The 110544-nt window shown below is 36.2% G+C and overlaps 12 protein-coding genes across 14 annotated transcripts; 6 read left to right on the forward strand and 6 right to left on the reverse strand.

The window, feature by feature from the left end:
- Positions 1 to 216: 216 nt before the first annotated feature.
- LOC135683688 (uncharacterized) lies at positions 217 to 5544 on the forward strand. The gene is made up of 7 exons (XM_065199020.2): positions 217 to 660; positions 1623 to 2200; positions 2828 to 2978; positions 3609 to 3690; positions 4224 to 4242; positions 4545 to 4585; positions 5158 to 5544. The coding sequence occupies exons 1-7, from the start codon at positions 642 to 644 to the stop codon at positions 5318 to 5320; spliced, it is 1053 nt and encodes a 350-aa protein (XP_065055092.2). The 5' UTR covers positions 217 to 641; the 3' UTR covers positions 5321 to 5544.
- Positions 5545 to 5693: 149 nt separating this feature from the next.
- Positions 5694 to 15075, reverse strand: LOC135683693 (transcription elongation factor SPT4-A). Its single transcript, XM_065199024.2, has 4 exons — positions 14921 to 15075; positions 8117 to 8223; positions 6909 to 6964; positions 5694 to 6151 (listed from the first exon to the last, which is right to left on the reverse strand). The coding sequence occupies exons 1-4, from the start codon at positions 14987 to 14989 to the stop codon at positions 6030 to 6032; spliced, it is 354 nt and encodes a 117-aa protein (XP_065055096.1). The 5' UTR covers positions 14990 to 15075; the 3' UTR covers positions 5694 to 6029.
- LOC148959936 (uncharacterized) lies at positions 9789 to 13436 on the forward strand. Its single transcript, XM_089109422.1, has one exon. It carries the CDS (start codon positions 10735 to 10737, stop codon positions 13291 to 13293), a length of 2559 nt encoding a protein of 852 aa, XP_088965548.1. The 5' UTR covers positions 9789 to 10734; the 3' UTR covers positions 13294 to 13436.
- On the forward strand, positions 15075 to 18000 carry LOC135683686 (selenocysteine-specific elongation factor). The gene is made up of 3 exons (XM_065199018.2): positions 15075 to 15404; positions 16240 to 16412; positions 16606 to 18000. Exons 1-3 carry the CDS (start codon positions 15125 to 15127, stop codon positions 17842 to 17844), a joined length of 1692 nt encoding a protein of 563 aa, XP_065055090.2. The 5' UTR covers positions 15075 to 15124; the 3' UTR covers positions 17845 to 18000.
- Positions 15992 to 49970, reverse strand: LOC135683681 (protein strawberry notch homolog 1). Its single transcript, XM_065199011.2, has 35 exons — positions 49250 to 49970; positions 48052 to 48103; positions 47445 to 47532; positions 47112 to 47154; positions 46041 to 46207; positions 45858 to 45896; positions 44828 to 44873; positions 44323 to 44361; positions 43796 to 43844; positions 42963 to 43127; positions 42071 to 42206; positions 41681 to 41786; positions 41123 to 41162; positions 40741 to 40854; positions 39960 to 40061; positions 37821 to 37901; positions 37614 to 37711; positions 36866 to 36987; positions 35881 to 35943; positions 31476 to 31607; positions 28347 to 28505; positions 27685 to 27917; positions 26898 to 27029; positions 26399 to 26464; positions 25310 to 25379; positions 24208 to 24320; positions 23801 to 23872; positions 23296 to 23395; positions 23078 to 23152; positions 22610 to 22756; positions 21645 to 21739; positions 20871 to 21107; positions 19836 to 19912; positions 19075 to 19268; positions 15992 to 18604 (listed from the first exon to the last, which is right to left on the reverse strand). The coding sequence occupies exons 1-35, from the start codon at positions 49861 to 49863 to the stop codon at positions 18513 to 18515; spliced, it is 4158 nt and encodes a 1385-aa protein (XP_065055083.2). The 5' UTR covers positions 49864 to 49970; the 3' UTR covers positions 15992 to 18512.
- Positions 32304 to 35910, forward strand: LOC135683683 (uncharacterized). The gene is made up of 5 exons (XM_065199012.2): positions 32304 to 32569; positions 32988 to 33575; positions 33938 to 34201; positions 34603 to 34869; positions 35103 to 35910. Exons 1-5 carry the CDS (start codon positions 32368 to 32370, stop codon positions 35756 to 35758), a joined length of 1977 nt encoding a protein of 658 aa, XP_065055084.2. The 5' UTR covers positions 32304 to 32367; the 3' UTR covers positions 35759 to 35910.
- Positions 49971 to 51914: 1944 nt separating the features above from the next.
- LOC135683085 (uncharacterized) lies at positions 51915 to 58153 on the reverse strand. The gene is made up of 8 exons (XM_065198241.2): positions 57097 to 58153; positions 56659 to 56731; positions 56356 to 56423; positions 55263 to 55373; positions 54374 to 54447; positions 53850 to 54136; positions 53028 to 53313; positions 51915 to 52211 (listed from the first exon to the last, which is right to left on the reverse strand). Exons 1-8 carry the CDS (start codon positions 57330 to 57332, stop codon positions 52102 to 52104), a joined length of 1245 nt encoding a protein of 414 aa, XP_065054313.2. The 5' UTR covers positions 57333 to 58153; the 3' UTR covers positions 51915 to 52101.
- Positions 58154 to 58288: 135 nt separating this feature from the next.
- LOC135683082 (eukaryotic translation initiation factor 3 subunit C) lies at positions 58289 to 78655 on the reverse strand. Its single transcript, XM_065198237.2, has 29 exons — positions 78470 to 78655; positions 77962 to 78027; positions 77769 to 77845; positions 77413 to 77525; positions 76708 to 76758; positions 76429 to 76503; positions 76221 to 76272; positions 76007 to 76080; positions 75562 to 75719; positions 74831 to 74978; positions 74470 to 74565; positions 74203 to 74272; positions 73941 to 74040; positions 73341 to 73437; positions 72639 to 72757; positions 72152 to 72275; positions 71222 to 71282; positions 70321 to 70700; positions 69655 to 69780; positions 68974 to 69039; positions 68432 to 68519; positions 68053 to 68136; positions 67754 to 67851; positions 66967 to 67016; positions 61422 to 61487; positions 60948 to 61035; positions 59606 to 59698; positions 59063 to 59138; positions 58289 to 58788 (listed from the first exon to the last, which is right to left on the reverse strand). The coding sequence occupies exons 1-29, from the start codon at positions 78574 to 78576 to the stop codon at positions 58763 to 58765; spliced, it is 2829 nt and encodes a 942-aa protein (XP_065054309.2). The 5' UTR covers positions 78577 to 78655; the 3' UTR covers positions 58289 to 58762.
- LOC135688055 (zinc finger MYM-type protein 1-like) lies at positions 61798 to 66502 on the forward strand. Its single transcript, XM_065204750.2, has 3 exons — positions 61798 to 62491; positions 63126 to 63326; positions 63661 to 66502. The coding sequence occupies exons 1-3, from the start codon at positions 62179 to 62181 to the stop codon at positions 65904 to 65906; spliced, it is 2760 nt and encodes a 919-aa protein (XP_065060822.2). The 5' UTR covers positions 61798 to 62178; the 3' UTR covers positions 65907 to 66502.
- Positions 78656 to 80671: 2016 nt separating the features above from the next.
- LOC135683083 (uncharacterized) lies at positions 80672 to 84856 on the forward strand. Its single transcript, XM_065198238.2, has one exon. The coding sequence runs from the start codon at positions 81261 to 81263 to the stop codon at positions 83892 to 83894; it is 2634 nt and encodes an 877-aa protein (XP_065054310.2). The 5' UTR covers positions 80672 to 81260; the 3' UTR covers positions 83895 to 84856.
- LOC135683086 (cilia- and flagella-associated protein 90) lies at positions 82421 to 90305 on the reverse strand. Its single transcript, XM_065198242.2, has 5 exons — positions 90092 to 90305; positions 89698 to 89730; positions 89065 to 89187; positions 88206 to 88322; positions 82421 to 85710 (listed from the first exon to the last, which is right to left on the reverse strand). Exons 1-5 carry the CDS (start codon positions 90182 to 90184, stop codon positions 85555 to 85557), a joined length of 522 nt encoding a protein of 173 aa, XP_065054314.2. The 5' UTR covers positions 90185 to 90305; the 3' UTR covers positions 82421 to 85554.
- Positions 90306 to 90933: 628 nt separating this feature from the next.
- On the reverse strand, positions 90934 to 109362 carry LOC135683084 (ribosomal protein S6 kinase beta-1). 3 transcript variants are annotated; one of them, XM_065198240.2, is made up of 19 exons: positions 109135 to 109362; positions 107139 to 107164; positions 106536 to 106647; positions 106119 to 106187; positions 105655 to 105726; positions 103235 to 103310; positions 102260 to 102317; positions 101721 to 101783; positions 101382 to 101510; positions 100925 to 101015; positions 100227 to 100268; positions 99446 to 99511; positions 99022 to 99081; positions 98503 to 98580; positions 97802 to 97909; positions 96437 to 96513; positions 95927 to 95971; positions 93820 to 94085; positions 90934 to 92776 (listed from the first exon to the last, which is right to left on the reverse strand). In XM_065198240.2, the coding sequence occupies exons 1-18, from the start codon at positions 109216 to 109218 to the stop codon at positions 93833 to 93835; spliced, it is 1509 nt and encodes a 502-aa protein (XP_065054312.1). In that variant the 5' UTR covers positions 109219 to 109362; the 3' UTR covers positions 90934 to 92776; positions 93820 to 93832. The 3 variants fall into 3 exon arrangements, with proteins under 3 accessions (XP_065054312.1, XP_065054311.1, XP_088965229.1); XM_065198239.2 differs by lacking the exon at positions 90934 to 92776 and having other exon boundaries at positions 93626 to 94085; positions 109135 to 109361; XM_089109103.1 differs by lacking the exons at positions 90934 to 92776; positions 95927 to 95971 and having other exon boundaries at positions 93626 to 94085.
- Positions 109363 to 110544: the final 1182 nt, after the last annotated feature.

The following is a 110544-nucleotide window of genomic DNA, read 5'->3' on the forward strand; positions in this document are numbered from 1 at the left end:
TGGTTTTTTTTACAAGGCGAAAAAATTTGCAGCGAAACAGTAGGAATGGTTTCTACTTTTTCGCAGCGAATTATTCGCTGCGAATTTTCTAATCTCTACTTCTGCGCATATCTTTCGCGCATTCGCGGCGAAAAATTCGCTTCGCACGAAAAAAATTCGCTTCGCACGAAAAAAATCGTCTCGTGTAAATCAGGCTTTACATGAAATGCTTCACGCTTACCAAGTAACATTCCCATGAGATGGAACAAAAAGCTAAAGAGCTACGGGATCTTACTAGAGTAAATATTCGTCTAAAACTTCTCTAAGTATAATCACCAGGGATGCAAAAAGGTGCGAAGAGAATCTAAAGATGAACCTGCTCTAACCTTTTATGGGTGATTTTCAAACTGTTTAGATATATCGGTAATCAACGGCATTTGCGAAAACGGACATCAAGCAAATCAAGCAAAGCCATCCAGGGACTGTTTGGCCTCCTTCGGGACCCTAAGACCGAGGCCATTATTTTGGCGCTATTTGCTTATAGGATGTCGTCAGCATATTTAACGGAAAGGAAAAAATAAGAAATACAGCAAACAAGATAATAACAAACAGGAGAAGAACAACAAACAGAGAAATAGCGAGAAAGAAACAAAAAATAGATAATGAATAGAAGTCAGGGAGGTAGGTGAAATGTTGATAACTGTCAAAAAAACCCAAATGAAGTAGCCTTTTATTTAATAGTCATGAAAAGGGAAGAAGGTAGCGTGTTAAATTCACCTATGACATAGCCTACGTGGTATTGTTTAGAAATATAATAGTCTACTTTCCTTTAATACTATGCTTTAAATTCATTGAACTCGGACAGTAATTGCTACGTTTATAAATTTAAAAAGTTACATAGATACAGCAGACAAACTTCATTCATTCTAAATCAATAATATACCCTCTTTGTTGGTAGCTTAGCTATCAGTAATTAAATACAGACATTTTAAAACGTCACCTGAACTTCAGATTCAAACCCTATGTATCAGACAAAAAGCGTTTATCTGCCCTACCACTGAAGATATGGTCGTCGGGCAGTCTTCTTATATCAAGCCTATACCTTTTGACAGGGGAGGTTCAGAAAACTATTTTGAGGGGTGTTCATATATTATAAAAACAGTCAAATATTTATTCCTTAATTTATGCCGACCATCAAGTTTGCCTTGTAAGCAGTCAATGAGCCGAATGTGCCTAGTAAAAAGACGATCCATACACTTGGACCCATACACTTGGACACTCCAACCCCTTCAAAATACCCCCACGCTTAAACCTTGTGGTCAATCTCCAACAATCGATTATTTTTAGACGTGTACTATCAAATCCCTTAAATCTCCCATCCATCACTTGCACCTAGATGATGTAAGGTATAAAACATTACCTACTTAAAACATAAAAAGCTTGGCTAGTCAGGCTTATTCTGCTGTCTTCCTTGACAAACATTGTTATGCGCAATTAGCTCAACAGCTAGAATCCAAATCGTTTAACACTCTCGGTATTTACTATGGTTTTACTGTTGTATTATAGATACCTAAAACAATGTTATTAGGGCAATTTTTCACTTCGAAAAAAAAACAAAGAAATACCTAAATTGGACATTTTAGGAGGGGGAAATGACTGGCCAGTTGTACCGATATTTGGAAGGAGAAAACGAGCGAGACAGGCCATCTATGCTGAACCATCCCAAGACTTGAAATACAACAGCAATCAAGAAAACAGACAGTTTGGACAAAACAAACGCAGGTCTGTAGGATTTTGGAAGAGTGGCAGTGATATCTCGTTTGATGAAAATATTGTGCTTGATGACTTGGAAAATGACGACCTTTTTGGATTAGATACCGGAGCAAGTATCAAGGAAAGTTCTGCCAACAAGTTCGATGGCGGGGCTTTACAAAGAAGTGCGAGGCAACACAACATGAACGAAACCATGCTGATTCAAAACCAATCACAAACACACGAACAGCCAAAGCAGAAGCTAGGCTGCGAGGGTACTCAGGTTTTATCTTTGGCATCAAAAAAGTATCCTCATTTTCGCCCAATTGGGCCAAGTTTAGGAACGCTCCTGGCAAGAAAAAGCTCCATTGACTTCCATACGAACCTCATGGAAAGAACAGGAAATCAAGAGAGCTTAACGAATAACACAACTCCGAACAGGGAAAGCAGTAATAGCAATGCATCTGAGGTTTGATTTGACTCCCATTCAGAAGTAAAGCTATGTGTAAACGTTGGGAAAATTTAAAGGTGGAGGGGCCCAGTTCTATAAGTCGAACTTGAATTTAGTGCTTCAAAACAGGACCTCTTTGGAAATATTTTTGCTTACCAAAAAAGTGGGGGGGGCATGGCCCCTCCGCCCCCTGTATATTGCCCATTCCTTCTTACATTTATTGATCAGGTTTTACTTATTATCAGAGGATTAAGCGCACTGCATGCCTCAAGCAACCAGCCATAAAATTACGGGGTATGTTGCAAGCAGCTGGACCACTCTTTTCCACTATTGGCATAAGTAATCGACATTATTCCGTTACACACTAATCTATTATAAGGCCTTTTATATTATTTTCATTTAATACCACAGATTGGTAGATAATTTCCTTCTTGCTCCTTAAAAGCCCACTATTACCCCTGAAATTCTTTTTCGAAGCTAACGCTGACATTCATTGGTATCAAAGAAGTAAAAAGTCACTTTAGGCATAATGCATTGTTTCTCTTCGAAATAAATCTGTCAGATTGTATCAGATTGATTCAAACTTTTAGACTTCAATAACAAACCTAATTTTTTTATTTATCTGTGTTTCTAACCGTCAATCAGTCGGGTGCACAAGGAAAAAAGCCACGCAAGAAAAAAGAACCACCTCTACAAGACAAGTCAACTGTTCCAAGAATGCTCACCATCGATATAAAAAGCGTAAAGGAAACAAAGATGAAAAAGAGGGACATTTTTGCTTTGTACGAGATATACGGTAGGTTTACAGGTGCTTTTTACGCTAAACTTTCTCTAGCTTATCAGAGAATCTTGCTTTTAAGAATAAGAGTATCAAAAAGTTTGGTTAATAAACTTTTATTGCTGTCTCCATGCTGCCATGCCATGCTGCGTGTTGTAGAACAAGTCACATTATACAGTCAATAGATTAAAAGCAATCAGAACTTGATTTACTCATAAAATATTCAACAGTACCCATTCCTCTCTGTTATATTAGCTATGCATTGGCAACAAAAATTTATACACAGTAAACCATTTTAAACCCTCACATTCACGAACGGTACTTGCGCACTGATAAATCTTAATTGATCAGTGTTAAAATTAAAATAGGTGCAACTACTATTTTACTTTATCAGATGCAGTATGTCCAACAATTTATGCACACCATCGAATAAAAAACTATCATTTTTCCTGTCCGTTCAAACCATAAAAAATAACTGCTTAAGATTTCTAGCTTAATGATCTCAAATCGCAAATTTTCCGAGAGTCAGAGGGGCTTGGTCGATTTTTTGTTCCCGTTTCTTTTGTACAGTGATATTGATTCTTATAACAAATCCTGTTCTCCTCCCCCAAAAACAACACTTGTAAGGTTTACAATTTTTATTTCCAGGAATTCTTGAATCGGCAGTGATTTGCCTGCCAGGGCAAGCAGCAAAACGATTCACAATAAAGGACAACAGCGGCTCCCTCAGGTGCGTTACCCCTATGCGACTGCGCACTCGTTATCACTGAAACAAACTCATCTCAAATCAAATCAGTAGTATAATAACTAAAATATCTGAAACAAAAAACCATTTTTCTTATACATTTTTTATAGTCGTTGAGAAATCTACATCTGTCTATTCTAGTTTGCGTTAAAAGTTCAAAAGATTAGAGAAGATATAACTTCAAAGAGTTATACGACAAAATAACAAAGATGTGCAGTAAATATTGCTATTGCCATGGTTTTGGCTTTTATTCATGCAATTAAAAAATAACTGATAATGATTAAAGAAATGAACTGCAAATCGTAACTAAAAAGTGTTGCGTACAACGCACAACGCCTGTCGCTTTAATTTTTCTAATCAGCCCAATTGTAGCCAGGAGAGGGCTAATTTTGTGACAAAACTGTGCATTAAAATCAACCACTTATCAGTGACAGCAAAAGGTTCTAGAGACATCAAAGTCTTTTCAATGATATATGTTCCCGACGACTTCCCTTAAATCCAAATTTTATCTTTTTCAGGTGCATTTTCTGGGAAATTGTAAGTTCACATTCATCAAAGTTTATAAACAGAGAGCTGTGATGCTTAATGTCGCCCAAGAAGTGATTATTTAAAGCTTAGGAAAGTAGTATGGAGTGTTAATGTAAACTACTGCATAAGAAATAAATGCATAAATTATTTGAGACTTTGAGAACTATTCTCTCAAGTATGGTTACATAAAATTCCGAATAATATATTAATAATGTTGAATTAATAATAGTAAGGAATAATATATTAATAAGTGAAGCCAGACAATTTAAAGTTGATTTGTAAGAAATGGTAATAAACATTTTGTTTATCAGGATCGACCGTTTCCACAAATGCGGAGGGGGACATCAGTGAGGTTAGTAAATTGTGTTACACAGAGCCGTTTGGCCGCCTAACGTTTATGGCACAACTAGACACAATAAGTCCTAGGTTATCTACTGCAGGATTTTCGAAAATGAAAAACCAAACGGAGTGTGACTGTAAGTTGAGCTTAACTTAACAGTTTTGCATTGGGTCTATATATTATGTGATTGCGACCAGTAGTGTGACGTTAATCAGAGAGACTTTAAGCGGAGTCGACAGTAACTATACCAAATAGACTAAAAGATGACACACATTGTGCCGCAACAATGGAAGACAAAAATTCCATTAACTTGATCGACTAATGGTAAACTAGGTGATGTGTGAAATTACTTTGATCAACTAATTTTCCAAATCTAAATTTTTCTTGACATGGAAAAAACAACTTCATGTTTTTAATGAAGGTAAGAGCCCTTAATAAAGCAAAAAGCAAAAAAATAGATTTCAAAACTTTCAAATTTCACCAGGACGAGTATGCAAACAAACAAGCAAAAAAAGATCTAGTATGCTAACAAATATCAAACTTTCCTTAATTAATCATCACTAAAATTATAAATTTTGCTACAGGTGCATTGGCCGTTTTTCCAACAATGAATTTCAGTGTCTGAAGATACGACCATCTGCTCAGTCAGAAATCAGTTACTGCCAAGTCCTACAGATGCAATCTAAAGATGCCCTTCAGAAATGTCTGGATACAGACATGGAATACTCAGCTGGATTAGTTACATAAACTTCTCAAAATGTTCTCTTAACACAGTTGCATTAATCTCTAATACTTACTTATTGTTGGTGAAACTGTAGCATGTAGCAGCTTATAAAGTTTTCAATTATTTGTTGTGTATAATTCAATTTATCAAATGAATTTATATTACAAAAAATGTCATAAAATGTTTTATTACAGTAACACATAACCAAAATTATCACTTTTTTCATCAATTGAATGGACCAAGAGACTTTGTTTAAGCTAATGAATGCAGAAAAACATATAATTTTATTGATGAATCTTGGTTAATAGAGAGGTTACAAAAGATAAATAATTGACAGTAAAATTTTTTGAAAACTTTTCATTCTTCTACAATTGAATGAACAGCCTCAGAAAGAGATTATTTGATCATCATAGCATTCAAATATAGTTTAAAAAGTAATCAATACATTTGAATTTAAAGTTATATGACATAAATGTTAAAGAATTTAAAGTTAAAGAATTTATGTGACATAAATGAAAATGAGTCCTTTATCCAGTAAATTAATGCTGTCCATGGCTTTACCCATTACTGATGTTGAAGTAAATAACAGTTTTTTCGCATGAGCTGTGAAAAAGCACAATGCAAGACAATCTTGCTGTTAGTTAAAATTAATCATTTCCAAAACCCATGGTTGACTTCCCACAGACAAGGGTATGAGCAATAGAGGCAAAGTAAACTTTGTAATGACACCTATCATGACCTTGATGAAACATCTCTGGACTTGTACTGAATTCCATTCATTTTGAGATCTCTAATGACATGATTTGGCAGCTGACCACTAACAGACACTGCATAGCAACCAGGTTTGAGTTTGTCTGAAAGCAATAAAAATGATTATGTTAGATCTGGTGCCACTAAAGCCTATGCAATCAAAAATATCACAGATAAAAAAGCTGCTGCAAAAATAAAATCATTCATATATTCTTGATTTTAAAGGTTATTTTTCTAGTATTACTATTCTTTAACGCCCTCGGAAGCAGTTTCACACAGTGGTGGGCACCTGGGGCAAGGGGGGTCACTTCAATGCTTTAGAGGACAATTGTCTTTTGTTCTGAAACAATGGGATCATCTTAGTAAAACAATAGGCTTGCCCCCAATATTTAAACCAAGTGTCTTCCCCTGGTTTCACACTATGCTGCTGCCTGAAGATCAGAGGCAACAACTCATCTTTCCTTCATACAGTCTTTCAAACTTCTGAATGCATTGCCTTATAGCCTATTTTCTTTCAACACTTAAATAAACAGACTAGATCATACCTAGCTCTTAATTCTTAGGCACTCCTTCTCTTCCCTTGCTAGAGCTTTGCTTTTGGCAACTAGGTTTTCACCTAATGATACTGACTAAAAAATACATCCATTCGGGAATACATCTATGCAGTAACCAAACTTTCTCTATAATTTATCAGAGAAATGTTCTCTACAGGAACTATACTGTGTTGCCTATAATATTTTTCAGATAATTGCAGTGTGTATATGTTTGAAAAGAGCTTTGATCAATGTTCAACAACAGTGATTCTCAAGAATACACAAATCATAACAAATTGTAGAAAAAATTACAAATAATTGTACACACCTATCCTCTTCCATCTGGCTACCCAGCTGTCTTCTGGATTTATCATTGATATAACACTAGTTGATGACAATGAACTGGTTAGTTATTATGAAACTTTGAAGAAAAATTACAAATTGAATATTGCTACCTTATTGTGCAAATAAATTTTATGGCAATAAAATGTTAAGACATGAGGCTTTATTACTGTAGAACTAATTCTGCTAAACTACCTTGCTACATATTTCATCAGATATCAGGTCTTGCCCGGAAAGGCGCTTGCACCCAAAAAAAGCCTTGGAGAGCGATTTATAGAGCCCTTCAAAATGTAAAAACAATATTAACATGGAGCAAAATAAATTTTTGAAATCTGTTGAATCAACTTGATCAAGCATAAACAATCTTCCCAACAGACTGCAATATTATGATTTGCGTAAGATCACCCCTTGAGAAAAAATTCAGCAAATTCGACATTGGGTTTTTCGATATCATTTTTAATCTAATAACCCTCTAATAACTATCAAGGACACAGGCCATCAAGCGTATTCTCCGGCAGATTTATTTGATTTTCGAGCAAGCGTTAATCTTCTATTGAAGTATATATTATTTTCTGTTTTTTTAATAACTTGAAATCGCCTGTGCAAATCAGCGATCACGTTTCCGTCCAAATTATCGCAATGCTTTTCATTTTTCATTTGCTTTTGCGAGTAGTAAATGTTCTAGTGTTTCTTATAGAATGGATAACATGAAAAAGGAAACAAAGTTAAATGTTCGATGTGCGTTTTGATGAAGCAATGTGTGAAGCTGAACATAACAGTAGTGAAACTGACACTGATAAAAGCTCATCGAATGATGGCAACTTAAATATCTAGAAAAATCTGAACAATTTTGCAACTTTGTTTTATTATATTTCTATATTTATATTAACATAGTGTTTGTTGCATGTTTTGTTATTTCATATTATGGTGGTATCACCGTTGAATTTCATATTTAACATTCTTCCGAAGCTTTCAATATGAAGCTCTCGATCTCCTAAAGCTCTCGAAGGATGCTCTAAAGGACATTTACTTAGAGGTGCGAAATAGAGCGCCTAAAGTTTCTAAGAAGCTCTTTTTATGGAGCACCTTCATTTTACTTAGAGCAAGGCCTGCAGATATATCAAGTCTCTTTAAACTGACATAAATTTGTTCTGATTATGAAAAGTTTTCTATCTTTAGAAGAAACAAGCTCACCCATCAAAATTTGAACTTGTACAGGTCATGACAAACTCCCTGTCATTTTTCATGTGTAGAAAGCGTTCACAGTTATCACAGCCATCTCTTTCAAACTGATCAATGGTCTGAAATTAAGACATAGTAAATAAACAGGTACCAAATTTAACAATATAACAAGATATTAACTATAGTTGTTCTAAACGGACCCCAAATGTAGTCTGACAGAATGATCTCTCAGTAGAAATTACAGGATTACAAAAATGACAATCATATAATCAGCAGTTTACACCACTTAAAAGTATTTGACCAGTCAGCTAAATTATTGGCCCAATTCTTACATACTGCTATGTAAATGAAATTTATATTGAAAATTTTAGTAAGAAAAAAAACATTAGCATCAGGAAAAAAATACATAAAAAACAAGCATATTAGAATTTGCTCTGAGAAGTTACTGGGAAGAATTATTTTCAAAAGCTGAAAAAGTTTTCTATGCCCCATTGTAAAAACACCAAACATAAATGAAGCCAAGCAAATGGTCATGGAGTTTTTATGCCAGGCATGCCATTCATATGATGAAATTCCAGATCAAGTGGGCTGCATGACGTCTTCTTGCCATGGAATATTAAGCAAGCAACAAAATTTGTGAGAGAGACAAAAGAATTGCAGCAGGTGTTGTGAAACCATGTTTGTCAAACAAAAAATGATTGCATCTGACGAAGAAAGCTTAATTTTTAAGCTTATAACTATACTCGAAGGCAAAACAGAGCCAAAGTGATGAAGGAACGACCTGCAACCAACTGGGATGATAATTTCTTCCTAGATGAGCGTAAATTTAATTTAAAAATATGATTCTGGAGTTCTCTGAGCTGGAAAAACAACCAAAAGGAAAATATTTAAAAGTCCATTTCCATCAATCTCAAGTGAAGGGAGAAAGTTCAGTAATGGTCTGGAGTTGCATCAGGCCTAATTACGCTGTTATATTTTTTACTAGGGTTGTCTCCAAGAAAACCTTCCCAAAATGGCCTGAAAGATTTAGGGATAAGTCAGCCTTTTCTTTTTTAAATGAGTCAATGCTCCATGTCACATAGAATACACATTTTGTGCTGCCAACAAAATCCTCTTCCAGGGCTTTATCAAAGTCCAGATCTGAATTTAATAGAAAATGCTTGCTATGGCATCTTTTGCTATCATTCCATGTCAAATCAACACATTCACAAGGAATTTTTCACCTGAAGTTTTCAGATTTTGATGAAATTTGGCCATTAGATTTAATGTGCAAAGATATCCACTTCTGCCAATTTTTATGTTCCTGCCCCTTTTACATGCAAAATTATGGGCTTCTAAAGTTTTGGGGTAATGCGGTCGATACGCAGCCCCCCAGAATAGAAAAAAGTTGTAAATCCTTTAATTTGTTACCTACAGAGGCAAGCAAGGACTCATGTTAAAGGAAATTTGATTTCCTGGCAGAAAATGGAGTCTTCCACATCAGCAAATGCCTCAATGTTAATTGAAAGCAATAAATAAAGATTTCTCTTTCTACCCCCTCCCCCCAAAAATATATCAATTTCCCAAAGCAAAAATTGGTTTTTTTGTTAACCATTTGATATCCCAAGTCTGTTTGCAAAATATCTTTTTGGGGCCTCTTGTTGTTTTCAAGTAAGAGGCCTTTTAATAAACTTACCCTTCATGAAATGTTTATTTTCAATTTCTTGTATCAAGCCTTATATATAATAATAGTGCATGTTTTTGTCATTCCTTGCATAAAGCTGTCTAATCTAAAATAGAAGGAGGGTGGCTGCCAGTTTGCATTAGATGTTCTCTTTTTTTGTTTTTGAATCCATCAGGTGATCAGGTACACCTCTGCAAAAATTGCAACAGATGTAACATGTATACATATTATCAGGATTCAACTAGCTAAAAAATAATGATAATTCAAGCAACAGGTGTCAAGGAAATGTTAATCTACCAATCTTAAAAGTGCAAAAGTTTTCTGTTCACTAAAAATGATGAAACTGTTATCTGCATCATATACTTCCTTGATATATAATTTCAGACAAGTACTCTTCTAGTATGTAGTGCTGCAAAGTAGCCTTAAAGTATCATTCAGTTGATCAATAAGATAACTAGGGAGAGGTAATGCCGTTTCTTATAAACCATACAGAGTTTGGAAAAAACTTTCTTGGAGTTTTCTTTTCAAATTTATATCTGTCACTATAAATTTAGTTTGTTCTGGTTACCTCATTTCCCAATTCACTTTTTGACCTCTGACCTATGAAGCCTGAGCAATGCATACTCATTTAGAAATTACATCATACCACATCACCTGGTTGTGCGTTTTTAATGTATAGATTGAGGATAGAAATAGCTTTCATTGGTGTTTGTTTTTCAAATTTATATCTGTCATCATAAATTTATTTTGTCTGGTTACCTAGGTTATCTATCAGCTTTCTGACCTCTGACTTATGGAACCTAAGCAATGCTTACTCATTTAGAAATTACATCATGCCATGTCATTGTCCTTTCAATTGGTCACATGGTTGCAGGTGTTTGTGAGTAAGGTATAAAATAAGGGAAAAACTGGAGGTTTCTCAGATTGTTTTTCGGAGCTAACAGTGATTGATTTGCGTTGAGTAAAAATGAGTGTTTTAGAGAGTACTTGTTCGGTTGGTCACCTCCTAAATGAATCGTGTCAGACAGGTTCTGGAGAGGAATTCTATTATCCTGATGACCAGGAAAAAGAGCTGCTCTGTTGGCGATTGAGAGCTGACTTTGATGGAAATCTTTGTCAAAGCCATAGAAAAATATATTTAACATTATTCTCAATCAATCAGAAGTACTGTGCTAATCCGCTGGGGCAACACAAAGGAAAACTGCCAACAAAGGCCCTTAGGGAGGTTTCTCTTAGAAAATGTTTCCAATATAAGCATTTAAGCTTAATACCAGGGTCAAAATTGTGCACAAACTGTAGGAAGGGAATTCAAGCAGATGCTATGTTGGTAAGAGTGACACCATATGAAGAGCATGGTAGCATGAGTGATCCTGAGGAACAAGATGACAATGATGAGTTCGAATCATTTGCTGCTGACATAGGTATCATTAATTCTTCTTTGTCAGGAATCGGGGAATCGCCTATTCAAAAGAAACGACTGACTGAGTCGAAGACATACTCAGAACAAAAAGTTGAAAAAATCACTGGAGCAATAAGAAAAAAATTGAAAATGGGAGTAAAGCAAATTCAGGAGAGCAATGAAAATGAGATGGCCAAGTCGAAGATAGAACTGGATGAAATCTTGAATCAGTTAAAGGAAAAGTTTCATTCCTCTGTTGGAAGAGCGGAAAAACTTCAGGTGCTCACAGTTTTGCCAAAAAGTTGGAGTACAAGGAGAATTTCAACGGAGTTCGAGTGCTCAGACTACATGGCAAGACGAGTTAAAAAACTTGTGGCAGAAAAGGGTATCCTATCAACCCCAAATCCAAAGCCAGGTCATGCAATACACAATGATGTTGTTCAATTGGTTAGAGATTTTTATGCCAGTGCTGAAGTAAGTAGATCAATGCCTGGTAAAAAAGACTGTATATCGATGAGGGTACATGGTGTGAAGGAAAGGATTCAAAAGAGGTTGATCTTGTGCACTTTAAAAGAAGCATATTTGAAATTCAAAGAAGAAAATCAAGTTTCGATTGGGTTTTCAAAATTCTGTGAATTTCGACCAAAGAATGTTGTTTTACCGGGGGATAGTGGAGCACATAGTGTTTGTGTCTGTACCATTCACCAAAACACGAAGCTGATGCTGGAGAACTCTGGAATTTTTCAATTGCCTGAATTTAGAAGTTTGGTTGGTGATGGATTTGATGGAAAAGTCAGCTACCAGCACTTGCTTGCTAAATTAACTTGCAATCCTCCGCTCCCACACTGCTTTCTGGGAAATTGCAAAAACTGTGGAAAAACAGAAATTTTGAAGACTGAACTGGCAGAAATTTTTGAGCAATTAGATGTTGAGGAAATAACTTTCAACTCATGGATAAGTGTTGATCGAACAAGCCTTGAAACTTTAACAAAATCAACTTGTGATTTCATAAATTATCTTCTTGAAAGTCTTCTAAAACTGAAGCGTCATGATTTTATCGCTAGACAACAGTCAGCGTACTTAAAAGAAGCAAAAGAGAAATTAAAGCCACATGAAGCTATAATTCTTGGAGACTTTGCAGAGAACTACTCTTTTATTATGCAGGATGCTGTACAAGGCTTCCATTGGAATAATAGCCAAGCCACCATTCATCCGTTTGTTATCTACTATAGACAGAATCTTGATAGACAGATAGAAAATCTAAGTTTTGTAGTTATTTCTGAATGTCTCAGTCATGACACCGCTGCAGTGCATGCATTTCAGCAGAAATTAATAAATCACTTGAATGAAAAAATGGAGTTGGACAAAGTTGTTTATTTTACAGACGGAGCATCAGCCCAATATAAAAACAGAAAAAATTTTATTAATCTGATTTTCCATGAAAAAGATTTTGGTATGCCTGCTGAATGGCACTTTTTTGCCACATCTCATGGCAAAAGTCCATGTGATGGAATAGGTGGTACTGTCAAACGACTTGCAGCACAGGAAAGTTTGCGCCGACCTTATTCAAGCCAAATCCAGACTCCTCAACAACTTTATGAATGGGCGCATCATAGCATTGCAAACATAGTTTTTGTATATGTTACTGAAGAGGAAATAAAAGAAAATGAAAAAAAATTGGAAGAAAGATTTGAATCCAGCAAAACAATTGATGGAACACTAAAGCTACATTGTTTTATTCCTGTCAATGGAAGTAATACAGAAGTATTGACAAAAGTGTATTCGTTCGAGGAACATGGAAAAAAAGCAACCGTGTCAGATTTCGTTGAAAGAGAAGTTATGTCTTGGCAGTTTTCCACAGCTTATGTGACTTGTGTTTATGGTGAAAAGTGGTGGTTGGCGTATTTGTTCGATAAGATGGATGATACCAATGAAGTAAAGGTGAAATTTCTCCACCCGGCAGGTCCTGCTCCGTCATTTATTTACCCCTTTCCGGATGACATATTAACATTACCAATCGATCACATTCTTTCGATAGTCAATCCAAGAACTGCAACTGGACGGACTTACAATTTAACAGAACAAGAAATGAACAGAGCCAGCAAGTTATTAAACACAATCGGATAGACATTTTTATAGCCAATACAGTACCTAAGGCATCAAAATTTCTAAATGAGTGTGTTGATTGGGAAATGAGGTAACCAGAACAAACTAAATTTATAGTGACAGATATAAATTTGAAAAGAAAACTCCAAGAAAGTTTTTTCCAAACTCTGTATGGTTTATAAGAAACAGCATTACCTCTCCCTAGTTATCTTATTGATCAACTGAATGATACTTTAAGGCTACTTTGCAGCACTACATACTAGAAGAGTACTTGTCTGAAATTATATATCAAGGAAGTATATGATGCAGATAACAGTTTCATCATTTTTAGTGAACAGAAAACTTTTGCACTTTTAAGATTGGTAGATTAACATTTCCTTGACACCTGTTGCTTGAATTATCATTATTTTTTAGCTAGTTGAATCCTGATAATATGTATACATGTTACATCTGTTGCAATTTTTGCAGAGGTGTACCTGATCACCTGATGGATTCAAAAACAAAAAAAGAGAACATCTAATGCAAACTGGCAGCCACCCTCCTTCTATTTTAGATTAGACAGCTTTATGCAAGGAATGACAAAAACATGCACTATTATTATATATAAGGCTTGATACAAGAAATTGAAAATAAACATTTCATGAAGGGTAAGTTTATTAAAAGGCCTCTTACTTGAAAACAACAAGAGGCCCCAAAAAGATATTTTGCAAACAGACTTGGGATATCAAATGGTTAACAAAAAACCAATTTTTGCTTTGGGAAATTGATATATTTTTGGGGGGAGGGGGTAGAAAGAGAAATCTTTATTTATTGCTTTCAATTAACATTGAGGCATTTGCTGATGTGGAAGACTCCATTTTCTGCCAGGAAATCAAATTTCCTTTAACATGAGTCCTTGCTTGCCTCTGTAGGTAACAAATTAAAGGATTTACAACTTTTTTCTATTCTGGGGGGCTGCGTATCGACCGCATTACCCCAAAACTTTAGAAGCCCATAATTTTGCATGTAAAAGGGGCAGGAACATAAAAATTGGCAGAAGTGGATATCTTTGCACATTAAATCTACTGGCCAAATTTTATCAAAATCTGAGAGATTTAGGTTTTATGGGTGTGTTGATTTGACATGGAATGACCCTACATAATGGACAACTCAACAAATCTGGATCCACTGAGGACTAAGCAACAGAACTGACATTATGGCAAATATTTCTCATCATCGTGTTGAATATTTTGATACACCAATTCCTCCCTGGCTGCATGCTGTCCGTCTGTCTTTTTGATGCCCCCATAAAATATTGAAGGTTAATTTATAAGTAAAATGAATTGAATTCAATTCAATGGACTTAAATTCAGAAATGTGGCTACTTTTTACTTTCTTCTGTTTTATGATGAGTTGGCTGAGATCTTGAAGTGATAACCATTGTTATCCTATTAAAAAAAACTAATTTGCTTTAACTTGACCATGTACTGATGCATTATTTACTTCCGTTCTAATACTTCTGGCGGGGAAGTGTAAGTGGAATTGTGCCATCCGGATATCATAAAATTCTGACATATCATATCTCATAATATTTATCTTTTAATTTATAAGATTAAGAAAAAATATCATGTAATATTCAGTAAAATGTCGAATATATAGTTATAAATACCTTAATCATTGAACAGACAAGACATGCTCGGAGTCCCCTCAGTTCTTTAGGTATACTTTCAAACGACATGCTTTAGATTCAATGACACTTCTGTTTTCTTTTTTCGTGAAGGACACTGGGAGCCCTTATGCACCAGCCTCTTTATGATCGTTCTTTTGCAATTCACTTCAACAAAATTGTGGTATACGAAATTGGTTACCCAAAATGGCGTCGACAAGTGACAGATTTCTCAATTTCAACATTGGTGTTCTTGGACATGTTGATAGTGGGAAGACATCATTAGCTAAGGCAGTCAGCACCACTGCATCCACTGCTTCATTTGACAAAAATCCACAGAGCAAGGAAAGAGGAATTACATTGGATCTTGGATTCAGTTCATTCGTAGTAGATGCGCCAGAACATGTGGCCAAACTGGGATACAGCAAATTACAGTATACCCTGGTTGACTGTCCAGGGCATGCCTCACTGATAAAGACAATAATAGGTGTGGTAAACTTTTTGTTTAATGCCCCTGTTATTTTAACGCCGCCTCTAGTTTGTGCAGCCCGTTTAACCCATCAGCTGAGTGAATAAAGAAACTTCCCCTTCTCGATGCCTGCCTCTTTTAGACAACACAGTAACATTACTGGGATAAAAACAGAGATCATAGGATTCATTGCTATACAAGAGAGATTTGAATAGCACGGAGGCAAGATTCGTGCTTGATTTTTTCAATTATTTCTTAATATTTTCATGAAACGCCATGTCTGAACCACTTATGCTACACCGTTTATCTATATTTGCTTCTATTCAACGTCCCTTTAAAGCAGATGTTCACAAGGCAGAGAAAACCTAGCAGGCCCTGTCAGCTATAGGTCTGTATTTTGATCTGGTGGACAGAAAGGCACACAGATAGATGGACAGAAAGGCACACAGATAGATGCAGCACAAGTGCATGACCCTTTGGCAGTGATTTTTCTTCACTCCCTGTCACTATAAACCAATATCTTCCTGGAATCCTGTTTTGTTTGTTTTCTTTGTAGCTTCTTTACAAAATGTTTCAAATGAATGGTCAATCATTTGGCCATTCCATAAAAATTTCAACTGTTCTTATTGGGAATCCCATAGCAAGTTCTGGCAAAAAAATTCTTTTTGAGAATGCAGTTGCAGGGTTTGACTGTTGCTTTAGTAATATTTCTAGAAATTTAAATTGATTCCACTTGAATTGTCAAAATTGATGACAAATACCCCTTAGACATTGGTTAGGATACCAAATGTTGAAATAATCAGTCAAAGGAGACAGATCTGATGATTTTGTAAATTTGTCTTTCCTTCTGAAGGTGGAGCCCAAATCATAGATATGATGATGCTGGTTGTTGATGTAACAAAAGGTATGCAGACACAGACTGCAGAGTGCTTAATAATTGGGGAGATACTGTGTGACAAAATGATTGTGGTTCTAAATAAAATTGATCTATTGGATTCAAACAAGCAAGCTGCTGCCATAGAAAAGGTAACTAACATATGTCTTCTCACAGACATAGCTAACTCATCTTACGTAATATAATTACAGTTTATAACTTTGGGAGACGATTAATTTTATTGTCTTCCTTCATTTTATTTGAATAAATTCTTATTCAGGTTGGTAGTGATCAGCAAATTTTTTGCTATATGTGTCTATATTTAAATTGTATTTCTATACACAGATGAAAAAACGCATGCTGAAAACACTGGAAAACACCAGATTTGCGAACACCATGATTGTTGCTGTAGCTGCTAAGCCTGGTGGCCCAGAGAGTACAGAAACTGAATTAATTGGAATCACAGAGCTGATCAACTGCCTTAACCAAAGTTCATATGTTCCTGACAGAAACTGTGCTGGTGCATTCATTTACTCTGTTGACCACTGCTTTTCAATAAGAGGTCAAGGAACAGTAATGACAGGAACTGTTTTAAATGGCACTGTTAATATCAATGACACAGTTGAAATCCCTGCACTCAAAGTTTCCAAAAAGGTAAAATCAATGCAAATGTTTAAGAAACCAGTCCAAAAAGCTGCTCAAGGAGACAGGGTTGGTATTTGTGTAACTCAGTTTGACCCTAAGTTGCTGGAGAGAGGTCTTGTTTGCACTCCTGGTGCCTTACCAACATTATATGCAGCTGTTATTAGTGTATCTAAAATACCTTATTTCAAAGGAAAATGCGAAACAAAGTCAAGGTTCCATATAACCATTGGTCATGATACTGTTATGGCTAAGCTAACATTTTTTGGCCCAAAAGATCGCTCTGATGGCACAGATTCCAAATGGGATCTGTCCAGTGAATTTAGACATGAAGATGAACTATTGGATACCACACAAACATTCAACTTAAAACAGGGTGCTAAACCTGCAACCCAGTTTTTACTTCTTGAGTTTGAGAAACCAGTCACTTGTAGTGAAACATCTCTTGTGATTGGTTCTCGTCTTGACACAGACATTAATCTAAACACATGCCGCCTTGCTTTTCATGGCAGAATGCTTGAAATGATAAAGGTAAAAGAATATCCTCAAACATTTTTGCCCAGCCTCAAGATTTTCAAAGTCAAATATAAAGAAGGGATTGTTGACAGAATGATGGATGAATACTCTGTGATAGTTAGATCACTCTTTAAGAAAGAGACAAATTTACAAATGTTTCTTAACCTAAAAGTTACCTTGTCAACCGGAGAACATGGCTTCATTGAAGGTGGTTTTGGGCAAAGTGGGAAAATAAAAGTGAGAATACCTGATGGTCTTAGTCAGAAAGCAAAATCACAACTTGCTTCAGTTCAAAAGAAGAAAGGGAAAGGAAAACAAGAAGACACACATACAGCAAATGAAGATGAAGCTATCGAAAAAATTAAGATGAAACTTGAATTTAAGAAATATATTTTTGATATAAAACATAAAATTATTCAAAACTAAGTAAATATAGTAAATAAGGCAAATTATGCAAGAGTTGATGTAAAGATAATATGAAGATAATTTTTCCTCTATAATGAAACTTCAGATCTCTTTTCATAGAATTTGATTGTAATTATTTTTCTAGCGGAATAAAAAGACCTTTATGATTGTGGTAAATGCTCACCATTTACAATTCCTTAAACTCTGATATACTTTCATCAATCTTGACTGTAGTAAAAAGATAATAAAAAATTCATCTCTACAGTAGAATCCCGTTATAACGTTCTTGGTTATTACATACTTTCGGATATAACATACTGGTGTGCTTGGTCCCGGCAAAAGGTTTGCTTGGTTTTAGTCAATTCTTACTTACCCTGGTTACAATGTACTTCGGATATAACATACTTAATACCCTGGTCCCTTAAAGTACGTTATAACGGGATTTTACTGTACTTTCTATATAAGCAAGTTATGAATCATCGCTGGTACATTCAATTCAGAGGTAACAGTATTCTCCCAAACATCCCCTTTAAATACCTTGCTTTTACACCATTCTAAGAAGAGTGCAAATGAAAAAGAAACCCACTTCTGGATGTAAATTGCAATTAATAACCAAACATGTCTCACAAAAAACATAGTAGAAATTTACATGGAAACATACAAATCACCTAAATGCAGCTGAAATTGCTTTACAAGAGATCAAGAATGCTGCATGGGTCATTTTGTGAACCAGAAAGTGTCCGAATTAGCACCTGAACTTGATTACTTGGAATCAGTACACCTGAAAAATAATTTTTAAAATCAATCTCTTTTAAAATTTCAGATATCTATATATGCTTGAAGTAAAATTTGAGAATGAAATTCAAAAATTCTACATATGGTTTTTTATAAAAGTGGTGAGATTTCTCTTGCATCTTATTTTTTTGGTAGTAATAGCAGGTTTCTACTAGTATATAAATCCATAGTTTTTGTGATAGCAAAATATGATAATGCATTATAAAATAAAACATAGTACAAATTCCTTGGAACCACTTATAGGTCCCAATGTGTGGACAAGGGATCAAATTCAAATTTCTAACCTTAAGGCAAAATGAGGACAGACTTGAATAAGCGATGCCCTTGATTTAGCTCCTTGCCTTGTATTCATTTTAAAAATAAGCATTGCCTTTTTGATTTATGTAAAAATTTGTTGGTTATTGAAAACATAAAATGAACATGACCTGAAATAAAAAATAACCTCTGAATGCTTACCAACAATTTTAGTTCCATCATCAAGCCTGACTCTGATTATCTGCATTTTTCCGCTCGAGCCTGACTGATTCGAGAGGATTACTCCGATTTTTGTCCATATACTAAGTACAGAACCAGCAAGTACATATACAGTCTTCCTCCTCATTCCAACCTCACAACCAAGGCCTAGCTCCTTCTTTTTACATTTCCCTTGCCTAGACACAATAAAAAGCCATTGCTATAATAATGTTAAACAATGCAATTGGGTTAAATTAAAACATTTACTTAAGCATCATACTAAATGTGATAACCACAATTCTTTTCACAAGACACAGGCGATCCCAGACACCTCCTCCAAAGATGTGCAAATTTCTTTGCAAAAACAAGCCAAAACCATATCAGATTTTAAATTTTGCGAAGTATTATGCAACCAAATTAAACATAAAAAATCTTGACCCTGAATAAAAGAAAATAAAATTTTTGCCAGTTTTAACCAATTGTTAAATGTCAGGCTGCTATTTGCAAAATATTGCCATGCAACCTCACTGACTTCTGTATCAATGCAAAGGTAGCAGACATGATAGCAGATATTCATCAAAATATCTACCATTTGGTCGGATTACCACTGTCTTTTCCTATTCCCTTTAAGATTGACTCATGGGTGACACCTATTTAAGAATCTCTTTGGGTCGGTATTTGCAAAGGATCCATTTTCAGAAATCAGCAGAAAAAACTGGAAATAAATGACCTAAAAACAAAATTACGAAGTTCTCATTACTCACCAGTAAGCATGAGAGCAATGGCTTTCAGAAAATTGGTATTGGTCTTTCCACAAGTGCTCTGCTTCAACATCGTGTATCTATAAACAAATGACACACAATCAGTTTGACCAACATTTAGCATTTCAGTAAAACAATCCATGGTCAAGGTTTTTATGAACATCTCCCCTTTCTTGCATTTTGCAGATATTATACAAAAAACTCTACAAATTACAGGCACCCAGGAAAGAAAAGAAAAGGAATAATCTAAAGGATAAAATGAGTTTTCATTGTTTGACGGTGCTACTTATTAAGTAGAGATATATGATATAATTGTAGACTAGTGGCTTTTGACTAAAGACCATTGTAGACCATATGTCTTTATTCCCAGGATATAAACAACTTCTGAAGAGCAAAAGCATGAAAAATGATCCAGAAAAAAGTGCTGATGTAAGGCTGTTTTACACAAATCTGTAACAAGAAATTGATGCGAAAAATAATTAGATACTATAATTTAAAAACAAAATAACAATGCATTTCAAATGGAAAAAAGATAAAATATCAGGTAGCCAATAAAGATTGTTTTAAAAAGTGATATTTTTATTTTTGAAGGAAAATAAAAAAAATTATGACTATATGACTATATGAAACAAATGGATATCATTATCACCATTACTTTGATGCTATTGAGGAGGATTGAGAAGACGTCACGGTTTAAGACTGATGAGGGTGATTATGATGATTATTGTTATTATAATTGACAATGATGGTGATAATGATCATCATTATCATGATGATGTTTGAAACTGAGTTCCGAACAATGACATCATAAAAATCTGTTTTTTGGAATCTTTAGCTGTTGGCTGCATAGCCTAAAGAACATGACCAAATCACTCTAAAAGTGTAAAATACCTTAAATCGGTTGCAAATTAATAGAGATAGGGCAAATTCACATTAAGAAGTATGTCATAGTGCTCTTTTGCGCAATGTGGTCCAAAATAAAAATTTTTATAAAAATATTTTCATGACGTCATCACTTTCGGACATTTTTGTCAGTACCTTTTCAAACTTCCTTTGTATATCCGATAGCTGTTCTTGTTTGGGTTGCATGCCAATATTTGGGCGGTACAACGTGTAAAGCTTTTTCTTAGAAGTAACTGGGGCTCTTTTCACAAGAACAACAGTCCTTTTTCCAAGACGTGTTGTGTTTGTCTGATAGAAGCCTTCTTCTTGGTATGAGCAGCTTAGAAAAATATCGTATACACGATGCCATGGCAGTCCTCTTTCAACGCTTACCTGTTGATGGAGAAATATGTAATTGTTGCTTGTAAAAACTATGAGGCTAGAGGTGCTTTAATAATCAATATGGAAAGAAAATAATGCACTTGAGAAAGTGAAAAAGCAAATTCTATTTAAACATTAATTGGATTTCCAAGCATATAAAAACTGACACTGGATCAAAAGATGCTCCATTAACATTTTCTTTAAATGACTGTATCAGTAATTAATTGATTCGATCAGAGGCAGAGACACAACTGTTTGTTTGGGGGGCAGCCCCGATAAATAAGTGAAAAAATAACTATATATATTTTACAAAATAAAAGTATTTTGCATATACTGCTGAAGGTTTTTGGGGGGGGGGGGCAAGGCCCCCTGGTATCTCCGTGTTTGGCTTCGATTCAAAATACCTTTAGTGAAGAAAAGTTTTTTAGCATACAGAAACTAGTGAAAATACGAACATTTTTTATTTTTAACTATGTGTATAGGATAGAGGTATAAACAACTGCAAATAGTATTTGAATTCCATCCATCAATTGAACCAAATCTACTCACCGTTATCAGCTCATTTGACACTTGGCCAGAAGAGGACGAAGACACAAATGTTTTCACATCAAGCTTCTTCACAGATTCACCTTGAGAGCCAAGATCTGAAAATGGATGTAGCAGAATTGCCAGGTAATTCGGAACTCAAAAACATTTGCAAAAGATTTGTTTCCCACAAGTCAAAAATCAATATCAAGTTTTCGGAATACACTCATTTTTACATGAGAATATGGATAAGAGAACATTTGATAACAATATCATCTTCACACATCAGATTTAAGTCCCATGAAAAAAGTAACTTATGCCATGATTATCATTTTCGTCTCTCGTGGCTCTGTTCAACGTTGCTCTTAATGGGTCTATCATACAGTGCTCGACTTCATAAAGGCAGCGCTGTGCATGTTTTGGTCTGTAGAAAATGCAGATTCTAAGTTGCAACTCAAGAGTCTAATTCTTAATGTTATCAAAAAAAACTGCATTGCTTTGAAAAAGGATCGTTAGGTTCTTGTTGCTATGAAATTGAGATATGAAGGAGAACTGTAGCCTACAATCCCGGACAAAAATGGTTGAGACTTCAAGAAAAGCTTGTATTTTCACTTTCCTTTCAAAAATAACTTTTCCCCTCCACCAATTCAATTTTGAATGCATTATTTTGAAGGAGAAATGATGGAACTACAAATCCATTGGGGGAAAAGGGGGGATTCGAATTTATAGGGGCGACATAAAGTAGAAAATTGCAGAAATTGCATTTTGTCTCAAAAATTTTGTCTGGGATTGTAGAATATCGTTCAAGCCTATGAAGACTCCCTCACAAAGAAGCAAATTACTAGCAACGAAAGTCTCTGCATCAATTTGCGAAAACACACAACAAAAAAGCCAGTTTGATTATTAAGGCTAACAGATAAAATGGCTATAACTTGTTCACATCAGAATAATGTAGGAAGAAGAAATGTCAAGTAACCATAAATACAAACCAACAATGCCCTCATCCCAACTTCCCCGCTTCTTGGCTTCTTTGATAATATTGTTCATCGTGTCAATGAAATACGAAAACAATGCATTTTGTATGCCTACATTTAAGCCAAGTATCCGGTTTAAGAATCTGGAAACTTTCGAATAATCTAAAAGATAACGTGTACAAATAAAAACAACAAAGTCATTAAAAATATGTTCGTTTTAGTTTAAATTTTTGATTATTTGACTTGATTTTTCAGCGCTTCAGTATGCCTTAATGAAGTGATTTACATATGAAATTGTACATAATGTCGTGGTTCGCTGTTTATCGCCTCAAGAACAAAGGTTTCTTTACTTTTTACCTCCATCTGCTAACCACATCTACATTCAAAGTATCTTACATTTAAAGTAAAAGACGATTGAACCATTACGTATAATGTTGTTCCTTTGGAGAAAAATATAACTTTTGAATTTCGTGTAATCCTTACCTTTTTCTGTGAATGTTACTGAGTTTTGTGGTCCACGTAAAAATACTCCAACACCGATAAGACCATCTTTAGTGTCTGTAGTAAAACATAAATCTTCATCAAAATCTTTAAGGTCAGTACGTTGAGTGCAGAGGTAGAAGATAACAAGAAAAGAGTAAAAAGAGCACAAGATTAACAAACGAATGCTATATATATATATTAAACAGAAAACTTCTTACCTTCTAAGAAGTCTCCTTCGTAATCTAAAGGATACGGAGCTAACGACTTTTCAAGCCCCAAGACAGATTTTAACGTAACCTCTAGAGCAGTTCTTCCATACTAAGGAGAAATCAAAAGAAATGGAGGAAATCATCTTTCTTCGTGATTAACGATAAAACCAGCAAAAAAAGAATTTCCTTCCTCGTCATTAATCCAAAAGGACAAAATAAGGATATGCTGAGAAATTATAAGAAATCCAGTTCATTGCTTGATCAGCAGTTAAACTTGTACACAACCTGCAATTTCTCTGAAAGTACACACATGCATGCACTATTTTCTTTCAAACAGTGGAGAACACAAGAAAGAGCTACTGCAGGTGTCAAAATATTTTATTTTTAAAGCAAGGTTAAGTCTAATTATGCTTAGTATTTGCAGTCTGATACTTGCGTTATGTCTATTGTTGTCTAAAAACATTAAAATACTTGACAATGGGTAGGGTTTCATGAATCAAGTATTTATAGTTACCTTCGTATCAAAATTAAAACAACTCAGGTCTCTTGACTCAGTAGCTCGTCTGTCACCATGAGTCAATGCACCCTGCAGAATATAACACAAAGGATAAGATAGCTTGTGGTTCACGACATTAGCTACAACGAACGAAATTGGCCAACTAAGCCATCCAGTTTAGTTATGCTGGCAAAAGGCCAAGGCAAGGATCAGTGGTCATCAGACGTCTTGAAATTTTCTTAAAGAAACATTTTAGTTGAAAATATGATTGACGATATGACTTTCAAAGTGTATATTCAAAATTGCCTTGCTTAAGTAACCTACCCACAATATATTTTATCAGTTTACTGGACACAATTTGAAATCAGCTTTTGCACGTTAATAGGGTCTATTTTGACGTTCACTTGAGAGACAAAAATACTAACCAAACTTTCTAGTCTTTTTGCCACAATTGATGCGAATCGCCTTTCCCCTGCAAGTTCGGATATAAGGAACAAATATTCCGGAGCAGAGACTTGATTTGAACGATGCGAACGACCTGAAAACAGTAGTGATAAATGATAACTCTTAATTCACTCTTCGGGAAGTTTTTGCTACGAAAAGGAACAAAGGAGCGCTTGATTAGGAAAGTTGAGATTATATCAAGCTTAAGCAGGAGTGTATTAACTAGAGTGTAGTAAACTGTCTATTAAATCGATTTACTGACAACAACTCGTTAAATACAAAATTTTTGCCAAGAAGCTATCAAAGAGGCAAAGTTCTACCAGGGTGGAAAACTAGAACTAATAAACAAAATCCAAAAATAATATTCATCTTTTTTTGTGTCTTTTTCAAGTTAACGTTAAGATAAGATCGATAGATAAGACAATTTAACGTCATGAGTGTAATGTTTTGTTCAGCGAAAAGACGCTAGGACCCAGACCCTAGATGTTGTTATGTTAGTTGAGTTACGTAAAGTTATGTTCGAAGCACACCATCGTTTTGAGTTATCTACAATCTGCCTATTAGGCCACCATAAACATAAAAATAACAATAAGACAAGCCTGTTAAGAAGAAAACAAATTTCACTCGATGTTATATTATAACTGGTTTGAGAATAACAATCATGCAGAAGTGGAAAAAGTGGCGTTCAAACTACATAAAAAATCAACGTTAATAAAAACCCAATCTGCACCAGGGTAAGGTACAGTATGTTTTTTATGAGGACCTAGAACTTAGACTGCTTACGACAAGAGATTCACCCTTCGAAAACACATTTAAAATTGGTCTATTTGCTGCTATTACTGGGCTAACTCTAAAAAGTGTGTCAAACATTTTACAAAGAGTGGCATATGTGCCAATGCTACAAAGAGTGGCATAATTTTATAACCATCAACTATCTTGTTTCATTACCAGAGTGTTTTTATCACGTAGATAGATTGTATCGACTCAAGTGAAAGTCTTTGTATTACCATGCTTATCAGTATTTCATTAGATATTTCAGGCATGAAAAAGCGCTAGAAATGCTTAACGGTAAACTTGACCAACCAAATTGCTGGATAGCCTTGTCAGCACTCCACGGAAGCTCCAGCGTGATGTGAATTCGTCTCCTTTGATTCTAGAATTAAATCGAATTTAAAACAAATTGAACTAGCCATTTTAAATCTCTTAGGGTAAGGTAAGAAAAAATAACAATGACAAGAAGACTATAAGAAGGCAAAACCAACAAATCTCGATTCGCAATTTTCAAACCTAAGCAACGTTCAAAAGGGTTTTACACATACAGTTAAATGTCCCTGTTTTTATATACAATATCGTTTGCATCTAACAGTGATGGAGATGTCAGGGCAAAGATTTCTTAAATGCCAACAAAAACATCCCAAAAAAGTCTTTGAACTCAGACTCTCGATGTCGAATGTACTTGCATTTTTGTTAAAGATTCTCCTTTGTGTTGATAAAATCATTCAAACTTTTCACTGACTCAAGACTGAAAGGAAATTTCTCATTCACGGAAAATCTATAGCATCATAAAGAGTTGCCAACACAGAATATGTCCAACCAAAAACGTGCTGGCTTGTTGAGGGGAAGGCTGGGCCCCCTGAAATATCATTGAAGTTTAACAAGAGGGCTTAGCCCACGAGCCCCCTCTCCACGGCACCCCTGTTTGAAACATGCTTTCTAATGCGACCTACACTACATTTACCTAAATTATGCGCACTATAACGGGGGAAAGGTTTGCTGAAGAAGTAGAATTCAGTAAAATTTTCAGAATTTATACAAAAGCAAGATCAAGCCATTGGGGGTTCCAACGAATCTGGCAAGCACTTAACTTGTCATTTTGGTCTATTACATTGACTGCTTTAAAATCCAGCACACACTTTATGCTTTTATGAAAAATGCCTTCAAAATATCTTTGCAAACTATTTTACCTTTCAATTACGTTTCAAGCCCTTTCCCTATATGATTCTTATTTATCATAGCTTCACAATACAAAGTAAACACTACTTTGAGGTGGCACTGTTTATTGAAGAAGCTTGTGGTGAAAAGATTATGACCGTGGGCAAATAAATATTTGTTTCTTCTATTAAAGTAAATATTTAGTCTTACATATTTAAGAAATAAAAACAAACATCTCACCTTGGCCCGCCTGTCAGCGTGTAACGAAATTCCTGAACTTGCAGCTTCAGAAATTATTGCCACAAACTAGGGGAAAGATTTGAAATCAATTTAATACCAATCAAGGCATGGCAAAAATTATTTCACTAGGAAATACTTTTCAATATGAAGATTAGTGGAACGATCATTTCCCATGTTTGCATAACATTCAGCACGTTAAACTGGTCAATTAAATCAGAGTTCAACCTAAAGATCTCCATCCCGATTCAATAAAACGTATCCAAAATACATTATAAGCAAAATCTGGCTGCAAAGGGCATTTCTAATTCAATTTACATTCACCATAACAATTACTGCTTGATACAATTTTTATCATATTTGCTTGTCACGACATGCACCATAATGGCTACATTTATCTTTCCAGAAAATGCTTTTGTCATTAAAACTGCTGTTCATTTAATTACAACTCTAGCCCTACTGGTTGCACTAGGAAATGCTCTTTGATCTGTAATAGAATTACCTTTCCTCCACTCATGAATCGATCTTTCTCAGCAATGTTGAGCATTTCCAAGGGAACATCGTCTTTGGACCTTGACTCATAAATGAAACGCCCATCATCTCGCAGCAATACGCGATTCTTTCTACCAGTCATCTGCAATGCAATCAATACAATGTCATCAATACAATGTCATCAATACAATGTCATCAATACAATGTCATCAATACAATGTCATCAATTTCAGATCAATAAACGTATGTTCCAAAAGTTCAAGGGAAGCCAACAGCTAGAGAAACATTTCAGATGAGACATCTCTTGAATCACCCTGGAAAGTTCTTGAATCAATTCAAAATTAAAGATGTTTTGAATATTGTGAAGAAAAAGGGGCAAAAGAAAGAGGCCAAAAGAGTTCGTAAAATAGCAAAAGCCAGTAAAATTGCATTTGAGCTTTTGAAGGTGTGAGACACGCTAACAGTTCTCTACCACGTTTTACAGCTACAGAAGTTCCACAAGGTGCACAGTCCTTAGCTGCTGTGGTTGTAGCTTGACACTAGGAAATATTACATGGAATACTATGTGAGAGCACTTTCCTACTTAAGGTGATAATTGATGAATTAAGCTTTTCATTATGATTCTCTTAGGAAACTCGCATAATCATCCAAAACAAACATATTCCAGATTATATAAGCCTGACTTTTGTTCGCCCCTTCTCTATATAGGTTACAATTTTAGGTTTTCATTTAGGGTTTTCTTCGTTTCACAATGACAAAGCTTTACCCATCAGTGAATAATACAAAAAGGTTTTTACCTCTGCAACACGGTCAGGCCCTCCCAGCTCATCAATTAGCTCGTCCAATGTGTTGGGAGGTAGAAACGGTGCTAGAACATCTAGTTTCTCTAGAAGTTCGTTCTTCATGAGTGAACACTGCTCAGCAGCTGACAATGATGCAGATATGTTTTGGTTTAGCGATATCTGTTTAGTCAGTTGCTGAGATGAATTCGCCTTCTTGAGTCGGTTGCTTTTGAGCGCATCACTGCCACCTGAAAGGGAGTCTTTATCTTACAAAACCAATTGGATAGTTGTGATGTACAATGTGTAATAAATATACGACTAAACAAGGTTGTGATGCGACCAAACTTGGTGCCCCAAACAGGAAAAACAAGTGTCGTCTACCCCACCATGAGTTGGATTCACGAGGGCATTCAAAAAGCTCTTGGACGCTCTACATACTCATCATTCGGATATGAGTAAATGAAAATAACAGAACACAGCAGTTTCATCTAATAATTCTCCAAATACTCTATAGCATTGTCTATACACTGCTGCATGCGCTTTTTACATTGCATTGACCGACTTGGATGGGTTCGAAAAATTCCCTAATCGCAAAGTCGAGAGACATCCAAGCCTGGCTCTTATCTGAAGGATGGAAACAAATGAAAACAGCTGGTAGCGAAAAAAGGTCTACTAACTTGAGGCATCAGCCCAAGAGAACTGCTTGCCAAATAACCCAGCTGCATTGAGCACACTCAGGCTATCTTCTGATGCACTGCTGTTCTTGTCCAACTTCTTTTTCTTTGTCTTCTTTTTATTCGACTTTGGTTCGTCAGAAAATGCTTTAAGCCAATTATCTATACAAAAGAAGAAGTAATTATCGCAAATTAAGAATCTCTTTCGTTTGTGGTACAACGATAAAGATAAAGATAAAGAATGTTGAACTTGGCAAGCCGAAATATTGCAAAATGGACCGATTACATTTAGAAAAATATGACTGCCAAAGAGGAGATATGAAATAATTACGGAAAATATTGAGCAGGTTCGAAAGGAGGGGTAAAGCAAGCAAACTGTGAGCCACGGAGAGGCCTTAAAATATGAACTAAGTGAATAAATCCCAAAGCTTCACTTTTCATCCAGTACAATCAAACCTAAGTTGCCAAAGAATTAAAAAGTATATTTTTGGTTTTTATTTTTCATAAATAATATTTTATCCTGTGAAGGGTAATTGGTGACCGACTGATCGCCTTCCTATCTTTCAAGTTAATTTCAATCCGTTTTTTTTATATAAATTTCATCTCCCTTTTATCTTTTGCTTGTTACCAAATGTCTTATAATCAGGTGCATAGCGCTATCAAAATAACACGGGGCTACTGCGCAAAATGTTACAAAAAACAATAGCAAAAACTGAAATTGGCTTCTTTTCAGCATTATCAAGGGGGCTCAGCCTCCCCAGCACTACAACCTTGCTCATACTCCGAATAAAAAGGTCTTTTAAAATAGATTTGTCATCAGCCAGGCCTCTTATAGAAGCTGCTAACTGTAAGGTGGCAGAAGCAAACCCTTTCATAGTCATGAATTCAGTGATAGGGCAGACGACAGGTTATAAATCTGTTTAAAAAAGGCCTTTACTATAACCTGATACCACTTTGGTTATAAAGATCATTGTAATCGCTCTCTATTTTACAGTGGGCAAGCGTTACGCCCATGAATTGGGCTGTTCTCGTAAGCTTTGACTTGATTGAGGTTTAAGGAATGATGCTCCCAGCCTGAACGGCCATTACCAAATTGGTTATAGAGGACCACAAATTTTTACTTAAATACAAATTTTTTCATACCCACTGAGCCTACAAACAGTGGGAAAATAGCCATTGAATGGGAAAGATGACATATTCTATGCATTCTATATTTATCAACCGATGAATAAAAAGTCATAAGTTCAATCTCGTAAGACAGTGATTCAAAAGTTAAAACTCAAAAAGTTGCATGTTTATTTGTTAAAAACATCAAATATTGATTTTCAAATGTTAATGTAAAAAATTTTAATACCGGCTGTGTTTTGAAATTTTTCATGAAAGTTGTATACTGCGAAATTCTTTTAAACCAAGGCAAAGACTAAATCCCAGAGCTTTTAGAGACCCGCCAAGGCGCTAATACATAGCTACAGCACAAACTTTACACTTTTTTAATTAGGTTTAGGATACCGAATTTTGCCATGAGAATATTATCATACTTGACATTGAGTCTGCATTCCGGGAAATTTTGAAGTCAATACAAATCTACAATTTTCCAAACTCGACCTCTATTCTCAATACTTGTATAATATTATCTATTTAATATTTGAAAGCGGAAAAATGTCTGGCCTTTGCATATTATAGAAATATAATTAGTGTTCCAGTGAGATTTCCCAGGGACTTAAATTCCATCTCTACTCTTGGGATACTGTGTATAAACATTTTTGAAAATAAAAGATTAAAGATAAGAATAGGCGTCAAGGTAGAAGAGACAGTCTTATCCAAATTACTGCAAATGCTCAAAATCATCCTTATCCACAGCTTTAGAAAAGGAGCAAGCCTGCTCCAAAGATTCATCAACAATGATACTGAAAACTCGAATATATTTCAAATGTTTTAATGTAAACAACAAGGGGCGCTAGGGTTCGTGTAACACCAACCCATCAGTATTTTTACAGAGGCTCCCACACCAACAGGGACATGCTACCTACAGTTGCAACAATGCAATATTCAAGTTTAAAATTTGACGATGTTCGGCTTTTAGTAAATCTTCAGTTATCAACGCTTCTGTAAAATTTATAAAATTTTCGTTATCCAGGTTTTCACCACAGCAACTACTGCGTATTTGAATACAGCAACATTGCTAAGGCGGATGCTACGAGAACCAATTTTGCTAAACTATCAATATTTGATTAGAGTGTTGCAACAGCTTTGGAACGGCTAGTTTCTTCTGGCAGTGAGAATGGCGACACTGTATGAGATTGTTATAGGTCACTAAACCAAAAACAGTCTTATTTAACGTTGAGCTCTTAAGTCTACTTGAGGCCTGATTGGGAAATATATTGAAGCGAATTAAACTTCTTTCCTCTATTACTTCGGTTTTAAGCCTCTCCGAATAGAGGTTGGAGACCCACTTAAAGGATAACACTAGATTTCTTATTATGACAAAAAAAACAAAATTTTGTCTTGGGTGTATCTCGAAATCGAATACTGAGAATTCTATATATAAATACTGCGACTTGAAATTGGTTAAATTTAAGAATTAATCAACAATAATAGCCAGGTTCCAAATACATGGACAAATTGCCTTTTATCTATAAACGTTTCTTGAGTAAGCAAGACAAGTGTGACTTCCGAGGAACAAGTTGAGAAAAACTCATCAAACTTGTATTGTGTTAGTATGTTTCGATTCCTATAATGTTTTTGTGCTGAAGTCAATTGCAAACATTTAAACGCTCTTCTAAGGAATAATTTAAGAAAAAATTGACTATCGGCTCAGAATCTGAAATTTTTAGAATAACGTGGCTCAGTTAAATCTAAGGCATGCCTTCAACAAATTTGCTTTTCTCGCTGATTGACACTTCCAAAACATTCCCATCTGGGGCACTTAAATTGCAGTGCATCAACATATTGACGTAGTTTTTTGTCCGTCACGCCTTAGTATAAACGAACATGGATATCCATTGCTTATGTTTCAGTGCAACTTGAATCTATGAGTCGTAGCCGTTAAAGGGAAAGCAACGACTTAGGGAGCATGCAATAATCTCTCGATAATGTAGATATATAAAGAAAATGATGCAAAAAGAATCCTACCTTCGTCAGTATCAGAGTTCGATTCTGAGGACGAAGCAGCAACCTGACTATCATTATCCTCGTCGGAATCATTAACTTTGTCCAAAGAGGCTTCTTCAACGTCCACAAAACTGTCTGTTGCGTTTTCTGAATCTTAAAAATAAATGGAACGATAAAACAGTAGATTTTCAACGATGAAACATCTTAGGAACACATTCTAAAGTCGAGAACTTTATTAAAAACTGCCCAGTGGACTGCCCTGTTCCATTCTCGTTGGATCTTCGCTAAAAAACATCAAGAAATGAAACCAGAATAGCTCGCCTTGGGTTTTGATACTGTTCCAAAAATACTAGACAGATGAACTGCGATGGTAAGCTTTGGAGTTGGTTAAAGCTAAAAGCGATTTACTAATTTGGAAGCTATCGCCAAAATGCTTTTGTCACCAAAGTGACAAGGAAAACCAAGCAAAACGGAAATATTCTATTTATTCGACTTTCCGCCAAGCAGTTAACGCAAAAATCAATTAGAATTTCTACACATAAAATGGTAGGGGTAGAAGTTGAAAGACTTAAAGGAAAAAATCCAGGCAGTTGAATTTATCAGTTGAAAAAGGTTGCGACAGGAAGACGGATATTTGAAAGTATAATGGAAATTCCACAGAGTTCACACGTTAGAATGACTGCTTCTAAAAGACGAACGAATATTGACAAACAATTGGTTAGTCTCCTTGTAAAGGGTACAATGCGAGATACTGTTTATAAATAAAATAATCATTGATAGGGAAACATCGATTTCAAGCGAGGCGCAAAAGTTGTGTGGGTACGCGCATAAGCATGCCCAGACACGCTGAGAGCGTCTATAAAAGGCAAGCAAGAGCGAGGGACTTCACTTTCGAGTGATCAAAGGCATCGCGATGGAGCAGAACCGACAGAGCAAGAGCGGAGGAGACGCGAAAAAACTTCGCCTGATTGACGGAGTGGTACTGCTCTTCGTTGCAGCTCTGGCGGCCTTCTCGATATTCCAGCAGGTGCAGATCCATCGGCTAAGCAAGGAACTGGCCAGTATGAGACAAGAGCATCAAAAAAGCATTAAGAATATGAATTTGAGCGAAAAAGGTAATCATTTAATCATTTATAGCATCTTTGCAAAATTAAGAAAATTCTCTTCGCTTTCCTCGTAATTACAAAAGGTTTTCTTTTCTCAGTTTTTCTGTAATCGTCCAAATTCCTATCATATCAGAAGGTAACTTAGTGAATTGTAAGTCACTCGTGTACCTGACATGCAGTCATATTCTGGCAGCTCGATTGACAATCAATGTGATCCGTATCAGTATGAGCTACAATTTTATGTAAACTTAACAATTACCAACTGTAAAATATCAACAGAAAACTATAATATAGTTAAATATTGTTACGATTAACCTAGCAGCAAACAGAGCCACCCCGTACTAAACCGAAAATGTGGTTTTAAATGCTTCTATGTTCTGTATATTGTAACAAAAATTGTATGAGGACTTTATTTATATATATTCAGTACATAATTGGCTAAGACATCGAAGAAGTGCACAAAGTGTTGCCGAAAGTAACGAGGATTACCAAATCATACAGAACATGTTTAAGACACTGGAGATGTTCAAGAAAGAGATTGAACAACGACGAAAGAATGATGCTCGTGTTTGCAACAGAACAATCGTCTGCACTGGGGCCAAAGGGGGGCGAGGACCAGCGGGGCCACCGGGAGCCAAGGGTGAGCCTGGTTACACCGTCTTCGCACAATCAGCATTCACCGCTCCCCGCAAAGGCCAAAAAGGCGACATTGGACCAAGGGGACCGCCAGGGCCATCGATTGAGAAACCAAGGATACTTGCGAAACCGAGGGATGTGACAGCTCAAGAAGGCTCATCAGCGAAGTTTTCATGTGTGTCTTATGGAAATCCCAAGCCTGAAGTCGAGTGGATGTTCAATGGTGAGGGTGTGGCCGCTAAAACGGGGAGAATACGACTGGATGGCAATGGTGCATTGCACGTTGAAAATCTGGCGGCAAACGATGCTGGTACAGTCATGTGCACGGCAACTAACTTCCTTGGCAAAGTTACTGCAGAAGCCAAGATTGCTGTCCACAGTACGTGATAAATTATATCTTTTCTAATGTATAATAAATAAAAAATTTAACATCTGTTGCAGAGCGTTTTGAAAAATCTGAGACATGTCCTTTCGCCTGCAAAAAGGCAAACCCCTCTACATAACATTTAGCACAATCCCAAATTATCACCAAGATACGACATAGACGTGGTCAAAGCCTTTCTATATCCATCAGTCTTCAGTAACAAATAATGGTGCAATCAAAACAGACTGAATTCTAGTCAACCTTCATGACAACAGGAAAAAACAGGGGTGCACATAATGTTCTTTATGTTTTAATACTACAATGGTATATAAATTGCTCGGAATCACCAAGCTCCTAAAATTTTACCCTTCACCTAGCTCCTCCTTCATTGACGGTTGGAGAAGAAAGAGTCATGGCGGACCTCGGAAAGCAGGTCGAACTGACGTGTAGTGCTACTGGGATTCCTGCACCTTTGATCAATTGGAAGAGAATCAATGGCACCTTACCGGAAAACGCAGAAGTGACGTCAGCTGGTAGTCTTGTTATAAAGAACGTAAAAGAGAGCGACAAGGGGACCTATAAATGCATTGGGCAAAACGCAGCAGGGACGGCACAGGCGACCACGTTGGTGCTTGTCAAAAGTAAGCTGGTCTTTCATTTCCTTAACTTAAGGAATATTCGTGTCTGAATAAAGAACTATTACAAAACCTTAAATATTCGAAGTGGAATGGCCTTTGCATAGGATTTTTTAAGCGACAAAATTACGATTCAGCTCAGCGTATGCTTTGGTCATTTCGGTTCCACTCCACATGGGGCATGATGTAACCGGGTTTACTTTCATATTTCAAAAATAGGTTTGACGGTCCAGATGAAGACTACTTAATCCAAAAAAATTTTTTACTCTAAATTGTCTGACACGTTTTGGTACTTATTACCAATAACCACTTGCTGAATTATTATTCATACTTCACAACCCTAACATTCAAGGCAGCTTTTACTTTGCTATCTTATATACCAGCTACACAACCATCTCACCTTTTAGTTCCACCTACTGTTGGACTTGTGTCCCGAGAAGTTCTAACCTACACCGGAATGGAGGCTATGGAACTTATATGCAGGGTGACAGGCTTTCCAAAACCGGAAATAAAATGGGAGCGAGTTGATGGAGAAATGCCAAAAAATGCTGTCACTACGCAAGAAGGAAACCTGGTACTTGCAAAAGTGACAAAAAATGATGAGGGAACATACAGATGCGTTGGTGAAAACTCTGCCGGGAAATCAGAAGGCTTGGCTGAAATTCGAGTGCAAAGTAAGGAAAACATTGACAGCTTCAATATTATAGTAAGACATTAAAGCTACAGCTAAAATGATCTAACTTTATTTGAAATCTAACTTAGCAGAAGAAGTGTTTTAAGCAAAAGGACTTTAAAGACTTTGAAAGCTCAAGTACCTACAATCAGGTTTTTCTTAGCTAGACGTTAGGTGAAGTAAATAAATTGTTTGTTAAAGAAGTAGCTTATGCCTTATTTGACATACTTTCAGGTGTTCCCGAAGGCAGCAGACCAAAGAGCTGCAAAGAGGTGCTTGCATCTGGCAATGGAATCAGCGATCAGTATCTGATATGGCTAAGTGACACGAAACCAATTCTAGCGTACTGTGACATGGACACCGAAGGAGGAGGTTGGACTGTGATCCAGAAACGAGTCAAAGACAACATAAATTTCAATCGAGGCTGGGAGGATTATAAGCTCGGTTTTGGTGACGCGAGTGGAAGTTATTGGCTTGGATTAGAGAAGATAAGAGAGCTCACGAAAAAAGGCGCTGTTCTAAGAATCGACCTTGAAGATTTCAAAGGAAGCAAAGTGTATGCAGAGTACAGCTTGTTCAAAGTGGACAGTGAGTCAGACTTATTCAGAATGCATGTTTACGGGTACTCTGGAAATGCCAGCGATTCCCTGTCCTACCACAACAACATGCCATTCTCAACGAAAGACAGGGACTATGACAAGCACGCTTCGCGCCACTGCGCAGTGTACTATAGCGGTGGGTGGTGGTACCGGGGCTGTCATAAATCAAATCTTAACGGGATTTACCCAACAGACAGTCAGAATCACCCATCAGCAATTTCGTGGTATTATCTCAAAGGTCAATATGGCTTCATTAAAGCTGTAGAAATGAAGGTGCGCAGTTTGATGTAAAACAATGTGATGTGAACTGTAGCACAGGTCTGTTCAGAGAAAACGAACGCTTGAAACTATACTTCCTTGTATTATTAAATGTCTTAATGTGATATAGTGCTTGCTTTAAGATTTTATCTCACCTGAATCGAAAACACTTTCTGTCTCTTCTAGTTTTCTCTTTTTGTGAATGTTTTCTCTCCAACCTAAGCAAACAAATTTCCAGATTCAATCGCCAATAAAAACGTGAAATAACGATATATTTGTGAAGTGAAATTCATGGTCTAGTCACGCCATTGAGCACTGTATGGTTCCAAAGGAACATACACCAAAATGCAAGTCTCTGTCCATTGCATTATTGCCTATTTTCATTTTCCCATTGGACTTATGCTAAAAGAAGGATTCACTAGGGATGTCAAATAATGGAATACAGGTCTCTACAGTTGATAGTAAGGCTTAAATTTGGCAGAAGGCCTAAATTCACAAATTATCCAACATAAATTCTGATAATTCGAAACACTAAGCAATAACTTCACTCTAGTTGCAATTAAATGGAAACAAAATTTGTCAAACACCGAGTTTCTAAATCTAATTGCAAAACTTTTTCTTGATTACAAGGCACAACAAAATATAATTCTCGCCATACTTTAAATCACCTTCAACTTGGCAATAAAATTATAATTCCATATCAAAGTATCAACACGCTTTGGTTGTTGAGTAAATATAAAAAGAAAATAGAAATTTAAAGACACAACACAATAAACGCATATGATGTGTGAAACAAGCCATCTTAAATTGCTTCACCGAGAAATCAGGTCATTCCTGTCTACGCTGCAAGGACGCTACACAACAGAGCAGCTAAAAGTTGTTTTCCTTAGGATGCACAAAAATATTTAAAATTCTATGCGTAACCTAGCCTAACTTTTCAAAACATTAGAAAAAGGGTAGAGTTCTCAACCTATGTTCTGACGTTTTATACTCTGAAGGGTGTCAGACAGAAAGCTTTAGTACGACTCAAAATGTTTGCTTTTTTCAAGACCATTTTGAGAAAAAGGGTAATATTTCATCATTGACATCATAATGCCATTCTTGCTGGAAACGAAAGTAAACCCGGAAGCATCCACCCACCTCGTTTTCTTTTGCCTGTGTTCCCAAAACCATCTGCATTCCAACCAAAATCAGAAGATCGATCCGTAAACTTTGAACCAGAAACAGGGAAATGCTTCTCGATAAGCCCACTTAAAACTCCCCTGAAAAGAAGAGATTAGAAGTCGTGATCAAATCAAGTAACGACAGACTTCCGTTAAATAGGCGAAAAATTTATTACTTCCTGCTTATGAAGGTATTCAACCAAAAGTCTCTGAAAATGCAGCATCTTGCGATTCTAACAGAATAAGGGAGAAGAAACAGCTATATGTCAGTGGCTTTTTCCAAACAATTAGCAAACAAGCGAAATTATACTCCGAGAAAAACTGAGGTAAGACCGAGAACAGGTACATCAAAAGCGGGATTTCGCTTTACTTTTCGCTGTGAAATCATAGTAGGAATGGAGGAATTAGTTAAAACAGGAGGGATTCGATAAATTTGGTGTCTGTCAAATAAAGGTTCTGTTTCATAGAGGATATCGATAAACAACTTAGAACAGCAACAGATTCACGTTTGTACACGGCAAAGCAACGCTAAAGTTCAACGCCTTCTGGAACTGTTTATCGCATCTTTCTCTAGAAATGAATTGTCATGTATTTCATACTGTTTGCGCCGGTGTCAACTCCAAAAACTATTAACACTAAGTCAGTTCTATATTAACAGCTACTTTTTGAAAACTATTATAGACACTGATCAGCTCCTAACAAAACAGTGGATTTCAAACACTTACTTTGCGGTTGATATAAAATCGTTTAGGTCCCCAGCCAGGTCGTCGACTTGTTCTTGCGTCCTAGCTTCTCCAGTTGACTGCAAGCCAATTACTATACACTAGAAAATAACAATTAATAAAACGGTGATATAGAAAACAGATTATTCGTTATAAATAAGGTTTCATGTTTAAACGAATGCCAGCTATGAAAAATATTGAAAACAATACCTTTCCATCCCTGATAGCGTCCTTTGCTATGGACACAACTTTCTTTACTTTTGCAGCGATACAAAGGTATTTGAAGAATCGCTAGGAAAGAAATTAGACACATGTACAAAAAGCAGATACCGATATAGTCAACTCACAATTGATTAGATTATAGTCAGGTCACAATTGCACTTTATAAGCCTTTTGTACAGCAACGTTTAAAAGAGCACTAAACAGCGGCAATGCAAGCTGTATAACTAACTTTTAAACATGAAACGTGTTACACGGGTTTTCTTATTTCACGGCGTTCTGAAACCTGAAATAATGTGACTTTGTGGTAAAATGAAAAGAAGGTTTAAGGATGACAACTCAAATAAAAAATACCTATTACAGAATGTACAACAATGGCCATCGATTTTAAGGCCAACAGCCACAAACAAATTAGCATTTATTTATGCAAATTAATACGTATATCCGACTAATATTAATATACCTATTAAAATTCAATACTAAACTGTGGCTGTTTCTATTGTTAGTTACATATCTAGAAACCCCCACAAAAGAAGGTCAATGTATTGTTTGACGAAAATGGACAATTTAGATCAATCTAACTACAGAAAAAACATATAAGATTGATGAGGTTGCTTCTGGCAGCCTGGATAGGCATATATCTACCTGCTAATAACACTCTGTCGTTCAAGCTACTAACCGATTCTTTGTTTAAAATGCTAAGAACATTCGTCGACTCATAAATAACTTCAAAACACACGCTTACAAGAAATCCACTTTGCATTAGCCCAAGGGGGTTTCCTCTGAGTAACACTGAATAAAATAACTATTCAAAGCGTACAGATTGAATATACCGTAAATCCTCGAATTGGCCCCCCTCGAAAAAGCCCCCCCTCTCTCGAATAAGCCACCACCCAAGAACTATAAATTGTCAATAAGTCCCCCCTCGAATAAGCCCCCACTGCAACCGTATATTCTCGAACTGTACCCCTCAGTTTGACGGTTTATGCCATCTGTGGTTGCCTATGGCGTTTTATTGAATTACCACGACAAATTCATACTTTTGGTAGTAATTAATTAAATGCTCATAAAGAAAATCCTACTAAAATAAACAAGGTCTTTTAATAATGTCTTCTTATTGTCTACAATAATTGTATAAGCCCCCCTCGTATAACCCCCCCTCCTCTCGAATAAGCCCCCGCCCAAAAATATCAAAAATAAATAAGCCCCCAGGGGGATAATTCGAGGGTTTACGGCAATGATGTTCATGATCTAAATTTGTGATCAAAACACAACCTAAATAGTAAAATCTTTCAGTCTTTTTCTAGTATGAATGAAAAAATGTCATGTCATTGCCTCGGGTTTCTTTTGGATTGCCTGTTTCAGCTTACGTGAAGTTTGTCAATACATCATGGGAAATTTGCTCCCTTGTCACTTTCTATTTTGAAGGCCCAAAACTCACAAAAAGCAAAGTGCCATAAAACCATAACTGTTGACGTTTATAGCCAAGTGATATTTGAATAAAGTGAAATAAAATAAAACTAATCTACATTCAAAAATATAATCTTCTTTTAAGAAATATATTAAGCGTCATCTCGGCAGCATCGTATTTCTTCAAAACAAGCCAAGAATAAACATAACAAAGGCAAGAACAGCAAAGCCGTTTTATAAATACATTTAAGAGAACCAAAATAAAACAAAATACAAAAACAAAATGGCGTGGGTGGCTGTTCTAATCTCGGTAAGATTTAATGAAAACATACATTCATTGATTTAATGCAAAAATGTCGCTTCGCAATCCCCGAAAGTTAGAACCAAGTGGCAGGGCTGAGAATATGACAGAGTCCCCAATCCTGTTCCTTTTTTGGGACTCTTTTTACGGAAAGGCCCTTTTTGGGACTCTTTTTACGGAAAGGCCCTTTTACAAGATCAATGCGCTCTCTATTCACGGTTCCAAAATCCCTCTAACAGCAATCATGTCAAACCTTGTAAAGACCTGTCTTAAACAACGCAAAACTTCGACGAGCAACCCAAGAGGAACAAAATCTAATTTGAAGAATTCAAATTCAAACTTTAAAGCTCAAGTTTAAAGCTAAAGCCCGGCATGTGGGGCTTCATCAGCGTCTTGGTAAAATGTTTGGTTTTTCTTACCTGATGAGCAGACCAAAACTGTCCCCAAACCGTTTTTCTAACATGGCCATCTAGAGATATTAGATCAGCTGCTTTCTCGAATTTCTCTCTAGCGTCTGCCCACTGGAATACAAGAAACGTCTGAATGAGAAGTTTTGAATTTTACACTCCCTGTATGCGACTTATCAAATTTCTTAGATTTAAGAAACCTACGAGGATATTGGTTGGTTTGAGCATACCAAAGATGTCTTAAATAACGTTCACATATCACACATGACGTAAACAAGGCGATCTATCTGTCATTCTCTGCAACTTAGGACGATAAAAGTATCACATCCAATACGATAAAAGATATCATCAACAATAAGTAACTAATTCCAAGTCGTCTACGTTGTTCAATTTACAGGCAAATTCTCGCCCAATTTCATTACACCATTGGATACATTAATCTTTAAGAGGTAAATAAATAGCATTAAATTCCAGGGACCGCGGATGAAATAATGGATATTCGATAAGCTAAGACCCAAAACCCAGATGATTTTAGTCAGTGGTTTTAAGTACTTTTGTGATTATTGGAGACTGAAGCCCTCTCAGCAGCCCCCTTCCCCTTATGCAGTTCCAATATATACCTTGTATGACTAAACACAACAGTTTTGAAAAGATTTGTAAAAATCTGCAGTAAATTTTCAGATCAAAAAAGGATTTATAACAGCAAACGTTTATCAAAGAAAAACAGGCAATAGCTCTATAGCTGTACTAAACATAAAATGAAACTCAGATAGCTAAAATTGAGAATACAAACCAGTTTGACAGATGCATTATACATGTCTATAAATTGGTCGCTTAAAGGTATCTCCCGGACATCAAAGGAAGTGCCAGCAAAGCTTAGCTGACGAGCAATGTACATGCCACGATGCTGCAAAATATCAAGTAAAAAATATTTAGTCTGCAGGTGATGACAAGAAATACTAGAATGAAGATATTAAAACACAACAAGCTATTAAGCTGTGGTAGTATAAAAGTATAGGTTTGAGTCACAGACTCATTAGAAAGAAGTATAATATAAGATGAAAAAGAGACATTTCGGTTGGGGTAACAAATCACATTACTAAATAAAATATGACTTCAATATCGATAAATTTATCAACAGTAAAACCAATGGGCGAAAAAAAATATTGACGAACCTTCATTTCCATAGCTACTAATTCCATTGCACCGACCCCTCTAAAGAAAAAAGATAATGATGTGTATATGAATGAGCAGGTTTTGAAAAATGCCAAGATCTCATTACTCGTTGGGCGCCATTCCTTAGAGCTGTTATCTAATAAATTTATGAATGCTGAAAACATTTAAACAATCTTCAATACTAGAGCTTTCTCCAATGCCGCATTAAGGTACCTGAAGAATTTTTTATACTAAGGCCTTCATCATTAAAAAGCCACCTCAACAAAAAGCTATTTTTCTCAGCCACAGTCATTAAGGATTGGGCAACAACATCTTTGGTACTCAAGGATCTCTAAGGTCCTGTTTACACGCCAGAGTTTGTTTTGCATATCTCTCGGAACAAATACTTGTATTTACAACTATTTTAATATTCGATAACCTAAATACACAGGTCCGGCTTAAAGAGATGCTTGGCATAATACAATGATGACTTTGAATTAGCTATTAAAAATAGCATTCTAACCCAAGTTTTAATTCGCATGAAAAAGAAAATATATATATATAAGATATCATCATACCTCTTCTCCACAGACTGAATGAAATCACCAAATTCTCTAAATGGAGTGCCAGCACCCCAAATGCCTAGGCGATTCATATACGCCATGTTTTTGGGTTCCGAGGCACCTAAAAAATAAAGATGTTTAACTTTCTGCAAAATCTTATACAAACATAATCATAAAAAATTTGGCAACAAATCTCACCTAAAATAAATCGTTATTGAAGTTGCTGTAGCATATTGGCTAAATATTGGTTACCCGGTTAAATGTTGGTTACCCGGTTAAATGTTGGTTACCCTGTCTGGTCACTGACCGGTGATATGGTTACTGTTCAGCACGGTCCAGGGACGAGGTTTTTAAAAGTTAAACCTTGGAAACGCATAGCAAGATGATCATTGTATATTTCAATACCTGTCGCACTGCAATAAACGACTCTTGCTTTGGGTAGCCTATCCTGCAGCTGGAGGACAGTAAGACCAGTCTTGGTGGGTTTACCGGAGCCGGTTGGTACTAAATTCTTTGCTTTGTGGCACTCGTCTAGAATTATCTGACAAAAGAATTAAGGACAAATGTTTGTCAATCACCGACCTGGAAACTGATAACAACTTAAACTTGAAAGCTACAATTATGGTTTTGCAGAAGAAGGGATAGCAGCAGTTGGATTGACAGAGTTTTTGCAAATGAAGATGTTTTGCAATATGAGCAGCAAAGAAGGCCAATTACAGAATTCAAGTGATAATGGTAGTATATTGAGATCTTAAAGTAGGCTATCGAAGCAATGTTGGAAATGAAGAAAGGCTCGTAGAGAGAGGGAGAACCGATCGTATAGGCCCTGAAAAAAAGAGAAGGTAGCAGTAAGTAGGTATTGTATGAAAAACAGCCTGCCGATCGGCTAGAACCTAAAATGGCGAAATACGATAAAACACCTGTTTGATCAACTGATACAAACGCCACATAAGCAAAATGTGCATAAAACGTTTTTGACAGCTGAAATCGATTCTTTATAAACGTTTTTGACAGCTGAAATCGATTTTCTATTTATAGCCAATTCTTTTAGCAGTCAGGGGTCGACATATGTCAATCTTTGCCATAAATCATTTATGATATAATCTAGCAAAACGTTTCCGTAAACTGTCTACGTGCCCATTTTTTCTTGTCTCTATTGAATGGCTTTGGCATCAAAGCCCCTCCCGTTTACAGCTGATATTCTTAAATTTTCCTGTAACAACAAATTTTCATGTTTCAATTCTTTACTTCAAGATCTAATCCTTGCAAGATCTAAAAGAAAATCTAGAAAGGATACGACTCCATTGTAGTCTTCTCCACACCAATGTAACAACTGACTCAGCCTCGTTTTAAAGCGAGCCTTTCCTTGCGTTTCACCAATAAGCGAGGAGTATGTCGAAAACACAATTCCTTTCTTGACTTTTCCATTCGCTCGAGAAGATATCTTTTCGTCATATTTGAACTGAAAAAAGAATAAACATTCTGTGGGTGACGGTTCTCATCTAAGCAAGGCTAGATACTTTATTTTAATTAAAACAAAAATGGCAACATAAATACGTTCCATAAAAATCTAAATTCATTTGTAACCTGAACGATTGTGATAGAAAAGTGAAACCAAGTACTTTGGACTACAGAGTTTTCACATGCCAAGGAAAAAGCGGAAAATGTTAGGCAGCATACTAAACTACTTTCAGATTAATCGTAAGAAACCATCGTGCATAACAGTATCACAATACACAGGCTTCCTTATAGCCATTGTTGAATGTCAAAAATGCCGAGTTCTGAAAACTGGATAGGTATTTCACAATAAGGGGCCTCTTGATTTACTAACTAAAAGAGAAATTGCCTCTCCCGCCCCGCTGATTCATCTTTGTTTAAAATAATAGACTACCAGAACTAAACTTTACAAGAACAGTGGGAGACCATTCAACCCACAATAAGCTGAAGTCTCTTAGCAGAGGTTATGTATCACCTAGTGCGCATGATCCCTGCAATCTGAAATCATCAACTACCACATGATGTCACTTATTTACAACTTTGAGGTAACAGGAGACTCTTAAGTCATCGCTGGTCAATACATTAGAAAATCCCCATCATTTCATCATTTCTTTCTGTTAATAGCATACATACCTTGTTCAATGCATGCACGGATATATTGCATCCAATATCACGAAGGTCCCTGCAAAAAACCAAGAAATTAAAACACCAGAAATTAAAACAAAACATCACAGTAAAAAAACGTGCTGTTCATGAGGGCAGATAGAGTTTGCCATGTTGTTATGTAATGATACTCGCTTTTATCTATCATCTGGTCGCTCGTTCAACAAAAGATATTCTGTGGAACCAGTTATGACATGATACTAATGCTGACACTCTAGAAATAGGCCAAAAACTTTTTATGCAAAGTATTATGAATTTTTGCCAACTGGTCAAATGATAAGATGATAACTGGTCATAGATAAAGTTGTGATAAAATTGAAGACCTAATACAAAAAATTGCTAAAATGATAATATCATAGATACATGCTTCAGGTCTATTTCAAGAACACTCTATTCATATGAAAAACTAAACTTGCAAGGGTGTGGAGTAAATTTAAATCAAAGAAACTACATAGAATGGACCAATTCACACTGAGATGAAAATCAAAACAGCCTACCTTTCTGCATCGTACCGCAGATCATTAGAAACACTTAGCCTAAAATGGAAAAATTATAAAAGATAACTCATTAAAAAACGAACAAGACCAACAATGTTTCAAGGGAAAAGAACATCCAACCATTTTGCCAATGTTAGACCTGGCACATAATAAAATATTTTGACATCTAAACTCACCTTTAGAACAAGATTTTTTTGCAAATCATCTGCATTTGAGTAAAGACAAGCAACACTAGATAACTGCAGTGGGTCCAAAACTCATTTTTAATCCATTATTTTGGTGCTAACCTACTGCCCTTCCATTAGCAATGAGGTACCAAATAGAAACACATAGAATGGAAAGGATTGGCCATCCTGCACTACCATGCCAATGGCCCAGGACCAATGCCTTCTCTAACAAACAAATCCCCCATGTGTGGATCATATCCAGGACTCATTTTTACTACATTCTGATTTTTATGGCAATCAATGAATATTTATTAATGAAGGTAAATTTTTTAACTTACCAGATAGCTCTTTTTCTACCCAGCAAATAGTTTTCATATATTATTCCTAAAAAAGAAAAATTCAATTAAAAATGTTACATAAAAATCAAACAAAGCCCATTAATATCAGTAGATATGCATTTAAAAAATAGAATACAGACATAATTATAAAATTATATCTCTTTAACTTGCATGACATTGGAATTCCAATTTTGTCAACACATATAAGCAATATACCGTATTCTCTCTTGCATTCCTGTCATATCTACTATTCCCATCTCTCTAAAATTCCTGCTTTTTCTATACTTGAAATATCAATCCTGCTTTTCAATAATCCAGCATGCAGGTTTGCATATTGAAAGAAATCAATTTTATTTGATATCAGAAAGGGTGAATCATTTTTCAGCCAATCAGCGCTGCTTTTCCAACAAACTTTCTCAATGTTATTTGCAGCTTACATGCAAAGAAAAATTAATCCTGCCTGATAATCCCACTTCTCTGATAATCCTACCTGTATGATAATCCCACTACCTGATAATCCCACTTCTCTGATAATCCTACCTGTATGATAATCCCACACCTGAAAATCCTGCCTCTCTGATAATCCTGCCTCTCTGATAATCCTGCCTCTCTGATAATCCCCCTTCCCTAATAATCCCACCTCCCTAATGATCCCCCAATGACTTTAGAGGTTTAATTAAAAAAACCCACAGCAGGAATACAAGAGAAAATATGGTATGACACTATGATGCCACATGTGTTGTTTTTGTACTCTCTTGTGATGCATTATACATTGTCAACAAACATCGACATCTTTTCAAATAATGTTTGGAAATTTTATCAAAAAGTGGAGAAAATTCAACTCATCAACCAGGATGGCCTGAATTCCAATTTGAGAAACTTGATTAAAACTTAAAACTTTTACAAAACAGAAGAAAGAAAAGATGGAACTTAAATTTAAATATCAAAATAATTTTCCCACTTAAGCAACATCCACTTAGACAAGGTTAACTGGCTAACAAACATAATATAACAAAATGTCACAACATACCTGCTACTGTCCTTCCTTTTCCAACTCCTGCACCATCACCTAAAAATAATGAAAATATCATTTTATGTTAATTTTAAGTCATTTATTCTTGTAATAAAGGGAAAGACAGTATTTTAAAGGGGTAAGTAAAGCAAACATGTTGATATAAAATGCTTTTTATCATTTCAAGAAAATGTGTCTCACCAATCAAAAAACCAGCTCTTTTTCCATCAGGCAAGAGATGTTCATGTTGTTGGCATGCATAAATGACTGCTTCCAGTTGTAATGCAGAGAGGAAACTTCCTTCAATAATCTCTGATGGCAAACTTAATTTGTACCAAACATCTGGTGGTGAAACACTTGCCATAGAACTTTAAACAAAAGAGAAATATTGCTGAACCACTTCAGATCCCAACTGTAGAAGTTACACTACTAGAAAAATATCTACCAAAATTAAGTGTCCATGAAACCGTAAGTAATTACATTTGTATTTGTTTCTATCTAGCATCTGAAGGTAGTTTTTAGGACACTGAGAAATATTTAGCCACTGAGCAGCTATGCTTAACGAGCAGTGTCCTGGTCCTTCCTTTTGATGTGACCACACCTCGTGATTCCTACACCTGGAATTACATAGAACTGGCAACTCTCTTCACTCTGGGTGAAAGTTTGGTCATGCCAGGGACTCAATCCAGAAACCCTTAGGTCTGTAGTCAGCGCCTCTAGCAACTGAGCCATCCTCACACTATATGTGTCCTTAAAAACCTTAGTGTCCTTAGTTTGTTTTCTCTCTTAGACTCCAGTGGTAATTTTCCTTTAGGCCTGCGGCACTGATTGGTCAACTATACCAGTCTCGTGCTTGTGATTTTCTGATTGGCCTATTTCGATCCACAACTGGGTATATATTTTTCATTGTGTTCGTTCTGACCCTGATTCTGACGTTTTATGCTCTGAGGAGTGTCAGACAAAAAAGCTTTTAGTATGTTGTAAAATGTTTGCTTTTTTCAAAGACATTTTCAAATTCACAAAAAAATTGTTCATATACAGTAGCATTGTATGAAACAAATTCAAAAAACCATGACAAAAATCATTGTTTGATAAAGAAAGCTGTCACAGTATAATGTGTCTTTCATTGCTCATTATAACAATTCAAGATTCTGTGGGGTGCTAGAAAGAATGTTCCTTAGATATATATCCTACAAAATGCATTTTCTTTTTTATTCAATAAGTAGAATTAAATATCAATTTGAACAATTGGAGTTTTAATAAATATTCAACCTTGTTTCGACTACTGGATCAGGATGCTTCTTTCCAATTTTAACTGAAATAGAAACATATAGTTAACCTTAAACTTATGAATCAAATTTAACAAAAAAATTAAAACATATATACACAAAAAAGGGTTACTGAAACCATTTAGATCAGTCAACTTATTTATCAAACTTAAGAAGAGGCTAACTTGAGCAGAGCACTTAATAAATGATTTATGGTAGCCAAACAAATGTTTGTGTCCGTATGTATAATATGATGGTACTATAGTATAATATTGTGTGTAATTGAATAAAACAAAACTTAATTCAGCTAAATTCCAAAAAGGTAAATATGCTGTACCTTTTGAAGGCATATAATCTGCAAATGTATCAGTGTACCCCAGCTCCTCCTCCTCTTCTTCAATTTCCTCTTGTTGCTCTGCATCAACCTTTTAGATAGAAAAAGCTTTCACATTTACATAACTAAGAATTAAAGAACAGAAATTTAAATTTGATCATATAAAAGTTGTCATTTGATATCCAAAATAGGCTTACACTAATCAGACAGCTAGAACATCCAGCTGCAACTGTATCTTAAAGTGTTTGTTAGTGTAAGTTTATCAATAACATCCATTCTCAGCTTTCATCAACAGCTTTTATTACTTACATTGCCACTATTTTGTTTTTTATTGACAAGCACCTTGGCCAATGAATAAAATTTACCATATTATCTTACATTGGCTGCACAAAATTTTTCTGATTTGACTGAGCAAGCAACTGGCTTGCCTGAACAAGTATCAACTAGTTTCTGGTCCAGATTCTCTATATATTGTATTTCTGGGTTTATTTTCAATGGAGACACTTTAGCAACAAGAATCAAATAACAATCCTCCATTAAAACCATAATTTTAATTTATGCCATGTACCAAAGTACTGCTACAGCAAAATAGCTCCCATAAAAAACTTACATGATTTACTTCAACCTTTCTTGCAAATTGCAATCCCAATACATCTTTGTTTCTTGCAAAATAAATACAATAAAGGTAAATGATGTTGAACTAGCCATGACACTGGATAAATGAGGAATAAATATGTGATACTTTATGCCATTTTATAATATCACACAAACAAATAAAAGTACAGAAGTTAAGGTGTCATTATCACAGGTTTACAAAGTTATATGATCCAGTCCTCCTAACAACAACAATATTGTCTGTCATTATACTAAAGTTTAATACTTAAACTTTAAACCCCCACTTAAACTTTATGTAGCAATTAAATAATTATTAATTACAGTATATGAAGAACAAAAAAATGCAATGTTATCAAATAGTTCAAGTTCAAATTCCCATCAATACTGTAATAAATTTCTTGAGCTTTAAACTGGCAATTGGCTTTGTAAAGACATTAGCAATGTTCTTAGCTGTTGGAACATAAATCAGATCCATAATACTGTCTGAAACTATTTAATCCAACAAAATTATTTTTTATGTCTATATGTTTTGATCTTTGATGTACCATAGCATTTTTAGCTAGAGCTATTGCACTTTGGCTATCACAATGCAGTACAAACTTGTCATATAAAGTAGAGTTTGTCATGTCTCTCATGGGCTCTTGTGTGATGTCAGTGTCATCTGATCTGTTCCTCAGTAGATCAAAGTTGAACTTAGCTTGAACCTGTCATTCCTGAATTTATTACTTTGGGTCTTTTGAGACCTTTTTTGTATCAGATCTGCAGCAAACACGAACCTTGATAAAAAGTTTTATTTGCAGTTACACTCATTTATTTATAAGAAACAAAGGTCGATGTTGAGTACTCCAGTTTCTTAATGTTCTGGAAATTTCACATCAAGTGATTTGCTTCCGTTCTGACGCTGCATTTAGATATGGGAAGAATATTTTTATCCCTTGTGTCTTAATTTCTAGGCCATCAGGGCAATCATGTTCTTGGATTTTACAAAAGTTCGTTGTTCTCAGTTTTATAACGATTTAATAGTTTCTTAATTTTTTTATATTTACTGTGAGACATGCAAAAATTCTAGCATGCATACTGGTTCATCATTCGTAATTTCATACCCAGTTAGAGAACTGTTAATTAAATAACTATTCATTAATTAGATAACTACAACACCTTTGGCACTGGCACTAGAGTACCAAAATGCCTACCTTTGCAAAGAAAGGATGTTTTTAAGGCCAGGAACTTCCTTGTTACCAGGAAACTGAATTCTCGAAGTTTGAAGCGTGCTGGAGCTTTGATGTAACAGTCCAGCTGATGATTCCTTTAGGGAGTCGACTAAATTTGCAATTTCTTTACTTTGGTATTCAACAAACTGCTCACTTTTCGAAACGGCTGGCATTTTAAGCAGTCCGGATAGAGCAAAGCTAGTACTTTCGTTATTTGTGTATACTTTCTGCTGTTGAACAAGTGGTACTGATGGGACCGGTACTGAATTATGGGTGAAACCTGAAAAACTTTCCTCCTGATGTCCCACAGAATCACTATTTATCAAGTCCATAATATCATCAAGGTCACTTTGTAAATGCCCTGAAGTATCAATTTTGTTAGTCCTTGAAGCTGTTCTTCCAGCTGGTATGCTACTTCGAACTGAGTTTTGTCGCTGCATGTACGACGGAAAGTCGCCATCAGCAGATAGCGCGGCAAACACATCTTGGACATCATCTTCCTCAGTCTCTGTAAATGTTAGGCCACTTTGCCCTAAGGCCGCCGAAAGAATATCGTTCACTTGTGGGTTCTGCATATGATTGGGAGGTTCAGCCATTGTCGAAAGTTTCTGTATGCATTTTAATTTCCGGCACTTTGGGCCTAAATTTCTTTCGTCTCCATGTACGCAGTTTCATTTTCCGAGAAAGCGTGGCTACAGACTACATAAGTGCGCATGCGTACTTCATAAAAACGATAACCTTGTGTCCAAAATGAGGCAAGCACATTACTCGACCCAGTTTCCCATTTGCATCGTCATTCCATATTTTTCTTTGAAGATGTGACAGAAGGGATCTGGCAAACCATAATGTTTCATATTAGCGCCGTTGCTTTAATAAAAGATTGCTTTTATAAAAGACGCATAAAAACTGTTTACATATTTTTTACACCGTGCTGATTTTTGGATACATAAACCGGAAATTTTCTATCCGATAAACGCATTATACAACGGCTACAAAGTTTCCTTTTAGACAGAGGAGGTTCTCAATTGCAGGAATGAGTGGTCGCCACCCCTCGATCTTACTAATTTCCTTTCTAACTTAATTTCACAAGACGTCTATTGGTTTATCAACATTGTTCTGTTGTGGGTCATTACTCTTTCGATACACTCTTCAGATACACACACACACTCCTTCAGGGCCACGCCACCGGGAGGGCCGGAGGGGCCATGGCCTCCCCCCCCCCCCAATTTGTTGGTAAGCAAAAATAGTTCCAGAGATTCAGGGCCACGCCACCGGGAGGGCCGGAGGGGCCATGGCCTCCCCCCCCCCCCAATTTGTTGGTAAGCAAAAATAGTTCCAGAGAGGCTATGTTTTAAAGCACTAAATCTTATAGAACTTGGCCCCTCCACCTTGAAATGCGTGGCGTGGGCCCTGTCCTTCTCTTGAAATTGATTCATTTTGGACAAAGATATTTAAAAGCAACATTTTCGCACGAGAAAGACAATGACTCAAGAAAAATTCGAATATAAAAGAAACTACAAAAGAAATATAATTTGAAAAACATTTCTGGACATTTGGGGAAACGCAAGAAGTTTACACAACTCCAGTTGTTGTCTAATATTCTGTGATTATTCTATATTCTAATGCTACAACAGTTTCGCTTGAATTAATACAGTCTTCTCATCCTGAATTAGCAACTTTTGATCGAAAATTTCGAACCAATGGTACATCGGTAATACTAATCAAGTGTGGGAACAAAAAATTACATCCGTCTCCTAGCAATTGTGATCCTGCATCAGGAAAATTTCTTCATCGATGAAAGTTGCTGTTAACCGATTATGTTAGAGTGGTAGATGCCATTTGACATAATGCGTAAAACTCGGAGTTGCAACTTAGAATCGTCCTGCTCTAATACTGAATTTCGAAATTTCATTGAAAGAAAAGAAATTACATTGCTGGATTCTCTTGGATCAACATTATTATTTGCAAAAGAAAATGTCACTAAATTTCAAAAAAATCTACCGTGATAATTGAATCAAAATTTAAGTTCACAATTGTTTTCTTTTTGTTAGGACTATTTGAGGCATGACATTTGATTTTAGATTTTTAGTGACTCGCAAATAAGAAAATATTCCAGTTTTCAAGCTGCTTGTTGAATGGAAAAATGATTTCAAAATTTCAGCCTGTAGTTTAAATACCTATCAATTATTGGTTCTTATTTTGTTTGGTTCTTATACGCAGGTGTTTACTGTACATTTATCTCTGCTCCAGCTAAAGGCTAGTGTTCTCTGCTCCAGCTAGAGGTTAGTGTTCAAGTGTTCTCTATTATTCTCTACATTGACGTATTCGTTCATTTAAAATGTTTTCTGTACAGGAATTACAGGTAAGATTTTTTTTCTATTTCATTTTCTACGCAATATTTTGTTTCCTCACGAAAAAGACAACGATGTAGTTGTTGATCAGAATAAACAAAGAATATCCATTTAGTAGAATGCAGATTGGTTGTCGTTGTTGATTAGTATGAAATGATTTAACTTAAATTGCATTTATTTGAAACTTTTATTGAAAAGGTATGAGGAAATTTCTGAGGAAGGCAAATGGGACGAAATTTTGTCCGGAGGAAGGGTGAGGCATTTTCTGACCTTTGGGTCATTGTGCCAATGAGTTCTCTCTTTATTATTATTATGTTCCCTACATTTAAAGGATACACAAGAGATCCTTCTGGGTAGTTCTACAATGCTGAAATTTCACAAGCAGCAACACAGAGAGATAGCCCTTATTCCATTTAGGAGTGACATACAGTTAATATCAAATTTCTTTGTAAACGAACTATAGTTAATATCAAATGTCTTTGTTCAAAATTCATCTCGGTGCTTCACGCGATCTCCTCCACTTATTCCTGGTCCAGCTCTACTCGTCTCACTTGTTGGTATTCTCGATGTTTCACCTTTCAGGCCACGTTTTTCTACAAAATCAATAGTGATCCAACAATATCAATCACAAATTGCCAGTAAGACAAGATGGATAGGATAGCTTTCAATGTTAAACGAGAAAGCAACACAGCTGAAAAAACTTGTCAGCTTGTCTCATTATTCGAAAAAAAAATTTCAAGATTAAGTTTGATTCTCTTCCTTTTAGTTATTTTGTGGAAATGCTAGATGCAATCTAAGTCGTGTAAAATCGAAAGGTAGATTGAGAGCAGGGTCATTAACATTACGGTCCCAAGCTCTTTGTTGATTTTATTTCTCCAAGCTCTTAATGTGGGATGGCAGGAAACATTCTTATTGATACTAGAGTTGCATATCTAAGATTGAAAAGGGAGATATGTTATCAATTAAATAACCTGAGATCGACGTGAATTCAGAGGATATCATTAAATGGGAATAGTTCATGCAAGATTGGATAGCGGTCTTGTAGACGGTTTGTTTTGACAGAGCAATTTGCATTGGTAAGGTATGAAAAGTACACGTATGGTGTGTTGTATGGTATGGGATGGTAGCTACTATTGTTTTTTGGGCACAACCCCCCTCCCAAGAATCATTTGTGTTTCCAGCTAACCATTTTCTTTTTTTCCATCGTCTCAAACAATGGTGCCCAATAAAACAACATCTCTTACGGTAATTTTTTGTATATGGTATGTCGCATGTTATGGTGTATGGTGTGCCGTATGCTATATTATGCCGTTAAGTATGATATCCTGTATGGCATTGCGTCGTGTATATATTTTGCTGTTATAGTAAGTGCTAGAATGCAACTTCCCTGAAATTCAAATGATACTCACCTGATACTTCCTCCTCCAATTCTATGCTGCTCTGGCTTTGTTTCGATTGTTGGTTACCATGTTCGCCACTGCCCGGTGCGTCTTCACCTACAGAAGCTGCAGAACGATCTTCTCCATCGAAATGATAGTTTTCATCTGTCAACTGCTCGTCATCCAAATCGTCGCCACGACGACCTGTCCTCGTTCCAGATTCAGTTTCTCTTGCTTGATAAAATGACTTTTCATAAAAACGAGGATCATTTGGGTCATAGTTCGTGACAAAACCTTCCTCCAAAGAACCTAATTTCTAGAAAGGAAACAGAAACATAAGCTCGAATGAATCCAAAAAGAGAAGAGCATTACTGCAGTCTTGAGTCAATACAATTTCAACATTTGAACCATTACCACCAACTACATGGAGAATTGGGAACCTGAGCCCCCTCAATTTTGAAACATGGTCTCTTAAAGCAAGACACCGTTCTGAAAACTTTCTGAAAAATCCTCAGCGTTATCAAAAATTTACATTTTCGCGAACTGCATTTAAAGTCTTTTATGGGTTAGAGTGCTCTTAATGCAAGTTCATTCTTAACGAACTAGGATTTGAAAACCTGTATTCGATAAACTATATGATGCTTTCTCTATTGATTGAAGATGGACGTGTCAAAAATAAATGAAGCTATTGCTATAAATATTTGGAATGAAATATTTGGAATCTTCTTATGATTAACTTCAACATTCATTTGCCTTATGAGAGGACAAGGCAACCAAGTTTAATGTAAAATTAAACAACAACACTTCAAATTTACTCTATGTGCATTAGACGCAGTTGTTATGTGATCTTACCTTCATGTCTTCATCTTCGAGACTGAAATCCTCTAAGTTGATATTATCCTCGAGATGCAGCTTCTTGGTAGACTTTGTAATGCACGAATACCCTTTTTGAATACACCATTGAATGAGAACCTGAGCCGTTGTAGCATCGTATTTTTTCGCTATTTCTTTCAGCTTCGTGTCTTCGAGTTTGTGACCATTTGCGAGAGGTGAATATGCCTGGATCTTTATGCCTTTTGCAGTGAGATTTTTAACCAACTCATCTTGCTGGAAAAATGGGTTGATCTCTAACTGAACAACTGAAAAAGACAAGTCATCACCTTTTAATCTACATCTTATACTGAATACACAACTTGCTGTTAATCTTTAAAACATTTCAAAAACTTTTAAAAAAATCTAATTGCACTAAACTATCACTTAAATTGAACTCTAATTTTGCTATTTATTCATTAGAGAGTTCTATATTAACTCACACAATAAAATTTCACAGCCACATATGTACTAGTAAACTATCAAAACAGTTATCTCCACCCTACCTGATGGCAATATGGCAGTGGCGCTGCCGAGTGATGACACCTGCTCAAAGTTGAAGTTTGAAACACCAATTAATCTGCAATAAGAAAATCAACTTCATTATTTAGCAGTACTGTACAATAAATGTGTTGTACACTGGGGTCACAAAAGTATGGAAACGATGCTTAAAATGGCGGTTCACAGAAGCCAAGTATCCAAGCCAACAAATTTTTAAAAACATAAGTTCAGTGCTAGATGATTTTGGTAACGAACGCCTTGGGTACAAAATTTTTTGCAAATTTATTCCAATGGCTTTTGAATGAAGATAAATGCGAAAGATTATCTTACTATTATATGGGAAGAAAGTCAGGGAAACATTGGACCAGTAATTCAGAAAAGCTCCGGAAATATTATGGGAGGATTCATAGAAAATGCCTTAAAAGACAGGCGAAACTTGAGAAGCATAAGATGATTCAATTACTATCGTTTCCAAGCCCCTTTAATTCGTAAATTTTATTTTGAAATTGGTCAGCTTAGGCCCGTGGCCACAGTGAGCGGCCATTTTGACCCACCATTTCCATACTTTTTAGACCCCAGAGTATTCCTTCAAAACAGAGTACTGAATGGGAAACAGCTGCATGGGCACCAAATAACAAATCACTTCTTGCTCCTCTACTAAGAATTCCGTTACCTTAAGAATTTAGAAACTTATGAGTGAACCAAAATATGCACACATTTTAGAAAAGTTCATGATATCACTAGAATTTACTAAGTGTTTTGAAATGTTTAGGACTCCTGACTAGCACCGTGTGATACATTCATGATAAGAAGAATTTTCCTTGTCCGTCTTCCAAAAACCTTAGAGTAGCCTTCCAATAAACATTAACGAGACATACTAATCAAAGCGCTTACTTTGCTTTTCCTCTGTTTTTCAGAGAAATCATAGCCCTCCATCTTCGCAAATGCTGGTTGTTGAAATCAGCGTAATTCATCAACAGCAAATCAACGTAGCTTGTCTCCAGCCTTGGAAAAGACACACAAATATTGGATACAGAACACATTGCATTAAATATAGTTTCCACGATCGAAGTCAGTTAGTCTGCAGTGCAGTTGTTTCCACGAGGGGGAAAAGAATAGCTATCTGGCGACATCATAAAATACCCTAATGTACAGTTGGGGTACAGGGGATCCAGAAAAAGCCCAAGGGGTGCAGAAAGAACATAATTTTGGGACGGGCAAATATTTAGAAAACTCAAAAACATTTTTCCAATAACTGAAATAGGGGAGAAATCAGGTCCAAGCAATACTAAGCTTTTAAAAATTCCGAAAGCATAGTGGGCGCTCAAACTGCACCCTTCATCATCTGAAAACTACGTACTTGAAAGAGCCTGCATCTCTGTCAATATGTGTTGATTACACGGGTGTTGCAATTTAGAGATATAACACGGCGTTGGATAAAGCATTTCAAAACTATATTTCTATGCCATCGTTGAGTAGCTACAATTGATCTGACAATTTCCTTTAAGTAATTAACAAAAAAGATATGATTCATTTTCCTTAAGTGTACTGGGAAAAACAGGGATGGATTTACCGGGAGCGTGAGGGGTGCGATACCCCCCTCCAATATTTTTTGTTTCCTTCGATAAGCTTTGCCTCGATTCGGTAAAAGAGAACTTTCGTAGTCAATAGTAACAAAATGGTGCAAACAATAATTCATCTTTTTATCAACTTTATCTTAATGCTAAAAATTGAGTTTTCAAAACGGGCTTTACCATAATTTTCCAGTCCCCTGAAGGATGTGGCCCCAAAATTGAGCCCCCGAATCCTTGCCGCTTAAATACGTCCGAAAAGCAAATTCCATTAGCAAAGAGATTTAGTGGCCCAGAGCAAAACATTTCCGTGAACAACTTTTCTTTAAACGTAGACATAGTAATTGCAACTATTCTTATAAGGTCAATCAAGTATCCAGCAATAGTATATGAGTAGAAAAGATCGAATGATTTACCGTTTCAGAATGTTTTCCACGGCCTCACCTGTGTCGTAAAGTTGGTCGAGGGTTTCTGGGGGGCTCAACTGAAATGGTAAAGGAAAAAAATGGAAAAAATATCGAATTGAAACAATGGAAATAAATGGAATTAAATACAATTGACTTAACATGTGTCTAAGGGATTCTCTGCGATTGGTAACATTAATCATGCTCATTTGAAATTCTTTACACATTATAGCTTCCTGAAATAGTGCACTTTTAATTAGATTCAAATTACAATGAAGCAATCAAGTTCAACTTGACAATGCAAACGACCCTCACCTTAACAACAATAAACACCTCCTCTCGTGGCACCTTCGTCCTCAAAATTGCATTTTTTATTTGAACTTCTTCCCTGTTGACGGAAAGTTTTAGGCTTCAGATAAAATTGTGTTTGATTATTTGGGCCAGGATTAACAAAAAATGGTGTGTCTAAACAGCAAAATTTCAAATCCATGATTTACGAGGGCAGCAATGCATGTAACTACTAAAGGCACAAAAGGTTACTAAAGGGCGGAGCCTTCATTGATGAAACAATCTTTTTCTGGCATTAAAGGAAATCCAGCTTTCGACTCGTTTAGTTGGCAGAATTGTGCTAAATACAGTCTTATAACGGCATAAAGACAACCTAGAGTAAACTGCAACCTACGACGCCCTTAAGAACAAGGGCGGACGTTTGAAAAAGGACAAGCCTGGACACGAATACAAAATACAACCTACCCTTCCCATATATCGATCATTCGGTACCCCGCATCCAAGGCCATAACCAATGCATTTTCTTGTTCTATTTCTGATTTAATATCAAGCACACCAACACCAAGCGTTGGCAGTTTTATCGTCTTGTTTTCATTGCCACCAGCAGATTCTTCTTTTCGACAATCCACGCCATTCCCTAGCTTTAAGAGTAACACAGCAAACAGAACAGAGGAGCAAGCACATCTAATTATTTTCTTCATTTCGCGAGGTTGGTGTTGCTGGTATATAGGTCGGTCTTGCTGGTATATAGGTCGTTGTAAAATGATTAAGACAATTTGTACTTTGGTATTTATTTGCTTGTAGCCCTCAAGGAAGCAATAACATCACTTTGATGTCGATAAAAAAGTAATAAGGTATATTCGGCTGCTATTAAGTATGCTCTAAACACATACGTGTCAGATAACAAAACGAAGTTACCCACATGTAATTGATTGTACCCAGTTTATCACCCTATTAAGTCTAGTTATGACAACGATGATGAGGAGCAAGTCTTAATAACGACTTCACAGGGAACAAAACAGCAAGAGAATTTTCTTTATAACATCAACGTAGCGGAAACCGATGAGCGCAAAACAGGAACGCAATATTGCGAAACGTCCTGAAAAATACAATAAAGTTGCCCAAAAAAACCAAACGTTTCTCTTTGTTCAAGGTAGAAGAAGGTTTAATCAACAAACTCTGATATTGCTAAAACAGATGGAATTTTTTATTCCCATCGAATTTAAGTTCCCCATGTCTACAGGAGAAAATTACAATGAAACTCCGTTACAAAAAAGGCTCGAATTATTCTACAAATTATAGCTCGTGAAATTTGATTCATGTTCATTACTCTTAAAAAGATTGTCCAGTCAAGTCAATGCCGGATTAAGCTTTAATTCAGCTTCAGAAATATCCTCGTCTCTTTTCATCTGGGCCTATTCAAAGAATGGACCTAATGCCTCAGCGCCAATAGCCGCCACCTTAATCCGGTGCTTCTTCCAGCAAGCACACAATTTCCATCGTTGTCAAAAAGTCCTTTTATAAATTCTGATTGGAAACTTCAAATGACAAACTTCTTACACACTGACAGCATTGATCAACAGCAACGTGGACCATCATGGAAATTACTTGATAACTTTTTTATAAATAGAAAAACACAAACGAAAACAACAAGGAATTCAATTTCACCAATGATCTCTAATATTCCTCTTAGCCAGAGCTATGGCACTAAAGTCATCAAGATAAATAACAGTTAAAAGATACAGAAAATAAATTTAGACAACAGTTTACTTTATTCACAACAAAGTGTGTTGTCAATCAGCTGTTTTTGGTGTTAGTCAAACAGCATTAGTGAGGACTTTGCTCTCGATTTGAATATAAATGGTTTTTAAGGTAATAAAAATTACTGATCTCGAAATTTCTTGAAGAAACAATATTAACAGACAAAAATTGCCAATGAGTAAACTGTTGCTAAATCTAACAGAATAATACTGATCAGCCAAAAATAAACAGTGTATATTAATGACTAAAATAGATGCGATTTTTAAAGTGCAGGTTTCCATTGATATTGACAATAACAACTGTCAACGAGTTCTCTAGATTCCAATTTTCCTTTTGAAGCAAATAATCGATGTCGACTTTCTCTTTTCCGCTACTGCCTTCCGTGCCTGAATCGTCCTACAGATAATCAGAAAAAAGGGAATATAAAATAAGTTACTGCTGTCGGATTATCTTTTCGCAGCAATAGCTGGCGTACAATATGCCTTGAAAATGTGCTAGAAGAAGTAAATAGCAGAAAAAGGCATCTACAGACGGAAATTGGGATTACATGAAGAGAGTTCTGTTGCTGACTGGAATGAGCAAGGCTGACTGGAATGAGCAAGACGCTAAAGAGAAGGAAAGCTGCAGGCAAAAAGGAACTGATAAAAACAAGAGGAATTAGAAATCTTACCTTGTCTTCCTTTATCAAAATATCCACCGTGTTTGAAGTCCGTTATACGTTCATATTGCTCGGCAAGATTTCCAATCTAAACACATACAACTCTCTTTTAGTTATTATAAACCAATGGTTAAACAAAACTACGTAAAACCTTTTATAATAGTGGTAGTCAACTTGGCAGTAAAATAACAACTTGGAAGTCAAAGCAAAAAATGAAATAAGCAATGGTGGTTATAAATTAGATTCAATAACAGCCAACGCCAATATACTTAAAGATAAAAATTGCAAGAAGAGGCAGTACAAACAGATATCAGCTTCACAAAATACGGAATCACAGATGCTTTTTCAAGGGAGTAAACACTTCAAATAACCAAATCTTTTCGAAATATTTGCGTTGATGGGTCAGGCCTAAGAGTCTGTAAAAGAAACATCATCTCGGCTTGACTGTGAAATCACTGAGGTTTTATACTAAAACATTTAAATCAGTAGAATTTGATGAGGCATTAAACACCATGAATTAGCAAGAGAATATAAAGTGATTTGCATTGTCCATACCTTGTCTGCAAGTTGTAAAGTTAAGCTTTGAAGAAGAGTAGGCTCAGCGCCATGATGTAGGATAAGCGTTTGAGTTGGTTCATCCCAAGATGCCTGCAAAACCAAGTTTAGTGTTTACAAAAAATCCAAGCGAAATTATGAATATGCAGAGAGACACCTAAACGCATTATGAAGATGCAGAGAGAAAATAACTGAAGAGCAAGATTTGGGCAGTAGTGTTGGCAAAAAAATCACTTTGGGTCGATGTATGTAAAAATGCATTTCCTAAAATAAAAACCCTACAAGGCCTTTAAAGAGAAAACAGTTCTGGAAATAATTACTAAGGGCGTTTAAATGATCAACAATTAGTGAGTTCAAAAGCTCAACAACAGAATTAATTATTATCAACATTTTGAATAACGGAAAAGAGAAATCTCATTTTGACCCACAGCATGAAATTACTCTAATTGAGAAACTTTTTGACCGTTCAAACTACAAACAACTCCACGTTTCTTTGTTCTGCTACAGAGTACATACAGTCTTTATATGGACTTGGTATGAAAATACTTGGGCCAGCACATGGTATACTTTCCAAAAAGATGTACGCTCCAAGGCTGAGGCGTCGTAAGTTACCAGTCTTACGTTGCCAGGTGTTAGAAGCGACTTAGGCCCACTACAAATCTCGCAAGACCTGTAGATCCTAGGCTGATCTTCCATACACGCAATAACAGCATCTCAACAGGGGAAAGATGCTACTGACGTAGTATGGGTCACCAAGGAGTCCTCAAAATGTTTAGATGATTCAACATATTGAAGCAGACGAAGACACAAGAATTGGCAAATATTACAGGGAAGATTGCTAGCGAGGTATGATACCGGAGCAAGTCACACTAACATAGTTCGCTGTTTATCGTTTATAAATTGATCGGTTTAAGATGATTCTTATCCAACATTCCCAGTGGAAAGTAAACTGCCAAAAAGTCTGAAAACCCCCTCGAAGATCTTTTCTTTGTTTGTTCTAGCTAAATTCCTCCAATGCATGGTATGGATTGTAACAGTGCCATTGTCAATAAGTTCTGTGCCAATAGAGGATTTTTAAGGTGCCCTTGACCAGAAAGAAGGTTAGGGTTAGCAGAGACATTTAGGAGCTACAAATCGTAAAATGGGCAAAGAAAAATCTAGAATTTTGTTTCCGAAGAGTATTCGTGGCAGGAAGGCAGAGAGACGACACAGAATATGTAAGGCCTTTAAAAAGGATTCTATCACGTTTCTGGGTTCCCAATATTACTATACATGGCGATAGAGTTGTTAGGCAGGACCAGCAAAAACGAAATTATAATTTTGTCTGTCAAAAAGGATTTACCTGCAGTTCCTCGCCAATGATCATCTTGCTGACGATACTGTGCACGATAGTTGGGGGTAGTTCAAACATCTCTGCTAGACTATGCATGCTGAAAAACAGAAAATATGTATGACATGCTAAAATAGATTGGGCAAACACAAGGAAACAAAAATACAAACAGAAATAAAAAACAATGGTTAATGGTTAAAGAATAGGAGAGAAAACAGGCCACTAATCCGTGTGTCATTAGAAGTATTTCAATAACAGGGGAAAGGAAGAAGGTATAAAACTGATGGTGTCAGTGATCAGTGGAGAAACGTGAATATATGACCAGGAGAAATCCTCAGTGGCCTTCTTCGGAAAGCATGAAAAAAATCCGCATGAGGAACTGAGGCACATATATAGATCTAAAAAGTGGAAGGAGTGCTGGCTTGTAGACAATGAAGCTTGCTGCTACATGAAGTAAAAACAAATCATGTTCGTAGCATTACGTACCTTATAGAATCATAAACCTTGTTATATGTGAACAGATAAGTTCGCAGGCTTTCTTCCTTTATTTTCCTGAAGAAAACAAATGCATCATAGTAAATAAGGAAAACTTTTTATAATGTATACAAATGGTAAGGTGAAGATCACTTTATGCAATAAATATTGCAACTGGCATTTTAGCTGGTTATGTAAGGAAAAGCCCTAATACGGGGAAGAGAGGGAGGAATAAAGAAAGTGGGAGTTAGATGAAACTTGTTGTTTGTTCTAATTTTTAACAAAGACAGGTTATAAAAGCTATGGAAGATAGAAGAAGGGCATTGTTTACAAAGTCTGGGAAAGAACGATGTGTTGTAGGACTGAGGCCTGGCTATTAGTCATTTAGCAACAGTGGTGGCGCCAGAGGGGGGGCAGGGGGGGCTACAGCCCCCCCGTCGGAGGAGGCTAGCCCCTCCGTCGGAAGATAAATTATGCTTGAATTTTTTTTGTCGGAGCGAATTTTTTAAGTTTTGGCGGAAATAGAAATTTCTAAAAGGACTGTTATCAGAATTCAGGAAGCTCATCCCAAAACAACTCATCGACACATCAATTTCATGGTAAATAATAATCTGTTATAAGAAGTTTGAATTGGTTGTTTAGATGTTCAGTACCAGGTGTTTTCCGCATGCTGTTAAATTTGATCTTATGTTATGGATAGTGCAGTTCGTCCAAATCTTGCTTGCTATAACCAACCTACAACATCGGAATATTTTTGTGCGATAGCGATATGGCAACAAATGTTACCCGTTTCAGTGTTAGATGTAGTATATGTAATGACGTATTTAACAATGATTACGCTGCCCGCCACACGAAGTCCAAGCACAAAGATTTGGCTGCAATGGGAAGGACTGCTCCTACGACGGCAATAGTTGAAACGGACTCGCAGCAGAGAAAAATAAAAACATTTTTTCAATCAAAAGGCGGTACTTTTCCAAAGAAACGAAAGGTTAATGATTTTGAAACTGAAAGAACAACAGAAGACCCCGAAGAACAAGAAGTTGAAATTTCGAAAATTCAAGACGAAGAGCAAATCGAACGTGGTATGTTATACGTTTTAATATTTAAGTCCTTTTAATACGAGGAAAAACACTTAGCAAAGGGCTTCAGCCATAAAAACAATCAAACTCATTTACGTAGTAGCTAAGCCATTTTACCCCATCCCAACCATACATATTTGTAGTGTTTTGCTTCTACGTACACGTTTTTTTATTTATAAGAAACTTGACTCAAGCCCAGAGTACTAATAGTTTCCAAATTTCTTATTTTTTACTATTTTTAAGGGAAACCATCTATTACTATTTACGATAAATCCTTCTAGTTTTTTTTATAAACAAGTTCCTTATTAAGAAAAAAACGTGTATTTTTATAGGAAACCTAGCTCTCCAGAAATTAAAAGTTTCTTATTTTCGGACCTATATAATATGGGATTTCACTGCGACTGCGACATATTTAAACAAATATACCTGGCTATGACTGGATGAGGAATAAACCTTGTTAGACGTATAAATTTCTTCGTTTTATTTACAAATAAAAATAATTTTTTGGATGATTTTGATATTAAGAGTCACAAAAGATTGATTAGTAAAAATGCCTTTTTGTCCATCTCCCAGGAGATATTATAATCTTTTTCACACATGTAAAACAGGGTAGTAAATCATTTGTTTAAACTTCCAGGTACAACTTCTAGCTTGGACCCCGAAGTCACGAATGTAGATGCTGACAACTACGTCACCATTTCGGAAGCCGAACAGTCGATGTCGGACATTGTGGAAGCAGCAAATGAAAGCGACAGCAACGAGGATATCGAGGAAAATTTGGAACAGTTGGAACTCGAGTTGGAAGATGAAGTTGATCCTGCAGGATTATCAGCCGAAGGTATACTAACTAGCTATCAGATATAATCGTAACTCTCCATTAACCAGCGGCGTAGGGGGGTACTAAAAAGTGGAAGGGCGCGTGAAAAAAGGGCACCTTGGTATGTAATTAAGACGAAGGCAAACCCTGCTAGAAGGGCACGGGGGCATGCTCGCCCGGAAAAGTTTTGCATATAAGCAGCCACTTTGGCTCCCATAGCCTCTTTCGCACTAAAGCTCAAAGAAAAGTCTAAAACAATGAAAAGAGGCACTTCTCAGATATAAAATAGGGCACTGCCAAGAACTTAACAGGAAAAAAGTTTGCAAAGTGTGATGGATAATTTTTTTCGTTTTAGCACTTCAAGGAGATTCGAGAGGACCGCAACTTACACTATCCGTCGCTGGCCCCAAGGACATATCCTCAACCAAAGACGGCGGACCTGTGCAGCCTCGTAATATTTCCTTCCCTACACATTTGATTGGCAATCAGCATCGCGCATTCACACCTTTGCTGTATGAAAAGTATCCCTGGATTGAGTATTCGCAAATGGAGGATGCCATCTTCTGTTTCCACTGTCGTAATTTTTCAGAGAATCGGAAGGATCCAGCGTTTGTTAGTCAAGGCTTGCGCAATTGGAAAAGATGCTATGGCACCAAAGTGAATGATAACAAACTCTTGCAACATCAAACCAGCCATCTTCATGCCCAAAGTGTAGCTGCTAAAGCGCACTATGAAAACGTTAAGTCTGGAAATTTTCAGACCATTGCCACACTTCATGATGCCGCTTATTCGAAACTGGTTAAAGACAACAGGCATTACATGCGAGTGATTTGCGAAGTCCTGCTTCTCACTGCTCAGCGGAAGATTGCCCAACGTGAGACTGGAGGTTCATTTCGTGTTGCCGATATAAATAAAGAAGCTCTAGACTATGGACCTTCTTGTGGTAATTTTCTTGCGATACTTGGTCTTCTTGCAAGGCATGACCCAGTTGTTGCTGACAAAATCCGCACTGGCCCGAAAAATGCAAAGTATACTCACCACAGCGTACAGAATGCCATCTTAGACATTATGAAAGACATGGTTCTTGAGCAAATAAAAAGTGAGCTCAATAAGGCTCAGTATTTTACCGTCCTTTCAGATGAGTCTAAAGATAGAAGCAAAAAAGAGCAGCTTGTTGTTGCAGTCCGTTACTGCTACGAGAATGCCATACATGAGGAATTTATTGGCATTGCTGAGGCGCAAAGTTTAGATGCAGATGGTCTTTCAGACACAATAATTGAACGATTGCAACGCATCGAAGCCAACATGAAAGCATGCGTGGGGCAAGGCTACGATGGAGCTTCTGTTGTTTCTGGTCACCTGAATGGCGTTCAAAGGAAACTTCCTCTGAAAACCGGTGCTGAAATGGCTTACTACGTCCATTGCTTTTGTCATCGATTGAACCTTGTGATCGTCGATGTTGTGAAATCAATCAGTTGTGTGGCAGACATGATATCGCTATTCAGAAGCCTGCATTCTTTTCTGAGCAGCAGCACCGTTCATGTACGATGGGTAAAGGTCCAAGAGGATCACAAGGTTCATGTGATGGAAATTGGAAAAGTTTCTGACACGAGATGGTCTTGCCAGGCGAAGCAATTCAATGTTTTCTGGGAGCGGTTGGATATCTTGGTGGAAGTCCTGCAGGATGTGATTGACACAGATACGAACCCCGGTCGCAGAACAGAAGCTACTGGTTATCTTCTGCAGATTGACAGGAAATTTGTGAGATACCTGTTTGCCATCCGACACGTCTTGAACAAAGCCAAATTTGCGTCTGACATGTTGCAGAAACCCTCCAATGATTTGAGTCAAGCCATTGATCTCATTGCAACATTGAAAGATGAACTGGATGACTGTCAAAGCAGGGATAAGATTCAAGAGTTCTGGGATACTGCCGAAGAAGCAGCGGATCGCTTGGAATTGCCGGAAGAAAAAAGACCACCAAGAAAGAGGGCAACGCCTGCTTCTCTTCGAGAGTTTGTTGTGGAAGCATCTTCAGAGCCTCAAGTAGCAAGCGGGTTTGATGGCTACGTACAAAATGTCAAAGAAATACTAAACAGAACAACTGCAGAACTTTGCAAGCGGTTTGACGAAAAAAACATAAAGATCATGAAAGGCATAACTGCATTGGCCCCCAAGTCGAAAAGCTACTTGGACCCAACAACTCTTGTCAATTTTGCTGAGCTTTTTCAGTCTGAAATTGGTGCACTACGCAGTGAAATTGCCACATTTAAATATATGCTCTCAAGAAAAGAAGAAAAACACCGCCCAAGCACACTTCTGCAACTAGAGGCACACTTGGAAAAGCTAAATGAAGCTTTCTTTGAGCTGCACCGGCTTGTATCCATCGCATGCACTTTGCCAGTCTCTTCAGCCGAATGTGAACGCAGCTTCAGCTCTATGCGCCTCATCAAGAGTGATCTGCGCTCACTTATGAAGGACGAGCGTCTAGACAGTCTGATGATGCTAGGTATTCATCGTGCCCGTGGAAGTGCTCTTGACTTGGACTCAGTAGTAGACAGATTTAAGGCTAAGTTCCCGAAGAGTAGAATTGCTCTGTGAAACAATTTTGATTCTTGGACTTGAATTTTCGATATGTAGAAGTGCGTATTCCACCGCTTAGGTCTGTTCCTATAAAGTTACGTTGTGTTCCAGTTTTCCTTAAGTTCAGTTGGTTGCTTTTTATTTAAATTCATACTTTCCAAAGATAGGCCCTACTTGAATTGGCAACGTTTGATGAGTTGTAAAGATTTAGAGTAGTTTTAAGCTTATCTAGAGGCAGCTTTCAAAAAAAATTTCCAGGGACGCCGGAGAAGGGGGGCGCGGGGGGGCAAGCGCCCCTCCTGCCCTTTGCTAGGAGGGGCAAGGGAGGGGGCAAACGTGCCCTTAGTAATATGTCAAAAAACGTAGTAAAAAACACGATTACACCATTTTGATAGCATTTTTAGCCAATCTAATGGGTGTAGCCACCAAAATTTTCCCGGGGGAGTACCCCCGGACCCCCCGAATTTTCGGCTCGCAACGCTCGCCTTCGGTCTCCAGTACCCTTACAATTCCTTGTCGCCCCCTAGCCCTATCGTTCTCTAAAAAAATTAGCCCCTCCGTCGGAAGTGCTAGCCCCTTTGTCGGAGGAAACCTAGCGCCACCACTGTTTAGCAAGGGAACAGAAAACAGCTCTCTTAGTAATCTCAAGGTGAGCTATTTCTAGAGAAATCATAATAGAAACAAAGAAAATTGATTTCAAGGAGAGCAAATTGCTTATGAGAGAAATTTAGGAGAGCTATAGGTAGTTCCCTGCAGCATTTGTAGAGGGCCTGAAGGGGAGCAAGAGCTATGGTTCTCCCTAAATGACCAGGCCTGTAACTGGTATTGGGTCATGTCTAAAGGGACCCTGGGTAATAACTCGGATCTCATAGAAGCAATATTCATGATGCTGTAGAATCTATAAAATATTGTTTCAGCTAAAACGTCCTGGCAAATGCCAAAGCAACTAGCAGCGAAATTGATTATGAAGCTCCTTGGACACCTTTGTTGTGAAAATTCATGCAATACAATTCATGTGAAAAAAAACAAGCTCAAGTCTAATGCAATTTTAAAATTCCACTTCAAATAAGGTCCTTACTTTTTAAGCATTTCTTTGACTTCATCAGATTTGCTAAACAAATTCCAGCTCTGACAAAAAACACAGGAATATTAAAGTGGCTAAAAGTTAGAAATAAGACTAACAATAAAGTTATATATAATATAACTAATATAGAAAGTCACTACGCAGTTATGATCATGATCAATATAGAATGTTTGCTTTCGCACTAAAGCGGTGGTGACAACAACAACCACAGCCCACTCAGGAAAGCAACCAAAGTCCTCTCAGCAGCAAATGAAGAATCAAAACGAAGCTAGCATTTGCAAAGAGAGGTTGGATAGTCTCCCATTTCTGTAACACATTTCTTTCTACTGACAGAAAGTATGCTGACTAGAAATGGAATTAATGAAGAAATCACGTCATTTGATTCTGTTAAGCTAATTCGAAGCGTTAGTTGTGACATTTGCAAATACACCAGTAGATACGAGGTTTAGACTGAGCAGAAACAAAAATTGAGAGTATAATTGGAAGGTGCAAAATTAGATATAAAAAAAATTCAATGGAATACTCGCATAAAATACAACTTTCTTGCTAATACTTAGATATAAGAATGTACTTTACATTATCCAATAAGTAGGGAATCAATAACCATGGACGCAGGGCGATTTTAGGCCCCATTCCCAGTCCTCTTTGAACCCTATCTTCCTCACTGTTATGTTTGTAACGGGGTCTTAAAGTGCTGTGTCGATTTGTATTGACCAGCCATTAATTTCCAAATAAAAGGCTTCTACATTTCATTCTGCAGCATATACTGAATTTAAATTACCTTGATAGCAAGAATATAGCCAGAACAATTTTTCCAGTCTCCTTTCTTCATGGCCTTGGCTGCTGCAACGATGTGCTCTCTCATTGTTTCCGGAGGTCCTGAAATGTGAACAAAAGCAGCTGATGAAAATCAGCAGACTAAAACCCGAGGCGACTACGATTATTAGTTTCGGCTGAGCAATAAACACATCACATAATCGATACCCACAATATTAACGCGAATTCATACGCATACGGTGCTGATACTAACTGGACTTTTATAAATTTACGTTACAATGGAATAAATATCATCCTACTTACCGACCAACGGTTGGCGATCACTGTTGCGTAGTTGGTTGCGGAAGCTTTTGCTTATGATTCTCCTTCGGCTATCGTACTCTCGAGCTAGGAAGAATGGTTAAATTCTAAAATATAACGTATAACCAAACAGATAATTTCCTCACAGGTAATTTGAAGCCTTCGCAGAAATCAAGAACATTGGCAGCATCATTTTGTTCGATTGCACGTGGCATTATAAGCCCAGGGGCAGGCATCTGTACCTAGGCATCAATCTACAAATAAACAGTGTTTCTCCTAATTTGAGCCCCTTAATCAATCAAAAGCACGTGGAATGGTTTATATCTATATCCCAATGATGTTAACTAATTGAACAGTCACTTTATATCAAAATGCGACTTACCTGCCATGTACGGAATTTCTAATAACAATGCCGAGGTGAGGTAGACGCACTCAAGAAGTTCCAAATTGATGTGCATGTGGAATGGGACCTACAAATCAAGGCATAATTTAAACAACGGAGCAACGGAGATTTTAATCTAGAGAGAATATGTGAAGCCAAAGCATGTATGTATCGGTTTCGGTGGTTATCATTTAAAGCAGTTCATGCAAGGAAGCATTTTACCAATCGATAATAACAACAGTTGTACAGACGCATACACAACGGTCTTTAAGTCTCTAATGGTGTCTGAAGCTTATTTTTGTTTGTTAAGCTTGGTTTCCACTATGAGATAATTTTTAAACCATGTCAGATCACAAAAGTATCTCAAATTAACTCACGTTAATTCAAAGTGGAAACCAAGCTTTACTATTTAAAACATATTCAATTTTTACAACTACAGCTATGGACAAAATATCCTAGTAAGATCTAACTGAGATCTTAATCTTGATTGTGACAATAAAGAATAAAAACATGTTGCGCTACGCACACTGTAAACCACTTACAAGTCGTCGTTTTTCGATTTTTTCCTGCTCTGGAGACCTCTCGAAGTTTTTGTTATTCATAAGTCCCTGGAATGGAAGAAGGGAGAACTCAAAAACTGTGAAGGCATTCCGCTTCAGATAACACAGTGAAGGTAACCAGTTAAGAGGAGTTTGGAAGTTTGTCAAGCAACGCTTGCAATTTAACATTCTGTCCAAAGGAAAGATTTTGACAACTTAAAAATGCATACAATGTAATTTGGTTACCAACAATTCCCTACCTACAAAGTTATTTAGTCAAACGTAGTCATTGTATGCCAACAGAGTAAGAAAAAGCAGCCTTGATCTACTGAATATCACACATAAATATAAAACGCTAGGCATTCTGCATCGAAAATAAAATACCGGAAAATAAAACTAATATCAGTCTCATTAAAGATAACACTTCCGTTTTATTACACGTTTACTAATGGCTTTAAAAAAGCAAACATTATAGAAAATACTCAAGCTTTTCGCCTGACACTCTTCAGAGTATAAAACGTCAGAACATAGATCAAAACACTACGCTAGGAAATATATCTACCCGCTCGCCTATTGAAAATGTAATTTTAAGGGGTGGATAAAAATACCAATATGCAACTCTTGGTTAGGTTTTAACTTATACACCAGACCTTCCCAAATAATGCTGGTTTGTCTTTAGCTTACCTGGGCGAGAAGTTCCTTTACCCTGTTGGTTGACTGTACGTCCAACAGAGCATTGTGAGCATCTCGGATCATTCCATGTCTGAAGGCACATAACCCAAGTTGAACCATTGTGCGGTTGTAGAGGATCTGTTTTTGAGAATAGCAGAGGTACTTATCATGACTGAGGGGACAATAAAGCATAGTCTTCTAAGGTTTACAGCCAGAACAAATAGGGCTAATGATGGTTTACAACTTTCAAAATAATTATCAAATTTAAGAAGACATCTGAGCCTGAAAAACGAGTCTTTAGAGGCATTAAGTTACTGGGGAATCTGTAAAATGGAGAGGAAAACAGCTGCAATAGACAATTCTCAAAATTTACGTCACAGTGAAGTAACAGCTGCAATTGAGTAATAGCTGTAGCTGGTATTGAGTAAAACGGGCAGTGTATAAACTCTAATAAATTCAAAAATTGTAAGGGTACCATCGCATGCATGATGAAAATAGCAACATGATGCTTTTGCAATACTCCTTTTCATCTTGCATACGTCATCCCCCCTGCAGAGACATGGCATATCAAGCAGGGTCTACTTTGTATGCACAAAACCAAAGCCTGTCACACAGCATCATGACAAAACAATTCACCAATAAAATGGAAAATATCCGCTTACAAAGTTTTGACTTTACCTGAGTTGGAATGTCCGAATGCTGGATGGTTTCTTGCAGATGAGAAATCAGGATCAAATCCCTTGCCTCGTAGAGCCTGTCATGCAAAGCATGATGGTATATATGACAAAGCATAGATCGTGTTCTCACTCGATCTGATCCGTTGGTGTATACGTACTTGCAAAGTTTATCTATTATTTCTGAATTGCTTTCGCCTTGACTGACATTGTCTTCCCCTGTCTGTTTTTTTTCTTCCGCATTTTCAGTGGTTTCCTTTTCAGGCTGGGTCGTTTCAGCTTCCTTCTTGGTTTCACCTGTAGCCTCTGGTTCAGTTTCAGCCTCGGGTTTCGGCTTTTCTTCCTGCTTCTCGGGAAATGCCTCCTTTCCAGCACGGAGTCCAGCTAAAGTAAATATCAAAAGAAATTTAAAGCAAACACAACGTATCATAAGTACAAACGGTTCAAACCTACAACACTTACATGAACGCGAAAGGTCGGCAAATCAAGAATCTTAATAAGGCTGTCAAGTTATAGGACTGTTCTCTCATAATTTTGGCATTGAAAGTTAAAATTTCAAAGCCTGACAACTATAAGACGATGCTATATGTGCCGTACAATGACCGAAATCGAAAACAACGAAAACGATCTAATCAAAGCACAAGTGGATGATGTCATTTAATAAGGGAACACACTAATTTTTATAAATTAAGGAATAGAAATATGTAGCAAGGAAACAGGTGTTGAGAAAAGAGCAATGCAAACGTAAACATGAAACTTTGGTGAAACATTACTAAATATAATTCCAAAAAAAGATAGATGTATACAGAAAAGAAGCAAAACAAGGGCTTCCTGATTTCAAACATACTTCACTATCAAAAATTAACAAAACAATAGAATCAAATTCTAAGGGGAATAATAAACACCTTGATTTTGCCCGCTCTTCTCCACTTGTTCTCTAATCTTCTTTAAAGCATTCATATCAAGCTGAAAATAACACATAAGCAAATTCAACGTCAGGTCCTGTAATTATCTTATAGATACTTGAACTGCCCTAAATTTCAACAAAAAAAATTGGACTGGATGCTAATGTACTGCAATTTATCAAAATAACATCCTAACTACAATAACTTTAATACTGAGCCAGGGGCGTCTGGACCAGGGGGCAGGGGAGCCGTGGCCCCCTCTGCTCTCACAATTTGATGGATTTTCCGAAAAATAATTGTTTTATCGGAAAATTCTCAAACTTGAGCTGTGGGTAATTCTCAAACTCTTAGCAACATAAATTACTTGGACTAAACTACTTACTGTAAATTCGAGAGGCAATTCACTTTTGTTAAGAAAATACTAGATTTCCACAAAACAAAATGATTTCTCAGGATTTACCGATGCCTACCATAGAGTCATTTGGTGTTCGGAATTATTCAGTTAAAATCCGAAACTTCAAGGGCCATATTTGGTTATGGAAATTGGTCAAAATTGGTATAAATCATATCTTTATTTGATATTGAACACCAGGACAGTACCAATTTTGTGCCTATCATCAGATTGTGTCCCAGATTTGAAAATGTATGCAGTTATGTTGCGTGAGGTAAAACAAGGTAGAAGTTGATCAAAGCCGTTGATTTCCCCTAGTGGACATTCAATTTAAGAACAATAATTTAACATTAAAAATTTGCTTCTAATAATGCGATTTCCGACGAATTTGAAGCAATTGTGCTCCCCTCTAGAATTCATTCGCCACGATGCCCCTGTACTGAGCACTAATGAAAACAAAATAATATTAAAAATTTGCATAAGCAAATCACAGCCTCTTCACAGTCAACAAATTAATCAAAGGAATCATAAACACAAACCTTATAATAAATATGCTCGATCCGTAATAAATACATTTTTGAAATCAAATCTGTGGTAGAAGTCTTCTCTAAATAACTTTGCATCCGAAGGATAATTTTGGTAAGCAAAGCTTCATCTCTCAGCCTAGAAAAAAATCAGTTAGATAAAAAGGTTGCAAAAAAATCTCACGTTTAGCATTTCTGTCTTTCAGGGGCAATGTTACATTTTCTGCCTCCAAAATTTAATCTCCTGAAGAAAAGGGGTTTGGTAACAGTGTTGTGAAATTCAAAGGGAATGGCTCAATTGTACAGTGTGACTTTGAGCTGTTAAGTACAAGCCCAGAAAACATTGCGATTACAGGCTCAAAGACCACGGAGAAGGTCATTGACAATAAGAGAAATATTACTATCATGCCCCAATCTCATTCCTTTCATTGTTTTCTTTACAAAAAAGGTTATAAAAGCTAAATGATGTTTCCAGGCTGAAGGATGAGTCCTGCTCTCTTACCTGTCAACATATTCAGTAGAGTGACAATCTGTGTTTTGAAGGATCTTTAAAAATTCTGTATACAGTCTCTCCAAAACTGTAAATGGACACCCACGCACTCTCAGTGGCTCCTCTTGGTTCTGAGAAAAAAATGAACTCTTTCAGGCTGGGATATCCAATGGTTTTCCTTCTTGGTATGTAAATTCTTTTGAATAAAGCAGATTTTGATACCCCAGTCTAGTAATATAAAAGTTGTATACCATGTGCTTCTTGAAAAATAGAATCTATTTGAATATTCAAAGGCACTAGATGGGCTTTGAACTGGTTGACTAAAAGTTGCAGCAACGAGACTCTAAATGACAAGACTCTAAATGACGAGACTCTAAATGACAAGACTCTAAATGACAAGACTCTAAATGACAAGACTCTAAATGACGAGACTCTAAATGGGTCCAGAAGGGGAATCACACCCAAAAAACATTAAAATTAATTGTGATAGGTGATGACTTTGGGTTACTATATACTTTTCTGATTATTTGATAATTCTGAGGCTTTTAAATTGTTTGTGATTTCCTTGAGACTAGTTGATAATAACAAGATTATTGTCCTGTTGATTTGAAGCTTACATCAATAAAAGCAACCACAAGAAGCGTATTTGACCAAAGCTCATTGTCATATCATGAAAATAATTTCATTGTCTACTTTTACCAAAGCTCTACTGACCTCAACATTCTCAGCATCATCAGAAATGTTGTCCCCAACTTGAATGCCTTCATTTTCTTCTAACAAAGTCAGAATGTTTTGAATTTCTTCCAGAGCACTTTTAAGAGAATAATAAGCAACTTATCAGGGTTTTATTATATGCATGCAGTCTGGACTTTCTTAGCAAGGAAAAGTATTTATTCATGTGGAAAGTGTTGATAATAAAGTGAACATCACATGAGTCCAAAGGGGGCACGTCTGCATCCAATGACCCCTTGCATGACTTATAGCATTAATCACACTATATATGCAAAAGAAATTACACAGTATATAAATATATAAATAGAAAGCTGAAAATTAAAATTTTTTCAGAAATGATTGTATTTTCTTTTCAGTTTTATGCAACAAAAAGTTCAAGAAGCAAAACTATTTTTTTCATTTATTGGAGTGGAGGCTAATGTTACTAGAGACTAGCCATGAATATATTGACACATTCTTTTAGCAAATGCAACAGAGGTCATTCATCTAAAGTATTCAAGCAGATACTGGAACTGGTTGAGTGACATTACATGATTACTAGCTTGAGAATTTTAATGGCAAAAAATCAGCATAGTTGCATACTTTTTCCACATATCTGGTTTCAACGGTGTATCAGTGGTGGGTACTGAATCAAATAAGGCAGCCATGATATTAAAGGTGATCTTCAGGTTCAACCCAGGTCCTAAAACAGGAAAGTTACATAAGTCAAATTGAAGTAAACATTAACACCAACTGGGTATGGTGTTAATGGTCAAGGTTTTTCCTAAATCAAAATTGCTGGAAATGACCAAAACCAAAAGCCAAGATTGTACTAACCAACAACAAATAATCTTGTTGTACTAACCAAGATTGTGTTTGTCAGAAATCCTCTTGAGCTCTTTAAAATAACCAACTTGATCTGGTTTGTCTGTGCTCTGGAAATGTGAAAAAGAAAATATGATATATCTGAAAATCTTTACTTAATGAGATTATTAGAACCATAAGCAAATAGACAGGTATAAATAAATAAATAGCTTGACTTAAAACAAACCTAGCAATTTTTACTACAGAACAGTTCTAAGAAGGGGAATCCAAGCATTTTAAACAACTGATAAAGAAACTATATGCCTACCTTCTTTCCACGCACTGCAAGGATCTCTTGCAATTTCTTCAGCACTGCTTGATGGTTAATCTCAACATCTTTGGGGAAAAGCTGTCTTGACTTTTCCTGATAAAAAACAGTTGATCAGTCATACTTACCTACAAAGTGCTTTAATAAAAATAAAAGGAGCAAATGGGCCATTTATGACATAAACTTGAGACAACAAATTTAAAGTGATGGTTTGCAATATTCAGCCTTAAAAATAATCTCTGGCACCACATTGCTTCAAACAACAAAATTAGTCATCACAAATGTAGGGGTCATTCCCACAGGTCAAGGAAGTTTCATAGTACCATACTCCTTAACTTCTCAATAAGCCAAACAACCTTACCCTTGTGACTTCTATAAAGCCTTCATGATCTGCAATTGCAATCTCTTTCCCTAGTCTACGTTTTCCTTCAGTTTTTCTATCTGCTTTTTCAACATCTTCTGCCTCTATTTTTTCTTTCTTTTGCTTCTTTGAAACCTTTGCTTCACTCCTTGGGATGTACAAACCCAAAATAAGCAATGCATTTCCACAAATAATATCTCAATTTACTTTGTCATTCATCACTTATTCTACATGTAATCAAAACATTTATGACAACAACTGTAGTATTCTTGACCAAGAAAGGCAGCAAAGGTTATCTGCTTTCTAACGATGCTCAGCTTTTACAATTTTTATAGCATTGATTTTACGACCGATAATCATACAGTATGAAAACCGGAGATACCACAATGCAGGTCTGTAAAAATTATTTAACATTGAATCTTCAATGATACGATATAGCTTCCAAAGCTCAACATTACACCATTTCCTAATTACAATAAATTAGGTACATTATACAATAAATTTTCAATAATGAAGATAATTAACTGCAAAAAACTCAATTGGCCTACATTGCATCTATGTAAAATAACATATATAATGCTTTTCTGTAGCAGTGTGACATTTGGTATAATGTTTCACAATTTGAGCACTGATGAAATGTTTCACAATTTTTCTTGAAAAACTGGCACTAGAAATTAAAAATAAATAAATTCTTTTAAGCAAACTTCAATTCAAATATATAAAAGACATACTTTTCTGTTTTTAAAAACATTGCTGCAGTTAAGGCTCTGGTACCACCAGCTGGCAACTCATCATCTGAAGATGTTTCATCTTCATCACCCTCATCTTCAAAGAATGAATCATAGTCATCATCATCTTCATCACCCTCATCAAATTGCTTTTGCTTTGGCTGAAAATCAGATAACTATATTTTAAAGCCAAATCTTCCATTTATTTTTAATCATCTAAGCTAAAGGAAAAGGTTTATATGCTTTGAGCCAGAATTTGACTTGTTCTCAAACCAGCTCCCAAATTACAACAAAAGTTTGAATTCACGAGAGTGACATAAATCCTGCAATGTTAGGTAACTATAGAGTTGATCTGTGAATTTTCTGGAAATTCTATCCAGTTTAAAGACAGAAATACTGATTTAAGATTAAGATAAAAAATTAAAAATAAAAATTAAGCAATATTTACTTGTTTTAACATAGAGGATGCTTTTGGTTTCTCAACTTCCTCAGCCTCATCTTCGCTATCATCACTTTCAGAACCTTTAAAGATAACAAGAAAAATTGTTTGTGCATATGTATCCAAAAATTATCATAACAAAATAGCATTTTTCTACTTTCTTGATAAACTAGACAAAGCTCAATCAAAACTATTCCAGATTTCTATTATATATTTCACAAACCTGACTTTTCTTCATCTTCTTCTGCCTCTTCCTCCTCATATTGTTCAGGGTTCTGAAAAATTCAGGGATCAAAATTATTCTATACTCTGCAATAAGAAGGCAAAACCTTAAATAATTATAACATGTTTAGAACTTACATCAATGGGCAACCAAGAATGTATTTAACGGGAAAATAACAATGTGTGTATAGAGAAATCATAGAAGTCACCTCTTTAAAATCTTTGATTTTCTCTTCAAAGTCTCTGTTGTATTTCTTCATTTTCTGTCTAAGACTGCTAAGACTCTGGAAAAAAATTATTAACAGGTTCAGATTATGTATCAAAAAAAATAATAATTACTGATTCCGTAGTCAAAATAAAGCATCGGTTGAATACATGGTACAAAAATTGAACTGAAAAACAAAACATCTGAAATAACAAAAGAAGTACAAGAAGTATAATCAAACTGATCAACTAATTGGTTTGATAACAATTTGATCAAAACTTACCTTTGCATTGACTTTTGACAGCTTCTGACGACTCTCCTTGTCCTCCCATTGCTATACAAGACAAATCATTAAGATTGTCTAAATTCCTATTTTATTTGCATAAGTTGCACATATATTACATGCATAAATACTAAAGCTGGCTTGCATATAAATTTTATATGTAATATGCTGAACATTATTTTTCATCTTACTTTAAATAGAAATTCTATTAGAATGCCACCAAGAGTATCTTGAAAAATAAACTATGGTTGAACCAACATAACAAAACAACTTATACGATCAGAATATAATACTAGGCCACATTACGTATTCAGTGTAAGAGTAGTAAAAACGTGTTCACAGCATGACTAAGCATGGCTTAACTTAAAGTGTCAATCAATGATACTATGAGTCAAAACATGATAATAGTAAATGTCTTGTCAAATTCCAGATTTTGCAGACACTTTTGAGATTCAAAAAGCTTTGGGCGAATAATCAATTTCGAATATATAATTTCCTTTTGTTTTTATGCATCAACTTGGTTGATCAAAGTTGACAAAAGAAGTAAACTTGAAATGACTTTACAAAACTTTATTTCCTTCTTATTATAAACAGTTATTTCTACATGTGACTAAAAAGCAGAAATTGATTGGACTATAACTGATTTTAATCACTAAAAGAAATACTAAGGTGAAATACTAAAATAAAAGTTTTGAAAAACCATACATTTTGGATAAAATCTTCCAAGTCAGCGAGTGCTTTGATATAAAATGCAGGGATGCCTTCCTTTTCCACAACAGTTTTTGCCTTGATATATGCTTTGCACATGTTTTCCCATTCTAGGAGATTGGATAAATTGAATTAAATCTAATTACCTGGTAAACAGATAAAAGACTGACAAAATTATTCTGAAATTCAATTATATGTTTGAAGGATGGGACAATTAAGCACAGAAAATAGGACACAGACACTTTTGCCAAAAACTCAATTGAAAATGGGGCTTTGACTAATCACAATTATGTTGCAAACTTGATGGAAATATGCAAATAAAGTATTTCAAAAAGACAGCTCATTGCTTTTACCTGTCATCACTTTGGCAATATCCTTAATTTTCATACTGTTTCTCATCTGTTTTATAGCGGTGTGAATTTCTTCAAATCTGCAAATAACCAAATAAGTTTATCCTCTGCTGTGAAAGTATTATCACTTTGAAAAGTTAACATTCAAATGCCTTTTTTCAGGAAAAAAAATACGTTCAATGTACATCTATGTTACCTCTTATCTTTTAAACTTCGAACAGTTCTTTTTACATCATCCTCATCATCACTCATAGGCAAAAACCTGCAGAAAGAAAAATGAGAGTTAAAGTTAAATAATTAACTTCAATCTGCATGCACAGCACCTTCCATCGGAAAAAAACAAAATTATTCGACTATTTCCACGGATTTCTAAACTGTCTCCTAAAATTTCCAAAACTTGCACTTTAAGGTTTCATCTTCAACCTTAAAATTTTAGACTTTTCAATTCTTTACCGACATACGAGTTGAGTTATGGAGATCGAGCAGGGCTGAAGGTGAAATAAGTCTTTGCTTAGTAGCAAAAATTAGCGAATGTCTCCATTCGTTATTAACTTAAAACATTGATTGATCTACCTTCCTTTATACAGATTCCAAACAGAATTTATCAGTGAAAAATTGAATCATGTGAAACAGTATGGCCTATTCCTATCTGAGGGTAGGCCTACGAAGGCGCGAGCTTGTGAATTTGAGCCTAAACTTCATACCTTGATGGAGCTACAGGGCGTGTAGCCCTTGGTGCTGGAGTTACATCTTCTACATCACTATCTTCTGATTCGCTGGAAGAGCTTCCAGCCATAAAAAACTTGGACATTTTGGCTTTTTTACGGTGGCTTTGCAGCGCAGCTTTAGATACGGCCTAACACTTCATCTCGCTTCGAAAAGGAACTTGACTGGACAACCACGTTTTCTTTAATTTCTAAAACTGCGCATGCGCCAGGTACACAGGGAGGTTTAGAACAAAAGGCCGGTGGGGAGGGGAGTTGGGGCTGTGAGCCCAGGAATCTGAAAAAAATTAACTTGATAAGTTGGGGGTGGAAATAGGTTGATAGTTGGAAATGGAATGATAAAATGCGGTGAAATGCCGGAATTGAGCTCTCTATAAGGTAAATATGCAATATACAAGGAAGAACATCAATTAGCAATAAAAAAAGCTCAGGGTTTTTACCCTTTGATATAATGTAGGAAATAAAACAAAAAATATTTTTTTCTTGTCAACCTTCAAGCCCTTTAATGTCGATGGTCAGGCATGTTATGTTAAGCATTGCTCATTCCATGGTTCCCCTTTAAGGTATTTTTTCTCTCATGAACTCACCATATTTGCCAAATTCTTTGCAAAGCTGGTGTCATTCTTTTGGCATTTTCTTTATTTGATATCAGCTGACCCAGGTGAACATATTCATTTACTTCTGCCATGATTTCATTATCAATTTTGACCGTTTTTCTTTTTCAAAGTCATTATCACTTTATTTCTACTTTCGTTGTCTAGTTTTCCTGTCGTATTCCTAAGTTCTTTATCATTATCAGAACAGAATGTAGCCTTCATATGCTAGTTCAATCTACTAAGTTTCTCCCGGCAGTGGCGGCGCCAGCTATTACAGAGTGGGAGGGTAATGGGCGCGGCCAGTGGGACCACGCCCCTTTTGCCTCGTTTCAGTGATTTGTGTCAAGTTAACTTTCCCTAGGAAATTCTACCCCTACCCACCGCTTTTTAATCCATTTTTGAAATAAATATGTAGACCATATTTTCAGAAAAGTGGGGGGAGGGGGGTGAGTAATTGTAAGCGAGTTGTAAGCGAGAAGATAGTTGTTGAACGATGGATCCAGAGCCTCCTCTCTCCTTTTCTCTTCTATTCTCCAATCAATCAATCAATCAATCAAAAACTTTATTAATGTGTCAAAAAATATTTAGCTTACAAGCTAATTGGGGACACAAAATTTCTCCTGCGCAATTCCTTTCCCCGTTCTTCATCCTTTGACATTCTGAGGCTGATGTTGCCCTTTGGAATGTTATGCCTAATCATTCTACTGATGCACTAATATGCACAACTTTGTTATGACTTTTACTGGTTTTAGCAAACTTTGAGTAGTGTCACTGTTCGCTTTCAATTCTGCTGTTTAAATGTTCAAGAGCTTTGATGTTATCTGATGGATTCAAACAGAAAAGAGTTCATTTGCTCAAACAGTATTATAGCAAAGTTAATAGTCGATCGAGTTTACTTGTAGCTTCAAAGTATGCCAGAAACTTCTTGCATGGATGTTGGATGTACACTTCTTGTAGCTCTGTTAAATAAACTATGCCATGACTATGATGACACATAAGCATCATACTTACAAAAAAGATTGTGTGATTTTATTCATAAAAAATCTAAATTCAGATACACTGTGTTAGAAATGCTAACTGAAAATAGATATCAATATGATAGGATCAAAATTTGAGCCTTGTGGAGATTACTTCTGCCATGATTTCATTATCCATTTTGACCAAATTGTTATCAATAGCACTATAAACTGTAACATTTTGAGAAAATGGCACAAAATTTTGCTTTTTAAAGAAAAATAACCAAAAGAATTTTGGTAAAATAATCAAGGTTCTGCCAAACTGTGTCGTTTAATATTTGCGCTATTATTTCCAAAAGCGTTTGTGAGTTCCAAGTAAACTGAACGAATCGCGGCAATTTAATGCGACGAAAAGGCGACTTCAAACAAGGTCTGGTGCATTGCAGAATTTGAAGATTCCCATTTCGTGTGGCAATTGGTTTCTAGAAGTGTGCGACTTCAGTTGTAGACTTTTGTGGTTAATTGCTTGTATGGAAGACTGGTTTTTGCTTTAAATGCTTCACTTCTAATCAAGAATGCGTAGGCATCAATGGAAACACCATGATATTGTTTACAATCAATTCAAAGTTTGACCTCCTGCGCGTCAACTGGTTATCGACTGCCTTTTTACAACATGGCGGCCTGTCCTCAAAGTAGCATTTTGGAATTGATTGACACAGGAAAGAAAACTTTGTACTGAAATTTGCCCAGGAATATTTTCAGTTCAAATTTTCAGTGTAACGTGTGAAATCGTGAAAAGGAAGAACAGTACAAGGTGAAGATGTAATAAAAAGCCGTATTCTGTTGATGTTCATAAACAAATCGATTTAGCAATAGGAGCAACTGATTAAACGGCTCAAACAGTCTGTACTGCTGGAAAATTGTATTCCTATGTCAAAGACTTTAGAGATAAAGGCGTCCTGTTGTTTTGAAGAAGGATATTCGTGAAGTGCAGAAGATATCGGCGAATATTCTTTTTGATTTAAAGGCATTTGAAGTTGCTTTCGTTGCATGGAAATACCTTTAGCCAAAATAAGCACCGAGGCGAGCATACTATAGCTTAAAAACTGAGGAGGTTTTGTATAATATTAGTGAGATTTTGGCAATTATGTGCTTAAGACGAAGAAGGGGTTGACGATGAATTAATCTTCTGTCGATCAAATAAAACAGCGCAGAACGATGGCTTCAATGGAGGACAAAGCAACAAACGTTGAAACTGAAGATCTACACGAGTTTCACAAAGAAAGATGGAAACAAGATGATGATAAACAGAATGTAACACAAGATAAACTGAAAATATTGCTGGTGATATTTTCAATGTTAGTTGTTATAACGTTTTTGGCCACAGTGTCTATATTGGCATGGGCCTACATAGAACATAGTCAAAACTCTTTCGACAAAGCTCAGTTGCATGAGCCAACTAGACTATATAGTTCAACTGCTGGAACCGCGACCATGGCACAGATATTCAACACAACGAATTCTATGAACGGCGCAGAGCAGGGGGCAGCGCAGAGATCATCAATTCCAGGTTTCGATAGTAGTCAAATGCATTTATTTCGAGTGTATGAAGGGCTTAACACCGGTGCTGTTTGCCTGGACGGAACGCCACCAGCCTATTATCTAAGGCCTGGAAAGGGTTTAGGTGCTAATCGTTGGATACTGCATTTCAATGGTGGTGCTTGGTGTTTTGATGAAAAGGCTTGTCTAGAGAGAAGCCATGGCTCTCTGGGTTCTACTAAGCATCTGCCTGCATCACCTCCGGTTATTCAAGGTATTAACTCACCCAATGAGCAGATCAATCCGGATTTCTATGATTGGAATCTCGTCTGGGTTGTCTATTGCGATGGTGCATCTTTTACAGGCGATAGAGAAGAGCCCGTCGTTGTAGGGGGAGAAAACATATTTTTCAGAGGGAAGCGTGTGCTGGATGCCGTTTTTGACGACCTCATGAAACGCGGAATTCAAAACGCAGAAGGCATTATACTCACGGGCAGCTCTGCGGGCAGTATGACAGCCATGTTTGCAATTGACCGGCTAGCGGAAAGATTACCGAATGTTCCAATGCATGTTTTATCCGATGCCGGTTATTTCATCGAGACTCAAATGATGGGTGGCAAAAGCGTTGGTGCAATGTTCAAGAAAATTTATGACATGCAGAATTCTTCCGGAGGTCTAAATAAAGACTGCATTCAAGGGTTTGGTATACAGAAGGGCTGGCATTGCTTCCTGCCTCAACACACTTTCAGATTTATAAAACATCCCGTTTATATACTAAACGCAGCCTATGATGTATGGGCGTTGCTATATTTCGTGGGGATTGACTGCAAGTTCCCCACAGTAATGCAGCAAAATATTCAAAAAAAGAGTGAAGTTCAAGAGACGAACGTCACGGACCACATCACTAGCCACAGACAGATTCGAGACGTCTCCGGATTCGAGATACGTCCATATTTTAGAACGAGTGAGGAGATTGCGAAAGAGGAAGTCTCTGACGATGTAACCCAAGGTAATTTAGCAAAGGGACCGGATATAAAGAAAGACATTATACCCGAAGAAGTTCAAGACCCGGGCATGAATCAAGAAAAGCGAAACTTTGAACCCCTGTTAAGCGATTCGGATTTAGTTGACTCTTTGAACACGTTTGGTACGAGAGACCAGGCTGACAATTATTATAACGAAAGGATACCAAACCCTCGCATTGGAGAGGAGGCAGTAGAAGGGCCAAAGCTACATCTCAACATCGAACAAGATGCTTCAAATGAAGAAGGCAAAATGCCAAACGAAGTGGGGGGAGGAACAGAATTTGTTAACCCAGACCCTGATGAAAGTTTGAAGTTAGTGAACGGCGGAGAGGAGAACGAAAAGGAGGCAACTTTAAACTTAAACCCACTCGCTAGTAGCGTCAGCACGTTACATAACGTCGCAGAAGACGTTCAACACGGGAATATGGACACAGAGACAATGGGACTATTGAATGAAGTATTTAAGAAACTAAAAAGGCTCATGCCAAAAAAGAAATCAAACTCTACGGTACCACAAAAACAAAATGTAACCATTGCAGGGTTGCTGAAAGATAAAGCAGTTGCTACAAATTTGGAGCATGTTAACACAGTAAATGTTGGAAAAAATAATGAAGGTGGGCCTAATTTTGCTAAAAATTTGAGTCCAAAAACAGTCAACAAAACCGATGCTCTAAAGAACATTAATAAAGAAGTGGAAAAGCAGAGAGCAAAAGACATAACTGCAAAATTGAACGACATGTTGAAAGCAAAACAAGCTGAAGTGATTAAAGAAAAGAAACTTCATGAGGAGGCGAAGAAACAGAACCATAAACCGAGCAATGAAATCATCGCGAACATGTTCAAAAAAGCAGGTAAACTGCCAAATTTTCTCAACAGTAATGCAAATCATCCAGTGCGTCTGCAGGATTTGCTTCAAAAAGGTGTTGCGGGGTTACACAAAAATTCAATAGCGCAAAACAAGAATAAAAGATCTGCGAACATTATCAGGGAATATATAAACATCCTGAGGTCAGATCCCCCTGAATGCACTGAGAATCAAATGATTAACGTTATGAAATATAGAAACGCTATGCTGAAGGCCACGGGGGTCGTGAAAACAACACAGAATGCAGGAATGTTCCTCGTCTCTTGCATCGAACATTCAATGTCTTTGTTCGACGAAACGTGGACGGGAGTGACAGTTAAGCAAAAATCAATACAACAAGCGTTCGGTGATTGGTATTATGGTAGAGAAACGAACCACATTATCATAGATGGAGTATACCCCACAAACCTATCGTGTCCCTGAAATGATCAATAAGCATGCTTCAGAAGCAAAGTGATCACATCTTTTATGTGTAAGGGGGAGGGGGATCACACAATGACCTTTCAGCATAAAAATGATGGATGACCTTGACAAAGCTACAAAAACATCATATGTTCTGTTAATATTTTGGGACCACTGGTCTCTCTTCAGACATTACCTTTATGTCTCGTAAAGCAAAAATATCACAATTTGTAAATGTGTTTAAGCTCATTGGAGTTTTCGGGACGCTGGGTGAAAGCTAGGAAAACATTTTCATAGATGCATCCACAATTACATAAACAATTTGACATTGAGAACGATGAGTAAGCTATGCACATGCGCTTTTTACCAATTCTCTCCCTGTCGATAAGAAAACAATTTAAACATGCAACACTAGCGTAGGGCAACCAAAGCCCAAATAGATATAAGGAAAATAACTATACCCATGGTGAAACAGTGGCCAATTAACAGTGGAATATTTTAGCAACACATAGAAAATATTAGGTGTAGAGTAGGAATTCTGTTATACTTTGTAAAAATAGAGGATACTATTGATTTGATTTGATGAATAAGCAGGGTTTAAATCCCGTATCTTACTGAAGATCTTCTTTGCTAAATGGAAAGACGAACTCACTTTTGTATTGAAAAGTAAATGATTTTATAATTTCTTTTAATAAATATATACCAACTTGTGGTTTGTTTACATCAATTTCTAATTGGCTCGCAATGCTAAGATGCTACATTTAATGGTAAAAGGCAGAGAAAATATATTCTCGGGGAAGGTAGTTAATACTACTACATCAGGTATGACGATAACCCAATAGAAGATACTACCAAACAAGAAATGTTTAATATAAAGTGAAGCAGACGTTCTATGGTCTGCTGACCTCTGTTTCTAGAATATAGCACTCTAAAAGCAGGATTTGCAAATCATACTTTGAAATGGAAGGGCCTCGGGGAGGGTGGCCATGAATTGAAAAAAGTGATAATTATTGATACACGATAAACACTACCGAATTTCTCGGCGAATAAGTCCAGTTTCTTGGTCCGCAAAAAATATCAGAAAAGTAGGACGCAGATTTAACGCCGGTGATATGTTTTTGAAAAATCTTGCTTTGTATTCATAAGTGTAGTTTACAAGAATTTTATTCAGAAAAAGATTTCTGTTTTAGCTAAAAAATTTTCACTTAAAATACTTTCGAAAGGAAAGTGTAAACTGCGGTTTCAGAATTAAATTCCTTCTACTCGCGAGTGCCATGATTTTTGTGAATCAAAACTCGAAATGAATTAACTTTGAAATTGGAGCAGCAAAACTTGTCGTAATTCATAAATTTCCTTATTATAATATAGAGCGTTTGCAGTTAATGAGAGCAAGATTGGTTTGTTGACATATACGCCTGGTTTTGTTAAAAGTCATGTTTTTTCAACCAAAAATTAAAGGTTGACTATACGCCGAGAAATACGGTATTTTGAAAGTGTGAGTACCATGGTAGTCCTAAACCATTAATATAAATCTTGAATCGTTCAAGCAAGGTATCCTTCTCCTCACACTACCCAAAACTATTTAAAATTGAAGCCAACTATGTAACTCATTGCCCTATATGTTAGGCGATCTTAGAGGCCCATCCACTGAATTTCTAATTCTATCCCACTGTTCAGCGCTTTATTCTTCCTTTCCGATACTAGTGCCAGTGAGACGAAAAAAGTCTTTTTGACAGACCTCCACATGGGAATGAGTTCTTGATGGAAAATCAATTTGTGACCGTACAGGATGACCATAGGTTGAGGACGACAACTTCGGTGCTGCCAGTGCTGTTTCCTACAACGCAATCAAGTGACACAATTCATAGCTGAATCTCTATGTCAATCAAAAACTGTATTAGGAAAATTAACGATTCACAACCAATCATAAACACGAAAAAGACTTGTGAGCTCTTCAATATTTTGCATCTGAAACATCTTCGTGAACTAAAATTTTAATTCAAATATATTATCAGTTTTATTAGATTCCTTAGGACAGCAAGGATGCAGGCAATGTGTGAGGGAGAGCTTAGAGAGTTCAAGCCCCAACTTTCAAGGAAGTTATAGTCAGTGGGATATACAACAGTTGTTAAAATTATTCACACAAAGGAAGCTTATAAAGATGGGTTGGAACAAAGACCCCAAAACCTTCCTGGCCTGTTTGTTTTTTAGGTCCACTCATCGACATGTTAACTATTTGGCTGTAGAAAAACAAAATTCTATAACAACTTAAATAGAGGATGGGTTACATCCAACAAAAATTGGACATTTTAGAAACATGCTGGGTGCTCCAATGTCCCTGCAACCAGTGGCGTGGTGGCAGGGGGGCCAGGGGGGCCATGGCCCCCCCCTGAATAGGGGTGCAAATGGAGATAAGGGGGCGCCAAAATTGTTTGCTTCTAACATTTGGCTAGGAACATCAAAAGTGATCGTACACGGGTAGAACACTTCGCTATACCTTGCTGTGAACAATCTAAAATAACGTGAGATTTTACAATCGAAGCACGTTGCGCTGCCATGACCCAATCAACATTTGTTTCATATGTTTTCGTGTTAACTATGTACGTGACTTCATGTTTAGCACGCCAACTAACGAAGATTTTGCGTATGCCAAAAATGTTGTCTATTAGTTTGTACTCGGAACGTCAAAAAGCCTGAGTGTACGCTAAAGATCTTCGGACCCAAGTACATGGAATGCACCCTGGCAATCAATATAGCAGCTTCTTGTTATTAACATCGATGTGACCATCACCCTTTCTTTCCTAATCCAACGCATGAATGGCCCCCTCCCCAAATTTTTTCTAAAAATCAAAAATCAATGTTTTTCTGAGCATCGTCGAACTGTCTATTCTGAGCGGTGTAGTTATTTGTTAAATTTTAGTCTGGGAGATGCATTTTCAGCCATTTTAGAAGGCTTGATTTCAAAAATTTTCTTCCGCGTCGGACCCAACCATGGTGGGTCCTCCTTTGTCACTAAACTTGATGCTTAGCCCAACCCCAGATTCAATTTTGTGCCCGCCGCCTCTGCCCGGTTCAATGGTGCGATTCAATGCTTGAAACTTTCAAGTTGTTGAAAAACTACTATTTAATAACTACTAAAGAATAACAAACTTGAACCATGTTTGTATATCATACATCATATATGCGATGACACTAGGCTGATAAACGCGACCATAAGCAGTGGCGAAATGGACAAAGGTTACCTTTAGTTAAAAAAACTAAGGAGCCCGAAACAATAATTTGCTCTACGTTAATTTACTCTGAAGCTGGTATTCTGGATATAATAAACGAGTAGCCTATATGAAACATCAGTGTAATTGGATAAAATGTCTTTTAATTAGTATTTTAAGTTTTGCCTACCGTATTTCCTTGAAAATAGGCCGACTCTCGAAAATAAGCCAATTCAAAATAGCTTGATATTTTACCGAACCACGAGAAGGTCAAATGTTAGGATTACATAACTTTTCCATTCATATTCGCATTCTTAGTCAAAGCTTGTTTATGAAATTTTGGATTCAAATTGCAAAAATCGATTTCCCTTCTAGAAACACATGCTTTATATAACCACGATATTCTGTGACGATATATAGATAGGGCGCAAAAATCGACTTGGCCACCCCAGGGAAAACATAGCCACCCCGCTACTGCCTGCAACCCTTGTCGTAGATATCACACTAAGGCTTCCAATGAAGGTCAAGTGTTCCTTGAAATTTGGAAAGCCAAAGCACTTTTGCATAGAACCTTTTTTTAACAATAAGCTCCTTAATTTGTTAATTGGCCCAATAACTTTAGTTGTGTCCATGAGGCTTGGTATCCTTGATTTGAAAACAAACACTTCAAGAAGCTTTGAAATATCAGCTTTTGTATCATAGAAGACCTATTAAGAATTGCAATTGTCAAATGCAAATCAGTCCTATCAGAACCAGTGGTGTACCCAAGAGGGGGAATGGAGGGGTCCGGACCCCCCCACTTTTCTGAAATATGGTTCTCGAGATTTGTTCAAAAACGATGTAAAACTCATTGGGGGGGGGGGGGGAATAGTATACTGTATGCTTGTGTCAATAACAATTGTAAAATGCTTTGCTATTTACCGTAGCTAGCATGAATCAAATAATGGGGAAAAAATTGCAAAAAGGGCGTTTCCCTGCATTTGCAAGTGTTTGAAGGGCGTGGTCCAAAAAAATTTCTAGGGTCTGCACCCCAGAGACCCCCCCCCAGTCCTACAGCCCTGGTTACGCCACTGATCAGAACAAATAGATTGAAAAGTAATACAATCAATTTTTGTCAACATACCTCAAGGTTGACATTCAATCCTCTCAGCTTTGCATGTTTTCTATCATCTCTGTGAAGCTTTGGATTGTAGCCAGGCTCCATATGTTTTATTCTGTCATATGTTGATGGTAACTCATGCTGCAAGAGAATAACAGATTACATCAATCTAAATCTTCATTTGCCACTTTCCAAGGAACGTAAAATCTATTCAGATTGAGGTGCATATGCTGATAAAAAAGAAAATTTCTAACAATAAAATTGCATAACAAATGTTTCAACAACAGAAACTGGTATTACAAGCCTTGTGAGGAGAGGAAAAAATGCAAGAAACCAAATCTTGTTATTGATGATATTTGATGATTCTCAATCAAGCACCTAGCAAATGGAAGGTGCTCAGTTGGGCAAGCACCTACTTTTTGCTCATCACAAGGCCTGGGATATTATACAGTTATTTGATAACAACTTTTTCAGGATCCAAATCATTATCAATGATATTAGTTCCTCAATCAGATGTTCTTCATCAAAGTTTTCTTTCATCATGATGTCAGTATATACTCAAAGGACAATTTAAAGGAATTGATAATGCAAGAGAAGTAATCAAGTAAGCATGCAAACAATGTTAAAGAGAAAGTAGATAGCCATATTGATGTTTTATGCTTTTCATCATTCTTGTAAAACCACAAGATTAAGATCCACTTATAAAGGCACTGCGCCGATATCCAGATACAAGCACATGCACCTTTAAATGATATGATCCTATAAGCAGGGTAATAGGGTAGGAATTATATTAGACAAGATACATTGAGGTTGTATTTTTTTTAAAATTTCAATGAAAAATGAAATAATGGTGATTAAAGAAAAAAAGCTACATTAATCTCACTTTTGTTTTCACTTGAAAATAAGGCACATCATTTGTAGCTCCAGTCATTGAGAGTCTGTCTGTTTGATACTTTTTCACCAAGGCTTCTTGGGAATTAGGCTTTGCATCAATAGGGTAATCACGCTATTAAACAGGAAATTTAAGAAACATTAAACACTTTTAAAAGTAAAAAAATATTCAATTTGTAATTTTTTTCCCTAAGATTAATATACTAGACTCTTTTCAAAATAGGTTAGCTATGAATAGCAAACAGCTGTGAAATGTGCATCATATGAATACTGTCTCCCTGTATGATTCCAAACAACATTTGGTTACTTTATTTTCTAATATTAATTTCTAAACTGTTAATTTCTAATACTATTAGCAGCTATTAGAAATTTCATTGCATCTTCAGTTTATGAACTTTGATATATGCAAGTATTTTGTGTTTTTCCAATGCTAAATTTCATACACATGGAATGCATCCTTCATTCTTCCTAAGACTAAACACTGAAAGGCTTAATCTTTTGGCAAGATAATATTTGATATATGTAAAGTAATAGCTAAGTTTTGATCATCTTTAATATTTCAAAATTACCAAATCTTTACATCATTGAGGTTTGGAAAAATCCTCGACTTTTGCCTGAATCTTACCTCTACTTTCTTGAGCTGCATTTTGTTATATGCCTTAAAGGAAAAAAATAAAATTATAAAAGTAAAATGCTGTTGTAGCACCATTCTGTTTCAACTAACTTTTTGTTTCTTTCAACATCCATGCAAATGAACATATGGTAGTGACTAAAGCAAGTCCATAAATCATAACTTATCGAAACATTTAAAATTGTAGATTGACAAGCTATGAATATTAAGAAAAAGAACATAAACTGGTAAATTTCTGTCAATAAATATCATAGTAAAACAGAAGCATAAAGATAAGAATTTATTCTTCCTATTCAATATTTCTTAGCAATCCAATTATCACAATGGATCTGGTGGTACCAAAGACTTCAGGCCGTCATAACTGACTGAGAAAAAAGGTCTATCATACTTTCGATAGAATTCCAGGAGGCTTCAAAATGTCTCTCGCCTGAGCAACTTCATCTTCGGTTGGATATTGACGGCCAAATGCAAGTGAATCCATTTCTATCAATTCTACAATATCCGTTATGCTTGCAAACTTTGAGATGATTGAAACGTGTTGCTATGTTGTGGAAAAATAGCGTCCTTCGGTAACCTCGGTTGCTGGCTGGTGATTTGTTTAGCAGCCTCATTATCGACTCGAGGTAACAAAAGAAAAAGTAAAATGAACAGTTCATAAAATTAATGGAAAGAACAAGGGCAGACCCATCTAGAAGGAGCAAAGGGGCAATTGCCCCGGGCCCGCTGGTAATTAAACTGTTTCTATTTAAAATATAACTCCTATTAACACGTTAATCACAAATCATATCTGTACTCGGAAAGTTTAACACTGCTTCACGAATGTAAATTAAAAGAAAATTGTCTTTTAATTCCATATTGACACATTTTAGGTTTGTTGCTTTGTTTATGAAGGGGCCCAAGAATTGGGCCTGCCCCTGGGCCCACCATGCCTCTCAGCAGCCCTATTGTGTCTAGAGAACAGTCGTATTTCGTGTAGAGGTTAGTTCTACATTGACACACCTAGGTGGTTAAAAGAACCAGGGACCTCAGAGCCACCCCTTACTTGTTTTCTTGAGGCATTTGAACATAGATGACAGTCCATAATTTAGGCATTTTATGAAAAAATCGCTTTCAAACTGAGAATAGTAGAAATTGGTTTCTGTGCCTGCTTTCTTTTTGTGGCGAGAGAAGACAACAATATAACAACACTAATTACCCTGTACAGGCAGAGAACGATAAGAAAGAATCATATTTCAACAACATGCAAAATTCCAATAGTAATACTAAGTATCCAATTGTCAAAACGTTAATAAGTCTAAGCGAATTACGATTTACTTGATATAAGAGCAAAGAATACACATTAAAAGACAATTTCATATATTACTAAGCATGAGCAGCACAAAATGCGTCAAAAGCAAACGGTAGTTCTAGGTCTAGGCTGCTTTTTATCAAAAGACCAAGCAGATTGAGCGCAGAAGAGCGTGCAAAAGGAAAAGCCAGGGGGCATGGGCCTTTCACATTTCAGTCAGATGCATTGTCATCGATTGTATGCAAACTAAATTGAGTACATGACCCTCTCGCTTTTAACTTTAAGGTGCGACACCCTCGAGGGTAGCATCAATCTCGTTTCTCATTTGTAGAATTTGTACTTCCTTCTGTCTTGAATGTATTCAGAACAATTGCACCCGAACATCCCAGCTCTTTCTTAGAGACATACTTCGTTTTTATTAATCAACAAATTTTATTCTTGTCTGTTATCCAAACAAAAATATCAGATACTGATCCTTTGAAAGAATCTAAATATAATTCTTAAGGTGTGATATTTGTGATGGGAAACGAAGGAAGGGGGATGGCAGAGCCGAACCAGTCAAGTTCACTGAACAATACAGATGGATATATATGTGGATAACATAGGGAGAAAGATAAGCGATTTCAGCTTTCTCTACATAACGACAAAAAAGACCGTTGAGGTTTCTTTGACACCCCTTCAAGAATATAGTTAACAATTGGATGTTCCGTAGAGAAATTTACATGAAATGTTGCCAATAACACTACAAACATAGTTTGATGCAACTAGTTGCATTAAAAAAGCTATTAACGAGTGCTAATAAAGGAGCAGCATAAAACATGTGAACATTATCAATAAAGTGAGAATATGTTATGATAATGTGTAGTGACATTGCTTAATATTTGAACACAACGTATCGGCACTTCCAGCCATCTCAAATGGTGTTTTTGACACGATTAACTTAATCAAAAACGTCTTCATAGGGTTAGAGAGCTATCAGAACTGGGTAAGGGAGCAGTCAAGGCACCTGGAAGACTACACAAAACAAAGACAGTGATTCTGTTTATAGCATTACAATTGTGTGGAAAAAATACGAATGCAATGCTAGGAAAATAATGCCTTTTCTGAATGCATTTTGCCACCCGAAAGTTAAGAAAAGTTTCACATCCTTACGCTAACATATTTATTCGACACCAAAAAACCAGTAACTATACAAGGTTTAAGAACCAAATCATTGAATGAAAACATAATAAATTGCGTTTAAAAAAAATAAATCCACGGATAATTCAGGGACGTAGCATCACAGCAATGGTGGGTGGGGGGGGGACCATCTTTCAAAAGCTTATGAGGGAAAAGCACTCCGGACTCCGTTAAAGGGCATGCAATTTTATAAAACAAAACCTGAGCACAAAATTCTTAAGCACTCAGCAAGATCTTTTTGCAGCAGCATAAAATGAGGCGCGGTAGCGAAGACGGCGACAGAGTCATTGACCATACAACGATTATTTTTCTCCTTACATGTTCATCAACTTGAAAAGTAAATTACGGCAAAACCTGGTTATAATCTGGAAAAGAGAGGAAATAATGGTCCTTTCCGGGTGATATAATTCTAAGCAAGTCCTCCATAAAATAGGGTTGTCTTTTAGCATACATACTTGTATTTTAATCATATTACCTTTTATATCAAGCCAGCTCTTTATGAAAATATAAAAAAATAGGAGCCTAAGTAGATGTTAAAAAGACTGACATTTTTGACAACGGACCAGCATTTTCTCCACAATGGCCAAAACCAATCCTACTGCGTCTCTGCATTAAAAAAAGGATGATTTTTGACAGCAGATACGTATCTTTAATATATAAATAGGAAATTCAGAACAACGGACCAAAGAGTTTTCTCAGAGCGACTTACAGCCTAATGAAGGGCGACTTACAACACCAAATATAGCGAAGCTACGTCCCGTTGTAGCGGCGAAATTAAACAACTACCTCGATAACTAAATGCGAAGTAAAAACCATCGAATTATATATATATGTATATAAATTAAAACTTGTAGAAAATACAATACTTATTTGACATATAAATATATCTCACAATCAATATCGATAAATAGGATCAAATTTGTTTCTAAACGCTGTGACAAAAATCTATAGGGGAAAAACGAGCTGATTTAAATAAGAGGTAGCACGGGCCAATTGCTTTAATAACAGTCGTTTAGCGAGATTGGCTCCGTTTCAACTGTATGTGAGAATTCTGGTTTATTTTGTAAAAACCAGAATAATTTGTACCAGGACTGTTGGTCCGATAAAGGATACCAAAGGAATGCGAGTGAGCCCTATAGCAGCGCATCGTATCAAAACGTATCTAAACGATCAATAATATTTATTTCACTACTCTTTGAGCAGCAATACAGCTGGAGAATCCTGTCCCGTGAAAGCAAGAGGCTGGCCAACTTGAACAGCTCTCTTGAGCTATAGAGCAATGAAAACCGAATATGGTATAGTCATGGTATAAACGTAACTCGTACGTTTATGATTGTTACCTCACAAATTCGATAACTGACGGACAGCCTTCGTTCCTCTCTTGCTTGTGTGCTGTAATCCATTTTCGTACCAAGGGTTTTAACTACATCAGCCATCTCTTTTTGTTAATTATAGACGATAGTAAATATAATGTTTCGTTCATGACAAAAATTTGAGCCAGTTTTACGGAGCCTAGTCCCCAAAGAAGCATAAAGGCGTCATAAACGAATCAAGGGCTGTGATCGTCCCGCCCGAGGACACGATTGCACAGCAGCTGTTTGGGGTTTGTGAAATCTCTTTGCACTTAAATTGAAATATAGTCTACTAACTTGCACGGCAAGCTCATGACAACGGCAATGGAAAGCTTGTAGGTCTCGATCCCTGCTGTGGATTGTTAAGTTGACTTGGTGGCCTACTTCCATATGAAGTGTCCATACTACTATCGATAAGCTCGAACGACGATTCACTGTTCTGTTCCGTTTGATTGAAATCTAAGGCTCTTTGGGTAGTACTTGACTTGCGCGATGATGAGTCTGGTCTCCATTCGCGCTCAAATCCGAACTGCCTTGTGCCGGTTCCCTCGATTTTTGCAGGACTAAAATAAATAAGTTGATTTCCATTATCAATTTATGACCAGTTTCGTGCCAAAATAAGATTAAAATGAAATAAGATCAGGTTTTTTCAAAAGTACAATTTTCTAAGAGGCCTATGAAATTGAGATTACAAGAAAAACAAATCTCGTAGCCATCTACTTAAAACAAAATAGCAAAATAACAATTGCAAGTTTGATTGAAAAATGACTAAAAGAGAGCAAGGTTCTAAAAATAAGCGAATTAAATATTTTAAGCTACAGGTTGGTAGATAGTAAAACAGAGGTAGGTAGTTCTAGATTGTGATCAAGGGTTTTTAAAATGGAAATAACTCAGTGTAAAACTCAGTTCACTGAACAACTACTATTAATTTTAGTATACCTGAATCCAGCACTAAGCAGAGTACACTTCTTCAGAAGTGTTTTTCAGTTCAAGTTTTTCAAATGTTTTAGCTAACATTACCACTCATCATTACCAAATATCGTCCGTAAACAAATGTAATAATTGGATGGTTTTTGAGGTAAAAAATGATTGAAAGCAAATGGAAGAAACTGGATATTGAACAGCAGGAGAACAAAATGGTATTGAGAGATTGTGGCAAGACGTGAAACCGAATTACGTCAATGCCACCGCAAAACTAGTTGAAGTTACGCTACTTCCTTTCTAAACAGATTCAGAGAGAGCAGACTCACAAATTAGCTCTTTTCGACTGCAAAGTTTAAAATATTGAAATGTCAAGTATACTGAAGCACGCATGCTTGTTTGAAGATACCCTGTCTTAACAGGGTTGGCAAGAACATAAAATGCCAATTCAACAACTTTCATCAACTATTCCTAACAGTTGGCAAAAAGAAAACTGAAAATTTCCTTTTTCTATCCCCAACCTTCCCTGTCTAACGGAACAAACTCGCATGCTTTAAAATACGAGCTCTAATTTTCAATGTTCCCCGGTTTCCGCAAGTCAAAAATAATATGATTCAAATTCAATGCGATATGATTCAATCTAAATAACTTAATACCTAATACGATTTGAAATTTCTCGGAATTTGGTCAAAAAAATTTTAATTCCACATCGCATGTCATTTTTAACGACAGGGACCAAATTAAAACGTAATGCAGCTTAGACAAGCTTGAAGATTTATTATCTCGATAAAGAATCCGCAAAATTGCTGACACGATGGTTTGTTCAGACGAAATCAATTCTAGTTGAAGTAAGATTTATTTAGGTGATGGAAAATTAACCGAATGAGAAATTTTCATTGCCCTTATCTACAAACAAACTGAAAGTTAGACAGATCTCTAAATCAACGGGTTTGAGCGATGCTGATGAGATAACAGACTCTTTTGAAATATATAGTTGAAGATTGAAAATAATAAAGACGAAATTTGTATCATTTTAAAGGGGTTGCTTTCAAAAAAAAGGCAAATTCTTTGTTACCTAAAATGTTAAGGAAAGTTATTCATCAAATAAGATAAAAAATATTTATTATTCTATTAAGAAATTTACTTTGACTGATAAAAAATATATTATTGACTGATAAAAAAGGATTAAGAATTTTCAACCCTGAGCCAGATCTTGCGACAACAAACTGCCAGAGGGTGAAATTACAGCCTGACTGGTGAGCCACGGTTAGGAAGTGGAAACAGAAAGGAGAGACGTGACGTGACAAAACACAATATAGCTACAAACGTATACGCTTCTTCAACACTATAACCATATACCACTCCATATTCGAAAATTAAGGGTGATACAAAAGATTCCCCTGTATAAATTCATTCAGTCCAATTATAAGAAGGTTAATTAACTATTTGCAAAAGTCTTCAAATTTATGACTTCTTGGTTTACCTCAGAGGGCTAGAAGTAGATCCCTTTGTTCCTCTTCTTGGTGATCTACAAACGACGCAAGCTTTATAGTAAAACAAGGTTTAGCTCTATTTGTCATCTAGGAAGAGGAGTTACAACTATGCTTCCAGGTGAAAGTCTTGGCTAAGTATTTTCTTTGACATAACTTTCAATTAACTTGAAAAATTTGGAATGCTCATACTCTGAAAATTTTCATAAGTTTTGTAAATTGCTGAAGATATATGGAATTATCACCATTTCATATCTTGATATATCGATAGTATTCGAAAAATCAAATAATTGGTTATCTATCAGTAAAACGAAATTTTGTCAGTATGAATAAAATTTGTCAATTTTATTCAGAATGGAAATAATGACTGCATTGGGTAGAACGTAGAAGTCATGGCATAAAGACCTCGCAAGCATTTACCAGGTAACTATTCTCAAATCAAAAGTTTGTTTAAAATCGAAAATAACTCTTTGTTGTTAAATTAAAAAAGTCTATGACCATACCTCATGGAGAACTCCGGTGATCCATTAAAAGTTTTGTATAAATCCTCCAATACAGATGGTGCTACGTATGTAAATCCCTACGGAATAACAGACTGAATGTGCAAACAAATCAGAAATCAGCTTTACTCTAAAGAAAGTTTACTTCTAAGGCAGTGTTATGAAAACGATTGGTAAAGGAGGATATTCAAAAGAAAAATGCAGTATGACTCAGCAGGGGGCCATTGCAATTGGTAAATTGAACGAGAAAATGAAAGGGAACTAAGGTAGAAAGTCAGGAACAACAGAAGAAAGGAAGGAAGGATGGGAGAAGGACGGATCGAAGGGGAAAAGGAAGGGAGAGAGCAAGGAAGGAAGGAAAGTAGGGAAGGAAGGAAGGAAAGTAGGGAAGGAAAGAAGGAAGGAAGGAAGGATGGAAGGAAGGAAGGAAGGAAAGTAGGGAAGGAAGGAAGGAAGGAAGGAAGGAAGGAAGGAAGGAAGGAAGGAAGGAAGGAAGGAAGGAAGGAAGGAAGGAAGAAAGGAAAGAAGGATAGGATAGGAAGGAAGGAAGGAAGGAAGGAAGGAAGGAAGGAAGGAAGGAAGGAAGGAAGGAAGGAAGGAAGGAAGGAAGGAAGGAAGGAAGGAAGGAAGGAAGGAAGGAAGGAAGGAAGGAAGGAAGGAAAGTAGGGAAGGAAGGAAGGAAGGAAGGAAGGAAGGAAGGAAGGAAAGTAGGGAAGGAAGGAAGGAAGGAAGGAAGGAAGGAAGGAAGGAAGGAAGGAAGGAAGGAAGGAAGGAAGGAAGGAAGGAAGGAAGGAAGGAAGGAAGGAAGGAAGGAAGGAAGGAGTTAGGGAAGGAAGTAAGGAAAGAAAGAAAGAAAGAAAGAAAGGAATAAATGGTAAGGGAAGAGGAGAAGGAGGTAATGGAGAGAGGAAGCAAGATAAGAAGGAAGGTAAGAATGAAGGAAAGAAGGAAGGAAAGAAGGAAGGAAAGAAGGGAGGAAGAAACAAAGAAAAAAGGAAGAGATGAATGAAAAGGGAATAAAGGAAGGAGGAAATGAAGGGAAAAATGAAGAGAAGAAGGAAGGAAGGAAGGGTGGAAGGAAGAGAGGAAGGAAGAAGAAACCAAGCGTTGCATTTAAAAGGAAAAGCACAAAGAAAAAAATCAAGAAGATATCCGGTTTAAACACTGCTCCGCAAAAATGAAGACGTTTTTTGCATGTTTTGGAATTATACTTTTCAACAGATTAAGGTGTCGAGACATTGATGTAAAGGGAAACATTAAAACCTCTTTTATATAGAAAAGGTAAGCTCATCTGGAGTATTAAAATATTTGTCAAAAACCATTCACTAGCCTTGTAAGATATGATGTATAAAACGCAAGAATCATTACCTGGAATATTTTATTAACACTTTCACTGAGCGATGCATCGCAAGGCGAATCAACAGCTGGCATCTTTGTAAACCTTTGATCGAACTGACTTACATCTAAATCGTTTGTCTATAGAAAAAAGAGAAATCATAACTTAAGCTATTAGCTTTACGTGAGATCTGTTCTAAGTTTCTTCGATCAGAAGGAAATTGGACAAAATAAATTTCAATATCAAAGACACACGATGTTTTGAACTCCAAGGTGAGAGTTTGAAAGTCGTATTAAATAGGGGGGGGGTGTGTTTTGGCAGCAGTTACATTACTACAGGAAAGAAGCTAATCAGGAATATGTGAGGAAGTTGACCCCGTCTTGTAAATAGCTTTATTGAAATTTCTTGAATACAGTACAATAGGAGTTAGTGGATTATGTATGTAGAGGGAGGAAAAAGCATGGACTGAAATCGATTACGTATTTTAAAGAATTTAGAGCTTTACAAGGTGATTTTGGTTTTGTTCAAAGAAAATATCTGGAAACGAATTTGTTGTTTATATACCCGATCAACTTCACGATATATACCTTAAAAACCGGTAAACGCCTTTTTTAAAGAGATTTTAAGCATTTTAATTGCAAGCAGATTCATCAAAATAAATGGAAAATGGAGAAGTTAATCGATTAATCAAACTAAATCACTTAACCACAAAACAATCAAAACACTGACGTACCACAGAAGGTCGAAATGGTGGGGCGACTTTTCTCTCAAGTAAATCTGTCCAATTTGTTGATCTGAAAAACTGGTGCGCCTAGAGGTAAAAGATATTTGAAAAGATTATGAGAAATGCAAGGACGTCTTGTCAAAAAAATTACATGTCAAACAATATGTACAGCATGAAATAGGTTAAATGATTTGCTATTGTCAAATCCATAAATAATAAAGCGTATTTTTATCAGATATAAAGGCTATTAAGGGCTTCATGTAGCTTTATATAAAACGTAGCCTCAAACACAAAGCCAAACATTTGCCAATAAAGACTTTAAAAATAACGGAGAAAACAAAAAATCAGACAGTCGAAGCTATAAGGATCAGGAAATGCGAAGCATGCATATAATTACTGGAGGAAATGCATCTCTGACATCAATTGACAGAACAACAGCAACAACAACAACTGTAACAATAGCAACAAGAAAACATTGAGTATTTATCAAGTGATATCCACGTGACAGAGCTGTGAATATAAACTCACTTTTACTGCCTCAGCATCGTCAGTTCCTCCCAACCTACTATGAGGGTGTCTTTTTAAGAGCTGCAAAATGTTTTGGTATGTGAGAAAGAGCCTTAGAAATTGATTTACAACAACATTGAAGCTACCATGTTGCGATTTGACAACATGCAAGCAAAACTGAAAAAACATTTGAATTTTATATATGACAAAGGTGATGCACGTATAAATGAATTAAGAATGCTTAAGAAGACTTTTAAATCCACTGGAACTAATCAAGATTAAACAAAATTGAGATTTTTAAGCATAGTTCAGAGCAGGATTCCCGTAATATCAAAAAACTCTTGTAGGTATTTTCAGAGATTATCATTGATTGATTCATCAAAAACAAAGATCTAAACAATAACAAGAATTGACCTACAAAAAACAAAAAGGTATAATATTGTACCTTTTTGAGTAAATCTTTTGCTTCGAAAGTCAAATATTGTGGCAATACCAGCTTGCCTTTCAATATCTGAAAACAACAAATTTGTTTCAAAATAGCTGAGAACGATACATTCCACTATCATCTGTCCCTGCCACCAGTGGCAGACACCTGGGGGGCGAGGGGGGCAGTAACCCCCAATACTTTGGAAGACAATGGTTTTTTCATATAAAATAATGTGAAAATGTGACGTCATCTTATTAAAACAATAGGCTTGCCCACCCAATAATTGACCAAGTGTCCCCCTGCTGCGACCACTTTAAAAAAATACTTTACTATATAAATCATTAATAAACACGATAGTTACATACGCTAACATATCAAGACAGGGCATTTGCTTTAAGTAATGTATACTTTTTGCATTCATTATATGCTTAACTGCTTGCTATGGGCTTTCTGTTGACACATTAAACATTTCTGCCCAGCGATAGCAAATGCTAAATTTCTTCAAGCTTGGCCTTTCAACAACAAAGTATAAAGCAAACGAAAAAAAGCTTCACAAAACGAAAAATATCTAAATAAATATATACTAAATATCTCAATATGTATATACTAATATTGAATGAAATAATTCCATTAAACGTGAAACACTCAAGCTTCAAACTTAGATCAAGTATAAATATGCATAATTGAATACTATTGTAACAAAGTTAAAATGAGAGCTGCTTTCTAAAGACTTAATCAGAAATTAATCCAAATGACGAGAAAGTCGGAATCCAAATGAAGTATAGTCCAAATGACAAACCTTTTCAATTGTCCTTTTTCGATTGTCTGCACAAAACGGAGGCTGTAAAATCACGAAATTCCAATGAGTACAGAGAAGAAAAAGAGTGGGAAAATCAGAACCTATTGGATAGCGGCACTGATTGGGCAACCTCAAAAGCCATTTGCTTGCATTTATGGTTGGCCTACTTCACGACTTCACGATTTCCACGACTGTGTCTAAACATTTTCTAGCGTAGAGTTTTTATCTATGCTCTTACGTTTTATACTCTGAAGAGTGTCAGACAAAAAGTTTTAGTATGTTCAAGAATGTTTACTTTTTTCAAAGAAATTTTCTAATCATCAAACCTGAATTTTTTGAAGAAATCAATTTCATGACTACTGTGCAACTATCGCACCGTGTATCAAGTTTTAGCTAGCTGTAACAGTTTTGGTTGAGATATTTCGTTTTAACTTCAAACCTTAGAAATGTACAAATCAAGATACGAATGTACCAGCTGGGCCCATATCGGTCAAGATGTCATGCGTTTGCAGAACCAATAATAAACTCCTCACAAAAACCGCTTGAGGGAATAGCAACCAGGGGAAAATGGAACGGAGTGTTTCTGTCTCCTATTTCAAGACTATTCAGAAACAAATTCCTCACATTCATCTCCACAAGTGAATCACATCTAAAAGCAGAACACCAAATAGAAAAGGGTCCTAAAAAGCACTACTCACAGCCCCTGTAAGCATATCGTACATTAGGGTTCCTAAGCTCCACCAGTCCACAGCTTTGCCGTGACCGTGTCTTGTTAATATCTCCGGTGCCCTGAAACGAAGAACACTAGCTTTAGTCACAATAACAACTTAATGCTGAACTGATTTCATTGCCTTTGACGTCTACAAGACAAAGTTTACAAACCAAATTTTCGGTTGATGATGTTTAAATTTTACTCCATATCAAAGTAGAGTACTAGTCGGTACTAGTCATGTAGAATGCCAGAGGTATTTGAATGTGCGTAGCAAACCTGGATATGAAAACGCACATGGTATACAGTTGTGAAAATAACTGCTGCTGTATATAATTATATAAACAACATAAAGAGACGACGCTAGGGTTTAAATAGCGAACGTTTAAAATAGCTCCTTGTGAAGTGGCCTGTCTGACAAGTAAAAGCAAAAGGCCCATACTTACATATATTCAATGGTTCCACAAAAAGTATGTGTAAGTCCAGTTTGGTGGATAGCTTCTTTACATAAACCAAAATCTGTCAGTTTTATATGCCCTTCAGCATTTAATAGTATATTCTCCGGTTTCAAATCTCTGAAAATAAATGAGATCGTCATCACAATAGCAACAATCTCCATTCATTTCATAATTATGACCACCACCATTTTCGCAATCATATCATAATCTTAATCATAATCACCATATTTGACATTATTTTCATCATCATAATCATCATAATTATCTTCAACACAGACACCATAGTTACTACCGACCAACTGAGCAAGGATATAGAAGATGACAAACCTATAAATGATCCCTTGGTGATGCAAGTGCTCCAGTGCTAATACGATCTCAGCCAGGTAAAAGCTAGGATTCAACACAAGGAGTTATTAGAGAATTCAAAGTTTAGCCGGAATATAAGCCTTTGAAAAATTCAAGACTTCCTCACAAACACTCTACCGAAATATAAGCATCCAGCTATAGTGAGATGCAAAAGCAACACCTTGCAACATCCCCCTTTGCTCTTTCCATATCACTTTACCAGAGGACAAGATTTGTGAGGAATCTTTTAAAAATGCAGGACGGAAAGTTCAAAAGGTTATAAATAAAGAATGCTTTAAAACATACTGTGCCAAGTTTTTTTTAATCGTGTTTACTTAAATTAAAAGCGGACTTTATTCATTAGGCCATTTCAAACACTATTGACGCACTTTCTATATAAATTTTGCAATGAACATGTTATCGTGGTTTTTCATCTGTACGTATGCGCACAGAGGGAAATATTATGACGTCATTACGTGACGTGATTTACACAGTCAACAATGTAGCATGAATTGGCTTACCAAGCAGTATCTTCCATGAAGATGCCCTCTCGCTCTAAGTGCATGAATAATTCACCACCTGCAAAGGAAAACACTATGCTTAACCACCTGTGGAAATTAAATCTTGATTTCAAGGATTCAGGATCATTTAGATTCAGGAGCACATGGCTTCTTTCGAGAACTGGAACTCTGACGTAACACATAGATAATACAGCTGGGACTTCAGTTTTGGCATTCTATAAATACGTGTCTCTTAATCTAGCTGAAGTTTTAATGTAACTGGATAATAAGACCCACAGTTTCCTGCAGGGGCGTCGCCAAAGACGGGTGCGGTACCTCCCAAAGATTTTTATCGTCGGCACAGTAAGGATTTGTGCCGGGCAAAAGATGGAATTTTTGTACTCACTCTGTAACCATTTGCAACAATTGTAACATAATAAAATTTCTGTGTAGTTGAACTTTCAAAGTATGGCACTAGAGTATAAACTTTGAAACAGAAACAAATAAAAGTAGCATGTATGAGTATTTATCGCTTGACCACACCCTTAAATAGTGAGACACGCCCTTCTTTGTCGGCAAAATCATTACTTCACCCCTTCAAACAATTTTCTTGGTTACTTCCTGGTTTCCTGCTTCTTTAGAAAATACAGGCAAAGAAATTAAAGAGAAAACCTAAGCTAGAAAATTGAACATAACTTTACTAAACTGATTGGGATAAGGGGAAATGGAATATTTCAATACGACGTCTTCCGATTAAAAAGATTGGAGCGAAGCGGTATAACAGGTGCCAAAATTAATTAGCAAACAATAAGAAGCTTAGGTTCTGCTTCGACTTCGGGTTTTCATTTGACTCTTGAGAAAAACTGATTTACTTCAGAGTCATAAAAATCACTTACTTATCATTTAACAAGATGACTGGGCGAGGGCCAAAAATGGGAAAATTATATGCAATGAAGGATCTGAGGTAGCCCTTAAGATGAAAAGTATTTTTCTTACCTGACAGGTACTCTAGAATCAGATAGAGTTTACCTCCGGTTTGAAACGCATAGATAAGGTCAACTATGAATGGGTGCTGGAAGAAAATATTTGATTTAATAACAGACAATTTCCCCAGCTGCTAAATGAAACTGACAAAATAATGACAAAGTTTATAATTTGCTAATAACTTAATTTATAGTTTGGCTGTATCAAGCATTTGTTAAAGCGCAACATGATGACATTTCACATTTGAATAATGCATATCCAAAGTAAGACCTCTCATGTTTCCTCGGTTCTCGTGTTATCCTTCGTTTTATCCGTCTTTTTATTAGCACCCTTCATTTAAAGATAGCGTGACACTGGTTGTCAAGACCGATAAGTAATACTGCTGGATTTCTTAAAGGAACCAAAATGACGTCACAGCACACTGAAACCAGTATTCATACATTCACGCACGACAAACCGCGTTTTAATGAAACACAGAAAGATTGTCATCAGTCCAGGATCACGCAAGATATTTTGTATGACATTAGACAATGATCCGATGAGATGCGGCTGTTCAGAGATTGGTCTCAGAGTTCAGAAAACGCCTCAACTTTCCTCCCGATTAATTTTTGTCCTATTAGTCTTCTTAAAAATTTACTTTTTATCTTTTAATTCAAAGTTTCTTGAATATGGAATCCTAGTAAATTAATCTATTGCTAAAGTTCGAGCAGATAAATTTGTCTTACTTTAGATATTTTTGTCAAGGTATGCAATGGGCTTCCTCAAAACTACTGTATCGTTAGATGACGATCCGCTGGCTCATAACCTTGGAAGCGTCATGTTTTTTGAGCTCTTATTGTCATGTCAAATTGCTTCATTTAATAAGTCAACAACTATCTTCTTAAGTTTCATCAAAACCTGGCCTTCATCTACCTAATGGTTTCAATTTTGGCCGAGTCATAGTTCCAAACTCAAACTGTGGAGACCAACCTGCCCTGGGTTGAAGCTTTATCATGTTGTTAACAATTGTCTTAATAATTGGATTTCTTGCCCTCGGATTCTAAATCAGTTCCTGGTGAAACATTATTTGGGTTAAATTGCCTTAAATTTAGAGCCTCTCATTATCATAAAAAGTTTATTCAAGTTACATAGATAGATTCTCAGAAAAATAATTGTCCTTCAGAATCAATAATAACACACAAATTTACTTTTTTGAAAATTTTGAAAAAACCTGAAAACAAAAAACTTTAAAAAGCTTAAAGAAATACATCAAATTATTTCCAATAGCAAAATAAGGCACTGATGAGGTATCAACATATTCTCAAGGTATTAGTGAATGAGCTTTTAGATAAATGGCAATGAGAAAGAATTTTAGGAAAGATTTCTCAGTGAGACAGCTTTAAGACATTGCCTTCCATTGTAATCAAGGGAAGGAATGTGAAACTGTATCTAAACATAATAGTTTAAGATACCCATTTAAAAAATTAATGATCCATTTAGACAAAGTTAGCATATTTTTTAAATAAAAACTAGTTTGTGTCTTATTGGAAGGCCTAGCCACTTATGCATTCAACATCTGAAACTGACAGACCCTTAAATAAGGATAACCAACCCAGGCTTAGTTTAAAACCAACCACAAGAAAGCCCTTTTGCTTCTGGTGTAATGATTGACATGAGAAAATATCCATATTAAGTATGCATCCTTATAAATTTTTGAATAAAACCCGGATAGTATCACAGAATTACAAATATCTCTTGTGCACTGGGGGTTGTCCAACATTGAAAACATGGTTGAATTAGTCTGTATCATAGCATTGCTGAATTAGTCTGTATTCCGGCAATAACATGGCTCTGCCTACAGTCAGGGATGTGACACCCCACCATAACCCCCCTTAAAAAATTCTATAGGGGGGCTTTATCAGCAAATTTTAAAACTTGCCAGCAAATAAACAATCCCCCATCCACTTTGTCAGCAAATGGGATGTGGAAACCCCTCTGAGTATGATAGCCAGCAACAACCTTGCCTACGGTCCTATGGTGTTAAGATAAATGTCGAAACACTAGCTAGGTAGCATAGATTGCTCAGTTCTCTTTTTTAATCTAAGTTAATGTGTATGTTGTATTAGGAAACAGGGATGGAAAGAATGAAACAGGAAAATGAATGCAGATTCTTGAAAGAATTGACATACATCAAGTCCAGGATCACAGTTAATATTTGGCAAAACAAATATGTGGGTGGGAGGGAAATTGTAAGTGTTGGATTCTATTTAAAAAAGTCACAAAATTTATCAATTTTTTAAACATTCAATAAGAAGATAAGGGGCTTCATTTTTGAGCAAAAAACTATGATGACAAATGACTTTAGAGGTTACGTTGTAACACCATGTAAGGAAGATTGGCCTTGTTATCAAATTCAGGTACAAAGTACATTACCAGCAAGGGAAGTAACATACCTTAACAGCTTCTAATATATTTCTTTCTGCTTTTGTATGTGCAGTATCTTTTTGATTGCGTACTATCGTTGCCTGAATTTGAAAGAGTTTTTGGTTAAAAACTGAATAGAAATCAAATGATACTTAATCAAAAATAGCATTATTAAGAGTTTAAATGTAAAAATTCATATAAACCAATCATAGATCATAAAATTGACAAAAAAGCAGATAAAAAATTTAATTGCATTGTTGGATATACTTAGCCAATTCCCATTCTTGGGGTTCCAAACAGTGGCAGAAACCTGGGGGGCAAGGGGGACAGTTGCCCCCAATATAGGGTATACATTTGAAAGGACTAACAATAAGGGTCTAGATGGATAAAATCATTGCTTGTTTCAATAAATGCATTTTTGAGTCAGCTCATGAGTATCCAACCTAAATGCTCTCTATAATGTCATAATCAACAAAAAGTATGTAAATATTACCTTCTTTAATACTTTCATTGCATATATTTTACTTGTGTTATGACCAGATATTTTTCTCACTTGAAAAACCTGATTAAACAAAGAGAATACTACACAAGGGATGAAAATTAGAAAGAAGTCATAGCAAAATGCAAAACAAACTTTCCTGTAATGTTTATACAAAGGTGGTGGCTAATTAGAACACTAGCAATAAAGTTTAGCAAAAAAAGTTGCAACAATTAAATTAAATTTTGAAAAATAGGAAGAAACAAAAAACTACGTACAAAAAAACTTAAAGAGTGTTTAATATTTTAAATCAGGTCACTCATTTATTGATCATACATTAAAAACTTGCCTTCCCCCTTAGGCATAAAAATCTCTAAAAATATGCTTATTGAAGTAGTGAACTAGATTGTGATAAAATCTGTTTATCTGCACCTTTCCATAACCACCTTTTCCCAAGACTTTCAGAAGCTCAAAGTCTTCTGGGCCAATTTTCTCTTTTGGGTTTACTGTTTCCTCATTTATTTGGACAGATTCAACATCAGCACTAAAGAAAGGACATAACTAAATCACAAATTTTGCAATGATTTTGACAATGGTTTAAACATTACATAAAGCTGTTTCAATACCTACAACTTTTTTGTAGAAAGAAATTACAATTAGTGAGTTACCAAAATAACTGAACTAGCAATTATGAAAGCTAAAGAAAGATACATGCAGAATAGATAGAAATCTACAAACAGGACAAGGACTTTGTCCAGCCTTATTAAAAAAAGTCAATGGGTGAAATCAAATGTCAATTTCCATTCATTTTGGCCATTATCTAGCATTTTATGCTGTCAAGAACTTTGAATGAAGCACTGCTTTACTAAGAATACATGTTATAAATTGTTCCTCCTTTTTGGTGCAGTATTGAAATTGTGTATCATGAAAGGTTCATTTCGCTAAATTTCAACAACTAGAAATGTAAGAGAGCTGACATTAGATATAGTGACATAACAATATGATGAAAAGGTGACATAAATTAATATGCCATACCTATCCTCATTGTCCATGTCATCATCCTAAATGAATTAGAAAGTACAATAGATAAGCGAATAAAAATATCAAAATCTGTTATATTTAAAATCTGATCAGGTAAACAATTTTTAGTAATATTATCTTATCAATTACTTGGCAATGCTATGAGCTTCTACATTAAGACAGCAACACAAAGCAAAGTTTTGAATCTTCCTGGTTCTAAATTTTGCTAGTCCAATGACAAAGAGAAAGCACTAATTTTTTTCAAAATTGCATAGACACAATGAAAAATCACTGCTGTAGGGTAAATTGAAAGTTGTGACACAACTGTATATTTGTTTGTAATTAATTGAAAGTTGTTGATTAATTCAAGGGGAATGTTTAAATATCAACATTAAATTATTTGGAATATAACCCAAACAATATGATAAATGGTGCCCAAAATCAGTTCCCATCATCACTACAAAAGCTCAATCCTACCAAAAATTAATTGCCTACAAAACAGCTCTCCATCAATTTTTTATAGATATTTAATGAACAAAAAAGCATTTAAGTGAACTGAGACTAAAAGGCTTAAGAATGTGATATATGAGATTGTCAATAAACAAGCAAACAAAACGATTAAAACTCTTCTTTTGTAAGTATTAAACTTTTATTTTATAAAATATTTGACTTATCAGGCACTTTGAAAAATATATTTTTCAATATATGGTAAAAATGCTAGCATGGAAAAGTGTTATATATATGAAGAGTAGAATGTTTATCTTAATGAACTTCAGACTTGCTGATTTTTGAAAATGTTGTTAGATTATCTAGTCAACAGAGTCCATGCAACGAAATTGAAAGTGGGGGGGGGGGGGGCAAAGCTTCTTTCCCCTATTCCTGCAGCTCTAAAAATACTTGGTTCGCTAAAGTGGGGGGGGGGGCATGGCCACTCTGGCCCCCTAGTAGCATGGACCCTAATCAAGCTTTTGTTAGTTGTTATTATTATTACGTTTAGTATACAATTATTTGATTTAGATAAAACACAAGTGTGTACAAAAACTATTTAATTAGAGCACAAGTGACCAATGAGACACAAAAGACATTGGAAAATAAACATTACTGGTTTGCATGACTATCATGCTCCTATTATGGCCTATTAAAATGATCTTATTGTTTCATTTTTAAATTACTTCAGATTTTTATAGTACAAGATGTTCTTTTAATAAACTAGTCCGTCCTTTAAAAACTGCAGACTTGAAACTTCAAGATTTAATTCAAACTTTCCAGAAATATGAGGTCATTTAAGATAATATTTTGAAGAAAAATTTGGCAAGGATTGGTCGAGATCTTATGAAGATTACGACTTTAAATTTGAAAATTGGATTTTCCGCTGTTAGAAATCATCAGGAACCGCGTTTCCATCGATTGCATAATGGTAATTTTACTTTCGATAGGTCTAGACATGCTTTTTCAGGCAACTCACTGTAACCGCCATATTGTAACTTATATACAGTCTAACTATTTGAAGAAAATTGAGTTACATTCAAGATATCCCAAAAAATTACGGCAATTTGAACGTGGATAAGAAAAAATTCGAATAATTCTTTTCCGGTTTTGCCCACTAAGTTTAATGATGGTGTCATTGACAGGCTTTTAACAACTCTAGCAGATGGAGTGTTTATATAAATAAAATTTGACATAATTTGAAACAATCTAATGTAATAAAATCAGTGCTTTGAGTAACACAAATTTGAGATTTTCCGTAGTTACAGAAAGTAAAGGGCAGCCTAGGCACTGGTGTATCTTGAACTAGAGGCAGTGCAACATGCCCGAAATATTCAACTGATTTTAAAAAAACAATATCAGCACCGCATTAATACGAAATTTATCTTCTTGGTATCTAAACTATCAATATGACCACAAGAAACATATGGTTAATATGCGGGCAGGCTGTCTGCTATCCAGACGTGTGCCCACGAGGTTCGCATTCGTGACGACTTAGGCCAGTTAATTTCCTACGCTGCCCTACCTCGGGTAATATTTCGAATTCTTCGTCGCTAACAGCGCCATCATCTTGGTGGAAGTCGTCAATCTGAAAAACTTCAGCTGCCATGGTAGTGACAATTTCACAACAGTATCTAAGCAAATGAGTTTGTATGTTCTTCTGAATGACTTTTACTTCATCACGGACAACTATTCTATCATTATGTTTTCTCAGCAGTACTCCGATAACAATGCACGCACTTTTGGTTGTCGCCGGTGAGAGTAAAAAAACCAGGGGGTAGCATCACCTCTGCAGTGAACAGGAAGGAACATTCCTGGCAAAGCGGATCAGGGTCTTAAATTGAGGGAAGACCGGACCAGGAGAGAACCACTAGATTTTTGCTTTGTTTTGGTGATAGAAACAAAACATATATAAATTATGCAAAATTTTGGGACTGACAGTAAATTTAATAACATACCAAAAAGAAAGTAAAGATTTTAATTCAACACCGTCAATTTTTACAGGTAGAAATATTAGAAATGAAATATTCCATAGGCCACGAGTCGGGTGGATTGCATTTCTATCTCAAAGTGTGCAAGAAGGTTGTTTTGTTCTCATATCAACTCATTCATTGCATATTATAGAAACTGTCAACTTGCCAAATATTGACTTTTTTCTTAAAAGTAGATCTGGTTTCATATTTGACTTCCCGTTTGAAATAAAAAGTCAATTATGAAGTTATCCGGAGCTGTTGAAAAGCATCTTCAATAAATAGCGATAATATCGTTTTTCTGGAAATGAATGAAAATAAACACTCTCTTTCTCGTCAAGCAGAGAAGGCAGCTGGAAACTCGAAAAGTTTTCAACCAGTTTCCCATTTATAAATTTTCTCAAAATGGCATACCGTAATTCCTCGAATTAGCCCACTGGGGGCTTATTTGTTTTTGATATTTTGAGCGGGGGCTTATTCGAGGGGGGCTTATACGAGGGGGGGGCTTATAAAATTATTGTAGACAATAAGAAGACATTATTAAAAGACCTTGTTTATTTTAGTAGGATCTTCCTTATGAGCATTTAATTAATTCCAAAACCGTCAAATTGAGGGGTACAATTCGAGAATATACGGTAACAGTGGAGGCTTATTCGAGGGGGGGGGGGCAATTCGAGGATTTACGATAAGTGAAAGTAATTAACTTACTTTTATAATAACCGAAACTGGATGATGAGCTTGAAACATTTTTATCTAAAATGAACACTCTATGCACCAAAGACAAAGATTCTTATACGAAACATGACCCCCTTGATTTCAAGGACCTCTTATTGAATTCATTTCCGGTCAAAATTAAGGTCAATGTGCGGAAACTTTCTCATCACCTGCGTTAACTTTTTTGTAGCAATGACCTTTGCTGCCCCCTTCCAACAATAACGGAAAAGTCGCGGGAAGGAATCTGGCCA

Source organism: Rhopilema esculentum, chromosome 7, assembly GCF_057945365.1.
Source record: "Rhopilema esculentum isolate cy_ngs chromosome 7, ASM5794536v1, whole genome shotgun sequence".
Classification (NCBI taxonomy): Eukaryota; Metazoa; Cnidaria; class Scyphozoa; order Rhizostomeae; family Rhizostomatidae; genus Rhopilema; species Rhopilema esculentum.

Coding starts and splice junctions, on each gene's coding strand:
- LOC135683688 (XM_065199020.2), top strand. Junction 2,979..3,608: donor TGCTTTGTACGAGATATACG/GTAGGTTTACAG, acceptor TTTTATTTCCAG/GAATTCTTGAATCGGCAGTG. Junction 4,586..5,157: donor CGGAGGGGGACATCAGTGAG/GTTAGTAAATTG, acceptor ATTTTGCTACAG/GTGCATTGGCCGTTTTTCCA.
- LOC148959936 (XM_089109422.1), top strand. CDS start 10,735: ATGAGTGTTTTAGAGAGTACTTGTTCGGTTGGTCACCTCCTAAATGAA.
- LOC135683693 (XM_065199024.2), bottom strand. CDS start 14,989: ATGTCGTTTGAAAGTATACCTAAAGAACTGAGGGGACTCCGAGCATGT. Junction 8,224..14,920: donor TTGTCTGTTCAATGATTAAG/GTATTTATAACT, acceptor TCTTAATTTCAG/ACCATTGATCAGTTTGAAAG. Junction 6,965..8,116: donor ACAAGTTCAAATTTTGATGG/GTGAGCTTGTTT, acceptor GTCATCAACTAG/TGTTATATCAATGATAAATC.
- LOC135683686 (XM_065199018.2), top strand. CDS start 15,125: ATGGCGTCGACAAGTGACAGATTTCTCAATTTCAACATTGGTGTTCTT. Junction 15,405..16,239: donor ACTGATAAAGACAATAATAG/GTGTGGTAAACT, acceptor TTCCTTCTGAAG/GTGGAGCCCAAATCATAGAT. Junction 16,413..16,605: donor AAGCTGCTGCCATAGAAAAG/GTAACTAACATA, acceptor TTCTATACACAG/ATGAAAAAACGCATGCTGAA.
- LOC135683683 (XM_065199012.2), top strand. CDS start 32,368: ATGGAGCAGAACCGACAGAGCAAGAGCGGAGGAGACGCGAAAAAACTT. Junction 32,570..32,987: donor TATGAATTTGAGCGAAAAAG/GTAATCATTTAA, acceptor ATATATATTCAG/TACATAATTGGCTAAGACAT. Junction 34,202..34,602: donor CACGTTGGTGCTTGTCAAAA/GTAAGCTGGTCT, acceptor CTCACCTTTTAG/TTCCACCTACTGTTGGACTT.
- LOC135683681 (XM_065199011.2), bottom strand. CDS start 49,863: ATGGCTGAACCTCCCAATCATATGCAGAACCCACAAGTGAACGATATT. Junction 40,855..41,122: donor TAGTAGCTATGGAAATGAAG/GTTCGTCAATAT, acceptor GATATTTTGCAG/CATCGTGGCATGTACATTGC. Junction 28,506..31,475: donor GAACTCTGATACTGACGAAG/GTAGGATTCTTT, acceptor TCTTTTGTATAG/ATAATTGGCTTAAAGCATTT.
- LOC135683085 (XM_065198241.2), bottom strand. CDS start 57,332: ATGAAGAAAATAATTAGATGTGCTTGCTCCTCTGTTCTGTTTGCTGTG. Junction 54,448..55,262: donor AAAAACAGAGGAAAAGCAAA/GTAAGCGCTTTG, acceptor TTCTTATTGCAG/ATTAATTGGTGTTTCAAACT. Junction 52,212..53,027: donor ATTGGAGGAGGAAGTATCAG/GTGAGTATCATT, acceptor TTGATTTTGTAG/AAAAACGTGGCCTGAAAGGT.
- LOC135688055 (XM_065204750.2), top strand. CDS start 62,179: ATGGCAACAAATGTTACCCGTTTCAGTGTTAGATGTAGTATATGTAAT. Junction 62,492..63,125: donor CGAAGAGCAAATCGAACGTG/GTATGTTATACG, acceptor TTAAACTTCCAG/GTACAACTTCTAGCTTGGAC. Junction 63,327..63,660: donor TGCAGGATTATCAGCCGAAG/GTATACTAACTA, acceptor TTTTCGTTTTAG/CACTTCAAGGAGATTCGAGA.
- LOC135683082 (XM_065198237.2), bottom strand. CDS start 78,576: ATGTCCAAGTTTTTTATGGCTGGAAGCTCTTCCAGCGAATCAGAAGAT. Junction 61,488..66,966: donor GTCAAAGAAATGCTTAAAAA/GTAAGGACCTTA, acceptor TGTTTTCTTCAG/GAAAATAAAGGAAGAAAGCC. Junction 59,699..60,947: donor TCATTGGCGAGGAACTGCAG/GTAAATCCTTTT, acceptor TTGGTTTTGCAG/GCATCTTGGGATGAACCAAC.
- LOC135683083 (XM_065198238.2), top strand. CDS start 81,261: ATGGCTTCAATGGAGGACAAAGCAACAAACGTTGAAACTGAAGATCTA.
- LOC135683086 (XM_065198242.2), bottom strand. CDS start 90,184: ATGGATTCACTTGCATTTGGCCGTCAATATCCAACCGAAGATGAAGTT. Junction 89,188..89,697: donor TGCAGCTCAAGAAAGTAGAG/GTAAGATTCAGG, acceptor CCTGTTTAATAG/CGTGATTACCCTATTGATGC. Junction 85,711..88,205: donor GATTGAATGTCAACCTTGAG/GTATGTTGACAA, acceptor ATTGCGTTGTAG/GAAACAGCACTGGCAGCACC.
- LOC135683084 (XM_065198240.2), bottom strand. CDS start 109,218: ATGGCAGCTGAAGTTTTTCAGATTGACGACTTCCACCAAGATGATGGC. Junction 102,318..103,234: donor GATTCTAGAGTACCTGTCAG/GTAAGAAAAATA, acceptor TTTCCTTTGCAG/GTGGTGAATTATTCATGCAC. Junction 99,082..99,445: donor CAAAAGATTTACTCAAAAAG/GTACAATATTAT, acceptor AACATTTTGCAG/CTCTTAAAAAGACACCCTCA.